At 43.6% G+C, this 144,179-nt stretch overlaps 1 protein-coding gene and 1 long non-coding RNA gene across 3 annotated transcripts; one reads left to right on the top strand and one right to left on the bottom strand.

Annotated features, from left to right (window-relative positions):
• Positions 1-42,721: 42,721 nt before the first annotated feature.
• LOC130284317 (uncharacterized) lies at positions 42,722-91,402 on the bottom strand. 2 transcript variants are annotated; one of them, XR_008846983.1, is made up of 4 exons: positions 91,266-91,402; positions 85,771-86,400; positions 72,632-73,642; positions 42,722-42,820 (listed from the first exon to the last, which is right to left on the bottom strand). It is a non-coding gene; the product is annotated as an uncharacterized LOC130284317 (long non-coding RNA). The 2 variants fall into 2 exon arrangements; XR_008846982.1 differs by lacking the exon at positions 42,722-42,820 and having other exon boundaries at positions 72,311-73,642.
• A 17,636-nt stretch (positions 91,403-109,038) lies between these two features.
• On the top strand, positions 109,039-119,838 carry INHBB (inhibin subunit beta B). Its single transcript, XM_056534662.1, has 2 exons — positions 109,039-111,076; positions 117,149-119,838. Exons 1-2 carry the CDS (start codon positions 110,155-110,157, stop codon positions 117,919-117,921), a joined length of 1,695 nt encoding a protein of 564 aa, XP_056390637.1. The 5' UTR covers positions 109,039-110,154; the 3' UTR covers positions 117,922-119,838.
• Positions 119,839-144,179: the final 24,341 nt, after the last annotated feature.

Genomic DNA, 144,179 nt, shown 5'->3' on the forward strand with positions numbered 1-144,179 from the left:
GCAGAAGATAGGCGCGGTACAAGGGAGTAGGCAGAAGCAAGGTCGGACGTAGCAGAAGGTCGGGGGCAGGCGGCAAGGATCGTAGTCAGGGGCAACGGCAGGAGGTCAGGAACACGGACTAGGAACAGACAAGGGAACGCTTTCACTAGGCACTAAGGCAACAAGATCCGGCAAGGAAGTGCAAGGGAGGAGGTTAGATATAGTCAGGGACCAGGTGGGAGCCAATTAAGCTAATTGGGAAGATTGGGCCAGGCACCATCATTGGTGCACTGGCCCTTTAAATCGCAGAGACCCGGCGCGCGCGCGCCCTAGGGAGCGGGGCCGCGCGCGCCGGGACAGGACCGAGGGAGAGCGAGTCAGGTACGGGGACCGGGGTGCGCATCGCGAGCGGGCACTATCCGCATCGCGAATCGCATCCCGGCTGAAGGCGGGACCGCAGCGCACCCGGTCAGTGGATCTGACCGGGGCGCTGCAACAACGAAGATGAGGCGAGCGCTCCGGGGAGGAACGGGAACCCGGAGCGCTCGGCGTAACAGTACCCCCCCCCCTTGGGTCTCCCCCTCTTCTTGGGGCCAAAGAACCTGAGGAAAAAAAACTCAATTTTTCCGTGATGAGGTCCGATGCACATTAGGAGGGGTTCTGTGTGGAAACGTACGAGACAGTCCAATCTTTTATTGTAAAAACAATAGATGTAGAGGGGTCTGGCGAGACTGGTCACAGGAACGTAGAACCTGTTGATGAGAGAGGCCAAAAAAAATTTTCCTGCAGATCCGGAATCCAAGAAGAGCATAGTAGAGAAGGAGAAGGTAGAGGCTGATATCCGCACAGGCACAGTAAGACGTGGAGAAGCAGAGTTGACATCAAGAACTGTGTCACCTTTGTGCGGAGTCAGCGTACGTCTTTCCAGGCGGGGAGGACGGATAGGACAATCCTTCAGGAAGTGTTCGGTACCGGCACAGTACAGGCAAAGATTCTCCATGCGGCGTCGTGTCCTCTCTTGAGGTGTCAAGCGAGACCGGTCAACTTGCATAGCCTCCGCGGCGGGAAGCACAGGAACAGATTGCAGAGGACCAGAGGAGAGAGGAGCCGGGGAGAAAAAACGCTTCGTGCGAACAAAGTCCATATCCAGGCGAAGCTCCAGACGCCATCCGGAAGAACGCATGTCAATGCGAGTGGCAAGATGAATGAGTTCATGTAGGTCAGCAGGAGTCTCTCGTGCGGCCAGAACATCTTTAATGTTGCTGGATAGGCCTTTTTTAAAGGTCGCGCAGAGAACCTCACTATTCCAGGACAACTCGTAAGCAAGAGCACGGAACTGAATGGCGTACTCGCCAACGGAAGAAACACCCTGGGCCAGGTTCAGCAGGGCAATCTCGGCTGAAGAAGCTCGGGCAGGTTCCTCAAAGACACTTCGAATTTCCGAGAAGAAGGAGTGTACAGAGGCAGTGACGGGGTCATTGCGGTCCCAGAGCGGTGCGGCCCATGACAGGGCTTTTCCAGACAGAAGGCAGAACACGAAAGCCACCTTAGACCTTTCAGTAGGAAACTGGTCCGACATCATCTCCAAGTGCTGGGAACATTGCGAAAGAAAGCCACGGCAATACTTAGAGTCCCCATCAAATTTGTCCGGCAAGGACAGGCAGAGGCTAGGAGTGGCCACTCGCTGCGGAGGAGGTGCAGGAGCTGGCGGAGGAGAAGATTGCTGGAGAAGTTGCGACTGAAGTTGGTGCGAAATGGTGGACATTTCCGACAGCTGACGGGTTAGAAGGGCGATCTGTCGGGCTTGCTGGGCGGCCACCGTGGTTAGGTCAGCGACAACTGACAGAGGAACTTCAGCGGGATCCATGGCCGGATCTACTGTCACGATGCCGGCTGGCAGGTAGTGGATCCTCTGTGCCAGAGAGGGATGGAGAGGACCGCGCTAGTGGACCGGTTCTAAGCCACTACAGGTTTTCACCAGAGCCCGCCGCAAAGCGGGATGGTCTTGCTGCGGCGGTAGTGACCAGGTCGTATCCACTAGCAACGGCTTACCTCTCTGGCTGCTGAAGATGCAGAAGATAGGCGCGGTACAAGGGAGTAGGCAGAAGCAAGGTCGGACGTAGCAGAAGGTCGGGGGCAGGCGGCAAGGATCGTAGTCAGGGGCAACGGCAGGAGGTCAGGAACACGGACTAGGAACAGACAAGGGAACGCTTTCACTAGGCACTAAGGCAACAAGATCCGGCAAGGAAGTGCAAGGGAGGAGGTTAGATATAGTCAGGGACCAGGTGGGAGCCAATTAAGCTAATTGGGAAGATTGGGCCAGGCACCATCATTGGTGCACTGGCCCTTTAAATCGCAGAGACCCGGCGCGCGCGCGCCCTAGGGAGCGGGGCCGCGCGCGCCGGGACAGGACCGAGGGAGAGCGAGTCAGGTACGGGGACCGGGGTGCGCATCGCGAGCGGGCGCTATCCGCATCGCGAATCGCATCCCGGCTGAAGGCGGGACCGCAGCGCACCCGGTCAGTGGATCTGACCGGGGCGCTGCAACAACGAAGATGAGGCGAGCGCTCCGGGGAGGAACGGGAACCCGGAGCGCTCGGCGTAACAGTGTGTAGGTATTATATGGTGTATATTGTGTGTAGGTATTATATGGTGTATATTGTGTGTAGGTATTATATGGTGTATATTGTGTGTAGGTATTATATGGTGTATATTGTGTGTAGGTATTATATGGTCTATATTGTGTGTAGGTATTATATGGTGTATATTGTCTGTAGGTATTATATGGTGTATATTGTGTGTAGGTATTATATGGTGTATATTGTGTGTAGGTACTATATGGTCTATATTGTGTGTAGGTATTATATGGTCTATATTGTGTGTAGGTATTATACGGTCTATATTGTGTGTAGGTATTATATGGTGCATATTGTGTGTAGGTATTATATGGTGTATATTGTGTGTAGGTATTATATGGTGTATATTGTGTGTAGGTATTATATGGTCTATATTGTGTGTAGGTATTATATGGTCTATATTGTGTGTAGGTATTATATGGTCTATATTGTGTGTAGGTATTATATGGTGTATATTGTGTGTAGGTATTATACGGTCTATATTGTGTGTAGGTATTATATGGTGTATATTGTGTGTAGGTATTATACGGTCTATATTGTCTGTAGGTATTATATGGTGTATATTGTGTGTAGGTATTATATGGTCTATATTGTGTGTAGGTATTATATGGTGTATATTGTGTGTAGGTATTATATGGTGTATATTGTGTGTAGGTATTATATGGTCTATATTGTGTGTAGGTATTATATGGTGTATATTGTGTGTAGGTATTATATGGTGTATATTGTGTGTAGGTATTATATGGTCTATATTGTGTGTAGGTATTATATGGTCTATATTGTGTGTAGGTATTATATGGTGTATATTGTGTGTAGGTATTATATGGTATATATTGTGTGTAGGTATTATATGGTCTATAATGTGTGTAGGTATTATATGGTCTATATTGTGTGTAGGTATTATATGGTCTATATTGTGTGTAGGTATTATATGGTGTATATTGTGTGTAGGTATTATACGATCTATATTGTGTGTAGGTATTATACGGTCTATATTGTGTGTAGGTATTATATGGTGTATAATGTGTGTAGGTATTATATGGTGTATATTGTGTGTAGGTATTATATGGTCTATATTGTGTGTAGGTATTATATGGTGTATATTGTGTGTAGGTATTATATGGTGTATATTGTGTGTAGGTATTATATGGTCTATATTGTGTGTAGGTATTATATGGTGTATATTGTGTGTAGGTATTATATGGTGTATATTGTGTGTAGGTATTATATGGTCTATATTGTGTGTAGGTATTATATGGTCTATATTGTGTGTAGGTATTATATGGTGTATATTGTGTGTAGGTATTATATGGTATATATTGTGTGTAGGTATTATATGGTCTATAATGTGTGTAGGTATTATATGGTCTATATTGTGTGTAGGTATTATATGGTCTATATTGTGTGTAGGTATTATATGGTGTATATTGTGTGTAGGTATTATACGATCTATATTGTGTGTAGGTATTATACGGTCTATATTGTGTGTAGGTATTATATGGTGTATAATGTGTGTAGGTATTATATGGTGTATATTGTGTGTAGGTATTATATGGTCTATATTGTGTGTAGGTATTATATGGTGTATATTGTGTGTAGGTATTATATGGTGTATATTGTGTGTAGGTATTATATGGTCTATATTGTGTGTAGGTATTATATGGTGTATATTGTGTGTAGGTATTATATGGTCTATATTGTGTGTAGGTATTATATGGTGTATATTGTGTGTAGGTATTATATGGTGTATATTGTGTGTAGGTATTATATGGTGTATATTGTGTGTAGGTATTATATGGTCTATATTGTGTGTAGGTATTATATGGTGTATATTGTGTGTAGGTATTATATGGTGTATATTGTGTGTAGGTATTATATGGTCTATATTGTGTGTAGGTATTATATGGTGTATATTGTGTGTAGGTATTATATGGTGTATATTGTGTGTAGGTATTATATGGTCTATATTGTGTGTAGGTATTATATGGTCTATATTGTGTGTAGGTATTATATGGTGTATATTGTGTGTAGGTATTATATGGTATATATTGTGTGTAGGTATTATATGGTCTATAATGTGTGTAGGTATTATATGGTCTATATTGTGTGTAGGTATTATATGGTCTATATTGTGTGTAGGTATTATATGGTCTATATTGTGTGTAGGTATTATACGATCTATATTGTGTGTAGGTATTATACGGTCTATATTGTGTGTAGGTATTATATGGTGTATAATGTGTGTAGGTATTATATGGTGTATATTGTGTGTAGGTATTATATGGTCTATATTGTGTGTAGGTATTATATGGTGTATATTGTGTGTAGGTATTATATGGTGTATATTGTGTGTAGGTATTATATGGTCTATATTGTGTGTAGGTATTATATGGTGTATATTGTGTGTAGGTATTATATGGTGTATATTGTGTGTAGGTATTATATGGTCTATATTGTGTGTAGGTATTATATGGTCTATATTGTGTGTAGGTATTATATGGTGTATATTGTGTGTAGGTATTATATGGTATATATTGTGTGTAGGTATTATATGGTCTATAATGTGTGTAGGTATTATATGGTCTATATTGTGTGTAGGTATTATATGGTCTATATTGTGTGTAGGTATTATATGGTGTATATTGTGTGTAGGTATTATACGATCTATATTGTGTGTAGGTATTATACGGTCTATATTGTGTGTAGGTATTATATGGTGTATAATGTGTGTAGGTATTATATGGTGTATATTGTGTGTAGGTATTATATGGTCTATATTGTGTGTAGGTATTATATGGTGTATATTGTGTGTAGGTATTATATGGTGTATATTGTGTGTAGGTATTATATGGTCTATATTGTGTGTAGGTATTATATGGTGTATATTGTGTGTAGGTATTATATGGTCTATATTGTGTGTAGGTATTATATGGTCTATATTGTGTGTAGGTATTATATGGTGTATATTGTGTGTAGGTATTATATGGTATATATTGTGTGTAGGTATTATATGGTGTATATTGTGTGTAGGTATTATATGGTCTATAATGTGTGTAGGTATTATATGGTCTATATTGTGTGTAGGTATTATATGGTCTATATTGTGTGTAGGTATTATATGGTATATATTGTGTGTAGGTATTATATGGTCTATATTGTGTGTAGGTATTATATGGTGTATATTGTGTGTAGGTATTATATGGTGTATATTGTGTGTAGGTATTATATGCTGTATATTGTGTGTAGGTATTATATGGTCTATATTGTGTGTAGGTATTATATGGTGTATATTGTGTGTAGGTATTATATGGTGTATATTGTGTGTAGGTATTATATGGTGTATATTGTGTGTAGGTATTATATGGTGTATATTGTGTGTAGGTATTATATGGTGTATATTGTGTGTAGGTATTATACGATCTATATTGTGTGTAGGTATTATACGGTCTATATTGTGTGTAGGTATTATATGGTGTATATTGTGTGTAGGTATTATATGGTGTATAATGTGTGTAGGTATTATATGGTGTATAATGTGTGTAGGTATTATATGGTGTATATTGTGTGTAGGTATTATATGGTCTATATTGTGTGTAGGTATTATATGGTCTATATTGTGTGTAGGTATTATATGGTGTATATTGTGTGTAGGTATTATATGGTGTATATTGTGTGTAGGTATTATATGGTTTATATTGTGTGTAGGTATTATATGGTCTATATTGTGTGTAGGTATTATATGGTGTATATTGTGTGTAGGTATTATATGGTCTATATTGTGTGTAGGTATTATATGGTGTATATTGTGTGTAGGTATTATATGGTCTATATTGTGTGTAGGTATTATATGGTCTATATTGTGTGTAGGTATTATATGGTCTATATTGTGTGTAGGTATTATATGGTGTATATTGTGTGTAGGTATTATATGGTCTATATTGTGTGTAGGTATTATATGGTGTATATTGTGTGTAGGTATTATATGGTCTATATTGTGTGTAGGTATTATACGGTCTATATTGTGTGTAGGTATTATACGGTCTATATTGTGTGTAGGTATTATATGGTCTATATTGTGTGTAGGTATTATATGGTGTATATTGTGTGTAGGTATTATATGGTGTATATTGTGTGTAGGTATTATATGGTGTATATTGTGTGTAGGTATTATATGGTCTATATTGTGTGTAGGTATTATATGGTATATATTGTGTGTAGGTATTATATGGTGTATATTGTGTGTAGGTATTATATGGTGTATATTGTGTGTAGGTATTATATGGTGTATATTGTGTGCAGGTATTATACGGTCTATATTGTGTGTAGGTATTATATGGTCTATATTGTGTGTAGGTATTATATGGTATATATTGTGTGTAGGTATTATATGGTCTATAATGTGTGTAGGTATTATATGGTCTATATTGTGTGTAGGTATTATATGGTCTATATTGTGTGTAGGTATTATATGGTATATATTGTGTGTAGGTATTATATGGTCTATATTGTGTGTAGGTATTATATGGTGTATATTGTGTGTAGGTATTATATGGTGTATATTGTGTGTAGGTATTATATGGTGTATATTGTGTGTAGGTATTATATGGTCTATATTGTGTGTAGGTATTATATGGTGTATATTGTGTGAAGGTATTATATGGTGTATATTGTGTGTAGGTATTATATGGTGTATATTGTGTGTAGGTATTATATGGTGTATATTGTGTGTAGGTATTATACGGTGTATATTGTGTGTAGGTATTATACGATCTATATTGTGTGTAGGTATTATACGGTCTATATTGTGTGTAGGTATTATATGGTGTATAATGTGTGTAGGTATTATATGGTCTATATTGTGTGTAGGTATTATATGGTCTATATTGTGTGTAGGTATTATATGGTCTATATTGTGTGTAGGTATTATACGGTCTATATTGTGTGTAGGTATTATATGGTGTATATTGTGTGTAGGTATTATATGGTGTATATTGTGTGTAGGTATTATATGGTCTATATTGTGTGTAGGTATTATATGGTCTATATTGTGTGTAGGTATTATATGGTGTATATTGTGTGTAGGTATTATATGGTCTATATTGTGTGTAGGTATTATATGGTGTATATTGTGTGTAGGTATTATATGGTCTATATTGTGTATAGGTATTATACGGTCTATATTGTGTGTAGGTATTATATGGTCTATATTGTGTGTAGGTATTATATGGTATATATTGTGTGTAGGTATTATATGGTCTATATTGTGTGTAGGTATTATATGGTATATATTGTGTGTAGGTATTATATGGTGTATATTGTGTGTAGGTATTATATGGTGTATATTGTGTGTAGGTATTATATGGTGTATATTGTGTGCAGGTATTATACGGTCTATATTGTGTGTAGGTATTATATGGTCTATATTGTGTGTAGGTATTATATGGTATATATTGTGTGTAGGTGTTATATGGTCTATAATGTGTGTAGGTATTATATGGTCTATATTGTGTGTAGGTATTATATGGTCTATATTGTGTGTAGGTATTATATGGTATATATTGTGTGTAGGTATTATATGGTCTATATTGTGTGTAGGTATTATATGGTGTATATTGTGTGTAGGTATTATATGGTGTATATTGTGTGTAGGTATTATATGGTGTATATTGTGTGTAGGTATTATATGGTGTATATTGTGTGTAGGTATTATATGGTGTATATTGTGTGTAGGTATTATATGGTGTATATTGTGTGTAGGTATTATATGGTGTTTATTGTGTGTAGGTATTATATGGTGTATATTGTGTGTAGGTATTATATGGTGTATATTGTGTGTAGGTATTATATGGTGTATATTGTGTGTAGGTATTATACGATCTATATTGTGTGTAGGTATTATACGGTCTATAATGTGTGTAGGTATTATATGGTGTATAATGTGTGTAGGTATTATATGGTCTATATTGTGTGTAGGTATTATATGGTCTATATTGTGTGTAGGTATTATATGGTCTATATTGTGTGTAGGTATTATACGGTCTATATTGTGTGTAGGTATTATATGGTGTATATTGTGTGTAGGTATTATATGGTGTATATTGTGTGTAGGTATTATATGGTGTATATTGTGTGTAGGTATTATATGGTGTATATTGTGTGTAGGTATTATATGGTCTATATTGTGTGTAGGTATTATATGGTCTATATTGTGTGTAGGTATTATACGGTCTATATTGTGTGTAGGTATTATATGGTCTATATTGTGTGTAGGTATTATATGGTGTATATTGTGTGTAGGTATTATACGATCTATATTGTGTGTAGGTATTATACGGTCTATATTGTGTGTAGGTATTATATGGTGTATATTGTGTGTAGGTATTATATGGTGTATATTGTGTTTAGGTATTATATGGTGTATATTGTGTGTAGGTATTATATGGTCTATATTGTGTGTAGGTATTATATGGTGTATATTGTGTGTAGGTATTATACGGTCTATATTGTGTGTAGGTATTATACGGTCTATATTGTGTGTAGGTATTATATGGTGTATATTGTGTGTAGGTATTATATGGTGTATATTGTGTGTAGGTATTATATGGTCTATATTGTGTGTAGGTATTATATGGTCTATATTGTGTGTAGGTATTATATGGTCTATATTGTGTGTAGGTATTATACGGTCTATATTGTGTGTAGGTATTATATGGTGTATATTGTGTGTAGGTATTATATGGTGTATATTGTGTGTAGGTATTATACGGTCTATATTGTGTGTAGGTATTATATGGTGTATATTGTGTGTAGGTATTATACGGTCTATATTGTGTGTAGGTATTATATGGTGTATATTGTGTGTAGGTATTATACGGTCTATATTGTCTGTAGGTATTATATGGTGTATATTGTGTGTAGGTATTATATGGTCTATATTGTGTGTAGGTATTATATGATCTATATTGTTTGTAGGTATTATATGGTCTATATTGTGTGTAGGTATTATATGGTCTATATTGTGTGTAGGTATTATATGGTGTATATTGTGTGTAGGTATTATATGGTGTATATTGTGTGTAGGTATTATATGGTGTATATTGTGTGTAGGTATTATATGGTGTATATTGTGTGTAGGTATTATATGGTGTATATTGTGTGTAGGTATTATATGGTCTATATTGTGTGTAGGTATTATATGGTGTATATTGTGTGTAGGTATTATATGGTGTATAATGTGTGTAGGTATTATATGGTGTATATTGTGTGTAGGTATTATATGGTCTATATTGTGTGTAGGTATTATATGGTGTATATTGTGTGTAGGTATTATATGGTGTATATTGTGTGTAGGTATTATATGGTGTATATTGTGTGTAGGTATTATATGGTCTATATTGTGTGTAGGTATTATATGGTGTATATTGTGTGTAGGTATTATATGGTGTATATTGTGTGTAGGTATTATATGGTCTATATTGTGTGTAGGTATTATATGGTCTATATTGTGTGTAGGTACTATATGATCTATATTGTGTGTAGGTATTATATGGTCTATATTGTGTGTAGGTATTATATGGTCTATATTGTGTGTAGGTATTATATGGTGTATATTGTGTGTAGGTATTATATGGTGTATATTGTGTGTAGGTATTATATGGTGTATATTGTGTGTAGGTATTATATGGTCTATATTGTGTGTAGGTATTATATGGTGTATATTGTGTGTAGGTATTATATGGTGTATATTGTGTGTAGGTATTATACGATCTATATTGTGTGTAGGTATTATATGGTGTATATTGTGTGTAGGTATTATATGGTCTATATTGTGTGTAGGTATTATATGGTGTATATTGTGTGTAGGTATTATATGGTGTATATTGTGTGTAGGTATTATATGGTGTATATTGTGTGTAGGTATTATATGGTCTATATTGTGTGTAGGTATTATATGGTCTATATTGTGTGTAGGTATTATATGGTATATATTGTGTGTAGGTATTATATGGTCTATATTGTGTGTAGGTATTATATGGTGTATATTGTGTGTAGGTATTATATGGTCTATAATGTGTGTAGGTATTATATGGTCTATAATGTGTGTAGGTATTATATGGTCTATATTGTGTGTAGGTATTATATGGTGTATATTGTGTGTAGGTATTATATGGTATATATTGTGTGTAGGTATTATATGGTCTATATTGTGTGTAGGTATTATATGGTGTATATTGTGTGTAGGTATTATATGGTGTATATTGTGTGTAGGTATTATATGGTGTATATTGTGTGTAGGTATTATATGGTGTATATTGTGTGTAGGTATTATATGGTGTATATTGTGTGTAGGTATTATATGGTCTATATTGTGTGTAGGTATTATATGGTGTATATTGTGTGTAGGTATTATACGGTCTATATTGTGTGTAGGTATTATACGGTCTATATTGTGTGTAGGTATTATATGGTGTATATTGTGTGTAGGTATTATATGGTGTATATTGTGTGTAGGTATTATATGGTCTATATTGTGTGTAGGTATTATATGGTCTATATTGTGTGTAGGTATTATATGGTCTATATTGTGTGTAGGTATTATACGGTCTATATTGTGTGTAGGTATTATATGGTGTATATTGTGTGTAGGTATTATATGGTGTATATTGTGTGTAGGTATTATACGGTCTATATTGTGTGTAGGTATTATATGGTGTATATTGTGTGTAGGTATTATACGGTCTATATTGTGTGTAGGTATTATATGGTGTATATTGTGTGTAGGTATTATACGGTCTATATTGTCTGTAGGTATTATATGGTGTATATTGTGTGTAGGTATTATATGGTCTATATTGTGTGTAGGTATTATATGGTGTATATTGTGTGTAGGTATTATATGGTGTATAATGTGTGTAGGTATTATATGGTGTATATTGTGTGTAGGTATTATATGGTCTATATTGTGTGTAGGTATTATATGGTGTATATTGTGTGTAGGTATTATATGGTGTATATTGTGTGTAGGTATTATATGGTGTATATTGTGTGTAGGTATTATATGGTCTATATTGTGTGTAGGTATTATATGGTGTATATTGTGTGTAGGTATTATATGATCTATATTGTGTGTAGGTATTATATGGTCTATATTGTGTGTAGGTATTATATGGTCTATATTGTGTGTAGGTATTATATGGTGTATATTGTGTGTAGGTATTATATGGTGTATATTGTGTGTAGGTATTATATGGTGTATATTGTGTGTAGGTATTATATGGTCTATATTGTGTGTAGGTATTATATGGTGTATATTGTGTGTAGGTATTATATGGTGTATATTGTGTGTAGGTATTATACGATCTATATTGTGTGTAGGTATTATATGGTGTATATTGTGTGTAGGTATTATATGGTCTATATTGTGTGTAGGTATTATATGGTGTATATTGTGTGTAGGTATTATATGGTGTATATTGTGTGTAGGTATTATATGGTGTATATTGTGTGTAGGTATTATATGGTCTATATTGTGTGTAGGTATTATATGGTCTATATTGTGTGTAGGTATTATATGGTATATATTGTGTGTAGGTATTATATGGTCTATATTGTGTGTAGGTATTATATGGTGTATATTGTGTGTAGGTATTATATGGTGTATATTGTGTGTAGGTATTATATGGTGTATATTGTGTGTAGGTATTATATGGTATATATTGTGTGTAGGTATTATATGGTCTATATTGTGTGTAGGTATTATATGGTGTATATTGTGTGTAGGTATTATATGGTGTATATTGTGTGTAGGTATTATATGGTGTATATTGTGTGTAGGTATTATATGGTGTATATTGTGTGTAGGTATTATATGGTGTATATTGTGTGTAGGTATTATATGGTGTATATTGTGTGTAGGTATTATATGGTGTATATTGTGTGTAGGTATTATATGGTCTATATTGTGTGTAGGTATTATATGGTCTATATTGATGCGGGAAATAGACAACTTTGATAAATCTCCCCCATTGACTCCTGTTTCGTCACCATCGTCCAGCCGCATCGCTGTGAGTTAATGAACCATCTCATTCTCTTTATACTTGCCCCATCTTTTACGCACAGCTCACTGGGAACAACCAACATCTTCTGCTGAAGTGCTAGTTATATTTCTGTCCTAATGGAGTTGTATCATCTTTCGCACCGACTGAAAATCTTCTGAAAAAACATCTGCTATTCAAAAAATTATCTCCATTCATATACTTGAGAATGTTTCATTTATTCGAATAAAAAATTGGTTTGTGTATTTGATCCTGAGTTATATCCTGTATTATACTCCAGAGCTGTACTCACTATTCTGCTGGTGAGGTCACTGTGTACATACATTACATTACTTATCCTGTACTGATCCTGAGTTATATCCTATATTATACCCCAGAGCTGTACTCACTATTCTGCTGGTGAGGTCACTGTGTACATACATTACATTACTTATCCTGTACTGATCCTGAGTTATATCCTGTATTATACCCTAGAGCTGTACTCACTATTCTGCTGGTGAGGTCACTGTGTACTTACATTACATTACTTATCCTGTACTGATCCTGAGTTATATCCTGTATTATACCCCAGAGCTGTACTCACTATTCTGCTGGTGAGGTCACTGTGTACATACATTACATTACTTATCCTGTACTGATCCTGAGTTATATCCTGTATTATACTCCAGAGCTGTACTCACTATTCTGCTGGTGGGTCACTGTGTACATACATTACATTACTTATCCTGTACTGATCCTGAGTTATATCCTGTATTATACTCCAGAGCTGTACTCACTATTCTGCTGGTGGGTCACTGTGTACATACATTACATTACTTATCCTGTACTGATCCTGAGTTATATATCAGACAGGAGGCTCATATCTTATGCATTATTCTTTCTTTAATAATGCCCATAGCAGAACACTTTGGTATCAATTCAATAAAAGAAAAACTTCAAACTACAACTCCCAGCAGTCCTAGGGCCACAGTAGACACTCCTCCTTCGTAGCCCCTATATAAGGACTGCCCCCATATAGATCTTCCTCTTTCTTTCTGCTCATAGCAGACCCAAGATAAGTATACCCTATATACATTGAGTTATTTTCTATATTTCTGTTTTTATTGTATACTGTAATATTACTCTATAGTATGACCTTGTGTGGTGCTTATCTCAGTGGCTAGTACCCACAGGTTCCGTTTTCTTCTTTTCATCTCTCTACTCTATTGCCTCAACCCAGCGCCGGAAATTCCCGTTTCCGGGCCCTCTTTTTTCATTACTGTCGCCGCTTCGGCGTCTTCCTCTTACCTCCGACGCTATTTTCGCCACCTTCCCCTCCCCCCTTCCTTCGCCATTTTCTTGCGCCTTCCTCACCTCCGAGTTCGCGCGCGCGGGCTGGGGACGGAGCTTCTTCTCCCTGGCCGGCCGCTTCTCTCTTGCGACCTGCGCTCGGGGAAGGGGCGGCGTCTCGGCGCTCGTGGAGAGGCGACATCCTATCAGCACTCAGTGGGACGTAGTCTCGCGAGACTTCGTCCCCTGGGTACTAGGATTCGGGCTCCCCTCCCACCGCAACGCCAGTACAACGCCAGCGGTGTGGAGGATCGGAGCCCTGTACTGTGTCTAGTAGGTAGTGTAGTGCCCACTTTGCATTTTCCAGTGGAACGGAATTTATTCCGTCTAGTTAGGTTCCTGTGCACACTAGTCTCATTACTTAACCCTATCCTAGCTACAATCCTTGTATCCTAAATTTACTATGGCCGAGGAACCTTCACCTGCCCCTCTCAGAGGTGAGGCTCTCTCCCTGGACTCGGCACAATTTATGTCCGCCACCCAGATACAGGACTTAATTAACAGGTCAGTCCAAGCAGCCCTGGCCTCGTCCATGTTATCCTCTGGCCCACATCAGCCGTTTTCCCATACCCCAGTCCCTCCACTTCACGGTGGAAAACCGCAGGTAAAAAAGGGCAAAGGTTCCCATAAAAGGAAGCACACCTCCGACTCCCCGGCAGGGGAAGATAATAATATGCTCCAGACAGTTCCTACCCCGGTCTGTCAACCCCAGCATTCTTCAGACTCTGCTCGACCCCTGGGCCTCGGGGAGTTACATGGCAAGAGGCATAAGTCCGCTAGGCGGGCAAAACCCGACTCCTATGTAGACTCCTCTACTGAGGGTTCTTCGGGTTCTTCTAATGAGTCTGAGGACTACGAGTCCAATCCCAACATTGAAGAGGATGCTGGGGATACGGCGCTCGACACCGACGCCAACCCTGCCACGCAGGGCAATGTTATCCTAGATACCCTAGGAGAACCCCTGTTCCATCCAGACGCGATCTCCCACCCGAGATCGGGCGACTGGTCACCGCTCCCCCATGTGGCCCAATATGTAGAGCTTTGGGCCCGTAAGTCTCTGGATAGGTCCAGCCGCAATAAGCTGAGGGCTGAATGCCCTAGACCTTTTATCCCCAATAAAGTGGTGGTCACCCCTGAGGTGGATCCTATCCTGATGAAATACCTATTAAAATCAGGAAAATTCGCTAAGAAAGGTATAGAACGCTCCTTTAAGACTATACAGGAGCGTATCCTTGATTTAATGGGTCCCCTCTCTAAAATCCTTAACTTAGCGGAACATGCCGCTACGACGGATGAGCCTGTGGACGTCCGTCAGCTCCGTGGGTGGGCCCAGAGAGCCATTTGCCTAGCAGGTACGGCTAATACCACCTGCTCTGTTGAGAGGCGCCGGTCGATCCTTATGCGACTTGACCCACAACTGTCCCATCTGGCCGAGACCGAACCTGGTCCTGCGGCAGCAGGCATGCTTTTTGGGGACAGTCTAATGAAAGACGTCAATAGATTTGTTGGCCTTTTTACGGGCTTAGATAAGGCCCAAAATTCCTTAAAGAAATCGGGGTCCAGTAAAATTTTTCCCCGGGCCGGCAGAAGTAGAGGCCGATCTGCCGGCCGTTCTGCTCCCTATAGGCCACAGGGCAGACCCTTCGCCCAATACCAGTATCCACAGGCTCCCCCCTCCTACACCGTACCCGTGGTTCAACCATCACCATTCTTCCCTCCTCGAGGCCGACCCTGGAGAGGTCGTGGCGGACGTGGATACCCCCGTTCTCGCCCTTCTACCGGTGAGTGTACCTTCCATTCCTCATTCTCACATACCTGTGGGGGGTCGACTGATGTATTTTACCCACGCCTGGTCTGCGATTACGGCAGACGTATGGATTCTTCAGACAGTGGGGGGGTTTCACATAGAACTCCAATCCTTGCCGATTCTGGGTGTGATTCCGCCTCCTATTTACTTTTCCGACCAAAACGTTGCCCTCATAGACAACGAGGTACAGGATCTCCTGTACAAACATGCGATCGTGGAATCCGACCCATCTTCCCTAGGGTTCGTAAGCAACCTCTTCCTAGTGAAGAAAAAAGGGGGCGGCTACCGTCCGGTCATAAATCTACGGGACTTAAACCAACATGTCACGTATCGCCATTTCAAGATGGAGGGAATTAATTCCCTCCGGGATCTCCTACTGCCAGGAGACTGGCTGGTGAAGGTGGACCTAAAGGACGCCTACCTCACCATCCCTATACACCCAGAGTCACAACAGTTCCTCCGATTCCTTTGGAAGGGCCGCATGTGGCAATTTACCTGCCTTCCGTTCGGCCTATCGTCCGCCCCGTGGTGTTTCACCAAACTGATGAAACCGGTGGTGGCGGCTCTGAGGAGCAGGGGGGTTCGTCTGATCATTTACCTAGACGACCTTCTCATCATGGCCCGCTCCGAAGCTCAGGCCTCCCTTCACATGTCGTGGGCGATATCACTGCTACATACTCTGGGCTTCATAATCAACCGAGAAAAGTCGGTTTTGATTCCAGGTCAAGAGATGGAATTCCTGGGTTTCTTGGTGGACACCAATCGCGCACTACTGCGACTCCCCAAGTCCAAACTAGCCCTGATCCGCAAGGAAATCAGGGCGGTTCTGCGCAAAGGATGCTTATCATTACGCATTCTGGCGCGCCTGGTGGGACTCCTGGCGGCTTCCATCCAGGCTATCTTTCCGGCCCCCTTGCATTACCGAGCCCTTCAGAGGCTCAAGATCTTGCATCTGCGCCAAGGCCTCAGATACGCGGACAAGGTACCTCTTTGTCCGGCGGCTATCGAGGAGTTACATTGGTGGCTTCGTCATGCCGTCGAGTGGAACGGCAAAGCAATTTTGAACCCATGCCCAGACGTCATCATAGAGTCGGACGCGAGCCGGCTTGGCTGGGGCGCTCGATGCGGGGAGATTTCCACAGGAGGGACTTGGTCCGTCACGGAGGTCGACCTGCATATCAATGCATTGGAGCTTCTGGCAGCATATTTTGCCGTCAAGAGTTTCATGCCTCGCTCGTCCAATTGTTGTGTGTTACTACGCATGGACAACGTGGCGGCGGTTCAGTACGTCAACCGCTTGGGGGGTACCAGATCCAAGATCCTGGCGGACCTTGCCAAAGACTTCTGGCACTTTTGCCTGGCCCGCAACATTATCCCGGTAGCGGAGTACATTCCGGGGGTCTCCAACACGGTGGCCGATTGGAACTCTCGCTATCTCCTCGATTCCAGCGATTGGCGGCTGGACCGCTCCATCTTTCTGCAGTTGCGGCGCCTGTGGGGTCCGTTATACATGGACCTTTTTGCGTCCCGCCTCAACCACCAGCTGCCCCATTTCTTCAGCTGGAGGCCGGACCCAGAGGCAACGGCGGTAGACGCTCTCCGCCTCGTCTGGCCGAGGGGAACGCATTATGCTTTTCCTCCCTTCCAGTTGATCCCCCGGGTTCTTCTCCATATGACGAACCAGAGAGTGACGGTTGTGTTGGTCACGCCTTGGTGGCCGACGCAACCATGGTTTCCTCTCCTTCTGGGGATGGCCGTGGACTATCCCAGAGTGATTCCCCACATTCCACACCTTCTCACCAACCCGACCAGGGGTCTCCATCCTCTGGTGATGGAGGGCAAACTGCCTCTCCTGGCGTGGTTGGTTTCGGGGTCTCAGACGCGGATCACGACCTTTCAAAATCAGCTAGGGACCTCCTCGCCCTGGCCTGGGCCCCCGGGACTAGATCGGCATATCGATCAGCCTGGAGGCTCTGGGTTCGTTGGTGTGATCAACGGCAAGTTGATCCCGTGCATGCACCTGTGTCTGTAGTGGTGAACTACCTGGCAGATTCTTTTGAATCTGGCAAGTCTTATAGCTCCATTAACGTATACCGGTCGGCTATTGCGGCTTATCACTGCCCAGTGGACTCTTTACCGATTGGCAAACACCCGCTGGTTTGTAGACTTTTGCGTGGCATAAAATTTCAGCGTCCCCCTCGACCTAGGTATCAGTCGACCTGGGATGTCTCCAGGTTGCTTGATATGTTTGCTTCATGGATGGACAATGACGATCTTTCCCTGAAACTATTGTCATATAAACTGACGGTCCTTCTATGTTTGGTGTCCATAAAACGCGTCTCACACGTGAAGGCTCTGGACATCTCTAGGCGACAATTTTCGCCCCAGGGAGTGAAATTCTCGGTGGTCCGTAGGACCAAGACGGGTATTCACTCGGGTTTTTATCCATTTTTTCCTGCGCATCCGAAGCTCTGCGTTGTTCGTTGCCTACAGGCGTACGAATCGCAGACAGCAGATCTGCGCTCTCCGGATTTCTCTCAGCTCCTCGTCTCTTATGTCAGACCTCATCGTCCAGTTGCCTCCGCTACTCTAGCGCGTTGGGTACGCTCTGCCATGGACATGGCGGGTATAGATGTATCTCTGTTTGGAGCTCACTCGTCCAGGGGTGCTATGGCTACGAAGATAGTCACAGCAGGGGGCTCCCTCTCCGACTTATTGATGGCGGCTGATTGGTCTTCGGAGACCACCTTCCGTCATTTCTATTTCAGACCGGAGGACCATGTTTCTCTGTCGGTCTTATAAGGCTCTGACTGGTTTCTGTTTATTTCTGTCATAGCTGGTTGTTAGCTTTGAACTTGCATAAGATATGAGCCTCCTGTCTGATATATAAATCTAGATTTTCCTAGCTTGTGACGGAAAATATTAGTTATATGAAGACAGGAGGCGAGTATCTTCCCTCCCTACCCACCCTATTACGACTCTTTGTTCTCTTTACAGGATATTGAACGCAGAGGCGGTGTTCCTGAGTTTGGTTGACCTGTCTGTTTCCAGCCGTTTGGGTTCTCTACAGTCCCCGTTGGGACGAAGTTAGGCCTCATTGACCTCTGGATTTCTGCTGCTCGGGGTTGAGGGACCGAGTGTTTGCGGACCGCTGAGGATGTCCGGATGGAGGCGATTTTGTGCGGTTCCGATTCGCAGGAAGAAAGAGGAAGATCTATATGGGGGCAGTCCTTATATAGGGGCTACGAAGGAGGAGTGTCTACTGTGGCCCTAGGACTGCTGGGAGTTGTAGTTTGAAGTTTTTCTTTTATTGAATTGATACCAAAGTGTTCTGCTATGGGCATTATTAAAGAAAGAATAATGCATAAGATACTCGCCTCCTGTCTTCATACAACTAATATTTTCCGTCACAAGCTAGGAAAATCTCGATTTATATCCTGTATTATACTCCAGAGCTGTACTCACTATTCTGCTGGTGAGGTCACTGTGTACATACATTACATTACTTATCCTGTACTGATCCTGAGTTATATCCTGTATTATACTCCAGAGCTGTACTCACTATTCTGCTGGTGGAGTCACTGTGTACATACATTACATTACTCATCCTGTACTGATCCTGAGTTATATCCTGTATTATACCCCAGAGCTGCACTCACTATTCTGCTGGTGAGGTCACTGTGTACATACATTACATTACTTATCCTGTACTGATCCTGAGCTATATCCTGTATTATACTCCAGAGCTGTACTCACTATTCTGCTGGTGAGGTCACTGTGTACATACATTACTTATCCTGTACTGATCCTGAGTTATATCCTGTATTATACTCCGGAGCTGTACTCACTATTCTGCTGGGGGGGGGGGGGGGCGGTTACTTCCTCCCGCCCTGCCCGGCCCCTGGAAGTCCGGAGAGGACGGGAGGAAGCCCGTAGGACGCGGCGGGGGACGGGGGAGTGCTGGGGCCTGGCCCCGGTACTTACCTCGTCCCTGAAGACCCGGATCTCGGCGATGAAGACGGCGGCGGCGAAAGGTAAGTTCCTCTTCAGCCGCGGTCGGGCCCTTTACAGCAATGCACGTCGCCGTAAAGCGACATGCATTGCTGTATTGGGACCCTGTATACTACAACTCCCAGCATGCCCAGACAGCCCTTGGCATCCGGGCATGCTGGGAGTTGCAGTTTTGCAATATCTGAAGGTCCGCAGTTTTGGGACCACTGTGCCCTTCCAGATGTTGCAAAACTACACATCCTCAGCATGCCCTTACTGTCCAGGCATGCTGAGAGTTGTAGTTCTGTAACATCTGGCCCTTCAGAACTACAACTCCCAGCATGCCTGGACAGTTTTGGCATACTGGGAGTTGTAGTTTTGCAACATCTGGAAGGGCACAGATTGGGAACCACTGTATTAGTGGTCTGCAAACTGTAGTTCTCCAGATGTTGCAAAACTACTACTCCAAGCATGCTGGAGTTGTAGTTCAGCAACATCTGGCTCTAAAGATGTTGCCGAACTACTACTTCCAACAAAACTAGACAAAACTACACAAAAATAAATTTTTTACACTAACATGCTGGTGTTGCCCTATACTTTTCATTTTGACAAGAGGTAAAAAGGGAAAAAAGCCCCCCAAAAATTTGTAATGCAATTTCTCCCGACTACGGAGATACCCCATATGTGGGCGCAAAGTGCTCTGGGGGCGCATAAAAAGGCCCAGAAGGGAGAGTGCACCATGTACATTTGAGGTGATTTGCACAGGGGTGGCTGATTGTTTCAGCGGTTTTGACAAACGTAAAAAAAAAAAAAAAACACATGTGACCCCATTTCGGAAACTACACCCCTCACGGAATGTAATGAGGGGTGCAATGAGAATTTACACCCCACTGGTGTCTGACAGATATTTGGAACAGTGGGCTGTGCAAATTAAAAATTTTGTATAGTCCACTGTTCCAAAGATCTGACAGACACCAGTGGGAGGTAAATGCTCACTGTACCCCTTGTTACGTTCCTCAAGGGGTCTAGTTTCCAAAATGGTATGCCATGTGGGGGTTATTTTGCTGTACTGGCACCATAGGGGCTACCTAAATGCGACATGCCCCCGAGCAAAATTTGCTCTCAAAAAGCCAAATATGACTCCTTCTCTTCTGAGCATTGTAGTTCGCCCGTAGTGAGCTTTAGGTCAACTTATGGGGTACCTCCATACTCAGAAGAGATGGGGGTTACACATTTTTGGGGGTATTTTCTGCTATCAACCCTTGCAAAAATGTGAAATTTGGGGGGGAAACACACATTTTAGTGAATTTTTTTTATTTTTTTTTACTATGCAAAAGTCGTGAAACCCCTGTGGGGTATTATTAAGGCTCACTTTATTCCTTCTTACGTTCCTCAAGGGGTCTAGTTTCCAAAATGGTATGCCATGTGTTTTTTTTTTTCCTGTTCTGGCACCATAGGGGCTTCCTAAATTCAAAATGCCCCCCAAAAACCATTTCAGAAAAACGTACTCTCCAAAATCCCCTTGTCGCTCCTTCGCTTCTGAGCCCTCTACTGCGCCCGCCGAACAATTTACATAGACATATGAGGTATGTGCTTACTCGAGAGAAATTGGGCTACAAATATAAGTATAAATTTTCTCCTTTTACCCCTTGTAAAAATTCAAAAATTGGGTCTACAAGAACATGCGAGTGTAAAAAATGAAGATTGTGAATTTTCTCCTTCACTTTGCTGCTATTCCTGTGAAACACCTTAAGGGTTAAAATGCTGACTGAATGTCATTTTGAATACTTTGGGGGTGCAGTTTTTATAATGGGGTCTTTTATGGGGTATTTCTAATATGAAGACCCTTCAAATCCACTTCAAACCTGAACTGGTCCCTGAAAAATAGTAATTTTGGAAATTTTGTGAAAAATTGGAAAATTGCTGCTGAACTTTGAAGCCCTCTGGTGTCTTCCAAAAGTAAAAACTCGTCAATTTTATGATTCAAACATAAAGTGGACATATTGTATATGTGAATAAAATTTTTTTTTTTTTGGAATATCCATTTTCCTTACAAGCAGAGAGTTTCAAAGTTAGAAAAATGCTAAATTTTCAAATTTTTCATAAAATTTGGGGATTTTTCACCAAGAAAGGATGCAAGTTACCAAAACATTTTACCACTATGTTAAAGTAGAATATGTCACGAAAAAACAATCTCGGAATCAGAATAACTAAAAGCATCCCAGAGTTATTAATGTTTAAAGTGACAGTGGTCAGATGTGCAAAAAATGGCCGGGTCCTAAGGTGTAAAATGGCCTGGTCCTTAAGGGGTTAATATTCTGATATGGTGAAGATCACATTAAGGGTCAATAATCGCTTCCATAGTAAAAGCAAGAGCTGCTATAGAGTGACGTCATTCAGGAGAACGGTATGGCGACCCCTTGGGTTGCGGTACTGGCGGAAATATTGGGTGTCACCCAGCTTTCTAAGAATCATTTAAGAAGAATTTTTATGGACCTGACATTAGGCGAGAACTCAAAGTTTTTTTGGTTTTTATGGGGAAATGACGTTCGTGGCACAGTCTCTGGATGACATCACTACAGCCCCACCATACATGATCATTGGCTGCATTAGAGGGCCCCCCCCCATCCCCCGCGCCTATCGGTTGTTTTACGTAAATTTGCTCTTCATGACTGTAATGGGATCGGCTTCAAACGCGATGTCTTAATGCAATACTAATGTCATCCAGCAGCTACGCCTCGGCATCATCCCCCTTGATAGGCTTGGGGGCAGGAGCCGACTTGTGAGCATCAAACTATACTGCAAAAATGCAAACGCACCAGCGAAGGTTGGCGACATCGTCAGATTAAGGGTTTATCATCCCTCATAGGAACGTCATGGGAAAGTTACCCGCCGATTCATCATTGCTCAACGCAGGTCTCAGCAGAAAGTATTCATTATGGCGTCTCCGGTGACTGCGACAAAGCTCAAACATATACAGCAACAATGATGCTGAGTCAATGTACCTAAGCCCATGTGTGATACTGTCTACTGAGCTGGGTATCTAAGCCTACTGTGGTATACAGTCTATTGTTTGTAATCCTATCATGAATGAAATTGTCTGCTGAGCTGAGTATCTAAGCCTATCATATGTTATACTGTCTACTGAGCAGGGTATCTAAGCTTATGGTATGGTACTGTCTGCTGTTTGCAATCCTCTCATGTGTGATACTGTCTACTGAGCTGTTTATCTAAGCCTGTCATGTGTTATACTGAGCTGTGTATCTAAGCCTCCCATGTGTGATACTGTCTGCTGAGCAATTTATCAGTATACTGAGAAGTGTATCTAAGCCTTTCATGTGTGATATTGTCTGCTAAGCTGGGTATCTAAGCCTATTGTGCGGTACTGTCTGCTGTTTGTAGTCCTCTCATGTGTGATACTGTCTGCTGAGCAATTTATCTAAGCCAAGCATGTGTGATACAGTATACTGAGCTGTGTATCTAAGCCAAGCATGTGTTATACAGTATACTGAGCTGTGTATCTAAACCTCTCGTCTTATTTTGTCTTCTGTGCTGTATATCTAAACCTGTCATGTTTGATACTTTCTGCTGAGCCAATGTATCTAAGCCAATCTACCCAATGCGTGATACTCTCATATGACCATGAAGTACTACATCCCCCATCATGTAATGTTCCTGAATTTCATATAAGGACAATGTCAAGTATGAATTGTGTTCCATTTCATTACGGCACAGAATAAAGCTAACGGCATATACTAAATACTTATGACATTGCGCAGTAGGACCTGTAGGTGTGAATGTTACATTATGTGACCACTGGGGGGCGATGTGCCATAGGTGCTGGATGACACCTGTATGGTACAAGTCACAGATAGGAGCCCCGTCCAGTTTATAACCTACTTTCCTATCTGTAATAGACATCACCGACCCTCGGCTGTGTTATTCTGTGTATATAGAGTATATACTGGTAATGCATCAATAATAATATATATACAATCAATAACAATGATGTATATATTCTGTGCGTATGAGATAAACAGTGACATCCTCTCCAAAAGACCACCCCTTTGAGAAGACCATTCCCTTATCCCGATCAGATTTCCTATCAGGCATAGCACCCAAGTTTTTTGAGAAGACCATTTATTTCTAATGCAGTTACAATTAGAAACAGATGTATCCAGCTCACCCTCGGATTTAAGCTCGGACTGGACCAGGACCCGTCCATATCATATGTAAAAGAAGAAGAGTGTCAAGCGCCGACTCGAGAAAAGGAACTTCCTCTTGGTTGCCATGGGAAACAACAGGAACTCAAGTAACAAGACGCGTTTCGGCCCGCATGTATGACTAAGGCACTGCGGGCCGAAACGCGTAATGCAGTTATAGGTTTACTTCTCAAAGAGGTTTCATTGTATCTAGTTCAGTGGTCTCCAAACTGTGGCCCTTCAGCTGATGCAAAACTACAACTCCCAGCATGCCCGGACAGCCGTTGGCTGTCCGGGCATGCTGGGGATTGTAGTTTTGCAACAGCTTGAGGGCTGCAGATTGGACCCCCTTGATAAAGAGCCTCAATATAAAGCCAACATCTGTCTGGGCATGCTGGGAGTTGTAGTTTACCAACAGCTGGAGGGCTGCTGATTGGACACCCGTGATATAGACCCTAATTTAAAGCCAATAGCTGTCTGGGCATGCTGGGAGTTGTAGTTTTGCAACCGCTGAAGGGCCGAAGATTGGACACCCTTGATATAGAGCCTCAGTATAAAGCCAATGGCTGTCTGGGCATGCTGGGAGTTTGCAACATCTGGAGGGCCACAGTTTGAAGACCACTGATCTAGATGAATGTAGTGTACGCAGCCTTGCTGCACAGAACTGCCTGTCCGCGGTTCTGGCCTTTTGTTCACTTTATTTGTAATGACATTGGGTGTAACAAGACACCAGAACAGGTCAGACCGGTCCTGTCACATCAGCGTCACGTATACTGCAGCATGCACTGCTACCGCCATGGTGGGATTCCCTCCGAAATGTGCATAAAAAAACAAAAAAAAAAACTGCCACCCATGTATCAGCACCACAGGAGAACTATTCAGCTTATGTGTGATAATAATGATAGTAATACTAATAACAATGAACATGCATACCATAGTCTCTGTACAACTGTCTGCATATATATATATATATATATATATATATATATTTGTGGTCGGGGCTCCACACGTGACCGATCAGCCTAACCTACACCAGTCGATCATACTTCTCCAGTGATTCCTATAAGGAAATTAATAACACACATTCATGACACTGTATAGTAAAGCAGTTGAACTGTGCCCAAAAAAACGCAACCGAGGGTGCAGGAATATAAATAATTTATTTGAATTACAATACCAAGTATCTGACGACATCCGCCCTTACATTGTGGGGATCTGGGACATAAATAGAATAGTAGCCTGATTTCCACCTGCCTAACTTATAGCGTATGATATGCGGAGGAACCTTGTGTCGTGACGCTGCAAACGGTGCCCTAATGCGACAAGAGGGACCTGAGAATTCCCTATGATTTCCTCCCATCGTGGTGATCAATGTCCTTATGTGAGAAAACGAACTGTGACGTGGTCAGAGCAACTTCCCATCCTGTTAACGTCACAAGCGTTCTACGTACCTGGGTGACAGTTAAACCTAACAACAACGGCTGCACCGGGCCCATGGCCGCAACCGAGGGCAGGCCATTAGAGAGCTAAACACCTGCCTGGAAATTTACGTAGTAGAATGCATAGACCTCATAAACACCACCCTAACTTCACTGACCCTGAAAGACCTAATACAAGCCCTATGGCAGTAGAATCAACCAACTAATTATGCACGAAGGTTCTGCCTAGTGATGGATAGCTATAACCCCTAAATCTACCCTGGAGAATAAGCCAGCACTGACTCTAAACCGTGCTAGCATACACCTAAAAAATATCAACGTGAGTCATACCCAAGAGAAACTGATGGCTGCCCGTCGGGCCTAAACTACACTATCCAATCCCTCTTTGAGGCCAAACCCAAACTGCATATTTACCTGTAACCAGCACTAGGCTTGAGAAACTTACCTGAAGACTACCCGAACTGTACCACAAGCCATATCAGGAATTCTCCACCAACTGCACTCAGAAGCATTTGCCTGTTGTGGGAAAACGAACCTTGCCTCGCCAACATCCCTGTAGACAGGCCAGAACTATGCGTAGACAACATGCCTATCCATCTAAAAGGTCTTACGTGCCATCAACTACACTCAATATTACCCCATCCTGGACACTGATCCAACCTTGAACCACTGAACTTCTTCCTCAAAACTGACCCCGGGGTGACGTACTGCCGCGATTGACAGATAATTTCATGTCCTTCGTGCCTGTAACTGTGACAGTGCCTTGCGTAACCCTCAAACCTGTAGTTCTATTCGAGAACCACCATGCCTAAACCTGTGTTGGAAATGTTGCTGCTCTGAAAACGTGTCAGTAACAACAACAATGTGGTGCATCCCCCTGCAGACATGGCAGGTATACAGGGTATACAATCGCCTATGTGTCATAATATTATTGCTCTGAAAAACGTGTCAGTAAACAACTATGCAATGTATTCCCCTCCAGATGTGGCAGGTATACAACCGCCTATGTGTCATGATGTCACTCTGAAACTTGTACGTAGCAACGACTATGCAATGTATCCCCCTGCAGTCGTGACAGGTATAAGGGGTATGCACCACCTATGTGTTGTGATGCTGTTACTCTGAATATGTGTCAGCAATGAACCACCATGTTAAACGATCCTCTGCAGCAGGCAGGTATGAAGGGAAACACCCGTAATACTACTAGTGTATGAACTGTATAAAGCCATACGTAATATAAAAAGCCCTGAGTGCCTGAATCCAAAAGCACAAGTGCATGTGCAGCATGAAACACCACGCAAACACGTACCGCATGAATGCTATGAGTAAATGAAGAACGGGAGTGTTTGAACAGTGTGAATACCCTGATCGCAAGACCGTATGCCCGCCATGCATGTGAACAGGACCAATGCCATGCCATGCTGAGAATGTACTAACCGTATGGATGCTACGAGTGTGAGAACAATATCGTGTGAAGAAATGAGTGCCGTGAACGTATGGTCTGTATAATTGCCAAGAGCATAAGGGCATTATAAACGCCACAGGCGTGTAGACAGTGTAACGCCATGAATGTATAAAACAGTATACATTACTACGAAGCTATGAAATGCATATCATTAGCGTAAAACATGTAAACATCAAAACTGCATGAAACAACATGACTGCCATTGCGTATGAACAGTATCAATGGCCTGATCATGTACTAACAACTACTATGAGCTGTTGGACAACATGAAAACTGTGGGCTAATGCACAGTGTAAAAGCTGTAAAAAAGTATGAATGCAATGCGCCTAAAATGGTATTACCACCACCAGCGTATATCCAGTATACACCCCCGAGCAAATTAAATGTATAAATTCCATGAGCGTACAAGTATGCATGCCATAAACATGTGAACAGTATAAATATTACAAGCGCATGGACAGTATGATTGCTATAAGAGTATCACCGAATACCTGCCCTGAGTGTGTGAACATTATGCACAAGCGTGTGAACAGTACAAACTCCCAGAGGGCATGCACAGAATAACTCTATGAGCGCGTGAACAGTATGAATGTCATGAGTGTATGCACAATGAAGCCCCTAGCGTATCAAATATACCATGAGAGTACCATCCATATAAAATCACAGCGTCCATGACCAGTATAATGCCATAGGTGTATGCACAACATAGAAGCCATGGACGTATCAATCAGCATGCTGCCACCACGCGTATGGCTAGTATAGAATGTGATAAGGCATTGATGTAATGGCTGTGACATACCACCATAAAGCTGAACCCTAAAACTAATGGGCTACAACTATCTGAAACTAGCAAGTGCGAACTATGCCGTAGGAACGTGCTGTGCTGACACAATCGTAATAGACGTGATGTGAACTACCATAACATAAGTATACCATTGTATTGTGCCTAGCCTCCTGAGTGACCTAACGCAACCCCGGAAGTGGTAGAATCCTAATCATGCATTCGTGTTTTAACCGAACGTGTTGATTCAAGCTGATCAGGTCAGTTATCTGCAACTCCGCCGAATGACATGAGAAAATAAATGACGTAATCGATGAGCAACTGCTCTGAAGATGTGTCAGTAACAGCTGCAGGCAGAGGTCACCCTTGAAAACGTGTCAGAATAACTATGATCCAGGCCTGAACAATATGATGACGGGTTTCACTGTAGATATATCGCCAATGTGTATGCAACTGTTGCTCAGGTAATGAGACAATGAACAACAGTGCGCCCTAGGCTGCCCCTGAATGAAAGTGTCAGGAGACAGCGACCATTGCTTAATTTGACATGAAGACGTCCTGAAAAAACGTGTCAGCGATCATCCTCTGTGGTGATCCCCCCTTGAAGATGAGTAAGGATGTCATGTAAATTATTATGTATGTGCTGACCAGCTAATGACATGCCTCAACCTTAACTTGCACCACAAGAAATCATGACATCTTATCCACCAATAAAGAAATGGACCTAACTGATCTCTGTGACGTAAGCCAGCCACGAGCCAGCGTGTGTCGTAACCGTGATTGCCTAATGCGATTACATAACCACCAACTAATAACGTATCTCATGAGCAACCTTTCAGGACAAAGCCGAAAACTATTCACGATGACCGTCTGTACAATAATACCACACACCACCTGCTGAAATGCAAATAATACCGACAACAAATTATCTTATATATATTATTATCCGGTAGAACTGACATAATCAGTTTCCACGAATATAGCTATAATTGTGTATCATTATATGTATGTATATATATATATATATATATATTTATATATATATATATATATATATATATATATATATATATATATAGTCCCAAAATAATGCAGCACTACTTATCCAGTCCAGCAAACAATAGTGGTGCCAGCGTCCAAAAAAAGACTCGATCAAAGTCCTCCATAGACAGAAACCAAAAACAGGCGCAGCACTCCAAAAAATAGTGTGATTTAATATCTCATGTCAGCATTACAACGTTTCAACTCCTCCTGGAGCCATTTTCAAGCATAGTGATATACAAACACCACAGGGCTTTTATGCCCCAAACAATTAATTAGTGCAAAGCAATTCATAAAGTGCCAATCAAATAAATATCATATAAAAATATAAACAGTGCATTACATAATTATATAGCACATAGTGCATCAGTGTAAATGAAGTGCTATGGTGCATACAGTGCATAAAAATATACAAAAAGTTAAAATACAGCTTGAAAATACATCTCAAGATATGATTGCATATAATCATGCAATCATAAACACCTGTGTATATAATGAACATCATAAAATAGTACATACTGCATAGTAAGGAGGAAACATCCACCTGTTCCTACAATGGCGCCGCGAGCGTGGGCTCCTAGCTACTGCGTCTGCGCAGACAGGCTGTGAATACTTCCGCATACACACTCGCGGTCATGTGACTCACACGCTCACGTGATCCGCTACCACGGCAACGGCCACCGCTATCTGCGAGGCAGTATACAGAGGCAGCCGGAGCACGATCGCAGGCGACAATCCAGACCGCGAGATGTGCATGTATAGAAATGAAGAAAACAAGAACACAGGTATCAGCAAAGAAGGGGGCACAAACAGGACCGTGGATTCAGATGCCAGAACAAGGGGGTTACACAGCGCATAACAGAATAGAAGAAGATTAAGAGCAAAAAGCATGAAAAAACGAATAATAAAAAGAAAAAAATTAAAAATAATAATGAAAATAAAAAATAAATAAAAAAATATAAAAATAAAAATATAATCCATAAAGCATTATTTCTTTTTTGTTTCTTTTTTACAATAGTGTTTTCATTGTTTTTATAGAATCTTAGTAGGGTTACACCTTGTTGGGCCAGGGATAGATAACTGACTTAACCCCTAATAGGGCCAAGGAGTCATCCATCAAAGGGGGGACGCCTGTGTTCAGGACCGTCAAGCCCTCACCCCACTGGATTCACCCCACCTGGGCTATATTCAAGGGCGCCCGCTTATCCAGCAGCGCTGAACCCTAGGCATACTGCCTAGTTTACTTCCAAATAAAAAGAACAGAACATAAATAAAAAATAATTAAATAAATGAATAAAAATATATGCAAAACAATATATTCTTTTTTTCATATAAAAAATGAAAAAATATAAAAACAGAAATGGAAAAAATAGAAATTTTTGAAAAATACCCAGAAAGATGTACTATGCGCATATATACCCCACATGATGGAATCCACCAACCACGGTCCAATCAGTACCACAACAGTGCTCAATCTGTGTAACTTTATTTAATTCATACAATAATAATGATACAAAAATTATAATTTAAAGATATTGTGGAAATTTATCTTAGTTCACATATGTTGGAGTAGGTGATGTCTCCTCCTGCGGTTGAAGAAATCTAAAAAATAAAATAAAAAAACATATTATTAGAATCGTGACATTATATTTGTATATCACATTACATATGTATAGAGGAGGTAAGTATAACAATGGATAAATGGAATTCAGGGGCTATTTATAAGCCACCTCTGTGTGTAAGTTTTCTACATAATATTGAAATCCGCATTAAGACCATAGGGACGTAGTGTTTTAAGTTTATGTATCCACCATAATTCACGTCGTTTCAAAATAGCTAATCTATCACCCCCTCTCACAGGATGTGGTATATGATCAATTGCCATAAAACGTAGGTCCTTCTCCAAGTGGCCAAGCTCAGTGAAGTGCTTGGACACCGGGAGATCTAACCGACGTTTACGTATGCTAAACCTGTGGTTATTAATTCTAGTTTTCAAATTCAAGGTAGTTTGCCCCACGTAGACCAAATTACATGGGCAAGTCAGAATATAAATTACCCAGGTTGAGTCACACGTGAGATAAAATTTAAGAGGGTATTCCACCCTGGTCTCTGGATGTTTAAAGCTAGATCCCTTTATCATAAATTTACAATCCACACATGTTAGACATGGAAAAGAACCAAAATTACGTATACTGAGTACAGCGAAATAAATTACAGACTCTTGACAGACAATCTACTTTGACGAAAGTTAGTAAGACACAAAAAACAAAAAGAATTCCTTTCACATCAGTGTATAATAACCATAGTGGCAAAATTGCGGGTGTTATTAACAAACACTGGACCATATTACAAAAAAGTTTCAAGGGAATTGAGGAGTTTTCCACATTTCCCTTGATGTCTTATAAAAGATCAAGAAATTTGAGGGATAAACTGGTAAAATCTACTATTGACCCACCCCAAACCCTTAGACAGACTGTACTCAGTATACGTAATTTTGGTTCTTTTCCATGTCTAACATGTGTGGATTGTAAATTTATGATAAAGGGATCTAGCTTTAAACATCCAGAGACCAGGGTGGAATACCCTCTTAAATTTTATCTCACGTGTGACTCAACCTGGGTAATTTATATTCTGACTTGCCCATGTAATTTGGTCTACGTGGGGCAAACTACCTTGAATTTGAAAACTAGAATTAATAACCACAGGTTTAGCATACGTAAACGTCGGTTAGATCTCCCGGTGTCCAAGCACTTCACTGAGCTTGGCCACTTGGAGAAGGACCTACGTTTTATGGCAATTGATCATATACCACATCCTGTGAGAGGGGGTGATAGATTAGCTATTTTGAAACGACGTGAATTATGGTGGATACATAAACTTAAAACACTACGTCCCTATGGTCTTAATGCGGATTTCAATATTATGTAGAAAACTTACACACAGAGGTGGCTTATAAATAGCCCCTGAATTCCATTTATCCATTGTTATACTTACCTCCTCTATACATATGTAATGTGATATACAAATATAATGTCACGATTCTAATAATATGTTTTTTTATTTTATTTTTTAGATTTCTTCAACCGCAGGAGGAGACATCACCTACTCCAACATATGTGAACTAAGATAAATTTCCACAATATCTTTAAATTATAATTTTTGTATCATTATTATTGTATGAATTAAATAAAGTTACACAGATTGAGCACTGTTGTGGTACTGATTGGACCGTGGTTGGTGGATTCCATCATGTGGGGTATATATGCGCATAGTACATCTTTCTGGGTATTTTTCAAAAATTTCTATTTTTTCCATTTCTGTTTTTATATTTTTTCATTTTTTATATGAAAAAAAGAATATATTGTTTTGCATATATTTTTATTCATTTATTTAATTATTTTTTATTTATGTTCTGTTCTTTTTATTTGGAAGTAAACTAGGCAGTATGCCTAGGGTTCAGCGCTGCTGGATAAGCGGGCGCCCTTGAATATAGCCCAGGTGGGGTGAATCCAGTGGGGTGAGGGCTTGACGGTCCTGAACACAGGCGTCCCCCCTTTGATGGATGACTCCTTGGCCCTATTAGGGGTTAAGTCAGTTATCTATCCCTGGCCCAACAAGGTGTAACCCTACTAAGATTCTATAAAAACAATGAAAACACTATTGTAAAAAAGAAACAAAAAAGAAATAATGCTTTATGGATTATATTTTTATTTTTATATTTTTTTATTTATTTTTTATTTTCATTATTATTTTTAATTTTTTTCTTTTTATTATTCGTTTTTTCATGCTTTTTGCTCTTAATCTTCTTCTATTCTGTTATGCGCTGTGTAACCCCCTTGTTCTGGCATCTGAATCCACGGTCCTGTTTGTGCCCCCTTCTTTGCTGATACCTGTGTTCTTGTTTTCTTCATTTCTATACATGCACATCTCGCGGTCTGGATTGTCGCCTGCGATCGTGCTCCGGCTGCCTCTGTATACTGCCTCGCAGATAGCGGTGGCCGTTGCCGTGGTAGCGGATCACGTGAGCGTGTGAGTCACATGACCGCGAGTGTGTATGCGGAAGTATTCACAGCCTGTCTGCGCAGACGCAGTAGCTAGGAGCCCACGCTCGCGGCGCCATTGTAGGAGCAGGTGGATGTTTCCTCCTTACTATGCAGTATGTACTATTTTATGATGTTCATTATATACACAGGTGTTTATGATTGCATGATTATATGCAATCATATCTTGAGATGTATTTTCAAGCTGTATTTTAACTTTTTGTATATTTTTATGCACTGTATGCACCATAGCACTTCATTTACACTGATGCACTATGTGCTATATAATTATGTAATGCACTGTTTATATTTTTATATGATATTTATTTGATTGGCACTTTATGAATTGCTTTGCACTAATTAATTGTTTGGGGCATAAAAGCCCTGTGGTGTTTGTATATCACTATGCTTGAAAATGGCTCCAGGAGGAGTTGAAACGTTGTAATGCTGACATGAGATATTAAATCACACTATTTTTTGGAGTGCTGCGCCTGTTTTTGGTTTCTATATATATATATATACACACATTAACATAAGACCTCCTAACCCTTATACCATGTACTCTCCTCCTTTTTTTTTTTACTATCCCCTAAAAACCTAAATACAGCACCCACCATTTGAGAAAAAAATGTCATTCTTTATTACACCAAGTAGAATGCATATACAATTGTGACCACAGTCTATGTACACCACTATGACCATCACATATTTTGAATGTACACCCCTATCAAATTTTTTTTAACTTTATTCAGTGCGGCCAGTGACATGCAGCGCCACCTAGCGACAGCGTCCGTGCACTGCAGTCAGCTGAGCCACCGCAATAGAAACTATGCAGGGACCCGAATGAGCTGCTGCCCCGGTAAGTACCCCGGCGGTCCCACTGTCACAGACACGTAACCTGTGACAAAACAAACCCCTAAGACAAACGCCTGCGCTGCACTCGTCAGCTGCGCTGGAGACCCCTGCCCCCGTCCCACCGAAACATACCCGGACTAAGGGAAAACATGGCAGATGCTTAATCAGATTCAGGTCTGGGAAACGGGCGGCCAGTCCATAGCATCAATGCCTTCCTCTTGCAGTAACTGCTGACACACTCCAGCCACATGAGGTCTAGCATTGTCTTGCATTAGGAGAAACCCAGGGCCAACCGCACCAGCATATGGTCTCACAAGGGGTCTGAGGATCTCATCTCGGTACCTAATGGCAGTCAGGCTACCTCTGGCAAGCACATGGAGGGCCACCACACACCATTACTGACCCACCGCCAAACTGGTCATGCTGGAGGATGTTGTAGGCAGCAAAACGTTCTCCACAGCGTCTCCAGACTCTGTCACGTCTGTCACATGTGCTCAGTGTGAACCTGCATTCATCTGTGAAGAGCACAGGGCACCAGTGGTGAATTTGCAAATATTGGTGTTCTCTGGCAAATGCCAAACATCCTGCACGGTGTTGGGCTGTAAGCACAACCCCCACCTGTGGACATCTGGCCCTCATACCACACACATGGAGTCTGTTTCTGACCGTTTGAGTGGACACATGCACATTTGTGGCCTGCTGGAGGTCATTTTGCAGGGCTCTGGCAGTGCTCCTCCTTGCACAAAGGCGGAGGTAGCGGTCCTGCTGCTGGGTTGTTGCCCTCCTATGGCCTCCTCCACGTCTCCTGATGTACTGGCCTGTCTCCTGGTAGCGCCTCCATGCTCTGGACACTACGCTGACAGACACAGCAAACCTTCTTGCCACAGCTCGCATTGATGTGCCCTCCTGGATGAGCTGCACTACCTGAGCCACTTGTGTGGGTTGTAGAGTCCGTCTCATGCTACCACTAGAGTGAAAGCACCGTCAGCATTCAAAAGTGACCAAAACATCAGCCAGGAAGCATAGGAACTGGGAAGTGGTCTGAGGTCACCACCTGCAGAACCACTCCTTTATTGGAGGTGTCTTGCTAATTGCCTATAATTTCCACCTGTTGTCTGTTCCATGTGAAATTGATTGTCAATCAGTGTGCTTCCTGGCTGGACAGTGGGATTTCACAGAAAAGTGATTGACTTGGAGTTACATTGTGTTGTTTAAATGTTCCCTTTATTTTTTTGAGCAATATATATATATATATATATATATATATATATATATATATATCAAAAAAATTTGCAGTATCTTGTAATACCTTTTTTATTGGACTAACAGCATTTTGTAGAGAAGCTTTTGGGATTCCTCCCTTTATCAAGTCCAAAGCAAATCTAAGCTCACAAGCAGAAGACACAGGTTACATCTCACAGATATGCAGGGGTTAAGACAATAGATGTGGAGAATTCACACTAAGATGGGCCATAGATTGTCCTGTTATAGAAACATAGACTAAATAGATAAGGATGAGAAAAAGGGAGAGGGAGCAGGAAGCAGGGGAGAGACTGATTATTAAGCAGGACAAAGTGAGATGCAGAAGAGAATCCAGTACAATACAGGTTATAAGAGAATACAGTATATAGTATAGGTTATAAGAGAATACAGAATATAGTACAGGTTATGAGAATACAGTACAGTACAGGATATAAGAGAATACAGTACAGTACAGGATATAAGAGAATACAGTACAGTACAGGATATAAGAGAATACAGTATACAGTACAGGATATAAGAGAATACAGTATATAGTACAGGATATAAGAGAATACAGTACAGTACAGGTTATAAGAGAATACAGTATACAGTACAGGATATAAGAGAATACAGTACAGTACAGGATATAAGAGAATACAGTACAGTACAGGATATAAGAGAATACAGTATATAGTACAGGATATAAGAGAATACAGTACAGTACAGGTTATAAGAGAATACAGTATACAGTACAGGATATAAGAGAATACAGTATATAGTACAGGATATAAGAGAATACAGTACAGTACAGGATATAAGAGAATACAGTACAGTACAGGATATAAGAGAATACAGTATATAGTACAGGTTATAAGAGAATACAGTATATAGTACTGGTTATAAGAGAATACAGTATATAGTACAGGTTATGAGAATACAGTACAGTACAGGATATAAGAGAATACAGTACAGTACAGGTTATAAGAGAATACAGTATATAGTACAGGTTATGAGAGAATACAGTATATAGTACTGGTTATAAGAGAATACAGTATATAGTACAGGTTATGAGAATACAGTACAGTACAGGATATAAGAGAATACAGTACAGTACAGGATATAAGAGAATACAGTATATAGTACAGGTTATAAGAGAATACAGTATATAGTACTGGTTATAAGAGAATACAGTATATAGTACAGGTTATGAGAATACAGTACAGTACAGGATATAAGAGAATACAGTACAGTACAGGTTATAAGAGAATACAGTATATAGTACAGGTTATGAGAATACAGTACAGTACAGGATATAAGAGAATACAGTACAGTACAGGTTATAAGAGAATACAGTACAGTACAGGATATAAGAGAATACAGTACAGTACAGGATATAAGAGAATACAGTACAGTACAGGATATAAGAGAATACAGTACAGTACAGGTTATAAGAGAATACAGTACAGTACAGGTTATAAGAGAATACAGTACAGTACAGGTTATAAGAGAATACAGTATATAGTACAGGTTATAAGAGAATACAGTACAGTACAGGATATAAGAGAATACAGTACAGGTTATAAGAGAATACAGTACAGTACAGGATATAAGAGAATACAGTACAGCTCAGGATATAAGAGAATACAGTACAGTACAGGATATAAGAGAATACAGTACAGTACAGGTTATAAGAGAATACAGTATATAGCACAGGTTATAAGAGAATACAGTACAGTACAGGATATAAGAGAATACAGTACAGGTTATAAGAGAATACAGTACAGGATATAAGAGAATACAGTACAGTACAGGATATAAGAGAATACAGTAAAGTACAGGATATAAGAGAATACAGTATACAGTACAGGATATAAGAGAATCCAGTACAGTACAGGTTATAAGAGAATACAGTATATAGCACAGGTTATAAGAGAATACAGTACAGTACAGGATATAAGAGAATACAGTATACAGTACTGGATATAAGAGAATCCAGTATATAGCACAGGATATAAGAGAATACAGTATATAGCACAGGATATAAGAGAATACAGTATACAGTACAGGATAGAGAATCCAGTATACAGTACAGGATATAAGAGAATCCAGTACAGCACAGGATATAAGAGAATACAGTACTGTACAGGATATAAGAGAATACAGTACAGTGCAGGATATAAGAGAATACAGTACAGTACAGCACAGGATATAAGAGAATACAGTATATAGCACAGGATATAAGAGAATCCAGTATACAGTACAGGTTATAAGAGAATCCAGTACAGTACAGGATATAAGCGAATACAGTACAGTACAGGTTATAAGAGAATACAGTATATAGCACAGGTTATAAGAGAATACAGTACAGCACAGGTTATAAGAGAATACAGTACAGTACAGGATATAAGAGAATCCAGTATACAGTACAGGATATAAGAGAATCCAGTACAGTACAGGTTATAAGAGAATACAGTACAGCACAGGATATAAGAGAATACAGTACAGTACAGGATATAAGAGAATACAGTACAATACAGGATATAAGAGAATACAGTACAATACAGGATATAAGCGAATACAGTATACAGTACAGGATATAAGAGAATCCAGTATATAGCACAGGTTATAAGAGAATACAGTACAGTACAGGATATAAGAGAGTACAGTACAGTACAGGATATAAGAGAATACAGTACAGTACAGGTTATAAGAGAATCCAGTATATAGCACAGGTTATAAGAGAATACAGTACAGTACAGGATATAAGAGAATACAGTACAGTACAGGATATAAGAGAATACAGTACAGTACAGGATATAAGCGAATACAGTATACAGTACAGGATATAAGAGAATACAGTACAGTACAGGATATAAGAGAATACAGTATATAGCACAGGTTATAAGAGAATACAGTACAGTACATGATATAAGAGAATACAGTACAGTGCAGGATATAAGAGAATACAGTACAGTACAGTTTATAAGAGAATACAGTACAGTACAGGTTATAAGAGAGTATAGTACAGTACAGGATATAAGAGAATCCAGTATACAGTACAGGATATAAGAGAATACAGTACAGTACAGGTTATTAGAGAATACAGTATATAGCACAGGTTATAAGAGAATACAGTACAGCACAGGATATAAGAGAATACAGTATACAGTACAGGATATAAGAGAATACAGTATATAGTACAGGTTATGAGAATACAGTACAGTACAGGATATAAGAGAATACAGTACAGTACAGGATATAAGAGAATACAGTACAGTACAGGATATAAGAGAATACAGTATACAGTACAGGATATAAGAGAATCCAGTATACAGTACAGGATATAAGAGAATACAGTACAGTACAGGTTATAAGAGAATACAGTATATAGCACAGGTTATAAGAGAATACAGTACAGTACATAAGAGAATTCAGTATACAGTACAGGATATAAGAGAATCCAGTATACAGTACAGGTTATAAGAGAATACAGTACAGTACAGGATATAAGAGAGTACAGTACAGCACAGGTTATAAGAGAATACAGTATATAGCACAGGTTATAAGAGAATACAGTACAGTACAGGATATTAGAGAGTACAGTACAGTACAGGATATAAGAGAATACAGTATACAGTACAGGATATAAGATAATACAGTACAGTACAGGTTATAAGAGAATACAGTATATAGCACAGGTTATAAGAGAATACAGTACAGTACAGGATATAAGAGAATACAGTATACAGTACAGGATATAAGAGAATCCAGTATACAGTACAGGTTATAAGAGAATCCAGTACAGCACAGGATATAAGAGAATACAGTATATAGCACAGGTTGTAAGAGAATACAGTACAGTACAGGATATAAGATAATACAGTATATAGTACAGGATATAAGAGAATACAGTATACAGTACAGGATATAAGAGAATACAGTACAGCACAGGATATAAGAGAATACAGTATACAGTACAGGATATAAGAGAATACAGTACAGCACAGGATATAAGAGAATACAGTACAGCACAGGATATAAGAGAATACAGTAGACAGTACTGGATATAAGAGAATCCAGTATACAGTACAGGTTATAAGATAATACAGTACAGCACAGGATATAAGAGAATACAGTAGACAGTACTGGATATAAGAGAATACAGTATACAGTACAGGATATAAGAGAATACAGTACAGCACAGGATATAAGAGAATACAGTATACAGTACAGGATATAAGAGAATACAGTACAGCACAGGATATAAGAGAATACAGTACAGCACAGGATATTAGAGAGTACAGTACAGTACAGGATATAAGAGAATACAGTATACAGTACAGGATATAAGAGAATACAGTACAGTACAGGTTATAAGAGAATACAGTATATAGCACAGGTTATAAGAGAATACAGTACAGTACAGGATATAAGAGAATACAGTATACAGTACAGGTTATAAGAGAATCCAGTACAGCACAGGATATAAGAGAATACAGTATATAGCACAGGTTGTAAGAGAATACAGTACAGTACAGGATATAAGAGAATCCAGTATATAGTACAGGATATAAGAGAATCCAGTATACAGTACAGGTTATAAGAGAATACAGTACAGCACAGGATATAAGAGAATACAGTATACAGTACAGGATATAAGAGAATACAGTATATAGTACAGGTTATGAGAATACAGTACAGTACAGGATATAAGAGAATACAGTACAGCACAGGATATAAGAGAATACAGTACAGTACAGGATATAAGAGAATACAGTATACAGTACAGGATATAAGAGAATCCAGTATACAGTACAGGTTATAAGAGAATACAGTACAGCACAGGATATAAGAGAATACAGTATACAGTACAGGATATAAGAGAATACAGTACAGCACAGGTTATAAGAGAATACAGTATATAGCACAGGTTATAAGAGAATACAGTACAGTACAGGATATAAGAGAATACAGTACAGTACAGGATATAAGAGAATCCAGTATACAGTACAGGTTATAAGATAATACAGTACAGCACAGGATATAAGAGAATACAGTATACAGTACAGGATATAAGAGAATACAGTATACAGTACAGGATATAAGAGAATACAGTATATAGTACAGGATATAAGAGAATACAGTACAGTACAGGTTATAAGAGAATACAGTACAGCACAGGATATAAGAGAATACAGTATACAGTACAGGATATAAGAGAATACAGTACAGCACAGGTTATAAGAGAATACAGTATATAGCACAGGTTATAAGAGAATACAGTACAGTACAGGATATAAGAGAATACAGTACAGTACAGGATATAAGAGAATACAGTACAGTACAGGTTATAAGAGAATACAGTACAGTACAGGATATAAGAGAATACAGTACAGTACAGGATATAAGAGAGTACAGTACAGCACAGGTTATAAGAGAATACAGTACAGTACAGGTTATAAGAGAATACAGTATATAGCACAGGTTATAAGAGAATACAGTACAGAACAGGATATTAGAGAGTACAGTACAGTACAGGATATAAGAGAATACAGTATACAGTACAGGATATAAGAGAATACAGTACAGTACAGGTTATAAGAGAATACAGTATATAGCACAGGTTATAAGAGAATACAGTACAGTACATAAGAGAATTCAGTATACAGTACAGGATATAAGAGAATCCAGTATACAGTACAGGTTATAAGAGAATACAGTACAGTACAGGTTATAAGAGAATACAGTATATAGCACAGGTTATAAGAGAATACAGTACAGTACAGGATATAAGAGAATACAGTATACAGTACTGGATATAAGAGAATCCAGTATATAGCACAGGATATAAGAGAATACAGTACAGTACAGGATATAAGAGAATACAGTACAGTACAGTATATAAGAGAATACAGTACAGTACAGGATATAAGAGAATACAGTACAGTACAGGATATAAGAGAATCCAGTACAGCACAGGATATAAGAGAAAACAGTATATAGCACAGGTTATAAGAGAATACAGTACAGTACAGGATATAAGAGAATACAGTATATAGTACAGGATATAAGAGAATCCAGTATACAGTACAGGTTATAAGAGAATACAGTACAGCACAGGATATAAGAGAATACAGTATATAGCACAGGTTATAAGAGAATACAGTACAGTACAGGATATAAGAGAATACAGTACAGTACAGGATATAAGAGAATACAGTATATAGTACAGGATATAAGAGAATCCAGTATACAGTACAGGTTATAAGAGAATACAGTACAGCTCAGGATATAAGAGAATACAGTACAGTACAGGTTATAAGAGAATACAGTACAGTACAGGATATAAGAGAATACAGTATATAGTACAGGATATAAGAGAATCCAGTATACAGTACAGGTTATAAGAGAATACAGTACAGCACAGGATATAAGAGAATACAGTATATAGCACAGGTTATAAGAGAATACAGTACAGTACAGGATATAAGAGAATACAGTACAGTACAGGATATAAGAGAATACAGTATATAGTACAGGATATAAGAGAATCCAGTATACAGTACAGGTTATAAGAGAATACAGTACAGCTCAGGATATAAGAGAATACAGTACAGTACAGGTTATAAACATTTTTGATAATGAGATAAGAAGCACAAATCCACATTAAGTCCTCTGTTTTCGAGTCAAGAAACAGTATCATTTTGGCTTCAAATGTCTTTCTCTCTTGTATGTTTTTGAAATTCCCTCTCAGTATTCTGATTGTGAGGTCATGTATGGAGCGGCCTGTTTGGGTAAAATGATGTCCAACTGGGGTGCAGTAGTCCTTTTCTTTATGGCGGTTGTTGGAATGTCTGTGTAGATTCATCCTTTCGTTGAGTTTCTGGCTGGTTTCCCCAATATAGCATCCCATGTCACACTTGGTGCATTGTATCATGTGACCACATTTGGGGATGTGCAGGAGTATAGTCCCCTAATGTTATATGTCTTGTTGTTGTGGGTGACCTCCATCTTGGTGCAGATATGTTGGCAGAGTTTACAGCGAGTTTGTTGCAGGGTTTGGTCCCATTGTCTGTGTCTGTTCTTTCTGTAGGTAATTTTTGGCTGACCAGCTTTTGTTGTAAATTGTGTGGTTGTCTGAAGGCCAAGATGGGAGGTTCAGGGAAGATTTCTTTTAGCATCTCATCTTCCACCAATATCGGCTGTAGGTCCTTGATAATTTTGTGTATTTCTTCAAGGGCCGGATTGGATGTGGCTAGCAGTGGTACGCGTGGTGATGGTTGTATCTGTCTGTATTGTAGCAGGTGTCCCCGTGGTGTTTGAAGGGCGGAGTGTATTTTCCTATTGATGGGTCTTGGTTTGTATCCTTTTTGTATGAATTTCGCAGACAGTGTTTGTAGGTGCAGGTCTCTGTCATCGGGGTTGGAGCAGATGCGATGATACCTGGAAGCTTGGCTGTATATGATGCCTTTCTTTGTGTGTGAAGGATGAAAACTGGATTTATGTAGATAGCTGGATCGGTCTGTGGGTTTTCTGTATACAGACATTTGTAGTGTGTTCCTGTTTATAGTGACAGTAGTGTCCAGGAAGTTCACACTTTCTGTAGAGAAGTCCATTTTGAGTTTGATAGATGGATCGAATTTGTTAAAGGCATCATGAAACTTTCTGAGTTTTTCTTTTCCTTCTGTCCAAATTATGAAAATATCATCAATGTAACGGTATTATCTGTAGGGTTTGTGATGTTGTGTGTATAGAAATCGTTGTTCAAGGTCAGCCATGAATAGCTTGGCATATTGTGGTGCCATCCTGGTCCCCATTGCAATTCTCCATGTGAATTCTCCACATCTATTGTCTTAACCCCTGCATATCTGTGAGATGTAACCTGTGTCTTCTGCTTGTGAGTTTAGATTTGCTTTGGACTTGATAAAGGGAGGAATCCCGAAAGCTTCCCTACAAAATTCTGTAAGTTCAATAAAAAAGATATAACAAGATACTGCAACAATTTTTGATTTGCATCTGCATTACTGGACTAATTTGGCTACTCAAATTTACTATATCTCTCTCTCTCTCTCTCTCTCTCTATATATATATATATATATATATATGTTGGTTTTGGTTCCCCCCTCCCTATCCCCTCCCCACACTATCTCCTTTTTTACAATAAAACTAAAATGTAGTAAACTCTGTCCACATGTTCCTGTGAATGTGCCGACCTCCTGCGGCTTTCCTCCAGGCCTGCACTGCGCACAGTCATAAAGGGTATCTCCACCTATAATACAAACATTGCCAAGAAATGTCAAGTTCTTCAGAAATTACAATGCTGCCTAATGATTGAACATACATTGCACAGTTTTCAGTCCTAGTGTGGTAAACAAGGGAATGAAGATCATAATGCTAGGAGTAGTAGTCCTCTAAGGCTATGTTGACACAATGGAATTTCTGTGCGCAATTCTTCTGCTATCAATGGGATTCTGCTGCCCTGTTTACATGGTAGAAATTCAGTTTACAGCGTCCGCAGAAAGAATAGTCATGTATATTCTTTCTACGGAGTCTGCACGAAAATGCATTGCCTTCTATGTTCTGCCGGCGCTCCGCTGTCAGTGGAATGTCTGTACGGACATTTTCCGTGTGGATATTCCACCATGTGAACATAGCCTTTAATTTAATGTTATGTGACAGCCGAGAAGGCTCTAGTCATTGTGAAGCCTAAGGCCCTCACTGTCACTCATAGTTAAGAAGAGAATCCCCCATTAGGTAGAAGCCCCCAGTAGTTAGGAAGGGAACCCCCTTGTTAGGTAGAAGTCCCCAGTAGGTGGGTAGGGAATACCCCCTATTAGGTAGAAGCCCCCGGTAGTTAGGTAGGGAATCCCCCTCTATTATGTAAAAGCCCCTCAGTAGATAGGAAGGGAATCCCCTCAATTAGGTAGAAGCACCCAGTAGCAAGATGGGAATCCCCACTATAAGGTAGAAGCCCCCAGTAGTTACATATGGAATCCTGCTATTAGGTAGAAGCCCCTAGAAGAGAGGTAGGGAAACCGTCTATTAGCTAGAAGCCCCCAGTAGGTAGGGAATCCTCCTATTAGGTAGAAGCCCCTAGTAGTTTGAAAGGGATTTCCCCTTATTAGGTAGAAGCCTTCAGTAGTTAGGAAATTCCCCCTATTAGTTAGAAGCCCTTCATACTTAAGCAGGGAATCCCCTCTATTAGGTAGAAGCCCAGAGTAGTTAGGTATGGCATCTAATGGGGGATTAGGTAGAAGCCACCAGTAATTAGAAAAGGAATCCCCCTCCCCCTATTAGGTAAAAGCCCCCAGTAGTTAGGAAGGGTTTAGGAAGGGATTTCCTCTTATTAGGTAGAACCCCTCAGTAGTTAGAAAGGGAATCCCCGCTATTAGGTAGAAGCCCTTCATACCTAGGCAGAGAATCCCCTCTATTAGGTAGAAGCCCAGAGTAGTTAGGTAGGGCATCCCCCCATTAGGTAGAAGCCCCCAGCAGGTAGGTAGGGAACCCCCTCCTGTTAGATAGAAGCCCCTAGTAGTTAGGTAGGAAATCCCCCCTATTAGGTAGAAGCCCCTAGTAGTTAGGTAGGAAATCCCCCATATTAGGTAGAAGCCCCTAGTAGTTAGGTAGGAACCCCCCCCCCCATTAGGTAGAAGCCCCTAGTAGTTAGGTAGGAACCCCCCCCCCCCCCCATTAGGTAGAAGCCCCTAGTAGTTAGGTAGGAAATGCCCCTATTAGGTAGAAGCCCCCAATAGGTAGGGAATCCCACCTATTAGGTAGAAGCCCTCAATAGGTAGGTAGGGAATCCCACCTATTAGGTAGAAGCCCCCAATAGGTATGTAAGTGTTCAGCCTCGGGATATAAACAAGAATGTTCATTTTCATTATTAACAAACAGAGATTTTGCAAATGGTAATTAAAGGGGTACTCCGGTGGAAAACTTTTTTTTTATCAACTGGTGCCAGAAAGTTTAACAGATTATGAAATTACTTCTATTAAAAAAATATTAATCCTTCCAGTACTTATTAGTTGCTGAATACTACAGAGGAAATTATTTTCTTTTTGGAACACAGAGCTCTCTGCTCTTACATCATGACCAGATGTATGGACAGAGATGTCAGCAGAGAGCACTGTGTTCATGATGTCAGCAAAGAGCACTGTGTTCCAAAAAGAAAATCATTTCCTATGTAGTATTCAGCAGCTAATAAGTACTGGAAGTATTAAGATTTTTTTATAGAAGTAATTTACAAATCTGTTTAACTTTCTGATAGGGATCGACCGATTATCGCTTTGGCCGACATTATCGGTCGATAATCACCATTTTGGGCATTATCGGTATAGGCAATTACCTTGCCAATAATGCCCCGAGGAGATGAATCCTAAATAATACTGCAAGGACATAAAAAACCCCCCCTTTTATCTCATATTATTATTAATTCATCAGTGCTCAATGTCGCCCCCTGCTGTAATATCTACTGTACATGAACAACCAAGAGAAACCAGGGAAGTGACAGCTTCATATCAAAGAGAAATACTTACTATAATACTGCCTACTATATAAAATAATATAACTTCTGTAATACTGCTCCTATATACGAGTGAGGTTATATAGGGAAGTGCACAGGTGAATACACTAATTAGAACCAAGGCAACAATCAGCGGCGCACTGGCCCTTTAAATCGCAGAGAGCCGGCGCGCGCCCTAGGGAGCAGGGCCGCGCGCGCCAGGACAGTACAGACGGGGAACGAGTCTGGTAAGCAGGCTGGGATGCGACCCGCGAGCGGGCGCGTCCCGCATCGCATCCCTGCTAGGGACATTATCGCAGCGCTCCCGGTCAGCGGGTCTGACCGGGGCGCTGCGAACAGGAAAACGCTGCGAGCGCTCCGGGGAGGAGCGGGGACCCGGAGCGCTCGGCGTAACAGTACCCCCCCCTTGGGTCTCCCCCTCTTTTTGGAACCCGAACATTTGTGAATGAGGTCCTTGTTGAGGATGTTATCCTCAGGTTCCCACGACCTCTCCTCAGGACCGCAATTCTCCCAATCTACGAGAATTTTTTTTTTTTAATCTGACCGTCTTAGACGCGAGAATTTCTTTAACCGAGAAGACATCTGAGGACCTGGAGACAGGAGTAGGAGCGACAACCTTGGGAGAGAAGCGGTTAAGGATAAGTGGTTTAAAGAGAGAAACATGAAAAGCGTTAGGAATACAGAGAGAAGGGGGAAGAAGGATTTTGTAGGAGACAGGATTGATTTGGCACTTGATTTTAAAGGGTCCAAGATAACGTGGTCCTAGTTTATAACTGGGGACACGGAAGCGGATATACTTGGCGGAGAGCCACACTTTGTCTCCAGGAGCAAAGACAGGAGGAGTTCTTCTCTTTTTGTCGGCATGCTTCTTCATCCGGGATGAGGCCTGTAGGAGGGATTTTTGAGTCTCCTTCCAGATGGTGGAGAAGTCCCGGGTAACTTCGTCAACAGCGGGCAAACCAGAAGGCGTGGGAGTGGGGAGGGGGGGAAGAGGGTGACGGCCGTACACCACAAAGAACGGGGATTTAGCGGAGGATTCAGAGTCTTTGAAATTGTACGAGAATTCAGCCCAGGGTAGAAGATCGGCCCAATCATCCTGGCGGGAGGAAACAAAATGTTGCAAATAGTCACCAAGAACCTGGTTAACTCTCTCTACTTGCCCATTGGATTGGGGATGATAGGAAGACGAGAAATTTAATTTGATTGTTACGCCGAGCGCTCCGGGTCCGTGCTCCTCCCCGGAGCGCTCGCGGCGTTCCTCTCTCTGCAGCGCCCCGGTCAGACCCGCTGACCGGGAGCGCTGCACTGACACTGCCGGCGGGGATGCGATTCGCATAGCGGGACGTGCCCGCTCGCGAATCGCATCCCAAGTCTCTCACCTGTCCCAGTCCCCGGCTGTCTCGTCCTGGCACGCGCGGCTCCGCTCCTTAGGGCGCGCGCGCGCCAGCTCTCTAAGATTTAATGGGCCAGTGCACCAATGATCTAATTAGCCTCCACCTGCTCCCTGTCTATTTAACCTCACTTCCCCTTCACTTCCTGGCCGGATCTTGTTGCCATTGTGCCAGAGAAAGCGTTTACAGTGTTTGCCTTACCAGTGTACCTGACCTCTTGCTATTGCTAATGACTACGAACCTTGCCGCCTGTCCCGACCTTCTGCTACGTCTGACCTTGCCTCTGCCTAGTCCTTCTGTCCCACGCCTTCTCAGCAGTCAGCGAGGTTGAGCCGTTGCCGGTGGATACGACCTGGTTGCTACCGCCGCAGCAAGGCCATCCCGCTTTGCGGCGGGCTCTGGTGAATACCAGTAGCAACCTAGAACCGGTCCACCGACACGGTCCACGCCAATCCCTCGCTGACACAGAGGATCCACATCCAGCCTGCCGTATCCTAACATTGATTTTTAGTTTATTACAGAGAGCTCTCCAGAATTTCGACACAAATTGAACGCCTCTATCCGAGACGATATGTGTGGGAAGCCCGTGAAGGCGAAAAATGTGCACAAAAAATTGTTTCGCCAACTGTGGCGCAGAAGGAAAGCCTGGAAGTGAAATAAAATGTGCCATATTGGAGAAACGATCAACGACCACCCAAATGACTGTGTTGCCATGGGATAAAGGCAGGTCCGTTATAAAGTCCATGGCAATCTGAGACCATGGTAGCTCAGGGACAGGCAGAGGATGAAGGAGGCCGGCAGGCTTCTGGCGAGGAGTCTTGTCCCGGGCACAGACTGTACAAGCCCGAACAAAATCAGCAACATCTGCTTCCAGGGTAGGCCACCAATAAAATCGAGAGATGAGTTGGATGGACTTTTTGACGCCAGCATGGCCGGCGAGGTGCGAGGAGTGTCCCCACCTGAGGATCTTGAGGCGCTGGCGTGGAGGGACGAAAGTCTTTCCAGGAGGTGTTTGTCTGATGGAAGCTGGGGAAGAGGAGATCAGACACTCAGGAGGAACAATGTGTTGCAGGGGGGCTTCCGTTTCGGAGGCATCAGAGGAACGAGAGAGGGCGTCATCCCTGATGTTTTTGTCAGCAGGGCGAAAATGAATCTCAAAGTTAAAACGGGCAAAAAACAACGACCACCTAGCCTGGCGTGTGTTAAGCCGTTGGGCAGACTGAAGATAAGAGAGATTCTTGTGATCTGTGTAGATGATAATTGGGTATTTGGAACCCTCCAGCAGGTGCCTCCATTCCTCGAGGGCTAGTTTAATGGCCAGCAGTTCTCGATCACCAATGGAGTAATTTTTCTCCGCCGGAGAGAAGGTCTTAGAAAAGAAACCACAAGTAATGTTATGTCCAGAAGAGTTTTTTTGTAGGAGTACAGCTCCGGCTCCCACCGAGGAGGCGTCTACCTCCAGTAAGAAGGGTTTAGATGGATCAGGTCTGGAGAGTACAGGAGCAGAAGAAAAGGCAGTTTTCAGACGGTTGAATGCCTCATCCGCTTGGGGAGGCCAGGACTTAGGGTTGGTGTTTTTCTTGGTTAGGGCCACAATTGGAGCCACAATGGTGGAAAAATGTGGAATAAATTGTCAGTAGTAATTGGCAAACCCCAAGAAGCGTTGGATAGCTCGGAGTCCGGAGGGGCGTGGCCAATCTAACACGGCTGACAGTTTGTCTGGGTCCATTTGAAGTCCCTGGTCAGAGACTAAATATCCTAGGAAGGGAAGAGATTGGCATTCAAAGAGACATTTCTCCATCTTGGCATATACTTGATTGTCACGGAGTCTCTAGAGCACCAGACGGACATGACGGCGGTGTTCTTCGAGGTTAGACGAGAAAATCAAAATGTCGTCCAAGTAAACCACAACACAGGTATATAACAGATCTCGAAAAATTTCATTCACAAAGTCCTGGAAGACAGCAGGGGCATTGCAAAGCCCAAAGGGCATAACCAGATATTCAAAGTGTCCGTCTCTGGTATTAAATGCGGTCTTCCACTCATCCCCTTCCCTGATGCGGATGAGATTATATGCACCTCTTAAATCCAATTTGGTGAAGATGTTAGCGCCACGTAGGCGGTCAAAGAGTTCCGAGATAAGAGGCAGGGGATAGCGTTTTTTTATAGTCATCTTATTAAAGGGGTACTCCGGTGAAAACCTTTTTTCTTTTAAATCAACTGGTGGCAGAAAGTTAAACATATTTGTAAATTACTTCTATTAAAAAATCTTAATCCTTCCAGCACTTATTAGCTGCTGAATGCTACAGAGGAAATTCCTTTCTTTTTGGAACACTGATGACATCACGAGCACAGTGCTCGCTGCTGACATCTCTGTCCATTTTAGCAACCATGCATAGCAGATGTATGCTAAGGGCAGCATGGTGGCTCAGTGGTTAGCCTTGCAGTGCTGGGGACTTGGGTTCAAATCTCACTAAGGACAACAATAAATAAAGCATTATTATAATAACGTCAGCAGAGAGAACTGTGCTCGTGATGTCATCAGAGAACATTCCAAAAAGAAAAGAATTTCCTCTGTAGTATTCAGCAGCTAATAAGTACAGGAAGGATTAAGATTTTTTAATAGAAGTAATTTACAAATATGTTTAACTTTCTGCCACCAGTTGATTTAAAAGAAAAAAAGGTTTTCACCGGAGTACCCCTTTAAGACCGCGGTAATCGATGCATGGCCGTAAGGAATCGTCTTTTTTGGAGACAAAGAAGAACCCCGCTCCGGCAGGGGAGGAAGACTTGCGAATGAATCCCCTCTTTAAATTTTCTTGGATGTAATCCGACATGGCTTGTGTCTCAGGAGCTGACAGAGGATAGATTCTGCCCCGGGGTGGAGTAGTACCAGGAAGGAGGTCAATAGGGCAGTTATAAGGCCTGTGAGGAGGCAAAGTCTCTGCTTGTTTTTTGCAAAAAAAATCGGCATAGTCAAAATAGGCCTTGGGGAGACCTGGTATAGGAGGAGCCACAGGGGTTTGACTGGCGGGACTGGGAGCAGACGTGAGGCATTTTTTGTGGCAAGAAGCACCCCAGTTCTTGATCTCCCCGGTGGTCCAGTCAAGGGTAGGAGAATGGCGTTGGAGCCAAGGCAGTCCGAGAAGAATTTCAGAAGTGCAGTTAGAGAGGACCAGAAATTCAATTTTTTCGTGATGAGGTCCAATGCACATTAACAGGGGTTCTGGCGAGACTGGTCACTGGGATGTTGAACCTGTTAACGAAAGAGCCCAAAATAAAATTTCCTGCAGATCCAGAATCCAAGAAGGCCACAGCTGAGATGGAGGAGTTAGAAGAAGAAATCCGCACAGGCACAGTAAGACGTGGAGAAGCAGAGTTCACACCTAGAGCTGTCTCACCTTTGTGCAGAATCGGAGTGCGTCTTTTCTGACGTGGAGGACGGATAGGACAATCCTTCAGGAAGTGTTCGGTACTGGCACAGTACAGGCATAGGTTCTCATTGCGGCGGCGTGTCCTCTCTTGTGGTGTCAGGCGGGACCGGTCTACTTGCATAGCCTCCACGGCAGAAGGCACAGGAACAGATTGCAGCAGACCAGAGAAGAGAGGAGCCGGGGAGAGAAACCGCCTAGTGCGAACAAAGTCCATATGCTGACGGAGCTCCTGGCGTCTTTCGGAAAAGCACATGTCAATGTGGGTGGCCAAATGGATAAGTTCATGCAGGTTGGCAGGAATTTCTCGTGAGGCCAGCACATCTTTGATGTTACTGGATAGGCCTTTTTTGAAGGTCGCGCAGAGGGCCTCGTTATTCCAAGATAATTCAGAGGCGAGGGTACGAAATTGGATGGCGTACTCGCCTGCAGAAGAATTACCCTGGACCAGGTTCAGCAAGGTAGTCTCGGCAGAAGAAGCTCGGGCTGGTTCCTCGAAGACACTACGAACCTCAGCGAAGAAGGACTGTACAGTGGCAGTGACAGGATCATTGCGGTCCCAGAGCGGTGTGGTCCATGACAGGGCCTTCCCAGACAGGAGACTAACCACGAAAGCCACCTTCGACCGTTCAGTTGGAAATTGGTCCGACATCATCTCCAAATGCAGGGAACATTGCGAGAGAAAACCACGGCAAAGTTTAGAGTCCCCATCGAATTTGTCCGGCAAAGATAAGCGGAGGCTGGAAGCGGCCACTCGCTGCGGAGGAGGTGCAGGAGCTGGCGGAGGAGATGGTTGCTGTAGCTGTGGCAGAAGCTGTTGTAGCATAACAGTCAGTTGAGACAGCTGATGGCCCTGTTGCGCTATCTCTTGCGACTGCTGGGCGACCACCGTGGTAAGGTCAGCGACAACTGGCAGCGGGACCTCAGCGGGATCCATGGCCGGATCTACTGTCAGGATTCGGCAGGCTGGAGGTGGATCCTCCGTGTCAGAGAGGGATTGGCGTGGACCATACCGGTGGACCGGTTCTAAGTTGCTACTGGTATTCACCAGAGCCCGCCGCAAAGCGGGATGGTCTTGCATGGTCTAGCAACAAGGTCGTATCCACCGGTAACAGCTCAACCTCTCTGACTGCTGAGATAGGCGCGGTACAAGGGATTAGGCAAGAGCAAGGTCGGACGTAGCAGAAGGTCAGGGCAGGCAGCAAGGATTGTAGTCAGGGGCAACGGCAGGAGGTCTGGAACACTGGCTTGGGACATACAAAGAACGCTTTCACTGGCACAATGGCAACAAGATCCGACAAGGGAGTGCAGGGGAAGTGAGGTTAAATAGGGAAGTGCACAGGTGAATACACTAATTAGAACCAGGCGCCAATCAGCGGCGCACTGGCCCTTTAAATCGCAGAGAGCCGGCGCGCACACGCCCTAGGGAGCGGGGCCGTGCGCGCCGGGACAGTACAGACAGGGAACGAGTCTGGTAAGTGGGCTGGGATGCGAACCGCGAGCGGGCGCGTCCCGCATCGCGGATCGCATCCCTGCTAGGGACATTATGGCAGCGCTCCCGGTCAGCGGGTCTGACCGGGGCGCTGCGAACAGGAAAACGCTGCGAGCCCTCCGGGGAGGAGCGGGGACCCGGAGCGCTCGGAGTAACATACAAGAATATATCTACTATAATACTTCTTCTATATACAAGAATATAACTACTATAATACTGCTCCTATATACAAGAATATAACTACTATAATACTGCTCCTATATACAAGAATATAACTACTATAATACTGCTCCTATATACAAGAATATAACTACTATAATACTGCTCCCTATATACAAGAATATAACTACTATAATACAGCTCCTATATACAGGAATATAACTACTATAATACTGCCTCTATTTACAAGAATATAACTACTATAATACTGCTCCTATATACAAGAATATAACTACTATAATACTGCCTCTATATACAAGAATATAACTACTATAATACTGCCTCCTATATACAAGAATATAATTACTATAATACTGCTCCTATATACAAGAATATAACTACTATACTACTGCTCCTATATACAGGAACATAACTACTATAACACTGCTCCTATATACAAGAATATAACTACTATAATACTGCTCCTTATATACAAGAATATAACTACTATAATACTGCTCCTATATACAAGAATACAAGTACTATAATACTGCTCCTATATACCAGAATATAACTACTACAATACTGCTCCTATAAACAAGAATATAACTACTATAACACTGATCCCTATATACAAGAATATAACTGCTATAATACTGCTCCTATATACAAGAATATAACTACTATAATACTGCTCCTATATACAAGAATATAACTACTATAATACTGCTCCCTATATACAAGAATATAACTACTATAATACTGCTCCTATATACAAGAATATAACTACTATAATACTGCTCCTATATACAAGAATATAACTACTATAATACTGCCCCTATATACAAGAATATAACTACTATAATACTGCTCCTATATACAAGAATATAACTACTATAATACTGCTCCTATATACAAGAATATAACTACTATAATACTGCTCCTATATACAAGAATATAACTACTATAATACTGCACCTATATACAAGAATATAACTACTATAATACTGCTCCTATATACAAGAATATAACTACTATAATATTGCTCATATGTACAACAATATAAGTTGTATAATACTATAGTCAATATAAAGCTATTTTCCTGTAGGTTTCCTTTCGTTCTTTTATTACACTTTACCCTCATACAGACTCAGTGAAGTTTTCCTATTTCTGTCTTTTATTTCTTTCAGACAAGAAACCCGAGCGCTTATGTTCCTGGTCAGGAAATTACCAGAATAGTCTATAGAATTTTCTAATTAACAGCCGTGGATATTTATAGTAACAGTATCGAGTGATGAATCGATGGTCATTACAGCAGCGGGGTTTATTGTGGGTTAAAGTGGTGGCTTTATTGGAGCGTACGTTGGATAAATAAAATCCTTAAAATGAGGGGCCGAGACTTTATGTTACAAATTCGTCGGAATCTTACAGAAATAATTGCGCCCAAATCCTTCACTCCTTTTTTTTCACAGGCCTGTTTCTTATGTCATTGTCCGCCTCCTGCGTTTATTTTAATCACAATACGAGTATGCCCGGCCAAAACAACAGAGAGTGGGCAATACAGCCAGTGAACAAGATGCCTATTATATCCGGGCCGGCGCTGCACTAAAATAAGTTCCACTTCATAGGAGCCTTTCAATCCCTTCCCCACCGCACATAGAGCCGGCCTGCCCGGTCCTGAATAGGCTCGGAATAGTAGCTCGGCCGTCTCCCAGCGGGTGCACCTAATTAGATATAAATACATTTAACCCGTCAAGCCGAGCCGTGTCCCCGCTCGTATTCATTTATGGCAGGACAGGTCTCCACTCGCTCAATGGGCAGGAGCGGTGCCGGCCTCCTTCGAGGTATGTGAGCCAGTTTTCACATTAGCACCTAACAAACAACAGGAGAGCACGGGGCGCGGGGTTCTATGCTGGCCAAAGCGTTGACCAATCCTTGAAATAGCGAGCAGGGCCTTGTGTGCCCATCAATAGGGCCGCACTCTGTCAGGAGGATTAGCGAGGTCTAATGGCACTTTTTTTTTTCGTATTCCACTCTCCTCGCCCCCGCAGGGTCTCCTTTCAATGATGGGATTGAAAACACCTTCTCTAAGAAGCACAGATTCAATTACATTCCTGGTTGGAAAGCGGGAAGGAATGTGAGGTCCGCAAATCTGGGCACAATCTTACCAGGGGGTTATGTGTTTGTCAGGAGGAGCGGTTCTTATGTGGGATCCCTCGGAATTGAGGGGGGTGCGGGGGTCACAAATTGCATAACACTAAGTACAGGTACCAATCATAAGGAAGGGGATGGTCACTGTATAGAATATGGTTTCCCAACCAGGGAGCCTCAAGCGGTAGCAAAACTACAACTCCCAGCATACCCGGACTGCAACTACTGAAGGCCCATTGGTTGTAAAAACACTGCAATGAGATGGAATGGTCACCGTACAGAACAGTGTTTCCCAACCAGGGTGCCTCTATCTGTTGCAAAACTACAAATCCCAGCATGCCCGGACAAATTGCACCTGGGTACAGGACACTGACCATGACGGAGAGGATGGTCACTGTATAGAACAGTGTTTCCCAACCAAGGTGCCTCCAGCTACTGCATAACTATAACTCCCAGCATGTCGGGACAAATTGCACCAGGGTACCATAAGTGAAGGAATGTTCACTATGTAGTACAGTGTTTCCCAACCAGGGTGCCTCCCGGTGTTTCGAAAGTACAACTGGCTCTCCGGGCATGCTGGGAGTTGTAGTTTTACAACTGCTGGAGAAACACTGGTTGGAAAACACTGCGATATAGTCTGTTTAGTCTGCATAAGCATATATTGTGTATTGGCATACATTAGGTATTGGAAGGTTTTCAGGCCTCAGGATTGAGACAAGAATGTTCCCATTCACTGACAGCAAGTAGGGATCTTGAATGGCAAAGTGTTTTAGAAAGTTGCAGAGATTCTCTTTCTGAGGTGATAAAGCTTTATAGGACCGGACAGCCACCCTTTTGCTGAGGAGCAGCAGGAGTTTTGCCTTTAACGCTGCTCGAAGGCGGCATTTTGGAGTTTCGCCTGAGTTCAGCCGCCCGGTCGTGTTTTAACCCGCTTGTCATATCTCCAGTTTATTTGTAAGCTTCAGGAATGTGCTGTAAATGAGGGGGAAGAAGCCTCTCTGCAGCAGTCACCTGCCAACATTCGCTTTTCTGTGGCGTCCGGGGCGCCCCATTAAGGGATTATACAAGAGGGCGGAGGCTCACTCAATACGAGAAATGAAAACGCAGGCGCCTGAGTACGGTCCCGGGCCATGGTGAACGTACCTGACTGCAGGAACATGGGCGTCAACCACAACCTTTCTAAAAATAACCTGCTGAAAATGAAGCCCCAGGGCGGACAGATGCTTCGGCGGTGTGACAGGAGCCGCTGGGTTTTGTTCCAGAGTTACGCCCGTGTCTTCACCGGGTTCACAATGACTGCAGTCACTGCCCTCCAGGCCTCAATTCTCTCACTGATGCGCGATCAATTCGTGCAGCATGTTGAGCGCTTATGTGATCACTGCGCCAAAGTCCTGTGTGTACACTGCTTCTTAACACTCCTTAAGAGATCGGAAAACTGGCAAGAGGAGGCATCTGCCCTCTATGCAATCGACTGTATCGGTCTTTACAACAAAGATACAACTGTATAGATGCACTCTGCCTGGCTGCCTATAGCTTCCCCTATGATGTGGTCATGTGATTAGCGCTGTCTGCACGGTTATGCTCTGACCAGGCCTGACAAGAAGAGCCCAGAGCAGCGCAGGAGTCAGGACAGGTGAGTATTCTCAGGGGGACATCTTCTTTAACCTGTGGCTATTAAGTTGTTGCAAAGTTACAACTACCATCGTGACTTTCCCTCAGTTAGCAACTTTTGGAAAGCCATATAATGATTAAAAAGTAGAATGCATAATGACGCGTTTCAGGTGTGAACCGCCCTTAGTCATGACTGAAACGCGTCATTATGCATTCCTGTACCTGTGTTTCGGTTTTTATACAATAAAGGGACCTTCTGCTTATTCCACGCTGGCTCATCCTTCTCCTAATGATTAAAAAGGGTACCCCATGCCAGAAATTTATAAATTACTTATATTTAACAAACATCCTTCTTCTAATGATTAAAAAGGGTACCCCATGCCAGAAATTTATAAATTACTTATATTTAACAAATCTTAATCTATGGTGTGTCTGCTCATGCAGCCTTGTCCATGAGTCATCTCTTGTCCATGACTCATGGACAAGCTGATGCTGCTGCAGCACTGGTTAGTGCGCCAGTAGGTATGGGGACCACTAGTGGTGGGATTTTCAGGGGCCGTTATACTTTTAAATATTCAAAAAATTTTAAGCAACCATATAACAAAAGGTCTTTAACTGACAACATATAAAACGTTTTTGTATCTTCCAGTGTCCATTTAAAGGGGTACTCCGCTGAAAACATCTTATCTCATATTCTAAGAGGCCTAAACATCTCCTATCCGATAGAGGCCTAAACATCTCCTATCCGATAGAGGCCTAAACAGAGCCAACGAACATGACCTAACACTTGGCGCCCAACGTGGGGCCACACTCGAGGACCGACGCCGAACTCTATCGGGACAACCCAAGGCCGCCCAAACCGGAGACTGATCACCTCCATGAGAACACGGTAGGTCTGCTGATTTCTATATGAATTGTAACTCATCTGTGTCTTGGGCGGCTTTGTGCGAGCCCAGGAACAGCTCAGTTGTGAGAGAACTGAGTAAATTTTGTTCATAATTTACGGTGCCCATAGGCAATTTGTGATCATCTGCTGAGTGTTGGTGTTAGCTTAACCACTGAGTCATTGAGTACTCATAAGTCGAGCTGGATTCCGCCCCTTTCCAACTCTGGAAACTAGTTCCGAAGAAGGGACAGGGAAAAGACCAATCACTGCAGTGATCGGGCGTTCCCCTGATTGAACGCGGTGATAGGCAAGTACACGGTTCTCTCATGTCCACAATACAAACCCATAGTGTCATGGAAAACCTACGGTCCTTGTTTAAAGGTAGAGACTCCGTCCTCCCTGGGCGCGAGGAACCTCGTGACTTGGTAGCGAGTCGAGAGGGGAAGAAACACCTTAATAAGATGAAAAAGTTAATGTCTATTTGTGATATTCACGAGGGCGGCAGGTTGCGCCCGGAACAGTGGGCTAAAACTCTAAAAGCCAAAAAAGGGAAATTGGAGGATGATGGAATGTTGCCAAACGCTAAAATATGGCATAGAGTAGCATTTGTGATTTTAAAGGAAGGATACATTGAAGAGTAGGGTAGAGACAGGAAAGGTGCAGTTAGTGGATACAGATATTATAAAGAGAAAGATCCGCCACTGCCCTAAAATGGCGGCGAAAAGGGTTGTTGGGTGTGTTCTCACTATGGCCAGCAGAATACACCCCCAGTTGAGAACTGTGTTTCCTGTGGCCAAGCCCGGCCCCCAAATGCCCCTCCTTGTACTCCAAGTGCATCTAAAGTAGATCCCACCCTTGCAGGAAACCCACCTACTGCTACTGGGGGCCCATCCACTGCACCCGAAAGTCCCCAAACCGGAACCTCTCTAGAGGCCCCTCCCAGTACACCCAAGCCCTCTACGGGCCTATATCTGGTACTCACTTCCGAAGGTGCCTATTATGTCCCAAGAGATCAGATGATTAGTCTCCTCCCTCATCTGCCCGGAACCAGAGGCGTCCCATCTCTGGATAGCTGCCTTAACAGCCCGGCCTTCCACTGGCAAATGCAGCAATGGAGAAACCAACTGGAACTGGAAGAGGGCCCAAGTGATGCCCAGAGTAGCCATGGGGCTTCCCCTCCCACACCGCCTCCCCTGATGCCTACTATAGTCAGATTTAAATCACCCCTTGGAACCGGAGGTGTCCCATCTCTGGATATCTTCCTTAACAGCCCGGCCTTCCACCGGCAAATGCAGCAATGGAGAAACCAACTGGAACCGGAAGAGGGCCCAAGTGATGCCCAGAGTAGCCATGGGGCTTCCCCTCCCACACCGCCTCCCCTGATGCCTACTATAATCAGATTTAAATCACCCCTTGATACCCCCAGTGGATCGGAATTAGGAGAAAGCAAATTAAATCCTGCCCCACAAAGATGGGAACCAGTACTGTGCATACAGCTGTGGCCAGAGACTGTCTTAACAGTGGGCCTTGGTTCAATGGAGACACAAATGGTTTCTGCAATATTTAACCCTTCCAATGAGTACCTAGTGCATGGAGGGGGTATAGCCAGGTCGCTGGTGGAAGCGGGCGGGTCCACCATACAACGGGATAGCAACAAAATCATGGAAGAAACAGAAAGAATATCAGTGTCTGACCCGGCCCTCACGGGTTCAGGTAACCTCATCATACATGCTGTTGATCCTGGATACTGCATAGAAGCCCATAACCAGTGTGTCAAACAGCTGGAACTCACTGTGCATCACATTCTAGACCTGGTGGCCAATAGGAACATCGCTTCTGTCGCTATCCCCGCCATCAGCTCTGGAATTTTTGGGGTTTCCAGTTGATGCCTGTGCCACTGCCATCATCAGTGCTATCAAACATCACCAGATCATACCTAACTTAGAAGAAATCTAAGGAAACTTCTTTCCTCAAGCTTCAAGATTGTCCAGGCCCACAAGTCCGCACAGACCCTGAATCAACCTGGCCTTCTCGTCAACCAGCCCATCCCTCCTGATGACCCAGATGAGCTCCTACCAGGACTCCCCAGACCTGCTACAGGATAACTCCTGTTATCCCTTCACAGGAGGAAGCTGTCAACATTCACACGGCACAGGAGGCAAAACCTAAATATGTTCCTTTCACATGAGTTTAAGTCAAGAATCTTGTTAGTCAGCTCCCAGATCCTGAACGACAGCCGATGCCCTTCTACAGGAGCATCAAACAAATCCAGAAAACCTATTCTGCTGTATGGAAGGAATTATACAACCTAGTTAACATCAAAGCGGTAAATGCTTTCTGGCCTATAATATCCACAGCACTTGACGACTCAACGATCAGTGATCAGGAGGAATACTCTTCGGGAGTCGAATTCTGCAGACAACTCCAAGGCTGGGCTAAGAGCAGACTCGCTGAAGGCTCTACCACTGTCACGGATACCTCTCAAGACCCGTCCGAAACGGCAGAAAAATACTTCTCAAGGATCTACAGCCTTTTCCAAGAGCAGGGATATGATTTAACCGCCAAGTTCCAGAAGAACCTTTTTGTCAATGCCTTTGTGAATGGCCTTAAAGAAGCCACCAAAAGGAAGCTAACGTACTCCAGGCAAGAATTCATGGAACTTGAACCAAAACAGGTTCTTCTTATCGCTAAAGCTATAGAAAAACAAGTTGAGTCCATGCCAACAAAAGAAGACCACAAAGGTGGCAGTCTATCAGGGAGCTACTGAACCTCTGATGTATGCAAAACCCCTTCCACATGACCAACATATGCTCCTGTATCCCAGCCAGAATTATGCCCCCCAGAGACCCCCCAATTACCAGCCATGCCCGTACAGAGCTGATGTTGACTGTTACCGCTTTTGAAGGAGAGGCCATATCAAGAGGAACTGCAGAACCCAAATGCCTATGAACTATGACCCTCATCCATCGGGCCCCTCAAGACAACAGGATTACCCAAAACCTCACCAGGAGCCACCTGGACCCCTCAATCAACAATAGGATGATGGCAAGCCTGTGCCCACCTTGATGTTCAATGCAAAACATTAACACAAAATCTGGACCAATTTCCCTTGTAAAGCTTACTGTCAGTGGAAAAACCCTACCTTTTCTTGTGGACACAGGTGCAGCCAGATCTGTAATCCGCTCTCAAGACCTACCCTGCGAGTCTCTCCTCTCCCCTGACTATATCTCTTGCATAGGGGTAGACAGCAAGCCATCCCCCTCGAGACTCACCCACCCCATACCTATTGGAGCTCAACAAGAACTCCTCTCAAGGTTGGTAGTGTCCCCTACCTGTCCACTGAATCTCATGGGAGCAGATCTACTGAAGAAACTCAAAGTTACCATCCGATATGATGAGGAAGGTATGCACCTTGAGCTGACACAACCCCTGTCACCAGAAGAAATATGCACCCTTCAGGTGGTTCCAGTCATGGTCTCGAGCATTAAACCTTCGACTATACCTGACTTCTACCTCAAACATATTTGGTCCAAAGGGCCGGATGACATAGGCCTTTTACCCATCCTACCAGTTAGAGTCTTCCTCAAAGAAGGTGCAAGTATTCCAAGGGTCCCTCAATATTCACTCAAGACCAATCAAGAAGCTTCCTTGGATGAGCAGATCAAGACCCTACTTGGAAATGGAGCAATCGTCCGATGTGTATCACCAGCCAACACACCCCTGTTCTCAGTGAAGAAAAAGACACTCAAGGGACAACCAGAAAAGTTCTGTATGGTCCAAGAACTCAGAGCCATCAATGCTGCCACAATTGTTAAAACCCCAGTTGTGCCTAATCCTCACATCTTTCTTAGCGCAATACTTCCGGATGCTACGCATTTCACAGTGATTGACCTGGCCAATGCTTTCTTCAGCATACCTTTACATCCGGACTGCCAGTACCTCTTTGCATTCATTCACAGAGGCGGACAATTTACTTGGACCAGGATGCCACAGGGTGCCAAAAACTCACCCAACCACTTCTCGCAAGCACTATTCATGTGCCTTTACCCGTGGATCTCCTCCCATGACCAAGTCACTCTGCTCCAATATGTGGATGACCTGCTCCTTTGTGCCCCTTCTGAGGAAATCTGCGCCGAAATGTCGACCAACCTACTGGCCTTCCTTGACTCCATCAATTGCAAGGTTTCACAGTCCAATGGGCAAAGAAAAAGGTCATATTCTTGGGACACTGTATATCCCAGGGGACAAGAGACTTGACGGAGGATAGACAACAAGCTATAAAAAACATCCCTCCTCCAACAGGTGTCAAACAACTCCAGGCCTTCCTCGGGATGGTGACCTACTGTAGGCAGTGGATCCTGGATGCCTCACGGCTCATGCAACCCTTGTATGATGCCATCCCGCTTCTGACTCAGGGTCAACCCTTACCACAGGAGGCCCTCCAGTCAATATCCCACCTGAAGGAACTCATCATCTCCTCCCCCGCTCTCAGAATTCCGGATTATGCACAACCATTCTACCTCTTTGTCTCCGAATCCAAAAGCCACGCATCAGGGGTACTCACTCAGAAACATGGAGGAAAAATGAGGCCACTTGGCTATTACTCCTGCAAACATGATCCTGTCTCTCAGACAGCACCTACTTGCCTCACAAGCTGTACTGGCCGCTAAGGAACTACTGGACAAAACATTAGATATTTCCCTGGGCCACCCTATCACTGTCCTTGCTCCTCATGATCTTAAAGCTATCCTAGGCCAAAGTCAACAAAGACACCTCTCCACCCAAAGGCAGATGAGATTGCAGTGCACCCTGCTTTTGCCAGACAATGTTACTCTTCAAAGGTGCACAACTCTGAACCCATCCACCCTGCTTCCTCTCTCAAAATGGGATGACACATCTTTTGAAGAGTCTGATGCCCCCACCGATGACACTGATGCTAAAGCTCATAACTGTTCGGAAGCAATGGAAACGGAAACGTCACACCTACCGACAGTTCAAGAAACTCCAATACCCGATGTGGACCTCACGTTATATACGGATGGGTCGAGGCATGCAGACGAGGGGGGCAGCTTCCACACCGGTTACTCAGTGGTAAGCCTGTCTGAGGTGATCATTGCCCGACCCTTACCTCCCCACATGTCAGCACAAGAAGCTGAGTTGGTGGAGCTAACTGAAGCCTGCCGCCTCGCTGAAGGAAAGACGGACAACATATACACCGATTTGACATACGGCCATGGAGTAGCACACGACTTTGGTCTCAAATGGGCCCTGTGGGGTTACAAGACGGCAAGCGGAACATGGCAAACTACATTCGGATGAGGCCCAAGGAAACCATCTGGCAGACACAGCAGCAAAACAAGTTGCAATACAACCGTACGTTCGAGAGGAAGAAGGGGTGTATGTGGTAACGAGAGGACAAAAGGAAAGAGAAGCAAATGGAAGTCCCGGACACCGGACATTGAAACAGTTCCAGAACCAGAACCAAAGGAATGGAAGAAACAAGGAGGTACACTGAGGAAAGATGGACTTTGGAGAAAAGAAAAGAGAATCTGTCCCAAATTATAAGCTCGATCAACAAACTATCTGGTACCTGGGATCACTACCCCAACTGAACAGTACACCAAAGGCTGTGATGTCTGCAACACATGCAATCCTGGAAGGACTGAATCCACTCCGAAGAAACATCTTGCCAAACCACTATACCTTTTCCAAAGGATACAGATAGATCATATGCAGCTACCTAAGAGTGGCAGATCTGAATATGTTCTGGTAGTAGTAGGCATGTTCTCGGGATGGCCGGAAGCCTATCCGGTAGCTAACATGACAGCCAGAACCACAGTCAAGAAACTACTTACCAAATTCGTATGTAGATTTGGCATCCCAGAATTTATTGAAAGTAACCAAGGCCCAGCCTTTACAGCAGATATCACAATGACACTCTGGAAGATGGTGGGAGCAGACCTGGGACTACACACCCCGTACCACCCCGAGAGTAGCGGCACTTTGAAAAACAAAATTTTTAAAGCCAGCAGAGAAATTTTGCTTCCCTGGCCAAAGGTGTTGCCCATTGCCCTATACTCAGAAACACACTCAAACAACCCTATGGCCTAACTGCGTTTGAAGTACTGTTTGGAGGAGTGCCCAGATTAGGATGTTACTACCAGCAACAATTTAGTGCAGGGAATGATAGCTCAGTGAAGTATGATTTCTCTATGTGATGAGCTGAAAGTAACATGTGCAGCAGTATATTCTTCTATTCCAGATCCAGATACTGACTCCAGCAGTCATAATCTCCCGCCCGGTGACTTTGTCCTTGTAAAGAAGCACGTGAGGGGAACATTGGAACCCAGATTTGAGGGACCATACCAAGTGCTTCTAACAACACCCACTTCGGTGAAGCTGGAAGGAAGATCAACATGGATACACGCTTCACTGCCAATGAGGATCTAGTGCCGGGAGAGTCCAGGGGAGTATGGGGAAAGTTCCACATAAGAGACATGTATAATTCGAATGAGTGGAAGGATCCGATGAAACCAGTTATAAAACCATTAAATCACCATATCCAGACCTTTAAAGAGATGATAGCTATTGAAGATCCTACCTTTGAAGACACCATGGCCATGGAGGTGGGTTTCTCTGACATGAATCTGTGGCTAGAATGGATGAAATATACAGCCAATAAACATAACAGGTCCAACTGTTACGTGTGTGCTGGGCTAGACCACATCTAGGTACTGTTCCTAACAATCCCTGAAGGTAGTCAGGAATGCTTTAATAGTCTTTTTACTAATCAGACCACTGACCAGTCTGCATGCGAGAAGTGGAAAAAAGAGTATGCCCTAACCACCAAAACCCCTAGACCAGGTGAGGGTATCACTATACATAAAGGTAACTATACCTGCTACGTGAGCAGAACAGGTAATGGTAGATTTTTGGGAAATTTCACAGAAGGTTACTGTTCAGAGTATAGCTCCCTAGAAGGTTCAAGATTACAAAATCAAAAATATTCATTGGGGGACGTGTATTGGATTTCTGGAGTTCAGCACTGCCCGTGGTGCCGTGGGATTTTGCCGTGAATTTTAAAATTTTTTACTATTATTTTTTTTTTAAATGTCCCGCCCCGGCCTGACGGCGCAGGGGGGAAGGGAAGTCTGCGTGCGCACTGCGCACACAGCGTCCCCCTGCATCTCCTGTGTTCCCCTCCGTCCCCTGCGTCAGCCGCGTGACCCGTGTTCCCCTCCTTCCCCCTGTTCCCTGTGTCCCCCGCGTCCCCCTCCTTCACTCTCCGTCTTCTGCGTCCCCCTCTCCCTTGCGGCGCAGTGAGCCGAATATGGTGCCCTGGGGCGGAACGAGCTGCACCTGCGCCGGACTCCCGTGCCTCCTGTGGAACTGCAAGCTGCGCGGGCCGGCTTGCTTAAGGTACCGTACCCTTTCCACCCCTCTGTTCACCTTCTCAACCCTGTCTAAATCCCCCCACCGTCACCCAGGTCCACCCTCTACCCCCCCCCCCCGACCCGTCACCCATGTCCACCCCCCCCCCGTCACCCATGTCCACCCCCCCCGTCACCCATGTCCACCCCCCCAGTCACCCATGTCCACCCCCCCAGTCACCCATGTCCACCCCCCCCAGTCACCCATGTCCACCCCCCCAGTCACCCATGTCCACCCCCCCAGTCACCCATGTCCACCCTCCTGTTCACCCATCTGTCCCTTTGTTACCCCAGTCCACCCCTCTCTGTCACTCCTGTCCCTCTTTTACCCCCTTGTCCACCCCTCTGACCCCCTGTCCACCCTCCTGTCACCCATGTCCAGCCCTCTGTCCCCGTCACCCATGTTCACTCTTCTACACCCATCTATCACCCTTGTACACCTCTCTACACCCCTCTGTCACCCATGTACACTTCTCTACAACCCTCTGTCACCCATGTACACCCATCTGTCACCCATGTACACTCCTCTATACCCCTCTGTCACACATGTACACTCCTCTGTACCCCTGTCACCCATGTACACTCCTCTGTACCCCTCTGCCACCCATGTACACTCCTCTACACCCCTCTGTCACCCATGTACACTCCTCTACACACCTCTGTCACCCATGTACACTCCTCTACACCCCTCTGTCACCCATGTACACTCCTCTACACCCCTCTGTCACCCATGTACACCCATCTGTCACCCATGTACACTCCTCTACACCCCTCTGTCACCCATGTACACTCCTCTACACCCCTCTGTCACCCATGTACTGTCACGATTCGGCTTACTGGTAGTGGATCCTCTGTGTCAGCGGGGGATTGGCGTGGACCGTGCTGGTGGACCGGTTCTAAGAGGCTACTGGTGTTCACCAGAGCCCGCCGCAAAGCGGGATGGTCTTGCTGCGGCAGTAGCAACCAGGTCGTATCCACTAGCAACGGCTCAACCTCGCTGACTGCTGAGAAGGCGTGGTACAGAAGGACTAGGCAGAGGCAAGGTCAGACGTAGCAGAAGGTCGGGGCAGGCGGCAAGGTTCGTAGTCAAGATGGATAGCAAAAGTTCAGGTAACACAGGCTTGGACAACACTAAACGCTTTCACTGGCACAAGGCAACAAGATCCGGCAAGGGAGTGCAGGGGCAGTGAGCGGATATAGTCTGGGAGCAGGTGGAAGCCAATTAAGCTAATTGGGCCAGGCACCAATCATTGGTGCACTGGCCCTTTAAGTCTCAGAGAGCTGGCGCGCACGCGCCCTAGAGAGCGGAGCCGCGCGCGCCAGGACATGACAGCAGGGGACCGGGACGGGTAAGTGACCTGGGATGCGATTCGCGAGCGGGCGCGTCCCGCTGTGCGAATCGCATCCCCGACGGCCATGACAGTGCAGTGCTCCCGGTCAGCGGGACTGACCGGGGCGCTGCAGGGAGAGAGACGCCGTGAGCGCTCCGGGGAGGAGCAGGGACCCGGAGCGCTCGGCGTAACATGTACACTCCTCTACACCCCTCTGTCACCCAAGTACACTCCTCAACACCCCTCTGTCACCAATGTACACTCCTCTATACCCCTGTCACCCATGTACACTCCTCTCTACCCCTCTGTCACCCATGTACACTCCTCTACACCCCTCTGTCACCCATGTACACTCCTCTCTACCCCTCTGTCACCCATGTACACTCCTCTACACCCCTGTCACCCATGTACACCCATCTGTCACCCATGTACACTCCTCTCTACCCCTCTGTCACCCATGTACACTCCTCTACACCCCTCTGTCACCCATGTACACCCATCTATCACACATGTACACTCCTCTGTCACCCATGTACACTCCTCTACACCCCTCTGTCACCCATGTACACTTCTCTACACCCCTTTGTCACCCATGTACACTCCTCTACACCCCTGTCACCCATGTACGCTCTTATACACCCCTTTGTACATTCCTCTACACCCCTTTCACCCATGTATGCTCCTCTACACCCCTGTCACCCATGTACACTCCTCTACACCCCTGTCACCCATGTACACTCTTCTGCACCCCTATGTCACCCATGTACACTCCTCTATACCCCTCTGTCACTCATGTACACTCCTCTACACCCCTCTGTCACCCATGTACACCCATCTGTCACCCATGTACACTCCTCTACACCCCTCTTTCACCCATGTACACTCCTCTACACCCTTCTGTCACCCATGTACACCCATCTGTCACCCATGTACACTCCTTTACACCCATCTGTCACCCATGTACTCCTCTACACCCCTTTCACCCATGTACACCCATCTGTCACCCATGTACACTCCTCTATACCGCTCTGTCACTCATTGTACACTCCTCTATACCCCTCTGTGACCCATGTACACTCCTCTACTCCCCTCTGTCACCCATGTACACTCCTCTACACCCCTCTGTCTCCCATGTACACCCATCTGTCACCCATGTACACTCCTCTACACCCCTCTGTCACCCATGTACACCCCTCTGTACACTCCTCTACACCCCTGTCACCCATGTACGCTCCTCTACACCCTTCACCCATGTATGCTCCTCTACACCCCTGTCACCCATGTATGCTCCTCTACACCCGTCACCCATGTATGCTCCTCTACACACCTGTCACCCATGTACGCTCCTCTATACCCCTGTCACCCATGTACGCTCCTCTACACCACTGTCACCCATGTACGCTTCTCTACACCCCTCTGTACACTCCTCTACACCCCTCTGTACACTCCTCTACACCCCTCTGTCACCCATGTCCACCCCTCTACACCCCTCTGTCACCCATGTAAAAAAAAAAAGAAAAAAAAGTTTGGCGCCTAATAGGTTCGTTTTGCAGGTTTAACGGTGAAGAATTGTGTGTGTGGAAGAAATCGTGATAATGGCCCAGACCAGATGGAGAAGAGAAGGCAACGATGCAAATTAGAGAAGACGTCATTGGTGAGTTGCTGTATAAAGCAGCACTTTAAACTACATATCCACTGATAAATATAGTGCATTGCGTTTTTTACCGTTTTTCCTTTTTTTTTTTTCTTGCTCGTCAACCTCGGTAGCGGTGCCCCGTGGAAAAATTTTTTGCCGAGGTGTGCCCCGACCCGAAAAAGGTTGGGAAACACTGTTCTGGACATATAGAGGAAGCTCGCATCATATAGCTGCAAAACCAATCACAAAATGGTAGCACAGAGGATGGTAGCACAGTTCATTAGGGGGCAGAGGAACAGTGGCAAAAAATCATTGTTTGAGGGGGCACGGTGGCATTATTTATGGTATCAGTCGCACAATAGCATAATTATTTGGTTCAAGGCACAGCATGTGGCAGTATTGTATTCAGGGAACAGCATGTGGCAGTACTGTGTTAGATGCACAGTGTGACAACATTAGGAGATAGTATGGGGGGGGGGGGGTCAAGACATTTGGGCAGCAATCTCTGCATAGTAGAGATGTGACTGAAATAAATTTTCATGGCAGTCTGGGCCAGATAGAGAAGAATACAAAAATAAAGACGTCATATGTGAGTCACTGGATATAAATGTCTGACTGCACCTGATGAGAGGTCTGATCTCTGTGACCCCCTCCCCCAAGATCCCTGACTCATCCCCTGCATGGGGTGGGCACACGCTCCATACATTGTCTATGAGAGCACTGTAGATATCGAGTACATCACTTGGGTGTCAATGGGCCTGTATTGGAGAATGCAGGGAGTCATGATGATTGGATGACCTGAGATCATACATTTATTCCCTATTCTGTGGTATACCCCTTTAAAGGAAACTCAGATTCCTATTAATAAATTTAGTGTATGCACTCCTTTCATTTCTATGGAAGTGCTGGAGATGCCGGAGTACAGCACTCGGGTCTCTTGGGCGGTCCCAAAGATTATGAATGGAGCACGTGCCGTTCCTAGCATGTGATACTCTCAGAAATATGGGGCCCTTTCAGGAGATCGTAGGGCGATCCCACGGTTGGACCCCCGCGATTAGACAACTTATCCATGAGATAGAGGATAAGTTCATTTTTGCTGCATAACCCCTTTAAGATTATGGTGTAGATTATACAGCTGGGATTTTAGAATTTCATGGTTTGTAGCTGCATAAATAGACAAATCCATGGAGGCCCCTATGTGAACAGCTGAGCACACATACCTGATACATACCTGACATACCTGACGCGTCTATATGTAACCAGATCTGTCAGCTGACATTTGAAGATGTCCCTCTGACATCACCCAGAGCTGCGAGGTGACACAGGGGCCTGGCAGGCGCCAGCTCTGAGTGACTCACGCCGTGACAGTGGCGTCACTAAGTGACAGAGATGGATATGACAACTGTGGCGCGATCTGCGTATTAGCTTCACCTGGCATCAGGTACCCTGCACTTTGAACCATGAGGCACTATTAAAATACCTCTTGCAAATAGTTTTCCATCTGTAAAAATTGCACAAAACTTACCAACAAGATGACAGTATTATGAAGTTTGTTGCATATAAAAGCAAAAATCATATAAAACCTGGAATGTGAAAAAATAATAAAAGAGCAACACCTGCAATACGTTTCAATATTTGAATGACGCAACAAATGAAATAGTGCCAGCAAATGAGGAAGACATGGTGGCCATATACGTATAGCATACATGACTCTCTGAGTTTAGATTATACACGAGCCCCCTAATGTTCTTACTCTTGGTTCTATATTTATAGAGTGCATATAAAGCAGAGGTTCCAGATAAATTCGGAAAAGGCTCCCCTGCTGTTTCATGACTTCGTGAATGGGGATTCCACTGTCCCATTCACATGGCGGAATTCTGTGCTGGACGCTACCTCCGAGACTGAGACATGACGTCACGGCCACGCCCCCTCGAAACGTCACGTCACGACCCCTCCATTCATGTCTACAGGAGGATGCGTGACAGCCCCGCGATAAGACATCTTATCCGCTATCCATAGGGGATAAGATGTATAAGGCCGGAATACCCCTTTAAACATGTCTTTAAATTTTGCAGAATTCAGGGCAGAATCCCATTGAAGTCATGGGGCTTTGAATTTCTTTTTTTTCTTTTGAACATAGCCTAACAGGTTCAATGTTTTGCAGAATCCGAAATGCAGAATTTCTGTAGCGGAAACTCTGCCATGTAAAAATTAGTGTTGGGCGCGAATATTCGCATTTCAAATTTTTATCGCGAATATTGCAAATATATTCGAAATTGCGAATATTCGCTTTTTTCACACATATTCGCATATTCCTTCTTTTCACTTGTGGGCCAATTAGAATGATGCAAATACACTTGTCAGAGGTTATCAACAACATCCCTAGCAACCAATAGTAAAGTTGCCCACCCCCACACTGGTGTCTTCTTTAAATACGAGATTATGCGAATATTCACATATGTGAATATTCGCATATGCGAATATGCGCATTTAACGAATATGCTAAATTCGCGAATATAGGACGAATATTTGTCTATATATTCGCGAAATATCGCGAATTTGAATATGGGCAATGCCGCTCATCACTAGTAAAAATAGCCTAAGAGACCAGAAGGGCTTAGCCGGGTCCATTAACATGGCTAAATACGCTCTAGTACTTTCGACCACTTCATTATCACTTATTGTTCTGTTAATTGATGATTTGCTGCTACAATGGTGACCAGTGCCCACATCAGACGTTCTCAAGGAGAGTTTGTTATTATACTATTGACACATTTGTATCTATTGTATAGACACAGACAAAATTGTAGGTCCCTTCCGTTAAAAAACGAAATACTAACAATGATCCCTGACATAACTTGAAATTGACAAAAGTAATAATAAATATAAATTCACTAAAAATCAACTGATGGAAATAAGACATTACTTCTGGATTGTGGTTCACCAGAATCAATATAATAAACAATATAATGAACCTACCCTGGACAAAAATGATGGTTCCTGGAGTTTATATTTGGTTGCACAACTTTTTAAGGCCGTTACTGCAATACAGCAATTTCTTTCTGTAACTCTCAATGTGACTTCTGCACTTGTCTCCAGTTGTCTCAGGTGTCTTCTTCAGACTAAAGGTATCTTGGTCCACTCCTCATAAGATCCTGCTCCAGCTGTCTCAGGGGTAAAGGTGTCATCTTCAGACTGCAGTTATCTTGGTCTACTCCTCATAAGATCCTGCTCCAGCTGTCTCAGGGGTAAAGGTGTCATCTTCAAACTGCAGTTATCTTGGTCTACTCCTCATAAGATCCTGCTCCAGCTGTCTCAGGGGTAAAGGTGTCATCTTCAGACTGCAGGTATCTTGGTCTACTCCTCATAAGATCCTGCCCCAGCTGTCTCAGGGGTAAAGGTGTCATCTTCAGACTGCAGTTATCTTGGTCTACTCCTCATAAGATCCTGCTCCAGCTGTCTCAGGGGTAAAGGTGTCATCTTCAGACTGCAGGTATCTTGGTCTACTCCTCATAAGATCCTGCTCCAGCTGTCTCAGGGGTAAAGGTGTCTTCTTTAGACTGCAGGTATCTTGGCCCTAAAAATATGTGTGCTCCTGACAGACCCCACGCGGGGCCCAGAGCAACGGAATGCGTGGAGTCTGTCAGGAGTACGCATATTTTTACCATGCCGCAGTCTGTATCTCCACATTGGTATTTTCTGTTGGACCATTATTTTAACCATCTTTATTGTGTTTACATACTTAGCCTTGTGATATTATTAAGATTACCAATCGATGTTGTCAATCTTTTATGGATTCTATGGTATTTCCACAGCAGACGGGAGTAACATATAATTGATATTGGCGGTGGGATTCTTGATTGTATACATTTATTCATGTACTCCTGGAGGGAAAGCGTCTTGCCCCCTAATTTTTGATTGGGGTCCCTCTTTTGTTTGTGGGCTCATTTTAATTGATTTTAAATGTCTTGTTTGTATACATTTTGACCTAATAAAATATTGTAATTTGCTTATATTCAAGTGTTTGGGTGTGCAATCCTTGTATAGTGTCTAGCTCTTTTCTTGTTTGATTATTATCCTGTTGGAGGACCCATGACCTGTGACCAAGCTTCCTGACACTGGGCAGCACATTTTGCTCCAGAATGCCTTGATAGTCTTGAGATTTCATTGTACCCTGTACAGATCCAAGACCCCCTGTGCCAGATGCAGCAAAGCCGCCCCAAAACATACCCGAGCCTTCTCCATGCTTCAAGGGAACCTGTCATCAAGGTTTTTATAAGAAGGATCATAGTAACATTTCCTACTAGAGCCCTGCACGGGACTATTTTCTTGATTAAGATCACGCCAGCTTCGTTGGATTTCTGACCAGTATGGTCCGCTACCGCAATGTGTGTGTTCCAATCCTTTTTTACAAACTTTTTTGTCACAGCTTTTACAGATAGTCCCCCTGTTCAATTTCATCACCCCCATGCCATTTCATCAGCCCCCTGTGGCATTGCAGAGATGTGCGGTACTGGCAGAATTTTGCAGAACTTGCTGTAGGTTCTGTGACCGCCCGCTCCCACCTACTCAAGATTAATAACCACGCGCTCCCTCAAGTTTTATATCAAGTTCTGCAGGATCCCAATTCCATTGCAGTCCTATATTTCCTACCAGTAGGTACAGGAATCTTTTCTTTGTAAGCTTCATTATTGCGTTTGCAGAAATAGACCTGATTTGACTTGTCAAAAATTTCCGGTATTATCTTATCTGTCCAAAGGAGCTTTGTATCTTGTCGTAAGTGATGAAATAATTCTGCAGATATAGCGGCCCATGTGGACAGGATCACTTCTCGCAGTTCTCATCACACATTACAGGAGGTCTTGATATATTCTGAGCAGCCAATCCTACCTCACCCCAAAGATGTCTATAGGATTATGATCTGGGGACTATGATGGCCAGGGAAGAAAGGAAAACTCACATCACGTTTCTGACTAACCTGATAGAAAGTTTACCCCAAAGACCAGGACTTGCTCCAAATCGCTCTGATCCCTGCATTTGCCATCTAAGGCTTCTTTCACACTGCTGTTGCGCCCCATCGAGAACGGCCGTCAAACTCTCTCTTTTTTTTTTTTTAGTTTGACAGTCGTCATTTTGACGGGGCGCAAAGGCAACGGCGGATCTCCATCTATATATCTATCTATATCATATCTATCTATCTCATATGTATCTATCAATCATCTATCTATATCATATATATCTATCTCATATCTATATATCTCATTTATATATATATATATCTCATATCTATCTATCTATCCATCTATCTAATATCTATCAATCCATCTATCTTATATCTATCTATCTATCGATCTAAAAAGTCAAGTTGCTGCAGCACACTTCTTGTGAAAAATAGTAGCTTTTATTCCAAACCAAACATGTGTAAAAGATGCAATGTTTTAGCTGCCCATGCAGCCTTTTTCAAGCATAAGTCCAAGTGACCCATTCAGGGGTATATAACATGTGCAAACCAAATAACAATTAATCACAATTAAAAATACAATTATGCAAAAGAGTGATAAAATGTACATACGTAATACAAAGAGAGCATACTTCAAAGTGCAACAAGTAAGGATACTGATATAATAATCAAATACAGCAGTATCAATGTTATTGAAAACAAATAAAGTGCAGTTGTTAATCATATTGCAATCACATCGTCAGCGGCGGGGGCGGTGTCGGCTGCACTTACCAGAATGCATAGATGTAAACAGAACATTGCTCTACTGTGAACCGGCCATCCCAGCGTGTGTGTGTAATGCAGATGTCAATAGCTTCATGCTGGGGGGATAGATCATACACCAATCAGACCAGGGAGCGTCAGGGGCAAATGTCCCGGCGCATCACTGGCCCACTTGCCCTGTGTTGCCAGATCCTTCGATCTCCATTTTTGTAGTGCGATACCCACAGACTGAATGTGTGTCAGTTAATAGACCATCCTCGCCCCACACGCCATGGAATCGAGGCTAAGCGGACGCTGATCGTCAGAACCAACACATGTTTAGGGAAAATAGTAAAAAAAAAAAAAAAAAGGAAAACTGATTCTAATAAACAAAATAGAAAGGTGCTATAAAGTATAAAAAATTATAAAACAATGCAAAGAAATATAAATCAAGAAAACTTGTATTGGAGCAATAAAAAATGAGGAAGATTCAATTAAATAAATAAAGCCCTGGTATATATCCCCATTCACACACACACCATTTTGTGCATTCATCTTAGAGCACATACATCTACCCTATTGATACCTCACCATGGTTGTCCCTCAGCCCGCAGCATCATGTGCTTCATGTCATACTGAAGACTCCCTAGGGGGGACATACAGGATTTCTCTGAATATCCCCCACCGGGTTGGGGGACAACCATGGCTCAGTAGGCACATTTGTTTCATACGGGGGTGCTCACCAGATATCCATCACCATGCATGTGGGGAAGCAATGATCCAGGGGCATCAAAAAGATACATAAATGTATAAATGATTAAACAAAGAAAATAAAAAAAGGGAATAAAAAAAAAAAAACATAAGATAAAATAAAGCAAATGTATTCATAGAAAACAGGCATAATCTGGGTACCCATAATTATGGAAAAAATAATAAATAAAGATTGGTGATCATCATCTATCCCCCAGTGAAAGGACGTGTATCAATAAGATAACTGAGGTGGGTGAAATATAAAGTGCAACCGTGCACACCTTCGCCAACCTGAAAAAAAGGAAAGAAAAAGACAATATCAGTCAAAGAATACATGTAAAAGGTCACAGATGTATTATCATATTCAGGGGACATATGGCAAAATCAATATACACACAATAAATGCTACGCTCTGTAGATCTGTGGTGTCACTGTATAGTCGACATTCGTGGGGTTGTAAGGATTGAAGCTCTAATATCCATTTTAATTCAAGGCATCTGAATTTACTGTTACGATCACCCCCCACTCCCGTTTCAATGGTGGGACATGATCCAATAGAGTAAATTTTAAGTCCCTTTCCTTATGTTTCAAAACTGGTAAATTTAGTTACTCTAGAATTTGTGGATCTATTCTTCGGTTCGTGTATAAGTTACGTGGGTAACCTCCCTTAGAGAAATTCCTGATCATCCTGTTTAATGCGGATTATATTGCATCCTCCACGCCAATGATGTGTCTCACCCTCATCATTTGACTCATGGGGAGAGAACGCACCATTGGACGCAGATGGCAGCTGTTGAAATGTAAAACGGAAGTGCAATCCGTTGGCTTGAGACTGGTCATTAATCTACGGTTGTCTATACACACTTCAGTGTCTAAAAAGCATACTTTCTCGAATGAAGCAGTCAGGGTTAATTTAATGTGTTCGTTTACTGAATTGAGGTATGTATGAAACTGATTAAGCTCTTCAATAGATCCGGACCAGATCAAGAACAAATCGTCTATATATCTCCACCACCCCAGCACATGGCTAGAGTGGTGGGATACGTAGACAGATTCTTCCTCGAGCACGGCCATGAACACATTGGCATACACAGGTGCCACGTTTGTGCCTATGGCTGTGCCCGCTATCTGAAGGTAAAACGCGTCGTAGAAAAGAAAGTAATTGTTGTGTAATATTAACTCCGACAAAGAGACAATGAAAGCAGATTTACTTGGTGAAAAAGCTTATCTGATGCTGGTTTTTACTGCCTGTATACCTCCATCATGTGGGATGGAGGTATACAGGCTAACCACATCTAGTGTGGCAATTCAAGTACCCTCAGGAACATCAATCTGTGCTATTCTTTGTAAACAGTCTGCTGTGTCTCAGATATACGAACGTGCCTGTACTGCGAACAGACGTAAAAGCTGGTCTATGAGATAGATAAATATCTTATTGATACACGTCCTTTCACTGGGGGATAGATGATGATCACCAATCTTTATTTATTATTTTTTCCATAATTATGGGTACCCACATAATGTCTGTTTTCCATGAATACATTTGCTTTATTATATCTTATGTTTTTTTATTCCCTTTTTTTAATTCTGTTTGTTTATTTATACGTTTATGTATCTTTTTAGTCCCCCTGGATCATTGCTTCCCCACATGCATGGTGATGGATATCTGGTGAGCACCCCCGTATGAAACAAATGTGCCTACTGAGCCATGGTTGTCCCCCAACCCGGTGGGGGATATTTGGAGAAATCCTGTATGTCCCCCCTAGGGAGTCTTCAGTATGACATGAAGCACATGATGCTGCGGGCTGAGGGACAACCATGGTGAGGTATCAATAGGGGAGATGTATGTGCTCTAAGATGAATGCACAAAATGGTGTGTGTGTGTGTGTGAAGGGGGATATATATCAGGGCTATATTTACAGTCATGGCCGTAAATGTTGGCACCCCTTAAATTTTTCTAGAAATTGAAGTATTTCTCACAGAAAAGGATTGCAGTAACACATGTTTTGCTATACATATGTTTATTCCCTTTGTGTGTATTGGAACTAAACCAAAAAAAAGGAGGAAAAAAGCAAATTGGACATAATGTCACCAAACTCCAAAAATGGGCTGGACAAAATTATTGGCACCCTTAACGTAATATTTGGTTGCACACCCTTTGGAAAAAATAACTGAAATCAGTTGCTTCCTATAACCATCAATAAGCTTCTTACACCTCTCAGCCGGAATGCTGGACCACTCTTCCTGTACAAACTGCTCCCGGTCTCTTATTGGAAGGCGCCTTTTCCCAACAGTAATTTTAAGATCTCTCCACAGATGATCAATGGGATTTAGATCTGGACTCATTGCTTACACTTCAGAACTCTCCAGCGCTTTGTTGTCATCCATTTCTGGGGGCTTTTTCATGTATCTTTGGGGTCATTGTCCTGCTGGAAGCAAACCCAGCTTTATGACACTGGGCTGTACAGTGCGACTCAAAATCCATTGGTAATCCTCAGATTTCATGATGTCTTGTACACATTCAAGGCCCCCAGGGCCAGAGGCAGCAAAACAACCCAAAACATCATTGACACCCACCATATTCACTGTAGGTACTGGGTTCTTTTCTTTGTAGGCCTCATTCTGTTTTCGGTAAACAGTAGAATGATGGACTTTACCAAAAAGCTCTATCTTGGTCTCATCTGTCCACAAGACGTTTTCCCAGAAGGATTTTGGTTACTCAAGTTCATTTTGGTAAAATATAGTCTTGTTTTTTTGTCTCTGTGTCAGTAGGGGGCCTCCTGGGTCTCCTCCATAGTGGGGTCCTCCTGTGTCTCCTCCATAGTGGGGTCCTCCTGGGTCTCCTTCATAGTGGGGTCCTCCTGGGTCTCCTCCATAGTGGGGTCCTCCTGGGTCTCCTCCAGCGTTTCATTTCATTTAAATGTTGACGGATAGTTCGCGCTGACACTGATGCTCCCTGAGCCTGCAGGACAGCTTGTATATCTTTGGAACTTGTTTGAGGCTGCTTATCCACCATCTGGACTATCCTGCGTTGACACCTTTCATCAATTTCTCCCTTCCATCCACGCCCAGAGAGATTAGCTACAGTGCCATGGGTTGCAAACTTCTTGCTATGTTGCGCACTGTGGACAAAGGCAAATCTAGATCTCTGGCGATGGACTTGTAACCTTGACATTGTTGATTTTTTTTTTACAATTTTGGTTCTCAAGTCCTCAGACAGTTCTCTTCTCCTTTCTGTTGTCCATGCTTAGTGTGGAACACACAATGCAAAGTCTAAGTGAACTTCTCTCCTTTTTTATCTGCTTTCAGGTGTGATTTTTATATTGCCCACACCTGTTACTTTCCCCAGGTGAGTTTAAAGGAGCATCACATGCTTGAAACAATCTTATTTTTCCACAATTTTGAAAGGGTGCCAATAATTTTGTCCAGCCCATTTTTGGAGTTCGGTGACATTAGGTCCAATTTTCTTTTTTTCCTCCTTTTTTTTGGTTTAGTTCCAATACACACAAAGGGAATAAACATGTGTATAGCAAAACATATGCTACTGCAATCCTTTTCTGTGAGAAATACTTAATTTTTTAGATAAATTTCAGGGGTGCCAACAATTATAACCCCTTAAGGATCGTTTTTCGCATTTTCATTTTTTCCTCATCACCTCCTAAAAATCATAACGCTTTCAATTGTGCACATAAAATTTTTGCGCCACCAATTCTACTTTGCAGTGACATTAGTAATTTTACCCAAAAATCTACAGCAAAACTGAAAAAAAATTCATTGTGCGACAAAATTGAAGAAAAATTGCTATGCGCTGAACGGCGCGGCGCATGACGTCAGTGCGCTGCGCCGTGCATAGCAACGACGCAGGGGACGCACGCCGAAGGCCTGCAGCAGCGCGGACCCGACTCAGGTAATTATGCCACCGGGGATGGGGGGAGGCAACGGGGCAGCGGCGCCGGCAATTGGTGCCGCTGCCCCTTCTCTCCCCCTGGCTGTCGGCGCCGCTTCTCTCCCCCTGGCTATCGGAGCCGGCACCGATAGTCAGGGGGACAGAACGGACAGCGGCGCCTATAGCCAGGGGGAGAGAAGGGCCGACAGCAGCGCTCTAGACCCCAGGAAAGGCAGGGGGAGAGAAGCGGGCAGAGACGGCCTCTCTCCCCCTGCCTTTCCTGCGGGTATATCGGGGTATACACGCGCACACACGCACCCTCATTTTACCATGGATATTTGGGTAAAAAACTTTTTTTACCCAAATATCCTTGGTAAAATGAGGGTGCGTGTTATAGGCCGGTGCGTGGTATACCCCGATAAATACGGTATATAGGTTTGATTTTGTCGTACTCCTGAAAAAAATCATAACTACATGCAGGAAAATTTATACGTTAAAAATTCTCATCTTCTGACCCCTTTTTGTTTTTCCATGTGCGGGCCGATATGAGGGCTCATTTTTTGCACCCTGTTTTGTAGTGATCGGACTTTTTGATCGCTTTTTATTCATTTTTTCATGTTATAAAAAGTGACCTATAGGGACCTATAAGACTGCACACACTGATCTTTTACACTGATCCCTGCAAAGCCATAGCTTTGCATGGATCAGCATTATAGGGGCTCGATTGCTCAAGCCTGTAGCTCAGGCTTGGAGCAATCAAATGCTGATCGGACGCGACGGAGCAAGGTAAGGAGACCTCCGCTCGCGTCCTAGCTGATCGGGACATCACGATTTTATCGCGATAGTCCCGATCAGCCCAACTGAGCTGCTGGGAGCTTTTACTTTCCTTTTAGAAGCAGCGATCTAAAGGGTTAATAGCGTGCGGCACAACGATCGGTGCGGTACACTATTAGCCCAGGGTCCCGGCTATCATAAGCCGCAGGGACCAACCAGGTATGATGCAGGGTCACGCCGTGACCCCGTTTTAAATACCGGTATCAGGCGCAGGGGTAATTGAATCTTCCTAATTTTTTATTGCCCCCATATGAGTTTTCTCGATTTATGTTTCTTTGCATTGTTTTATAATTTTTCTACTTTATTGCACCATTCTATTTTGTTTATTACAATCAGTTTTCATTTTTTATACAGTACAGGCCAAAAGTTTGGACACCTTCTCATTCAGAGTTTTCTTTATTTTCATGACTATGAATATTGTAGATTCACACTGAAGGCATCAAAACTATGAATTATCACATGTGGAATTATATACATAATAAAAAAGTGTGAAACAACTGAAAATCTGTCATATTCTAGGTTCTTCCTTTTGCTTTGATTATTGCTTTGCACACTCTTGGCATTCTCTTGTTGAGCTTCAAGAGGTAGTCACCTGAAATGGTTTTTACTTCACAGGTGTGCTGGTGTGGAGGAGGAGGTGTGATGGTGTGGAGGAGGAGGTGTGATGGTGTGGAGGAGGAGTGATGGTGTGGAGGAGGAGGAGGTGTGATGGTGTGGAGGAGGAGGTGTGATGGTCTGGAGGAGGAGGTGTGATGGTGTGGAGGAGTGATGGTGTGGGGGAGGAGGTGTGCTGGTGTGGAGGAGGAGGTGTGCTGGTGTGGAGGAGGAAGTGTGATGGTGTGGGGGAGGAGGTGTGCTGGTGTGGAGGAGGAGGTGTGCTGGTGTGGAGGAGGAGGTGTGATGGTGTGGGGGAGGAGGTGTGAAGGAGGAGGTGTGATGGTGTGGAGGAGGAGGTGTGATGGTGTGGAGGAGGAGTGATGGTGTGGAGGAGGAGGTGTGATGGTGTGGAGGAGAAGGTGTGGAGGAGGAGGTGTATGGTGTGGAGGAGGAGGTGTGAAGGTGTGGAGGAGGAGGTGTGATGGTGTGGGGGAGGAGGTGTGCTGGTGTGGAGGAGGAGGTGTATGGTGTGGAGGAGAAGGTGTGATGGTGAGGAGGAGGAGGTGTATGGTGTGGAGGAGGAGGTGTGATGGTGTGGAGGAGAAGGTGTGATGGTGTGGAGGAGGAGGTGTGATGGTGTGGAGGAGGTGTGATGGTGTGGAGGAGGAGGTGTGATGGTGTGGAGGGGGAGGTGTGATGGTGTGGAGGAGGAGGTGTGATGGTGTGGAGGAGGTGTGCTGGTGTGGAGGAGGAGGTGTGATGGTGTGGAGGAGGAGGTGTGATGGTGGGGGGGGGGGCTTTGCTGGTGACACTGTTGGGGATTTATTCTGAAGGCATACTGACCCAGTATGTCTACCACAGCATCTGGCAGCGGCTGCTATTCCATCCGGTTTGCGTTTAGTTGTACCAACAGGACAATGACCCCAAACCCCTCCAGGCTGTGTAAGGACTATATGACCAAGGAGGAGAGTGATGGGTGCGGCCCCAGATGACCTGGCCTCCACAGTCACCGGACCTGAACCCAATCCAGATGGTTTGGGGTGAGCTGGACGCAGAGTGAAGGCAAAAAGGGCCAACAAGTGCTAAGCATCATGGGAACTCCTTCAAGACTGTTGGAGACCATTTCAGGTGACTACAGATCATCAAGAGAATCCAAGAGTGCGAAGCGGGAATCAGAGGAAGAACCGAGAATATGACGGATTCTCACACTTATTGTTATGTCTATTATTCCACATGTGATAATTTATAGTTTTGATGCCTTCAGTGCGAATCTACAATATTCATAGTCATGGAAATAAAGAAAACTGTGAATGAGAAGGTGGACAAACTTTTGGTCTGTACTGTGTATATTATTTTACTATTTCCCTGAATATGTGTTGGTCCTGACTAGAGATGAGTGAAGATGCTCCGGTGGCTGGAGACTCTCCTAGGACTGGATCCACCTTTTCCAGCCACCGGAGCACCTGAAAGCTGAACTAATTTATGCAGGATAAAGTCATCAACTGCCGAGCCGAGAAGTTTGTGACGAATTGTATCACTGTAACTTCACTCATCTCTAGTCGTGACGATCAGCGTCTGCTTAGCCTGGATTCCATGGCGTGTGGGGCGAGGGTGGTCTATTAACTGACACAAATTCAGTGTTTGGGTATCTCACTACAAAAATGGAAATTGTAGGATCCAGAAACACAGCGCGCATGCGCGACTTGGCCAGTGATGCGCCGGGACATTTGCTCCTGACGCTCCCTGGTCTGATTGGTGTATGATCTATCCCCCCAGCATGAGGCTATTGGCATGAGCATTACACACACACGCTGGGATGGCCGGTTTACAGTAGAGCAATGTTCTGTTTACATCTATGCATTCTGGTAAGTGCAGCCGGCGCCGCCCCCGCCGCTGACGATGTGATTGCACTTTATTTGAGAATATTTTAATATTTCACATGTTATTAATTACATTGATACTGCTGTGTTTGATTATTATATCAGTATCCTTACTTGTTGCCCTTTGAAGTATGCTCTCTTTATATTACGTATGTACATTTTATCACTGTTATCACTTTTTTGCATAATTGTATTTTTAATTGTGATTGTTATTTGGTTTGCACATGTTATATACCCCTGAATGGGTCACTTGGACTTATGCTTGAAAAAGGCTGCATGGGCAGCTAAAACGTTGCATCTTTTAGGCTGCATTCCCACTTTGTTTTTACATTATGGGTGTCGGATCCGGCTGGGGGAGGGGCAAACCTGGCGCTCCCGTACCCCAGCCGGACCAGCGCTGAACTCCATTTACTTTAATGAGCCGACCAGAGTAAAATGGTGACTCCGGTCGGCTCATTTTTGATCCGTATCCGGTTTTGTGACCGGACCCAAAACCGTAGTCCGGTCAGGAAACTGCATGTGACCAATTTTTGCTTGGATATCTATCTATCTCATATCTATCTATCTATTTATCTCATTTCTATCTATCTCATATCTATCTATCTATTATGTTTATATCTATCTATCTATCTCCTATATATCTATCTATCTATCTCATATCTATCTATCATCTATCTATCTATCTATCTATCTATCTCATATCTATCATCTAACTCATATCTATCTATCTCATATCTTATCTATCTCATATCTATCTATCTATCTCATATCTATCATCTAACTCATATCTATCTATCTCATATCTTTCTATCTCATATCTATGTATCCATCTCAGATCTATCTATCTCATATCTATCTATCTCATATCTATCTATCTCATATCTATCATCTATCTATCTCATATCTATCTAATATATATCTATCTCATATCTATATATCTATCTCATATCTATCCATCTATCTATCTCATATCTATCTATCTAGCTCATATCTATCTATCTCATATCTATCATCTATCTATCTCATATCTATCTATCTCATATCTATCTATCTATCTATCTATCTAAAATAAAGAAACTCCAGCAGCACACCGTTGTAGTGAAAAACAAATGTGAAGTTTATTCACCCAAAGTCTTGCGACGTTTCGGCCGTCCAATTACAGCCTTTCTCAATCTATCTATCTATCATCTATCTCATATCTATCTCATATCTATCATCTATTTCATATCTATCTATCTCATATCTATCCATCTCTCATCTATCCATCTCATATCTATCTAATATATATCTATCTCATATCTATCTATCTCATATCTATCTATCTATCTATCTATCTATCTATCTCATATCTATCTATCTCATATCTATCTATCTATCTATCTAGTACATTTTGAATCCCAGTCCTAACATTACCTGTTCCACAGGCCATGGGGATTCTCTGGTCACCCCCAGCAGTCATTACTACAGATTAATAAAGATGACTTTATATTTATCTATCTTATATCTATCATCTATCTATCTATCTATCTATCTATCTCATATCTATCTATCTATCTCATATCTATCATCTATCTATCTCATACCTATCTATCTCATATTTATCATCTATCTCATATCTATCTATCTTATATCTATCTATCTCATATCTATCTAGCTTATATCTATCTCTCTATATTATATCTATCTATCTCATATCCATCTATCTATCTCATATCTATCTCATATCTATCATCTATGTGTCAATCTCATATCTATCTATCAATCTATCTCATATCTATCTATCTATCTATCTATCTCATATCTATCTATGTCATATCTATCTATCTCATATCTATCTGTCTCATATCTATCTAATATCTATCTATCTCATATCTATCTATCTCATATCGATCTATCTAATATCTATCTATCTCATATCTATCTATCTATCTCATATCTATCTATGTCATATCTATATCTCATATCTATCTATCTATCTCATATCTATCTATGTCATATCTATCTATCTCATATCTATCTATCTCATATCTATCTATCTCATATCTATCTATCTATCTCATATTTATCTCATATCTATCTATATATCTCATATCTATCTATCTATCATCTATCTATTTCATATCTATCTGTCTACCTCATATCTATCTATCTCATATCTATCTATCTAATATCTATCTATCTCATATCTATCTATTTCATATCTATCTGTCATATCTATATCTCATATCTATCTATCTCATATCTATCTATCTCATATCATCTATCTATCAATCAATCATCTATCTATCTCATATCTATCTATCATCTATCTGAACAATAGAAAATATAATGCAGCACTCCACAAGTTGCAAAGAAGTGTGGTTTTATTCCATCATGTGCATAGAGTTCAAGTGAAAAAGGCAGCGTGAGGCTGGTGAAACGTTGTCTATGCACATGATGGAATAAAACCACACTTCTTTGCAACTTGTGGAGTGCTGCATCATATTTTCTATTGTTTGGATTGAGGAACCGACGGACCCAGGTTCCAGCTATGCGGGCACCCCTGCCGTTTTTATTTGTATTGTATCTATCTATCTCATATCTATCTAATATCTATCTATCTCATATCTATCTATCTCATATCTATCTATCTATCTCATATCTATCTATCTCATATCTATCTATCTATCTCATATCTATCTCATATCTATCTATCTATCTATCTATCTCATATCTATCTCATATCTATCTATCTCATATCTATCTATCTATCTCATATCTATCTATCTCATATCTATCTATCTCATATCTATCTATCTATCTCATATCTATCTACCTATCTCATATCTATCATCTATCTGTCTATCTCATATCTATCTATCTGTTATCTTTATATCTATCTATCTATCTCCTATCTTATCTATCTATCTCACATCTATCTATCAATCATCTATCTATCTCATATCTATCTAATATCTATCTCATATCTATCTGTCATATCTATCTATCTCATATCATCTATCTATCTATCTATCAATCAATCATCTATCTATCTCATATCTATCTACCTATCTCATATCTATCATCTATCTACCTATCTCATATCTATCATCTATCTGTCTATCTCATATCTATCTATCTCATATCTATCTATCTTTTATCTTTATATCTATCTATCTATCTCCTATCTATCTCATATATATCTATCTCATATCTTATCTATCTCATATCTATCTATCTATCAATCATCTATCTATCTAATATCTATCTCATATCTATCTATCTCATATCTATCTGTCATATCTATCTATCTCATATCTATCTATCTCATATCATCTATCTATCAATCAATCATCTATCTATATCATATCTATCTATCTCATATATATCTATCTAATATCTATCTATCTACCTCATATCTATCTATCTATCTATCTCATATCTATCTATCTACCTCATATCTATCTATCTATCTCATATATATCTATCTCATATCTTATCTATCTCATATCTATCTATCTATCTATCTAATATCTATCTATCATCTATCTCATATCTATCTATCTATCAATCATCTATCTATCTAATATCTATCTCATATCTATCTATCTCATATCTATCTGTCATATCTATCTATCTCATATCTATCTATCTCATATCATCTATCTATCAATCAATCATCTATCTATCTCATATCTATCTATCATCTATCTCATATCTATCTATCTATCTATCTATCTATCATCTATCTATCTCATATCTATCTATCTATCTATCATCTATGTATCCATCTCAGATCTATCTATCTCATATCTATCTACCTATCTATCTCATATCTATCTATCATCTATCTATCCATCTCATATCTATATATCTATCTCATATCTATCTATCTCATATCTATCTATCTATCTATCTAGACAAAGAATAAGTCAGCCAGCACTTTAGTTGATACCAAACTATTATATGGACCTGGCCTACAGGTGCACGCTACTAGGCTAGATATACAGCAACAGAAGAATACAGCAGCACACTGCCAGCACAAGGATATAGGTGAAACATGAACATGCAGATAAAACATGGAGACTATACAGCTATGGTGTAATAGATGCAAATGTGAAACTATGAGATAGTGCGGCACTTAGCTCGCAAATTTGTCTCCGCCGGCGGTCAAATAGCTTGGACCGTCCCACCGCGATAAGGTGGCCTCCTTGGGACGGACCCTACACTGTGAATATGCCTCTGTGTGAACAGTTCAGTAAGCATGGCAGGGTCTGGAACATCCAAGACACCTTATATACACACCTGTGTGGCAGTGTGCTGCTGTATTCTTCTGTTGCTGTATATCTAGCCTAGTAGCGTGCACCTGTAGGCCAGGTCCATATAATAGTTTGGTCTCAACTAAAGTGCTGGCTGACTTATTCTTTGTCTGTATTACACATACGGGGGAGTGGCTACCTCCATGTTGGCCTTGCACCCCACCCACCTCTATCAGGTGTGTATATAAGGTGTCTTGGATGTTCCAGACCCTGCCATGCTTACTGAACTGTTCACACAGAGGCATATTCACAGTGTAGGGTCCGTCCCAATGAGGCCACCTTATCGCGGTGGGACGGTCCAAGCTATTTGACCGCCGGCGGAGACAAATTTGCGAGCTAAGTGCCGCACTATCTCATAGTTTCACATTTGCATCTATTACACCATAGCTGTATAGTCTCCATGTTTTATCTGCATGTTCATGTTTCACCTATATCCTTGTGCTGCTGCATTCTTCTGTTGCTATCTATCTATATATCCCAAGGAGAGCAGCACAACCTATTAGATGAACACTGATACAGGTGCACGCTGTAAGGGAACCTGGGTTGGAGGTTCCACTCACATATACAATTCCAGTAAACAGCAGCACACAGGATTGTGAAAAAATAGTGAAGATTTATTCAATTTCCAGTGCAAAAAAACGGAGCAACCTTTCCGCAGCCTCTCGCTGCCTTTCTCAAGCTCAACTGAGTGATCTCATGTGGTTACATATATATGGTCAGTGACAACATAATTAAGTAATTAACATACAGTGTGCACAGAATAAACAAGGTGCAATTAAGGCATTATTATGCAGTGTATAAATTCCGGTTCCAGCGGTGATAATCATCTGTGTAAGTGCCATCAGAGTGAGAGTGCACTTGAGCAAAGGATTTTTGCGGGCGAGGTATAATATAATACAGATATTACAGTATTCCGGCACTTACCCGGCTGAGCTCACTGTATGGGTACGGGTAGTATACAGAGCGTGGGTCTAAACTGACTGCGCAAGCGTACCGGGTTGTCCAATGAGAACCACATCTCCCTGGGCGCTGTCAGCTAATAACGGAGCTGTGAAGAAACTCCAGTCTCAGAGCGTACTCGGCGCATGCGTAATGTAACTTTAGAGGGCACGGGGGCCATCTTGGACAAGGGCAAACATGCCCTTATTATGCATAGTAATGAAAGTGCTCAATAAAAAGTATATAACAGGCGATTGTCCCGTGTTACATGGCAAGGGTTTAAGCAGTGAGAGCTGACATGGCTCACCAAATAGAATAACTAATATATGGGTCATAGGTGTACACAGCAGGTATCTCCATGCCGCAACATAGAGAACCTCCTGTGGGATATCAGGCACGAAGGAGTCCGTCATAGACAGACTCCAGCACCTTATTCCTATCACCTCCCCCATTGGTTATACAAGGCACACTGCACCCAAGTAACAATTTGGACACATCACCAAGTGTTAAGAAGATTAAATGTAGAATTAGAGACATGAGTCCATCCAGCTCCATCATAGTGCATATTGATACAGTGGCTCCGCCGGTGGCCAAATATGACATTCTTAGGTCCATCTGTAATATAAACAAAAACAAAATAGATTTTAGACATAAGATCAAACTAATAAATATACAGAACAAGAAATATACATGAGAGAAAGGGGCTACTTCAGGGGAGGTCTTACTTTATCATTTTTGAGGTGGTCTTGAACTCAACGTTCAGACCTTTGGGTTTCATGGTATTCAAAGTAAAAATCCATTTAAGTTTGCATCTCTTTAAAGCAGTAACTCTGTCACCACCTCATTTTAGGGGTGCAACATGATCCAAGATCATGAATTTTAGATCCTTTTCTTTATGTTATGCCTCAAAGAAATGTTTAGAAACGGGCAAATCAAGTTTTTATTTCCGTATTGAATACCTATGTTGGTTGTGACGAGTCTTGACATCCAAACTCGTCTCACCAACATAGAGCATGTTGCATGGACACCAAAGCACGTAGATGACAAAACTGGAATTACAATTCAGATAGTATCGAATATCAAATTCACGTTTGGTGTGGGGGTGGATGAATTTTGAGCCTTTTTGCATATAGCTACAACTAACACAATTTCTGCAAGGAAAGCATCCTGTGCTCTTGACACTAAGGTATTTTTGTCCCCCTTAGTAGTGGTTGAGACGTCAGTTTTGATAATCTTGTCTCTCTAATTAGTAACACGGCGGAATTACATCAATGGGAGGTCCCTAAATTCAGGGATATGTGTGTAACTGTCTCGTACCAGGTGCCAATGTCGTCGTATCACTGACGAAATGTTGTGAGTGGTCACTATATGTACTGACAAAAGGGATACGATTTTGTGTGTTCGTCTTACTCCTTCTTTGGTCAGTGGACACGTCTGTATTACACTGTAGTTGTTTTGACCGTCTCAATTCCCTGATATGTGTTGTCTGTTGTTCAATGAGTTTCTTAGGGTAAAGTCTCTCTCGGAATTCTAGGCTATCTTTGACAGTGCACTTTCCAACCACTTTTCCAATCATCATCAGTGATGCGTTCAGCCCGTAACATCTGGCTGTACGGCAACGACCTAATCATAGGTCTAGGATGTGCACTGTCGAACCTGAGCAGCGTATTGGTATCTGTGGGCTTATGATATAGGTCCGTGGTAATACCATCACCCTCAATCCCCACCTTCACATCTAAAAAAGTAACTGAAGTCATGGAGTGGGTTAATGTGAATTTGATCTCTGTATCAATGTTGTTTAAGAACTGATGAAAAATGTGTAGTTCCTGTACTGTTCCTGACCATAAAACAAAGATGTCGTCTATGTATCGGACCCACCTCCGCACATGGCGGAAGTGGGGCGACACATAGACAAACTCCTCCTCCATCTGGGCCACAAAAATGTTCGCATATGTGGGCGCCACATTGCTGCCCATTGCGGTCCCCCTCATTTGCATAAAAAAATGCATCGTTGAATGAGAAATAATTACATTCAAGTACCAACCTCAACAATGATATCACAAAGTCAATTTTTTCTGGAGGATAATCTGCAAGAATCAATGTATTTTCTACAGCATGTTCTCCTTTCTCATGGTTAATTGACGTGTAAAGGCTTGTAACGTCAAATGTGGCAAGGATGGCTTGACTGGGAACAACAATATCTTTAAAGGGTACCTCTCATCAAAAAAACTTTTGATATATTATAGATTAATGTATGCAGAATAACTTTACAATTGCATGTTATTAAAAAATATGCTTCTTTCTATTTCATTTTCCATTTTGAAGAAATGACCACTAGGAGTCTCCCTACCAGTCCTGGCAGCAAGCATTTCAGACTCATGCTGGAGTCCTAAACACTGAGTGAGGAGGTTCTCTATGTTGCGGCATGGAGATACCTGCTGTGTACACCTATGACCCATATATTGGTTGTTCTATTTGGTGAGCCATGCCAGCTCTCACTGCTTAAACCCTTGCCATGTAAAACGGGACAATCGCCCGTTATATACTTTTTATTGAGCACTTTCATTACTATGCATAATAAGGGCATGTTTGCCCTTGTCCAAGATGGCCCCCGTGCCCTCTAAAGTTACATTACGCATGCGCCGAGTACGCTCTGAGACTGGAGTTTCTTCACAGCTCCGTTATTAGCTGACAGCGCCCAGGGAGATGCGGTTCTCATTGGACAACCCGGTACGCTTGCGCAGTCAGTTTAGACCCACGCTCTGTATACTACCCGTGCCCATACAGTGAGCTCAGCCGGGTAAGTGCCGGAATACTGTAATATCTGTATTATATTATACTTCGCCCGCAAAAATCCTTTGCTCAAGTGCACTCTCACTCTGATGGCACTTACACAGATGATTATCACCGCTGGAACCGGAATTTATACACTGCATAATAATGCCTTAATTGCACCTTGTTTATTCTGTGCACACTGTATGTTAATTACTTAATTATGTTGTCACTGACCATATATATGTAACCACATGAGATCACTCAGTTGAGCTTGACAAAGGCAGCGAGAGGCTGCGGAAAGGTTGCTCCGTTTTTTTTGCACTGGAAATGGAATAAATCTTCACTATTTTTTCACAATCCTGTGTGCTGCTGTTTACTGGAATTATATATCTATCTATCTCATATCTATCTATCTATCTCATATCTATCTATTTCATATCTATCTATCTCATATCTATCTATCTCATATCTATCTATCTCATATCTATCTATCTATCTATCTATCTCATATCTATCTATCTATCTCATATCTATCTATCTCATATCTATCTATCTCATATCTATCTATTTCATATCTATCTATCTCATATCTATCTATCTCATATCTATCTATCTCATATCTATCTATCTCATATCTATTTATCTATCTATCTCATATCTATCTATCTATCTATCTATCTCATATCTATCTATCTATCTATGTCATATATATCTATCTATCTATCTCATATCTATCTATCTATCTATCTCATATCTACCTATCTCATATCTATCTATCTCATATCTATCTATCTATCTATTTATCTCATATCTATCTATCTAGTACATTTTGAATCCCAGTCCTAACATTACCTGTTCCACAGGCCATGGGGATTCTCTGGTCACCCCCAGCAGTCATTACTACAGATTAATAAAGATGACTTTATATTTATCTATCTTATATCTATCATCTATCTATCTATCTCATATCTATCTATCTCATATCTATCTTCTATCTCATATCTATTTATCTATCTATCGATGTATCTTCTATCTATCTATCTTATGTCTATCTATCTATCTCATATCTATCTATCTATCTCATATCTATCTATCAATCTATCTCATATCTATCTATCTATCTCTCTCATATCTATCTATCTAATATCTATTTATCTATCTCATATCTATCTATCTCACATCTATCTATCTCCTATCTATCTATGTCATATCTATATCTCATATCTATCTATCTCATATCTATCTATCTCATATTTATCTATCTCATATCTATATATCTCATATCTATCTATCTCATATCTATCTATCTATCTATCTATCTATCTCATATCTATCTATCTCATACCATCTATCTATCTCATATCTATCATCTATCTATTTCATATCTATCTATCTCATATCTATCTATCTCTTATCTATCTATCTATCTCATATCTATCTGTCATATCTATATCTCATATCTATCTATCTATCTATCTATCTCATATCTAATATCTATCTATCTCATATCTATCTATCTCATATCTATCTATCTCATATTTATCTCATATCTATCTATCTCATATCATCTGTCTCATATCTATCTATCTCATAACTATCTATCTCATATATATCTATCTATCTATCTATCTATCTCATATCTATCTCCTATGTATCTATCTCATATCTATCTATCTCATATGTATCTATCTAACATCTATCTATCTCATATCTATCTATCTCATATCTATCTATCTCATATCTATCTATCTCATAACTATCTATCTCATATCTATCTATCTCATATCTATCTCATATCTATCTATATATCTCACATCTATCTATTTCATATCTATCTATCTCATATCTATCTATCTCACATCTATCTATCTCATATCTATCTATCTCTCATATCTATCTATTTAATATCTATCTATCTATCTATCTATCTCATATCTATATATCTCATATCATCTATCTCATATCTATCTATCTCATATCTATCTATCTCATATCTATCTATCTCATATGTATCTCATATCTATCTATCTATCTATCTCATATCTATCTATCTATCTCATATCTATCTATCTTATATCTATCTATCTCATATCTATCTATCTATCTCATATCTATCTATCTTATATCTATCTATCTCATATCTATCTATATATCTAATATCTATCTATCTATCTATCATCTATCTATTTCATATCTATCTATCTATCTTACATCTATCTATCTATCTCATATCTATCTATCTATCTATCTATCTATCTATCTCATATCTATCTATCTATCTATCTATCTATCTCATATCTATCTATCTATCTCATATCTATCTATCTATCTCATATCTATCTATCTATCTATCTATCTCATATCTATCTATCTATCTCATATCTATCTATCTATCTATCTATCTATCTCATATCTATCTATCTATCTCATATCTATCTATCTATCTATCTATCTATCTATCTATCTATCTATCTATCTCATATCTATCTATCCCCATGGCAACCAATCAGGTAATTGCTGATCAGTAAGCTGCCTGGCTGCCATGATTCTGCTCGGTCTGTGGATCCTGTTCCTATATTTGGTGTCTGTTGCTCCCGGCGCCATAGGATCCCAATGAGATAATAATGGCGGCCGGAGGTCTACAGACTGAGGTGAGAGGATGAGGAGAAGATATACTGACTGACGGGAGACTGCTCACCACATACCTCACGACATCCAAGAGCTCTGCTTGCCGTCAGTGACTGGATCATGAAGGAGGAGCTGGGCGGGAAAAAACCGAGCAGGAGCGGGAGAGTGCGCGGTATTCAGAACTGCAGGGGAGGGGCTAAACTTAAGGAGAGGGGGAGGGGCTAAACTAAACGAGAGGGGGAGGGGCTTAACTAACCGAGAGGGGGAGGGGCCAGTGACAGGTGAAATGACTGCGGAGAATTCATGAGGTAAAGTGAAAGAGATGATGTGAGGAGCTGCCTGAAGATGGCGGCTGAGGTGACCAGAGAGGATCAGAGATGTGAGGAGCTGCCTGAAGATGGCGGCTGAGGTGACAGGGAGAGGATCAGAGATGTGAGGAGCAGCCTGAAGATGGCGGCTGAGGTGACAGGGAGAGGATCAGAGATGTGAGGAGCTGCCTGAAGATGGCGGCTGAGGTGACAGGGAGAGGATCAGAGATGTGAGGAGCTGCCTGAAGATGGCGGCTGAGGTGACCAGAGAGGATCAGAGATGTGAGGAGCTGCCTGAAGATGGCGGCTGAGGTGACAGGGAGAGGATCAGAGATGTGAGGAGCAGCCTGAAGATGGCGGCTGAGGTGACAGGGAGAGGATCAGAGATGTGAGGAGCTGCCTGAAGATGGCGGCTGAGGTGATCAGGAGAGGATCAGAGATGTGAGGAGCTGCCTGAAGATGGCGGCTGAGGTGACAGGGAGAGGATCAGAGATGTGAGGAGCTGCCTGAAGATGGTGGCTGAGGTGACCAGAGAGGATCAGAGATGTGAGGAGCTGCCTGAAGATGGCGGCTGAGGTGATCAGGAGAGGATCAGAGATGTGAGGAGCTGCCTGAAGATGGCGGCTGAGGTGACCAGAGAGGATCAGAGATGTGAGGAGCTGCCTGAAGATGGCGGCTGAGGTGACAGGGAGAGGATCAGAGATGTGAGGAGCTGCCTGAAGATGGCGGCTGAGGTGATCAGGAGAGGATCAGAGATGTGAGGAGCTGCCTGAAGATGGCGGCTGAGGTGATCAGGAGGGGATCAGAGATGTGAGGAGCTGCCTGAAGATGGCGGCTGAGGTGACCAGAGAGGATCAGAGATGTGAGGAGCTGCCTGAAGATGGCGGCTGAGGTGATCAGGAGGGGATCAGAGATGTGAGGAGCTGCCTGAAGATGGCGGCTGAGGTGACCAGAGAGGATCAGAGATGTGAGGAGCTGCCTGAAGATGGCGGCTGAGGTGACCAGAGAGGATCAGAGATGTGAGGAGCTGCCTGAAGATGGCGGCTGAGGTGATCAGGAGGGGATCAGAGATGTGAGGAGCTGCCTGAAGATGGCGGCTGAGGTGACCAGAGAGGATCAGAGATGTGAGGAGCTGCCTGAAGATGGCGGCTGAGGTGACCAGAGAGGATCAGAGATGTGAGGAGCAGCCTGAAGATGGCGGCTGAGGTGACCAGGAGAGGATCAGAGATGTGAGGAGCTGCCTGAAGATGGCGGCTGAGGTGATCAGGAGAGGATCAGAGATGTGAGGAGCTGCCTGAAGATGGCGGCTGAGGTGACCAGGAGAGGATCAGAGATGTGAGGAGCTGCCTGAAGATGGCGGCTGAGGTGACAGGGAGAGGATCAGAGATGTGAGGAGCTGCCTGAAGATGGCGACTGAGGTGACCAGAGAGGATCAGAGATGTGAGGAGCTGCCTGAAGATGGCGGCTGAGGTGACAGGGAGAGGATCAGAGATGTGAGGAGCTGCCTGAAGATGGCGGCTGAGGTGACCAGGAGAGGATCAGAGATGTGAGGAGCTGCCTGAAGATGGCGGCTGAGGTGATCAGGAGGGGATCAGAGATGTGAGGAGCTGCCTGAAGATGGCGGCTGAGGTGACCAGGAGAGGATCAGAGATGTGAGGAGCTGCCTGAAGATGGCGGCTGAGGTGACCAGGAGAGGATCAGAGATGTGAGGAGCTGCCTGAAGATGGCGGCTGAGGTGACAGGGAGAGGATCAGAGATGTGAGGAGCTGCCTGAAGATGGCGACTGAGGTGACCAGAGAGGATCAGAGATGTGAGGAGCTGCCTGAAGATGGCGGCTGAGGTGACAGGGAGAGGATCAGAGATGTGAGGAGCTGCCTGAAGATGGCGGCTGAGGTGACCAGGAGAGGATCAGAGATGTGAGGAGCTGCCTGAAGATGGCGGCTGAGGTGATCAGGAGGGGATCAGAGATGTGAGGAGCTGCCTGAAGATGGCGGCTGAGGTGACCAGGAGAGGATCAGAGATGTGAGGAGCTGCCTGAAGATGGCGGCTGAGGTGACCAGAGGGGATCAGAGATGTGAGGAGCTGCCTGAAGATGGCGGCTGAGGTGACCAGAGGGGATCAGAGATGTGAGGAGCTGCCTGAAGATGGCGGCTGAGGTGATCAGGAGAGGATCAGAGATGTGAGGAGCTGCCTGAAGATGGCGGCTGAGGTGACAGGGAGAGGATCAGAGATGTGAGGAGCTGCCTGAAGATGGCGGCTGAGGTGACTAGAGAGGATCAGAGATGTGAGGAACTGCCTGAAGATGGCGGCTGAGGTGACAGGGAGAGGATCAGAGATGTGAGGAGCTGCCTGAAGATGGCGGCTGAGGTGACCAGAGAGGATCAGAGATGTGAGGAGCTGCCTGAAGATGGCGGCTGAGGTGACCAGAGAGGATCAGAGATGTGAGGAGCTGCCTGAAGATGGCGGCTGAGGTGACAGGGAGAGGATCAGAGATGTGAGGAGCTGCCTGAAGATGGCGGCTGAGGTGACCAGAGAGGATCAGAGATGTGAGGAGCTGCCTGAAGATGGCGGCTGAGGTGACCAGGAGAGGATCAGAGATGTGAGGAGCTGCCTGAAGATGGCGGCTGAGGTGACCAGAGGGGATCAGAGATGTGAGGAGCTGCCTGAAGATGGCGGCTGAGGTGACCAGAGAGGATCAGAGATGTGAGGAGCTGCATGAAGATGGCGGCTGAGGTGACCAGAGAGGATCAGAGATGTGAGGAGCTGCATGAAGATGGCGGCTGAGGTGACCAGAGAGGATCAGAGATGTGAGGAGCTGCCTGAAGATGGCGGCTGAGGTGACCAGAGGGGATCAGAGATGTGAGGAGCTGCCTGAAGATGGCGGCTGAGGTGACCAGAGAGGATCAGAGGATCCAGGAGATGTCACCGAATATTCTCTGAGGTAAATCCTCAGCTTGTATAGTCTGCACTGATAAATATGTGTCTTCCTAATGTCTCCTACATGGGCCCCGACTGTGAGGAACCATGGGGCCCATCTGAGACCAACAGGCCACCACTCTTTTAACCCCTTCCTGCCTCAGTGGCGATGTGGTTTTTACTTTTTTCTCCCTGTGTTTTATCGGTGGGACAAGTTCTACCTTATACTGTAGAGAAAACAAAAAAACGGAAAAATAATTAACCCTTTAAGGACCAGGACACTTTTCGCTGTAGGACCCGGCCATTTTTTGCACATCTGACCACTGTCACTTTAACCCCTTAAAGGGGTACTCCGATGCTTAGACATCTTATCCCCTATCCAAAGGATAGGGGATAAGATGCCTGATCACCCCGTTTGTAATCAGTCCCCGGAGCGTGTTCGCTCCAGGACTGATTACCGGCGACTACAGGGCGGGCGGCGTGTGACGTCACGCCTCCGCCCCCGTGTGACGTCAAGTTCCTCCCCTCAATGCAAGCCTACAAACACGCTACGGGGACTGATTACAAACGGGTGCCGCGTGCAAGATCCCGGGGGTCCCCAGCGGCGGGACTCCCGCGATCAGGCATCTTATCCCCTATCCTTTGGATAGGGGATCAGATGTCTAAGCACTGGAGAACCCCTTTAAGGACTCAGCCCATTTGGGGGTGCCACGTGTTTACAAAGCCCCCATAGGGCCAGAACAGTGGACCCCCCCACATGTGACCCTATTTTGGAAACAGTGGGCTGTGCAAATGAAAAATTTAATTTTTCATTTTCACGGACCACTGTTCCAAAAATCTGTCAGACACCTGTGGGGTATGAATGCTCACTGTACCCCTTTTTACATTACGTGAGGGGTGTAGTTTTCAAAATTGAGTCACATGTGGGGGGCTTGTTCTGGCGCTATGGGGGCTTTGTAAACACACGTGGCCTTCAATTCCGGACAAATTTTCTCTTCAAAAGCCCAATGGCGCTCCTTCTCTTCTGAGCATTGTAGTTCGCCCGCAGAGCACTTTACATCCACATATGGGGTATGTTCTTACTCAGAAGAAATGGGGTTACAAATTTTGGGGGCTTTTTTCCTATTTTCCCTTGTGACACCAGCATTTTAGTGAAAATTTTTTGTTTTTTTCATTTTTCCATCCAACTTTGAAGAATTTTCATTAAACACCTGTGGGGTGTTAAGGCTCACTATACCCCTTGTTATGTTCCATGAGGGGTGTAGTTTCCACATGTGGGTATTTATTTTTTGCATTTATGTCAGAACCGCTGTAAAATCAGCCACCCTTGTGCAAATCACTGATTTAGGCCTCAAATGTACATAGTGCGCTCTCACTCCTGAGCCTTGTTGTGCGCCACAGAGCATTTTACGCCCACATACGGGGTATTTCCGCACTCAGGAGAAATTGCGTTACAAATTTTGGGGGTCTTTTATTCGTTTTAATGCTTGTGAAAATAAAAAGTAAAGGGCAACACCAGCATGTTAGTGTAAATTTTTTTATTTTTTTACACTAACAAGCTGGTGTAGCCCCCAACTTTTCCTTTTCATAAGGGGTAAAAGGAGAAAAAGCCCCCCAAAATTTGTAGTGTAATTTCTCCCGAGTACGGAAATACCCCATATGTGGCCCTAAACTGTTTCCTTGAAATACGACAGGGCTCCGAAAGTGAGAGAGCGCCATGCGCATTTGAGGACTAAATTAGGGATTGCATGGGGGTGGACATAGGGGTATTCTACGCAAGTGATTCCCAAACATGGGTGCCTCCAGCTGTTGCTAAACTCCCAGCATGCCTGGACAGTCAGTGGCTGTCCGGAAATGCTGGGAGTTGTTGTTTTGCAACAGCTGGAGGCTCCGTTTTGGAAACACTGCCATACAATACGGTTTTTATTTTTATTGAGGGGGACAGTATAAGGGGGTGTATATGTAGCGTTTTACCCTTTATTATGTGTTAGTGTAGTGTAGTGTAGTGTTTTTAGGGTACATTCGCACTGGCGTGTTACGGTGAGTTTCCCGCTAGGAGTTTGCACTGCGGCGAAAAATTTGCCGCAGCTCAAAATTCAAGCAGGAAACTTACTGTAAACCTGCCCGTGTGAATGTACCCTGTACATTCACATGGGGGCAAACCTCCAGCTGTTTCAAAATTACAATTCCCAGCATATACTGACAGACCATGCATGCTGGGAGTTGTACTTTTGCAACAGCTGGAGGCACACTGGTTGGAAAACCTTCAGTTAGGTTCTGTTACCTAACTCAGTATTTTCCAATCAGTGTGTCTCCAGCTGTTGCAAAACTACAATTCCCAGTATGTACTGATCGCCGAAGGACATGCTGGGAGATGTAGTTATGCAACAGCTGGAGGTACGCATCTACAACTCCCAGCATGCCGAGACAGCTGTTTGCTGTTTGGGCATGCTGGGTTTTGCAGTTTTGCAACATTTGGAGGTCTACAATTTAGAGACCACCGCACAGTGATCTCCAAACTGTGGCCCTCCAGATGTTGCAAAACTACAAATCCCAGCATGCACAGACAGCAAACTGCTGTGTATGCATGCTAGGAGTTGTAGTTTTGCAAGATCTAGAGGGCCACAGTTTTGAGATCACTGTGCAGTGGTCTCTAAATTGTAGACCTCCAGCTGTTTAAAAACTACAACTCCCAGCATGCCCAAACAGCTGTCTGGGCATGCTGGTTGTTGTAGTTTTGCAACATCTGAAGGGCTACCACTGTATAGTAGTCTCAAACTGTAGCCCTCCAGATGTTGCTAGGCAACTCACCAGCTTCTGTAGGATCCAGGGACATCGCCGCCCGCCGATCACCATCGCCCGCAGCCTCCGATCGGAAAGTGACCTTCGGCGCCGATCCCTGTCGGTTTCCCCGTCCTACCCCGCCTATTGTGGGTGGGCAGAACGGGGAAACCAAAAGTAACCGCCGATCTGCTATTGGTTGTCGCTTCTGGCGACCAATAGCAGCGATAGGAGGGGTGGCACCCCAGCCACCTCACTCCTATCCCTTCAGGGGGATCGTAGGTGTCTTGGACAACCGCGATCCCCCTTTTTTTCCGGGTCACCATAGACCCGTAATGACCCGGAATCGCGCAAATTGCAAGTGTGAATTCACTTGCGCTTTGCCACGATCGCCGACATGTGGGGGCCTGATGATCCCCCTGGGCATTTGCGCGGGGTGCCTGCTGATCGATATCAGCAATCACCCCAGTTCGATCCCTGCCCAATGCGCGTCAGGGACCGAAATTCCCACAGCCGTACGTGTACGTCATGGGTCCTTAAGTACCAGGGTCCCATGACGTACGGGTACGACATGGGTCCTGAAGAGGTTAATGGATTAAAGTAGAAAAAAAGTGCAGTTCTGCTGTTGTGTGCGGTTTTCGTTTCTACTGCGTTTACTCTGCGGTCAGTACGATTATGATGAGACCAGACATGGAGCTATTTCTTAGGCCGTCTTCTCACCGCGGTTTTGTCTCTGTCATTTTTATTGTGTTTTTCTTTTTTTTTCCTAGTGCCAATTCACATTATGGAATTTCCATGTGGAAATATTCTGGAATATCACGGCACTAAGGTCCACATGGAATTCTGCAAAAAAGAAGGAGCACAGATTACGGAATCTTCGCTGCAAAAATTCCACTGCAGTGTGCACGGTGCAGCAAAATCCTATTAAAACAATAGTTGGCTTCTGCACCAGAATTTCCAAGCAGACTGGGCTCTTAACCCCTTAAGGACTCAGACAATTTTATTTTTACGTTTTCATTTTTTCCTCCTCGCCCTCAAAAAATTATGACTCTTTTACATTTTCATTCACAGAATAGTATGAGGGCTTGTTTTTTGCGCGACCAGTTGTCCGTTGTAATACCATCACTAACTTTACCATAAAATGTATGGCGCAACCAAAAGAATACTATTTGTGTGGGGAAATTAAAAAGAAAACCGCAATTTTGCCAATTTTGGAAGTTTTCGTTTTCATGCCGTACAATTAACAGTAAAAATTACATGTGTTCTTTATTCTTTGGGTCAATACGATTAAAATGATACCCATTATAACATACTTTTCTATTACTGTTGCGCTTAAAAAAAATCGCAAACTGTTTAACCAAATTAGTACGTTTAAAATCCCCCTATTTTGAAGACCTATAACTTTTTCATTTTTCCGTATAAGCGGCGGTATGAGGGCTAATTTTTTGCGCCGTAATCTGTACTTTTTATTGGTTAATTTTTATAAAAATTTTTGGGAATAAAATGTTATAAAAAGCAGCTATTTTGGACTTTTTTTTTACGTTCACGCCATTCACCGTACGGTATCATCAACATTTTATTTTAATAGTTTGGATATTTATGCACCCCAAATATGTATATAAAATATTTTTTTTACACTTTTTGGGGGTGAAATAGGGAAAATGGGACAATTTATGTTTTTATTGGGGGAGGGGTTTTTTCTAATTTTTTTTACTTTGATTTTTTACTTTTTTTACTTAGATTTTTACACTTTAATAGTCCCCATAGGGGACTATTTATAGCTATCATTTGATTGCTAATACTGTTTATGTATAAGGCATAGCACTGATCAGTATTATCGGTCATCTTCTGCTCTGGTCTGCTCGATCGCAGACCAGAGCAGAAGACCCGTGGAAGGCAGCGGAGGCAGGTGAGGGTACCTCCAGCTGCCATGCTGGATGATCGGATCGCAGCGGCAGCGCTGCGGCCGATCCGATCATCCATTTTAGTGTCCGCAATGCTGCAGATGCCGTGATCTGTATTGATCACGGCATTTGAGGGGTTAATGTCAGACATCCGCGCGATTGCGGATGTCCGCCATTATGGGCGGGTCCCTGGCTGCTATCAGCTGCCAGGACCTGCCGCACATGATGCAAGCATCGCTCCGATGCTCGCAGTTATGCATAGGACGTAATTGTACGTCCTGGTTCGTTAAGTACCAGCTAACCAGGACGTACATTTACGTCCTGCGTCGTTAAGGGATAAAGGGGTACTCCCCTGCTCAGCGTTTGTGAACAAACTGCCCCCTCATGATGTCACGTCCCGCCCCCTCAATGAAAGTCTATGAGAGGGGGCGTGACGGCTGCTGGACTATGATGTCACAAGCTCCTGGCGCCGGCTCCAGCGTTCGGAACAGTTTGTCCCAAATGCTGAGCAGCGGAGTACCCCTTTAAGCCTATCTAAACATATCCTGGGACAAGAAATAATATATATTTATATGGGGTAAAAATAAACAAGACTGGGTTCACGCTGCATTTTTTCTTTTACAGTACAATATTCAACTATGTTATTGTGTACACTTAAAACGTATACGTTATGATCTAATTTATTTTAATAAAGAAGTCAGTGGGAAACGGATTATGCTATATGGCATCCTGCAGCATCTGTTTTTAGCAGCCGTTAACGAATATGGTTTTTCATATAAAATATTATAAATATGGTTTTTCATATAAAAATCTTAAACAGCAATAATGTTGTGTGTTCTTATACTCACCCGCCTTGATCTCGTGCTTCTGGTACCTGGTCCTCTTGACTGCTTCCTGTTGCTGATGATGTGACGTCCCTTTTTAACTGTTCAGCCAATCACTGACAGGCATGATGACTGCGGTTAGTGATTGGCTGAGCCGGCAGTTCCTGCGGGGATGACGCGTCATCAGCGAATAGTAAGTAGCCAAGAGGACTGGGGACAAGAAGCAGTGGCGGCAGGGGGATCAGGGCAGGTGAGTATCAGTTTATTTTTTCCCTAACCAATTACACATTTTTTTCACCTGAGGTGTACAATCAATTGCTTGATCTTTTTGAACAATACACTGTATTAATAATTGCACTGTTTTGCGATCCAAATGCATTATTAGTAGAGCTTGCCGTCAGTAGGGTGTGCTGGGAAAACAATGTTGGGGCAGGTCTTGAGGGGCTTACTAGGCCCTGGTTTCCATCTTACTTGCTGGGCAATGGTCAGGGGGACCGGATAGAGGAGAGATAGGGTCCATAACCCTGTTTCTAACAACCTAGATGTCACAGTCACTATTAATTCTGGGATCTAACAACGAGGATCAGAGTTATCTCAGATCCCAGCCATTGCTGACTATAATAGATATAGACACTCCTGCCCTGTATGGAGCGGCATCAGCCCCTGAACCTTATATAATCTTTCTAGCATTAAAACCTACATGTACATTTTGTGTCAGGAATGAGTTAAAGGTATAAGACTAGATCATCTTCAATGTCAAGGGTTTAAAAAAAATTTATCAGATGTTGGTGAATATGGTGCTAGTTACCTTCTTGGTCTCTCACCAATCCTAAAGCCCCCACAACGCATTAATATGGAAAGTTTTTTGTATTTCCATTTGTCTGTTACATTATAATCTTGTATCATCTTGTATCTTTAATAATTACATTGTGAAAATCTGAGAATAGTAATTATTATACAAGGTTTTTATCAGAATCTCTTCCCAGGATAGCCCTCCAAGGGCTCCACCAAAGGCTTTCAGGGCATGCTGGGAGAATTGTATCCAGACAATACAATATGATACCCCTAGACGACATTTGACATATCTAAACGGCGTTGAGCATTAAGTGACTATGAAACGAGCGAAGTAGCCGGAACCTCTTTGCTAATAACGAGGAGCAGCGATCCTCAACATTAACCCTTTAGATGCCATGACTAATGCCACAGTATTATAGTTATGCCAGTTAACATGCCAGTTAACTTAGGGTGCTTATTAGACCCCCACAACATGATCGCAAAGGTTCTTACCTGCCTCTGACTGCTGGACTGACGGTCCATTAATTCAGCCTGGATCCGTCAAGCACCGATTACACAGTATAATGCTATGTAATAGGCATTGCATTATACATCGATTGCAATCTAGTGATCGCATATAAAAGTCCCACTTCAAAGTGGTAAAAAAAATAAAATAAAAATGTTTTTAAAATAATATAAAAGCCCCTTCCCTCATAAAAATTTTTAGCACCTTTCTTTTCCCATTTGACAAAAAAAAAAGAAAGAAAAATAAATAAATAAACGTACTTAGAATTATCACGTTGGAAATTGTCAGAAATATTAAAATACAGTATAAGGTTTATGGTCCCACATGGTGAGCAGCATAAACATGAAAACCAAATGCAAATTTTTGCAAAAAAATACAGCCCCATATACACAAAAATAGAAAAATTATAATTGTACTTTAGTAACCATAGAAACATCTGACCAAAATATCTAAATTTACTGAAACAGCAAACTGTGTGAGAACCAAAATTTGTGTTAGTGTCAACATTTTTGGCCATGATTGTATCCCGTATATTGCTACAGAATTGAATTGTATGTGTATGTGCAAAGTTATGCATCCAAGATATAGTAATCCCCAAAAATGCAATAGTGTCTCACAACTGTACAACCACTTAGGCTGGGCTCACGTAGATCCTGGATAGGGATGCCAAATGCAACAAGCTGAACTCTCCTGTCCAGTGTCCCATAAGGGGAAATCGTGAGCGGTAACAGGCTAACATCCCTATGGGTACTTTGGTATAGTTATTCTCTGGCGTTGCTGCACCAGGTTGAAAAACTGATGCATTCAACAGTTCTTGATGTGGCACAACTAAAGATGTAGCATTTCCAGACATTTAAAAGCCATGCAAAAATAGAGTTTTTTCCTTTTTTTTTCTTGAATTTTTTAATATTTTTAGAAAAATGTAGAGGAAGAGAGTAGAGGAATTTTAAAAATGGAAAATAATTTCAATGCTGGAATAGAAAAAAACTAATGAATTAGTCACCTAGAAAATAGGCAGACGACATTATCTGCGATAGGGGAGAACATTATCTGTGGTGGTAGAGAACATTATTTGTGATGGAGGAGAACATTACCTGTGATGGGGAGGAGAACATTATTTGTGATGGGAAGGAGAAAATTATCTGGGATTGGGGAGAACATTATCTGTGATGGGGGAGAGAACGTTATCTGTGATGGGGAGAACATTATCTGTGATGGAGGAGAACATTATCAGTGATGGGGAGAGAACGTTATCTGTTATGGGGAAAATATTATTTGTGATGGGGGAGAGAACGTTCTCTATGATGGGGGAGAGAACGTTATCTGTGATGGGGGAGAGAATGTTATCTATGATAGGGGAGAGAATGTTATCTGTGATAGGGAGAACATTATCTGTAATGGGGAGAACATTATCTGTTATGGAGGAGAGAACATTATCTGTGATGGGGAGAGAACGTAATCTATGATAGGGGAGAGAACGGTAATGGGGAGAACATTATCTGTGAGGGGGAAGAGAATGTTATCTATGATAAGGGAGAGAACATTATCTATGATAGGGGAGAGAACGTTATCTGTGATGGGGGAGAGAGCGTTATCTGTGATGGGGGAGAGAATGTTATCTATGATAGGGGAGAGAACATTATCTGTGATGGGGAGAACATTATCTGTAATGGGGAGAACATTATATGTTAGGCTGGGTTCACACTACGTTTTGTCCCATATGGGACCGCATACGGCAGGGGGATCAGAAAACTTACTCTCCCGTATGTCTTCGTATGCGGTCCCGTATGTAATTCATTTCAATGAGCTTACCGGAGTGAAACGCTGACTCCAGTCGGCTCATTTTTGCCCCGTATGCGGTTTTCCCACCGCACCTAAAATCGTGGTCGACTACGATTTTAGGTCCGGTGGAAAACCGCATATGGGGCAAAAATGAGCCGACTGGAGTCAGCGTTTCACTCCGGTCAGCTCATTGAAATTAATTACATACGGGACCGCATACGAAGGCATACCGGAGCGCAAGTTTTCAGCTCCCCCTGCCGTATGCGGTCCCATATGGGACAAAACGTAGTGTGAACCCAGGTTTATGGAGGAGAGAACATTATCTGTGATGGGGAGAGAACATAATCTATGATAGGGGAAAGAACGGTAATGGGGAGAACATTATCTGTGAGGGGGAAGAGAATGTTATCTATGATAAGGGAGAGAACATTATCTGTGATGGGGAGAACATTATCTGTGATGGGGAGAACATTATCTGTGATGGGGGAGAGAATGTTATTTATGATAGGGGAGAGAACGTTATCTGTGATGGGGAGAACATTATCTGTGATGGGGGAGAGAATGTTATCTATGATAGGGGAGAGAACGTTATCTGTGATGGGGAGAGAATGTTATCTATGATAGGGGAGAGAACGTTATCTGTGATGGGGAGAACATTATCTGTGATGGGGAGAACATTATCTGTGATGGGGGAGAGAATGTTATTTATGATAGGGGAGAGAACGTTATCTGTGATGGGGAGAACATTATCTGTGATGGGGAGAGAATGTTATCTATGATAGGGGAGAGAACGTTATCTGTGATGGGGAGAGAATGTTATCTATGATAGGGGAGAGAACGTTATCTATGATGGGAGAAAACAATGTTTTTCGTAATGGGGAGAACATTATCTGTGATGGTGGAGAACATTATTATTTTTGTGGGGGTTTTTTTGCAGGAAAGTTCTTTTGAATTGCACATAAATTGACGTAATTATTTACATCCGTTGCTGCAAGGAAAAAGCTAATGGTTACCTTTACAAAGTAGAAAATCTCTGTTTCCTCCGAAAAAAAGGAAAGGCTTATATACCTTGGAACATAGTGCTGGAGGTTCTGATTAGGGATCGACCGATTATCGGTTTGGTCGATATTATCGGCCGATATTCACGATTTTGAACGTTATCGGTATCGGCAATTACCTTGCCGATAATCCGATAATGCCCCGCCCTCACCCCCCGACCGCACCGCACCCCCCACCACACCGCCCGGCCAGAGACCACCGCCCCTGCCCCATTGCCTCCCCCATTCCCGGTTTTATAATTACCTGTTCCCGGGGTCCGCGCTATTTCTGGCTCCTGCGGCGTCTTGTGTTACGCTGTGCGCTGCGCAATGACGAGTGACGTCCTCAACGCGACGTCACCATCAGTACGCACAGTGACAGCTCAGGAAGACGCCACCGGAGCCAGAAGTAGCGCGGACCCCGGGAACAGGTAATTATAAAACCGGGGATGGGGGAGGCAATGGGGCAGCGGCGGTGGTTGGACTAAGGACCAGCAGGGGGAGAGAAAGCGGGCGGCGGCAGTCTCTGGCCAGAGGATAGGTCGGGGGGGGGGTAGGTCTCAGGAGGACCCCAGGACAGGCAGGGGGAGAGAAGCGGGTGGTGACGGTGGTCTCTGGCCCCGCAAAAGCAATACCGGAATATCGGTATAAGTTATCAGCTATCGGCCTTAACCTCCGAGGATTATCCTCACGTACTATTGACGTGTGAGCTTGCATTCATATGAACGCTCTACTGTTGCAGTCATGTGTGCGCTCCTGCGGATTTCCCTGCAGCAATGAATATTGCTCTTCTTTAAAACTTGCATTTTTAGTATTTGAATTGTATTCCAGGATTTACTTGTCTTCAGGTGAGACTGGGAAACTTACAAAGATTCTCAGATGTCTTTCATGAAGGTCTAAATTATATATATAGTTTGAATACCATCATATAAGCAGATTATTTATCATTTTAGTGGTCTATTCACACGTACAGTATTCTGTGCAGATTTGATGCACAGGATTTTTGCTGCAGATTTCAATGTAAACTGAATGACTGAAGACAGCTTGAAATCCTTCATATCAAATCTGCACAGAATACTGTACGCGTGAATAGACCCTAAAAGAACATAATCCATATTCAATTTTTTTTTTTTTTTTTAAACAACAGGTTTTTTTTCTCAAACTTTCAGGTTTTCTAAAACTTTCTCTAGGCACAACCTCACCAGTTATATGAGAACCTGGCCTTATCCAAGTTCTGCATTGAGCCGTAATAACATTTACTTTTCTAAACAGATACAGTATAGAGGGAATCCCGGATAATATAATTCCATGGTCGATGTAACTGTGTATCCGTATGGTGTGTGTCCGGCTATGGCAGACAGGTGGCGCTCTCTGCTAATCATTCCTCTCAGCCTAAGTAAAGCTGCTTCATCTGGTTGTTCAGCTAATGAATATAAAGGAGCAATAAAAACTCTTATTAGAAAAGGATTAAAACTCTGGTGATGATTATAATAACCGCAGATAGCTGCAATAATGGCGCTATTGTTAACAGGAATAACAGACGTCTTCTGAGTGCACCCCGTGTTTCATCCAGGTGGGGGGGCCAAACACAATATTATTAGTTTTACTTTGGGTCACATGCAAAGAAAATGTAGTTAAACATGCGCTAGTGTTGATTCTGGAAACTCAAGAAATCTGCACAGTACAAGATTATAATGTGCTGAGGGAGGGGACTTATATAAAGGAATCTCCCAGGTATTGTGTTGGGTCTTAATAGTCAAAGGGTTAACAAAAAGCTTCTTAAATGAATGGTGGAGCTCTTTCCTAGGGACACATTAGGGGGATACAGAAAAAACGAATACACCCCCAAAATAAATATATGCTACGAGAGAGAGGGGGGGGGGGGGGGCTGGGGGGAAAGATAGATAGGTATATAGATATGAGATAGATAGATAGGAGATAGATAGATATGAGAAAGATAGATATAAGATAGATAGATAGGAGATAGATGGATAGCTAGATATGAGATAGATAGATTTGAGATAGATAGATGGATAGATAGCTAGATATGATATAGATTGATATATATGATATAGCTGGATGACATTCACATGATGGAATAAAGTTTTTTCTTTTTCACCATATTGGACCTCTGTGCTGCGGATTTATATGAACTTTCTTTGAATTGGGACCCCTGACCAAGGTCTGGTTCTGCGTGCACCCACGGATATTGAGCTCAAGGGAGTGCTGTTTCTCTTTGGATTACTAGATAGATAGATAGATGAGATAGATTGATAGATAGATATATGATAGATATAAGATAGATAGATAAATATAAAGTCATTTTTATTCATCTTTATTAATCTGTAGTAATGACTGCTGGGGGTGACCAGAGAATCCCCATGGCCTGTGGAACAGGTAATGTTAGGACTGGGATTCAAAATGTACTATGTCTTCAGTAATACTATGATTGGGGTCCTGTATGTACTCATCTCCTCAGTGATACTATGATTGGGAGTCCTGTATGTACTCATCTCCTCAGTGATACTATGATTTGGGGTCCTGTATGTACTATGTCCTCAGTGATACTATGATTGGGGTCCTGTATGTACTCTTCTCCTCAGTGATACTATGATTTGGGGTCCTGTATGTACTATGTCCTCAGTGATACTATGATTGGGGTCCTGTATGTACTCTTCTCCTCAGTGATACTATGATTTGGGGTCCTGTATGTACTATGTCCTCAGTGATACTATGATTGGGGTCCTGTATGTACTCTTCTCCTCAGTGATACTATGATTGGGGTCCTGTATGTACTCTTCTCCTCAGTGATACTATGATTTGGGGTCCTGTATGTACTATGTCCTCAGTGATACTATGATTGGGGTCCTGTATGTACTCTTCTCCTCAGTGATACTATGATTTGGGGTCCTGTATGTACTATGTCCTCAGTGATACTATGATTGGGGTCCTGTATGTACTCATCTCCTCAGTGATACTATGACTGGGGTCCTGTATGTACCTATGTCCTCTGTGATACTATGATTGGGGTCCTGTATGTACTCATCTCTTCTGATACTATGATTGGGGTCCTGTATGTACTCATCTCCTCAGTGATACTATGATTGGGGTCCTGTATGTACTCTTCTCCTCAGTGATACTATGATTTGGGGTCCTGTATGTACTATGTCCTCAGTGATACTATGATTGGGGTCCTGTATGTACTCTTCTCCTCAGTGATACTATGATTGGGGTCCTGTATGTACTCTTCTCCTCAGTGATACTATGATTTGGGGTCCTGTATGTACTATGTCCTCAGTGATACTATGATTGGGGTCCTGTATATACTCATCTCCTCAGTGATACTATGACTGGGGTCCTGTATGTACCTATGTCCTCTGTGATACTATGATTGGGGTCCTGTATGTACTCATCTCTTCTGATACTATGATTGGGGTCCTGTATGTACTCATCTCCTCAGTGATACTATGATTGGGGTCCTGTATGTACTTATCTCCTCTGTGATACTATGACTGGGGTCCTGTATGTACTCATCTCTTCTGATACTATGATTGGGGTCCTGTATGTACTCATCTCCTCAGTGATACTATGATTGGGGGTCCTGTATGTACTCATCTCCTCTGTGATACTATGACTGGGGTCCTGTATGTACTATGCCCTCTTTGATACTATGATTGGGGTCCTGTATGTACTATGCCCTCTGTGATACTATGATTGGGGTCCTGTATGTACTATGCCCTCTGTGATACTATGATTGGGGTCCTGTATGTACTATGCCCTCTGTGATACTATGTTTGGGGTCCTGTATGTACTATGTCCTCAGTGATACTATGTTTGGGGTCCTGTATGTACTATGTCCTCAGTGATACTATGTTTGGGGTCCTGTATGTACTATGCCCTCTGTGATACTATGATTGGGGTCCTGTATGTACCTCAGTGATACTATGTTTGGGGTCCTGTATGTACTATGTCCTCAGTGATACTATGTTTGGGGTCCTGTATGTACTATGTCCTCAGTGATACTATGTTTGGGGTCCTGTATGTACTATGTCCTCAGTGATACTATGTTTGGGGTCCTGTATGTACCTATGTCCTCTGTGATACTATGATTGGGGTCCTGTATGTACTATGCCCTCTGTGATACTATGTTTGGGGTCCTGTATGTACTATGTCCTCAGTGATACTATGTTTGGGGTCCTGTATGTACTATGCCCTCTGTGATACTATGATTGGGGTCCTGTATGTACCTCAGTGATACTATGTTTGGGGTCCTGTATGTACTATGTCCTCAGTGATACTATGTTTGGGGTCCTGTATGTACTATGTCCTCAGTGATACTATGTTTGGGGTCCTGTATGTACTATGCCCTCTGTGATACTATGACTGGGGTCCTGTATGTACCTATGTCCTCTGTGATACTATGTTTGGGGTCCTGTATGTACTATGCCCTCTGTGATACTATGACTGGGGTCCTGTATGTACCTATGTCCTCTGTGATACTATGACTGGGGTCCTGTATGTACTATGCCCTCTGTGATACTATGATTGGGGTCCTGTATGTACTATGCCCTCTGTGATACTATGATTGGGGTCCTGTATGTACTATGCCCTCTGTGATACTATGATTGGGGTCCTGTATGTACTATGCCCTCTGTGATACTATGTTTGGGGTCCTGTATGTACTATGTCCTCAGTGATACTATGTTTGGGGTCCTGTATGTACTATGTCCTCAGTGATACTATGTTTGGGGTCCTGTATGTACTATGTCCTCAGTGATACTATGTTTGGGGTCCTGTATGTACTATGTCCTCAGTGATACTATGTTTGGGGTCCTGTATGTACCTCTTTGATACTATGTTTGGGGTCCTGTATGTACCTCTTTGATACTATGTTTGGGGTCCTGTATGTACTATGCCCTCTGTGATACTATGATTGGGGTCCTGTATGTACTATGTCCTCAGTGATACTATGATTGGGGTCCTGTATGTACTATGCCCTCTGTGATACTATGATTGGGGTCCTGTATGTACCTCTTTGATACTATGTTTGGGGTCCTGTATGTACTCATCTCCTCTGTGATACTATGATTGGGGTCCTGTATGTACAATGTCGTTAGTGATACTATGATTGAGGTCCTGTTATCCTGTGCTCCACCCCAGTAATTGGGGTGAGGGGGGTATATAATGCCCCCTCCCCCTATGAATGCTACGCCCCCATTGGTTGAGCTGAGTGTTTGCAAACAGCCTGTGACAGAGCCCTGTCCCCTGCGCCGTGTGTTGTGTCAGGTTCTCACGGGATAAATAGGAAGCAGCGAGTGACGAATAGGAAGCTGGGGCAGTGACAGCAGAGCAGCGGGGGACAGCGCCCGGGCCCGGTGCACACGTGGAGACGGCTCCGGTGCGGATCACAAGCTGCAGTGCGAAGAGCAGAGAACAGTGCGGAGCCCGAGATCCAGGGGGGCAATGAGGAATCTACAAGACCCAGGGGATCACTAAGGAATCTAAAAGACCCAGGAGAACACAGAGAGACTGCAAGACCCAGGAGATCACAGACTGCAAGACCCAGGAGATCACAGAGAGACTGCAAGACCCAGGAGATCACAGAGAGACTACAAGACCCAGGAGATCACAGAGAGACTACAAGACCCGGGAGATCACAGAGAGACTGCAAGACCCAGGAGATCACAGACTGCAAGACCCAGGAGATCACAGAGAGACTGCAAGACCCAGGAGATCACAGAGAGACTGCAAGACCCAGGAGATCACAGAGAGACTACAAGACCCGGGAGATCACAGAGAGACTACAAGATCTAGGGGATCACACAGGAATCTCTAAGACCCCGAGGATCAGAAGGGTCACCAGCATCTAAGAGATTGCGGAGTTCTGCAAAACTGACCCCAGGATTTAGGAGATCTCTGCCACAGGGACCTCTAGTTCTGGGGTTGAGCACTGGACTTGTTTGCAAACTGTGGATAAAGCGCCGGGTCTCTGGGGTCTCCGCCGCTTGTTATTTTGGGAGCCCCTGTTTCTGTACTGTGGAGCCCCCGGGAGGGGAGCTGGACGCTGCGGATCTGTGTAGTAGGAGGTGATCGTCAGCTCCGCGGCTCAGCACCATGGCTCTCCCGGTTAGATCGTCAGCTCCGCGGCTCAGCACCATGGCTCTACCGGTTAGATCGTCAGCTCCGCGGCTCAGCACCATGGCTCTCCCGGTTAGATCGTCAGCTCCGCGGCTCAGCACCATGGCTCTCCCGGTTAGATCGTCAGCTCCGCGGCTCAGCACCATGGCTCTCCCGGTTGGATCGCCAGCTCCGCGGCTCAGCACCATGGCTCTCCCGGTTAGATCGCCAGCTCCGCGGCTCAGCACCATGGCTCTCCCGGTTAGATCGCCAGCTCCGCGGCTCAGCACCATGGCTCTCCCGGTTAGATCGCCAGCTCCGCGGCTCAGCACCATGGCTCTCCCGGTTAGATCGCCAGCTCCGCGGCTCAGCACCATGGCTCTCCCGGTTAGATCGCCAGCTCCGCGGCTCAGGACTATGGTTCTTCCGGTTAGATCGTCAGCTCCGCGGCTCAGTTCCGTGGCTCACCGGGATAGATCGTCAGCTCCGCGGCTCAGTTCCGTGGCTCACCGGGATAGATCATCAGCTCCGCGGCTCAGCTCCCCGCTCCTCTTGCTTGCCATCCTGGTCGTGTCTGCCGCAGGCAGCCCCACAGCAGCTCCCGATCCTCCTGCCTCCTCCCCGGACACCTGTGCATCCTGCGGGCTGCGGCCCCCGGAGGACCCCGCTGGGCTGGAGCAGGACTTTTTGGAGGCGGTGAAGCGCCACATTCTCACCCGGCTACAGATGCGGGAGCGGCCGAACATCACCCATGCTGTGCCCCGGGCCGCCATGCTGACAGCCCTGAGGAAGCTGCACGCCGGGCGCCTGCGGGAGGACGGGCGCCTGGAGATCCCCAGCCTGGACGGGCACGGAATGTCCGGCCCCGACAGCCCCGAGCACGGAGCCACCTCCGAGATCATCAGCTTCGCAGAGGCAGGTGCGTCACCGGTCCAGAGTATACAGCTAAAGTGTATGGGAGCACAGTGTATAGCAGCACTGGGACACACTGTATAGAGGCACAGCATATATCTGACTTGGGATACACCATAGAGGGGTAAGGTATATAGCAGAAATGGGACACACTGTATAGAGGTACAGCATATATCTGACCTGGGATACACCATAGAGGGGTAAGGTATATAGCAGAAATGGAACACACTGTATAGAGGTACAACATATATCTGACCTGGGATACACCATAGAGGGGTAAGGTATATAGCAGAAATGGGACACACTGTATAGAGGTACAGCATATATCTGACCTGGGATACACCATAGAGGGGTAAAGTATATAGCAGAAATGGGACACACTGTATAGAGGTACAACATATATCGGACCTGGGATACACCATAGAGGGGTAAAGTATATAGCAGAAATGGGACACACTGTATAGAGGTGCAACATATATCTGACCTGGGATACACCATAGAGGGGTAAGGTATATAGCAGAAATGGAACACACTGTATAGAGGCACAGCATATATCTGACCTGGGATACACCATAGAGGGGTAAGGTATATAGCAGAAATGGGACACACTGTATAGAGGCACAGCATATATCTGACCTGGGATACACCATAGAGGGGTAAGGTATATAGCAGAAATGGAACACACTGTATAGAGGTACAACATATATCTGACTTGGGATACACCATAGAGGGGTAAGGTATATAGCAGCACTGGGACACACTGTATAGAGGCACAACATATATCTGACCTGGGATACACCATAGAGGGGTAAGGTATATAGCAGAAATGGAACACACTGTATAGAGGCACAACATATATCTGACCTGGGATACACCATAGAGGGGTAAAGTATATAGCAGAAATGGAACACACTGTATAGAGGTACAACATATATCTGACTTGGGATACACCATAGAGGGGTAAGGTATATAGCAGAAATGGAACACACTGTATAGAGGTACAACATATATCTGACTTGGGATACACCATAGAGGGGTAAGGTATATAGCAGAAATGGAATACACTGTATAGAGGTGCAACATATATCTGACCTGGGATACACCATAGAGGGGTAAAGTATATAGCAGCACTGGGACACACTGTATAGAGGTACAACATATATCGGACCTGGGATACACCATAGAGGGGTAAAGTATATAGCAGAAATGGGACACACTCTATAGAGGTACAACATATATCTGACCTGGGATACACCATAGAGGGGTAAGGTATATAGCAGAAATGGGACACACTGTATAGAGGCACAGCATATATCTGACCTGGGATACACCATAGAGGGGTAAAGTATATAGCAGCACTGGGACACACTGTAAAGAGGCACAGCATATATCTGACCTGGGATACACCATAGAGGGGTAAGGTATATAGCAGAAATGGAACACACTGTATAGAGGTACAACATATATCTGACCTGGGATACACCATAGAGGGGTAAGGTATATAGCAGCACTGGGACACACTGTATAGAGGCACAGCATATATCTGACCTGGGATACACCGTAGAGGGGTAAGGTATATAGCAGAAATGGGACACACTGTATAGAGGTACAACATATATCTGACCTGGGATACACCATAGAGGGGTAAAGTATATAGCAGCACTGGGACACACTGTATAGAGGCACAACATATATCGGACCTGGGATACACCATAGAGGGGTAAAGTATATAGCAGAAATGGGAAACACTGTATAGAGGTGCAACATATATCTGACTTGGGATACACCATAGAGGGGTAAAGTATATAGCAGAAATGGGACACACTGTATAGAGGCACAGCATATATCTGACCTGGGATACACCATAGAGGGGTAAGGTATATAGCAGAAATGGAACACACTGTATAGAGGTACAACATATATCTGACCTGGGATACACCATAGAGGGGTAAAGTATATAGCAGCACTGGGACACACTGTATAGAGGTGCAACATATATCGGACCTGGGATACACCATAGAGGGGTAAAGTATATAGCAGCACTGGGACACACTGTATAGAGGTACAACATATATCTGACCTGGGATACACCATAGAGGGGTAAAGTATATAGCAGAAATGGGACACACTGTATAGAGGTACAACATATATCTGACCTGGGATACACCGTAGAGGGGTAAAGTATATAGCAGCACTGGGACACACTGTATAGAGGTGCAACATATATCTGACCTGGGATACACCATAGAGGGGTAAAGTATATAGCAGAAATGGGATACACTGTATAGAGGTACAGCATATATCTGACCTGGGATACACCATAGAGGGGTAAAGTATATAGCAGAAATGGGAAACACTCTATAGAGGTACAACATATATCTGACTTGGGATACACCATAGAGGGGTAAAGTATATAGCAGAAATGGGACACACTGTATAGAGGTACAACATATATCTGACCTGGGATACACCATAGAGGGGTAAAGTATATAGCAGAAATGGGACACACTGTATAGAGGTACAACATATATCGGACCTGGGATACACCATAGAGGGGTAAAGTATATAGCAGAAATGGGAAACACTGTATAGAGGTGCAACATATATCTGACCTGGGATACACCATAGAGGGGTAAAGTATATAGCAGAAATGGGACACACTCTATAGAGGTGCAACATATATCGGACCTGGGATACACCATAGAGGGGTAAGGTATATAGCAGAAATGGGAAACACTCTATAGAGGTACAACATATATCTGACCTGGGATACACCGTAGAGGGGTGAAGTATATAGCAGAAATGGAAACACTCTATAGAGGTACAACATATATCTGACCTGGGATACACCATAGAGGGGTAAAGCATATAGCAGAAATGGGAAACACTCTATAGAGGTACAACATATATCTGACCTGGGATACACCATAGAGGGGTGAAGTATATAGCAGAAATGGGAAACACTCTATAGAGGTACAACATATATCTGACCTGGGATACACCATAGAGGGGTAAAGTATATAGCAGAAATGGGACACACTGTATAGAGGTACAACATATATCTGACCTGGGATACACCATAGAGGGGTAAAGTATATAGCAGAAATGGGATACACCATAGAGAGGTAAAGTATATAGCAGAAATGGGAAACACTCTATAGAGGTACAACATATATCGGACCTGGGATACACCTTAGAGGGGTAAGGTATATAGCAGAAATGGGAAACACTCTATAGAGGGACAGCATATAGCAGAAATGGGATACACCGTAGAGGGGTAAGGTATATAGCAGAAATGGGAAACACTATAGAGGTACAACATATATCTGACCTGGGATACACCGTAGAGGGGTAAGGTATATAGCAGAAATGGGATACACAGTAGAGGGGCATAGTATATAACAGCATTGGGGCACACTTTAGAGGGGCACAGTTTATAGTAGAACTAGAATACAGTGTATAGGGGCAAAGCATTTAAAAGAACTAGAATACAGTGTATAGGGGCAAAGTATTTAAAAGAACGTATACAGTATATACGGGCAAAGTGTATTGCAGAACTGGGAAACACTGTATAGGGGCACAGTATACAGCAGCATTGGGTCACACTGTAGAGAGCACAGTATATAGCAGAACTGGGATACACTGTATATGGGAACTGTATATAGACAAATGGGTACATTGTTTAGAGGCACAGTTTATAGCTGAACTGGAATACAATGTATAGGGGCAGAGTATATAGCAGAAATAGGATACACTGTATAGGGGCACAGTATGTAGCAGAATTGGTACACGCTGTATAGGAGCACAGTATATATGAGAACTAGGATGCACTGTTTAGAGACACAGTATATACCAGAACTAGGATACACTGTAAAAGGGCATAGTATATAGCAGAATTGGCATACACTATATGGGCACAGTTGCAGCAGAATTGGGATACATTGTGTAGCGGCACACTATAAAGCGGAATTAGAATACATACAGAATTAGGGTACAAAGTATACACAGTGTATACTAGATAAGGGTACACATTATAGAGGTGCAGTATATAGGGGACAGCTAGAATGTGGGTCAGTATACAGGTTGTGGGTCAATTGAATGTTGTTTGGTCATAATACAGCCTGTGGGTTAGTATACAGGTGTTTGGTTAGTATACAGGTGATGGGTCAGTATACAGGTAGGGGTCAGCATACATGCTGTGGGTCACTGTACAGGCTGTAAGTCAGTATACAGGTGGGGGGGTCAGCATAGAGGCTTTGGTCAGTATACAGGTAGGGGGTCAGCATACAGGCTGTAGGTCAGTATACAGGTGGGGGTCAGCATACAGGCTGTGGGTCAGTATACAGGTAGGGGGTCAGCATACAGGCTGTAGGTCAGTGTACAGGTGAGGGTCAGCATACAGGCTGTGGGTCAGTATACAGGTGAGGGTCAGCATACAGGCTGTGGGTCAGTATACAGGTAGGCAGCCAGCATACAGGCTGTAGGTCAGTATACAGGTAGGGGATCAGCATACAGGCTGTAGGTCAGTATACAGGTAGGGGGTCAGCATACAGGCTGTAGGTCAGTATACAGGTGAGGGTCAGCATACAGGCTGTGGGTCAGTATACAGGTAGGGGGTCAGCATACAGGTAGGGGGTCAGTATACAGGTAGGCAGCCAGCATACAGGCTGTAGGTCAGTATACAGGTGGGGGTCAGCATACAGGCTGTGGGTCAGTATACAGGTGGGGGGCCAGTGTACAGGCTGTGTGTCAGTATACAGGTGAAGGGGGGGTCAGTATACAGGTGTGGGGGCCAGTGTACAGGCTGTGGGTCAGTATACAGGTAAGGGGGCAGTATACAGGCTGTAAGTGAGTATACAGGTGGGGATCAGCATAAAGGCTGTGGGTCAGTATAAGGTGGGGCTCAGGATAGAGGCTGTGGGTCAGTATACAGGTAGGGGGTCAGCATACAGGCTGTAGGTCAGTATACAGGTGGGGGGTGGGTCAGCATACAGCCTGTCGGTCAGTATACAGGTGGGGGGGTCAGCATACAGCCTGTCGGTCAGTATACAGGTGGGGGGGGGGAGTGTACAGGCTGTGGGTCAGTATACAGGTAAGGGGACAGTATACAGGCTGTAGGTCAGTATACAGGTGGGGGATCAGCATAAAGGCTGTGGGTCAGTATACAGGTAGGGGGTCAGCATAGAGGCTGTGGGTCAGTATACAGGTAGGGGGTCAGCATACAGCCTGTCGGTCAGTATACAGGTGTGGGGGGGGGGGGGCAGTGTACAGGCTGTGGGTCAGTATACAGGTAAGGGGGCAGTATACAGGCTGTAAGTATACAGGTGGGGGATCAGCATAAAGGCTGTGGGTCAGTATACAGGTAGGGGGTCAGCATAAAGGCTGTGGGTCAGTATACAGCCTGTCGGTCAGTATACAGGTGGGGGGGGGCAGTATACAGGCTGTGGGTCAGTATACAGGTGGGGGGTGGGTCAGCATACAGCCTGTCAGTCAGTATACAGGTGGGGGGGGGGGCAGTATACAGGCTGTGGGTCAGTATACAGACGGTAGGTCAGTATACAGGCTGTGGGTCAGTATAAAGGATACTACATTCTCATTCCTGATATGAGCGGAGTGTGATCAGGAAAGGACACTATTTGTTGTACATCTTTATGGGGGTCTGTAGAAGTGACTACAGGGGCTCAGTGCACTCACAGTAGGCAGTAAATGGTTATCATGTAATGGTAAATGTATTTAATAATATTTGATAACTGTTTATTTGGTAAAGTTTTACCTTCCTTATTTATTTATTAATTATATTTACAAACACAATTCCATGTATGGTTCTCATGAGAGGTCAGTGATAGTCAGTGACAGGACATTTACCTTAAGTTTTCCATAGTTTTTTTCTGGACAGAGATGTGGTCTGAACAATACAATGTATTGTACAGCCTAATAGTGCCCAGTAGTGTATGATTTACCCTGTGCTCTGGCAGGTATATAGAACATGTCCTCGATTGTGCTGCATGATAGACAGCTGCACACTTCTTGCACGTGGGGTTGTACATCTTCACACATTTCTCCTTACTCCTTTCTACAGATGATGCCACAGCTTCCAGAGTCCAACTCACATTCATCATTTCCAATGAAGGAAACCAGAACTTGTTCGTCTTTCAGTCTAACCTTTGGCTGTACCTCAAGCTTCCTGAAGTCTTGGAAAAGAGCGGAAGACGCAAAATCCGGATAAAACTTCATTTCCAAGATCCTGCTAACCCGGCCAAAATGAGCCTGGTGGAGAAGAGAGTGGATATCAGAAGGAGTGGTTGGCACACGTTTCCCTTGACTGACACCATCCAAGCTCTTTTTGAGAAGGGTGATCGTAGACTTAACTTAGAAGTGCAGTGTGATGGCTGTGAGGAATGGTCTGTAAACCCAGTGTATGTGGATCCAGGGGAGGAATCCCACCGCCCATTTTTGGTGGTTCATGCTAGACTTGCGGATAATAAGCATCGGATACGTAAAAGAGGTCTTGAGTGTGATGGACGTACAAACCTGTGTTGCAGGCAACAGTTTTATATTGACTTTCGCCTCATTGGGTGGAATGACTGGATCATAGCACCATCGGGTTACTATGGCAATTACTGTGAGGGGAGCTGCCCTGCCTACTTGGCTGGCGTACCGGGCTCTGCCTCGTCCTTTCACACCGCAGTGGTGAATCAGTACAGGATGAGGGGTCTGAATCCAGGGACAGTAAACTCCTGTTGTATTCCAACAAAATTAAGTACAATGTCCATGCTGTACTTCGACGACGAGTACAATATTGTCAAGAGGGACGTTCCTAACATGATCGTGGAGGAATGTGGATGTGCGTGATTGGAGTGGATAGACTATGACCAATTTCGCCGTACAACCAATGGGATATTGTGTCACAGTGACGCTAGGGGGAGAGATGACTTGAGACAAGTGCCAGTCTGGAGGCGCCCTATGGTCTTCACAGGCATCTTTAAAAACATGGCTTATGAGATTGTCAGCTCATATGTCCACTCACTGAGACATCCGTAACACTGTGACACCAGAGGGAGGAGAATGCCAAGAGGTTTCCATAAACCTTATGGTCAACTGTAACGTGTCAAGGGATGAAAACTAGCACATTCCACAACATCTTTCTTAAGTGACCAACTGAGGAGTTGGGCCTTCCTGGGTAAGGGGGTTCCAGCTTCCTGAGCTTTTTCTGTGACCCTCTTCCAGCACTTGCAGTGAGGAATGTATAGTTACATTGTTGCTGAATGACGGGCAGCCAAACATTGGTCTTCCCATATTTGCTTCTTTTATGCATCTGACTATGGATTAACTGCAGAATACATGTGTCTGGAAACCAGCAATGGAGCTGTGGAGCTTTTTCTACTGTATGTGACTTTATCTTATGCACAAGCTGGCGTCTAAAGGAGACAATGGAAGTGAATGGATATACAGATATATATACTTATAAATATATATATATTTATATATTATTTTTGTAACCCCTTTGATAATGCAATGGCCTGCTAAATCATTGTTTTGCAATTTCATCTTGCACTGAGGGGTTTAAAAACAGGGAGAATCCAGATGAAGGTACAGATGGATATAAAGATCCCCTAATGACAGGGTCGGGGCGGGGGGCTCCAGACAACACAGCACTTGCAAACCACTAGGTACCCATTTCAACAGCAGCACTTGCTCTTCTCACTACCTGTATTACGGTACTTGACAGTGCACTTAATTTCACTTAACCCTTTCTATGCTGCAGGGGCCACTCGCTGCAGCACAGGAGATTAAATGTACAGCTACTTATTTTAACCTCGCCACACAAATACTCATGATGTGACCGCATGCGACACGTGATGTTAGAGAGGGGAAGTCCTAGGTGTGCAAATACTCACATATCCCTTTCATAAGACAAAACAATTGTTATAACAGATCTCGTGGGAAGGTCAGCAGTTCTGCAAGGTAGAAGATTGTATATTTACATAGTTGATCAGAATTTAAAAAAAAAAAAAAGACGAGAGTCTATCAGGTTCAACCTACCTATGAGATCAGTAGCTGATACATTGTATCATCAGAACCAGGATTGGTATAGTATTAAGGCAAGAGCCAGGAAGCCAATGAATCCTATTGATGGGGATTAAAGCCATCCCTATAATGTATATACAGTGATCCCTCAACTTACAATGGCCTCAACATACAATAGTTTCAACATACAATGGTCTTTTCTGGACCATTGTAACTTGAAACCAGACTCAACATACAATGCTACGGACAGTCCAGATCTGTGAAATGTGTCAATACCCGGAAGAACCGACCAATCAGAATGGACATTTTACTGGTAAAACCCCTGTATTACTGAAGTGTATGAACTGACTGGCTGGTAGCGCCCCCTACAGTACAGGGAGGTATTACATGTTCTGTACTCTTTACCTGTATTACTGAAGTGTATGCACTGACTGGTGTCTGGTAGCGCCTCCTACAGTACAGGGAGGTATTACATGTTCAGTACTCTTTACCTGTATTACTGAAGTGTATGCACTGACTGGTGTCTGGTAGTTCCCCCTACAGTACAGGGAGGTATTACATGTTCAGTACTCTTTACCTGTGCCATGGTTAGCTGCTCCTTTTAACACCAGGTGAGGACGGCTCCATGTTACTTTTTTAGGACATTGTGTATTCTGTACAAAACCCTGAAGAAGCTCCTGTCCTCTACATAGACCAGCATTTCCCAACCAGGGTGCCTCCAGCTGTTGCAAAACTACAACTCCCAGCATGCCCGGACAGCCGAAGGCTGTCCGGGCATGCTGGGAGTTGTAGTTTTGCAACAGCTGGAGACACCCTGGTTGGGAAACACTGACAGACAGTGATTACAGCTCCCAGCAGATCTTTATTACTCTGATATATAAGGATTTGCTGTATCTATATTAGTTTTCTACTTATTTTTCTTTAATCCTCACATTTTCCTATTTTTGGATGACATTTTGGGGGCTTCAGAACCAATTACCAGGTTTCCATAGAGTTCTGGTCTCAACATACAATGGTCTCAACATACAATGGTCGTCCTGGAACCAATTCATATTGTAACTGGAGGGACCACTGTATGTGTGTACAGATGTAGCTGAACTGAGTTTATCATGTATTTTCTGCATCTCAAAATTGTCCTTACATAGGACTGCAGGTTAGGGTACTGCTGAGTTTTCACAGTGCAACCCCAAAGAGATAAAGGCTGCATCTGTATACATTATATATACATATATATATTGTACCCGTAGAAGATCTGGTGTGTTATTTCAGAATCTGATGTACAGTTCTCGATGATATTATCGGGCAGAGTTCTTGTATGTGATACTAACGGTATGAAGGACGGCCGGCATACGATTATTTTGGGAAGAAACAGTACATGACCCCGCCAAACAATGCTTGCAAACCCCACCGAGCTATGCATTTCAATTACATCACCGGGGGGGGGGGGGGGGGGGGCACAATGGACTCACGACAGACATTATTTTATTTTCTAATATATATTTTTTTATACTTGAAATAAATTCGTTCGCTTTTTCTTTTTTTTTTCTTTTTTTTTCCTAAGCGAAGGATTGTTTAACGTTTTGCACTGAATTGATGCATGATTCGCCACAACTGCCATTTGTAAGAGAAGATAAATGGATATTTTTATAGCAACAGAATAAAGACATTTGTCATTGTATTATACGTCATTTTGGAACCAAAGAGGCCAACGTGATAGAGTAAGGGTGAAGCTTTGAGGCTTATGTCCTGTAAATACTGAGCTGCCTCTGCTATGGGCCCTGCGTCCCGGCATGGGAAACCAATGCATTTATTTTGTGTCATTCCAATATGGTGTTCTTCTTTTTTTTTATTCTATACGAGGCGCACACAGACTGTAGACAGTGACTAATGTGGTAGAAAGACTGCGCATTTCTTAATTCAATGTTTGTTTATTTAATAAGACGTTCACTTTAGTTCTGTTACATAATAATAATTTAAAACCAAACGTTGTTCCCTTAGATTTGCTGTCACCGGCGTCTCCTGTTGTGTACAGTCTAAATAAAGAAACTGTTTTAAACAAAAGTAAATTATCGTCATCAATTCCGTATATAATGTAAATGAATCAGTTCTCACAAATTGTTTATCATTCATACATTGGTTACTAAATCCATTCTTGCATCCATCCTTGATTTTTCTGAATGTTTCCTATATCTTTTTGGTTTATTTGACTGTGGATTTGCTACAGATTTTCCTTTTGGCTTTGTGGACTGAAAATTCACAAGTAGCAGCAAAGTGGAGGAGAGTTTAAAGGGGTACTCCGGTGCTTAGACATCTTATCCCCTATCCAAAGGATAGGGGATAAGATGCCTGATGGCGGCGGTCCCGCCACTGGGGACCCCCGTGATCTCGTACGCCGTACCTCGTTATAATCAGTCCCCGGAGCGTGTTCGCTCCGGGTCTGATTACTGTCGATCACGGGGCCGGATCATTCTGACGTCACGCCTCCGCCCCCGTGTGACGTCACACTCCGCCCCCTCAATGCAAGCCATAGGCTTGCATTGAGGGGGCGGAGTGTGACGTCACACGGGGCGGAGCCGTGACATCAGAATGCTCCCGCTCCGTGGTCGACAGTAATCAGATCGGGAGTGAACACGTTCCGGGGACTGATTTTAACGGGGTGCGGCGTACGAGATCACGGGGGTCCCCAGATGCCAGTGATCAGGCATCTTATCCCCTAAAAAACAGTAATCCTTGCGCCTGTACAATGTATGCCTTGCCACTTAGTCAACTTGTGAGTGTAAGTGGCAATTCATATAAGCATCCCTACTTATCTCTCAGGGACCCACATGTGCGCTGTGAGTTTTTGTGCCTCAATGTACAGGAGCAGGAACTCCTGCTATTTGCCAAAAGTCCCAGCTACTGTACATATTTTCCATGGTACCCTATTCCGATAATATAGGGCGCTACGAAAAGTAAGACGCTGAGGCAGCTGACTGTCACAGCAAATGTGTCAGGCACCCAGAGATAAGTTGTGAGGCTGTATGACGGATCGCTCCGTTAAAGCGAAGATTTCAGCCATCAGAATAGTCATTGTACTGCTGCCACTGTATCGTACATCGCAATAAAAGCTTTTTTATTTAGTACCTTCCACACTTGTGTGTGTATCTTTATTTTAGTTAAAAACAATGCTATTCCAGATGGGTCAACAAGACATGGCCTAGGGTATAATGTGGCCTAGGGCTGCAGTGCCTCTGTGGTCTATATGCCCACTGCCTTGCTGTTTATGGACATGCAGAACGTGCCTTACAGCGTCAAGCCTTTTCTCAATTCCAGAGTGCACAATGTTGTTTTCAGAGAGTGAACTGCTCCCATTTCTTTATGGGCACAATTGCATGCACAGGACTTTAGCAGGGCTTGGCACTGTTAGCTGAGCCCTGCATGTCCATCAAACAGCTAGGCGGCGGGTATTCAGACCACAGGGGCACTGCAGCCCTAGGGCACAAAAGACCCTAGGCCATGCCTTTGTGACCCTTGCACAGGCAGAATAAAATAGTTTTTCATTAAAATACACACAGACAAGTTTGGAAGGTATGAAATGAACAGCCCAGCAGATATTGTATGTGAACAGCGGCTGCACACACTGAGCAGCAAGACATACTGGGGAAAAGACTTTAAAATGTACCGAATTTCAGCTGCTGAGACCCTGATCCATCACTAGAATGAAGAGGCATATGGCTGAGGGCGTGGTGTATGGACACAGTAAAGGTTTATGAGACTTGCGCTCAACTTACCGAATAAAGACGAGCAGAGATGAAGGGACACAGGGCTCAGCGGTCGGACCCCTACTGATCAAAACTTCTGACATGTCTCTATGAATTGTCAGAAGTTATGTGAAAGCTTCTGTAAAATCCTTTTGGCATTAGATTAGTCAGATTTATAAAAGAGGTGCACTCCTCCTAATATATCAGTGCTGCCTGTGCACCTCTGACTGAAATCTACTACAGCCAAGAGGCAGGAGAAAATTCCGCCTTTCCACAAAGAACCACCCACCCGACCCTAAGCCCCACCCTACCCTAAGCCCCACCCACTTGCTGTAAAGCTGTAAACAGTCACACATTTCTGTGCAAACTAGGGTTTGTGCATAATTTTGGGACTTTTTGATGTCAGAACACTGAGGCATGTGGTTGATAACCTCCCTCCACAGTGTACGCCCTGCTGCTTAGTATATGCCTTACTATCATGGATTTGTCTAAAGTGAATCACAAAAAATTTAGATTTTATGGAAAATTTAGAGGAATTTCAGTTTGTGGCTAGCTAATTTGCTCATCTCTAATTACAAAATTTTTCCATGTGTAAATTGATCTTTACATCCACCGAAGTCAATTTATGTTTCAGATATGTTGTTGATTTCCTGAGGTCAGAATTTGTAATGAAACCTACGTTTTCAAGAATTGGTTGGATCGGCAGCAGAAAAAAATACAATAAAAAAAAGGTAAATGAACTCACCTCCCCTGGCGACCAGTGGCAATGCTTTTTGGGTCCCCACCTGTCTCTGTACACCCAGCTATTTCTGGCCTACAGAGAGCCTCAATAGGGGTGTAGAACACTTTGCCTTGCTGTAACATGCATAGGGTGTGTGCTGGGTTAGTGAAATAATACTGTTATTCAGTATGACATGCAGATCACTATTAGAATCACTGTCACAGAGCGACACAATGACAGAGCCTCAAAGTGGTATCAGTATGAGGAGATCAAATAGTGGCTGAATGACACAGCGTGCAGGTGGCAGCAGCATGAGGAGAACATATGGTGGTAGAATGAGACAGCCTGGAGGTGGCATCAGCATGAGGAGAACATATGGTGGCAGAATGAGACAGCCTGGAAGTGGCATGAGCACGAGGAGAACATATGGTGGCAGAATGAAACAGACTGAAGGTGGCAGCAGCAGCATCAGGAGTCCTGAAAGTGACACAGTGGTGCGGTGGGTGGCAATACCAGTACCCGGTGATGAAGGTGGCTGAAAAAAGGAGAACTTGGCATCAAATGTGGGGCATCAGGCGGGTGGCAGGATCAGAATAGAAGCTGAGGCAGATAGGCAGAAGAAAATGGTCTCTTTTGTAAATGTGTTAGTGTGCACAAGTAAGTATTGAGGATATGCATTACTTAAAACTTAACTTTTAATAATATGCTTAGGATAAAATATATGGACCCCAATTTTTTTTTCAATCAAACAAAAAGAAAGGTGTGCAAAAAACACCATGTGCAACCTACACCACCAAGTATTGATGTGATGCAAAGACCTTTATAAGGTGGAAGGGAACAACGCATGGTCTATTGTAACCGGTGGGGGGTAAAAACTTCCCCTGTAAGGCCCAACTCTTGCATTATTAATTCCCTTCTTGGAAAGTGTTACTCGCCCTAAAAAGGCGGCCCCACACAGGAACCTCTCCCTATTTCCACCTACAAACACTTCCATTTCCCAGGGTTTTTAGGTGGAGATAGGGATCGGTTCCTGTGTGGGGCTGCCCTTTTTAAGACGAGTAACACTTTACTCGAAAAGGTGGAAGGAAACAACGTATTGTCCATTGTAGCAGGTGGGGGTAAAAACTTCCCCTGTAATGCCCTACTCTCACCCTATTAATTCCCTTCTTGGCAAGTGTTACTCACCCTAAAAAGGGCGGCCCCACACAGGAAACTCTCCCTATTTCCACCTAAAAACCCTGGGAAATGGCAGTGTTTGTAGGGGGAAATAGGTTGGGCCACCATTTTTAGGACGAGTAACACTTGCCAAGAAGGGAATTAGTAGTGCGAGAGTAGGGCCTTACAGGGGAAGTTTTTACCCCCACCGGTTACAAAGGACCATACGTTGTTCCCTTCCACCTTTTAGAGGTCTTTGCATCACATGAAAACTTGGTGGTGTAGGTGGCACATGGTGTTTTTTGCACACCTTTCCTTTTTTTTTTTTTTTCCAAATTTTTTTTAGGTACATATATTTTATCCTAAGAAAAGTTACGTTTTAGCTAATGCATATCCTCAATACTTACTTGTGGTCTGATGCCGAGGAATGTCTGTAACTGGGGAGAAGCACCTTAACTATATTTATCCATATTTGTGAAGTGTTGGTGTAGCACCATGGTCAATCTACTCTGATGCATCAGGCATTGGTGGGTGGAAATCCTGGCTGATCCATCCCTGATTCATCTTCACAAAGGTCAGTCTCTCCACATTTTTGTGGACAGACGAGTTCTCCTTTGGGTGACTATGGCCCCGGCCGCAGTAAACACCTGCTCTGATGGCACACTACTGGGCGGGCAGGACAGCTTTTCCAGGGCAAACTCTGCCACAAATCAAGTTTGGCTGCCCAGAAGTCCAGCAGATCTTCAAGGTGTGTTGGCATGGGCATGCCAAGGTATGCCACCACCTGCTGGTCCTGCTCCAGGTCTACCTGCTGATGAGTTGCTTCACTATGCTGGTGAAGAAAGCTACTCATCAGCGACTGTAGACTCAGGCTGCTGCTGATGGAGCTGGTACTGCTCCTGCCAACCCACCCCTCCCCAGCAGCCATGGCAGTGGAAGGTGAGCGCAGAGGCCACCCCGAGTCAGACCTGCGAGAGGATGGACGATGGCGCTGATAGGCATTGACAACTGACTATGTAGGATATCTCTGTAGTAGGTCAGTTTGTCCTCCCTCTCAGTGGGTGTAAAAAAGGCACCCACTTTGTGCAGGTAGCAAGGGTCCAATAAGGTGGAGAACCAGAAGTTAATGGTAACAATTTGGTGGTCACTACGCAAGCAAGTGAGCATGCATCACGCCATTTGTGCAAGTGACTCAGAGGGACTCCCTGCCTCCAACTCCACTGCATACTGCCACGGTGTGTCTGTGTCCTCTGTCTCGCCTTCCTCATAACCCACTAGCTCCTCTAGCTGCCCCTGCTCCTCTTCTCCTGTCAGATGACTAGAAAAACCAACCATCTCATGAAACCTAAACTGTGCTCCTCTGTGCCCCTCCCCCTCCTCCTCCTCTTCCAGTTCAGCCCCCATAAGGCTCATGTGGCCGTGAGATGTAGGCGCCACTTCTCCAGTGCCCTGACCAGCCATCATTTCCAACACGTGTTGTAGTAGATGAAGCAGTGGAATGACGATGTTCATCCCGTAATCCTGGTGACTGACGAATAGTGTGCCTTCCTCAAAGGGCCTGAGCAAACGCCAGGTGTCACGTATGAGCTGCCACTGGTTGACATTGAAGTTACACAGGGGAGTCCCCCTATCCGCTTGTATCATCAAGAAAGGGTGGAATTCCAATATATGGAAATGTCGCAAATCAGACTATGTTGTGGGAAGCCGTTCTGATGCTGCAGCTCAAGGAGGATGTGCTTTGCGGTGTTCGAGTGGCTGAAGCAAAGTTTCCTTTCTATTGTTAGGATGTCTTGCAGATGGGGGAACACTTCAGGAAAACTTGACAACCAGATTGAACACATCTGCCATGCAGGGCGCATGTCTCAGGCTTCCTCGTCGCAGCGCAGACAAGATGTTCTTCCTGTTGTCGGTCCCCATGGTTCCCATTTCCAGTTTACGTGGACTAAGCCATGATTCAATTTCTTGCTGAATGACTTTTAGCAGTTCCTCCCCTGTGTGGCTCCATTCGCCAAGGCAAACCATGTGAAGAACAGCGTGACACTGCCGTGCCCTGCACACATGGTATGGTGACAGGGCACTGAGACTTGTCCATGCAGTGGAGGCTGAGGTCACGGTGGTGGATGAGGAGGCGGAGTCGCACACTGTCAGGACCAACGGCCTGAGAGCGTGGAGATGGAAGCGGCGTGACCTATCCAAGTTGCTGTTGTGGCTGTGGATTAACCACTTTCATCCAGTGGGCCGTGAAGGACATGTATTGTCCCTGACCGTAGTTACAGCTCCACACATCGACGCTGCCGTGCACTTTGGTACACACCGACAGGCTCAAGGACTGGCCCACCTTCTGTTCCACAAAATTGTGCAGGGCTGGTACTGCCGTCTTGGCACTCTCCACCTCAGCTCGGGACAAACCATCAGTTCTGTGAAAGGTGCAGAGCCCACCACTTGAAAAGGGAGGAGCTGCAGCACCAGCAACTTGGACAGGAGCACATTCAGCTTCTGCACCGTTGGATGAGTGGGCGCATACTGTTGTACTGTGTACTCTTGGACATGGCTTCGCCGATGGATTGCTGGCAGAATGACTGACTCGGAGGAGCAGGAGCATCTGGAACGACAGAAGATGGGTATGACACAAAGCTCCCTTCGGCTGAGGTGGTGGAGCCTTGGCTGGCTGAAACAGGGAGTGGCGTGCCACTGGTTGATGCAGCAGGCTGGACCACCACATCGGATCCTCGGTTCTCCCAAGCCGTTTTTATGGTGATGCTGCATATGTTGACGCAGGGTTGTGGTGCTAACATTGGGACCCTGGCCACGCTTCACCTTCTGCCGACACATATTGCATGTGGCCAGGTTAACATCCTCCAGATGCTTTATGAAAGACCGCCGCCACACTGCCGAGTAGCTGATTTTCCCACCAACAGTTCGCACTGATTGACTGCTACTGCCCCCGTCTCCAAAAATCCCTCTTCCACTACTTCCTGGGAAGCAGGTGGTCTACCCCCAGCAAGTTTGTCTCCAGACTTTCCACTGCTGCCACCATGCTGACTGCCAACCATGCTACCACCTTGCTGGCTCAGCTGCTGCCTCACGGGCAACCTGCAACTCTCTTCTCCTGATGATGATGAAGCCCCTTCTGCACCCGGCTCCCAAGTACAATTTGCTTCATCATCATCGAGTTGTACCTGCACGTCACTGATGTCCTCCTCAAGTTCCTCAACAGTGTCGGCTTCAGGAGCCTGAACGCTCGCAACACCACCTACCACGCCACTTTCCTCATCACTACTTGCCTGCCTAGCGGAGGAAGCGGTGGATGTCTCTTCCACTTCTTGGCTGGGCAGTAGCTTCAGATTGTCCTCACTAAACAGTGGAACTGAATCCACAGCATAAGATACTTCTGTGGGGGAGGGAACAGCATAGGACAGAGGCAATGTAAGGACAGGGACTGCTCCCGAGCCATGCCAACGGAGGGTTGTGTCTGAGGAACCCACCAACTGTTGACTGGGGGTGTCAGATGTCACTTGTGATGTAGTGGATGACCGTGTTAACCTATCGATGACGGCAGATGGGTTGCTGGTCGAGACACACGACCTGTAGCTGATACCGGGATCTCAGGCCTCTTGCTGCGACTCCTGCTGCCACTTGCCCCTAATCTACTGCGACCGCTGCCTGATGAATTTATACCTCTGCCACTCCTCTGTGCATGTCCTGGCACTTCTCTGCCTGACATACTTAGTGCGTATATGAGGAAAAAGGACAATACAAACAATATTTGTTTACAACACCAGCAGGTGTGTACTTTCGGCTGGCCTTTACAGTATCTAAGCCCTTAAAACTTTAACAGGAACAAAATAGTACACCACTAAGATGTACGTATGTGGAATGCACTTATGAGGGGAGGACAATGCGCTCCACTATGCTTAAAACAGTATTTGTATACAACACCAGCCGGTGTGTACTTTTGGCTGGCCTTTCACAGTATCTAGGCCCTTAAGACTTTAACAGGAACAAATAGTACACCACTTCGATGTATGTACGTGGTATGCACTTAGGGGAGGACATTGCGCTCCAGTATGCTTAAAACAGTATTTGTGTACAACACTGGCCGGTGTGTACTTTTGCCTGGCCTTTCACAGTATCTAGGCCCTTAAGACTTTTACAGGAACAAAATAGTACACCACTTAGATGTACATATGTGGTATGCACTTATGAGGGGAGGACAATGCTCTCCAGTACGCTTAAAACAGTATTTGTATACAACACCAGCCGGTGTGTACTTTTGGCTGGCCTTTCACAGCATCTAGGCCCTTAAGACTTTAATAGGAACAAAATAGTACACCACTTAGATGTACGTATGTGATATGCACTTATGAGGGGAGGACAATGTGCTCCAGTACGCTTAACTGGTTGCCGACTAAGGACGAGTCAGCTCATCCTGAGACGCCAAGCGGTGTATGATGCGGGCTCTCGACTCGGGCCCGCGTCATACCGGCCGGCCCCCAGCTGATTCCTGTAGCTTGGGGCCGGCGTTAATAGCCGACATGCGGTGATTGCCAATGCCGGCTACTAACCCTTTAGATTGCTGCTGTCAAAGTTGACAGCGGCATCTAAAGGCACATGTAAATCAACCCTGGTGGTCCAGTGCGGTTGTTCTTTGAAACCACATTGATCTGTATGAGGAATCTAATGATTTCTCCTAAATGTCCCCTAAGGGGACTAAAAGTGTAAAAAAAAAAAAAAAACTGAATAAAAAGTATAAAAACAAACAAACACCCATTAACCCCTTCCTTATTAAAAGTTCAAATCACCCCCCCTTTCCCAAATTCCATATAAAAAAATATGTAACCATAATAAAAATAAACATATGTGGTATCGTTGCGTGTGTAAATGTCCAAACTCTAAAAATATATTAATTAAACCACACAGTGAATGGCGTACACGCAAAAAAATTCCAAAGTCCAAAATAGCGTATTTTTGGTCACTTTTTATTTAATGAAAAAATTTATAAAAGCAATCAAAAAGTCCGATCAATACAAAAATGGTACCGATGAAAACGTCAGATCACGGCACAAAAAATTAACCCTAACACATCCCCGTACGCAGAAAAATCCAAAAAGTTATAGGGGTCAGAAGATGACAATTTTAAACGTATTAATTTTCGTGCATGTAGTTATGATTTTTTTCAGAAGTAAGAGAAAATCAAACCTATATAAGTAGGGGATCATTTTAATCGTATGGACCTACAGAATAAAGAGAAAAATGTACTGCATAGAAACCGAAGCCCCCAAAAGTTACAAAATTGTGTTTTTTCTTAAATTTTGTCCCACAATTATTTTTTTGGGGTTTCGCCATAGATTTTTGTGTAAAATGACTGATGTAATTGCAAAGTAGAATTGGTGGGGCAAAAAATAAGCCATAATATGGATTTTTAGGTGCAAAATTGAAATGGTCATGAAAAGGTAAAGAGGAAAAAACAAAAGTCCAAAAATGGAAAAACCCTGCGTCCTTAAGGGGTTAAAACAGTATTTGTGTACAACACCAGCAGTACACACCAGTGTTGCAGCACACAGTCTACACCCAAAATTGCACTCTTACTGTTAATGTTACTCCCTTCCCTATCAGCGCTTCTAAGCTGCATTTGGGCTTGAGGTGAATCACTGCTGTAAAAAAGCTTTTCTGTCTGTGCAACACACACTGCTGTATGTCCCTCTCTCTGCAATAAAAGGCTGAAGTAAGTGGCCGCAAGATGGCTGCCGATTATATAGGGCTGTGATAGGCTGCATGCTGCATGTGATTCAGGGTCATCCCATCTACCCTTGTTCCCGCCTTCCCAGGATTCCTTGCCTCATGTCCTCACATGTGGATGCGCCATTTTAGATGCTCTGGAGCCTGGACCGCACTAAATTTAGTTTAATGAAGCGTTTCGCACAATCAAATCACGGCGATATTCGCATTTGTTTTCCAGAAATCCGTAACAAATTCGGATTTGGCAGATTCGATTCGCTCAGCCCTACCCGGCAACATTTCATGTGATGAAATGTTGTTAAATCTGTTTGAGACGTGGGGCTGTTATTGGGTGCACTGAATTAATTATTGTTTCTATTCTGCAACAAAAAATCTAAATAACCAAAATCTGCACAATTTCATGACAAATTTCCATGCAATTCCCTGCAATGAGTCAGATTTGCTGTAATGGTGGGGCCTTACACTTCCAGGGTTAACTACAGAATTAGAATGACAATGGTCAGGGCTGAAAAGCCCAAAATGTGAATAGAAGGAGGAAGTTACATTCTTGGCAAAATCTTTCATCTCCCAGATCTACATTTTCTCCATTTGGTTGTAAACAACATTTAGGAAATTTAGGACCCTGTTATGGAGAACGCAGGGCGATTCCCAGTAATCACATGCTTACCACCTTGTCCTGTGGATAGGGGATACATTTTTAGGGGCTGGTATACCTCTATAGGTCTTATAATGTGGATTCTGTATGATACATTTCGCATATCTCTTTTCCTCTCCATAGAAGCCTTTGGTGATCTTTCGCTGCTGTAACAATTTCCATTGTTCCGAGACACTTTCGGATTGCAAAGAAATTGTTAGACTAATTTTCCACTTTTTTTTTTTTTTGGGGGGGGGGGGGGGGAATGAGAACGCCAAGAAAAAGGACAATTCTGCCGCATGCCATTTTTTCGGCCAAAAACCGCTGCGGCCAGATGTTAGCTGTAAATCAATGAGAAATCCCTAAATTCTTTTTCCACTTTGCATTTTTCAGTGTGGCGTTTTTGTTTTTTTTCATCCTTTTGGCTTTTTTTCACTCTTTTTTTGGGTGGTTTTGCAAAATCGCAGCATGTTGAGCCTATGTCGTTTTTTCCCCTGAAATCGTGACGTTTTTCTCCCATAGAAGTCTATGGGAGTAAAAAAACGCCAAGAAAAACGACATTTGGGTTTTAACTTTGGCATTTTTGCAGGCAGTTTTTGTTCTTTTTTGAACTTTAGCTATCCAAAAAAAGTGATGGAGATAACTTTTTTAATAAAATTTAGTAGGGTACCATTAAAAGAAATGTTAAAAAAAGATACAGTAGTGATGGAAAAAATTGTATTTAACGAAGTTTATCTTTATTATAACGAAATTTTAGTCAATTTTTAAACATGGATCAATTTATGTGGGCAGGCAGGGCACTAAAAATATAGCCGACAATAATAAAAATGTAGTGTGTGTGTTTTTCACTTTTTTTCAAACATTTTTTAGGTACTACTACTCCCAACATGTAACACACTGTTCCATGATGGGAGTAGTAGTACCTGTACTAATTGACTGATCGCCCGTGTCACTCCTGATACCCGCTGTGATCCTCCTGTATAATGTATAGATGCGGCGGCCGCTCTTCTATGGTCCCCTGCACTGCCGTATATATATACACCTATTCATATTTCCTGCAGAGAGCTGTGATTGGCCAGATGGTTCCAGCCAATCACAACCCTCTGTGGGAAATTTGAATAGGTGTATATATACGTCAGTGCAGGGGACCATCATGCAGCGGCCGCCCGCATCTATACATTATACAGGAGGATCACAGTAGTGCGTGTTAGGAGTGACACTTGCTGCGATTCTGTCTATTAATGCAGGTACTAAAGCTCCCAGCATGGAGCAGAGTGTGCTCCATGTTGGGAGCTATAGTACCTGCAGTTAAGGACAGATCACAATGGGTGTCACTCCTGACGCTCTGTACTCCGGCTGGTAATTCACCATTCATATTTCCCGCTGAGAGCGGTGATTGGCTGCCACCACCTGGCCAATCCTCACTCTGGGCGGAAAATATGAATGAGTGATGTGAATTTCTATTCACATCACTGGCCGGAGTATAGTGCAGAGATGCGAGCGCTGTATAGAGCCGCTCCGCATCTCTGCTATATTATGGACGATCGCATAGGGTGTCAGAAGTGACACCTGGGGCGATTTGTCTATTAGTACAGGGACTACTACTCCCATCATGGAACAGTGTGTTCCATGCTGGGAGTAGTAGTACTACCTAAAAAAATGCAAAAAAAGTGAAACACACGCACACACTACATTTTCATTATTGTCAGCTACATTTTTAGTGCTCTGCCCACCCACATAAATTGATCCCTGTTTAAAAATTAATTAAAAATGTTGCTATAAAAAATATCAATTTCGTTAAATACATTTTTTCCATCACAACTACATCCTATTTATTTTTTTTTGGTAAAAACTAATTTTGAAAAAAACACCAAAGGGGCCAAAAATGCTATTTCCACTCAATTGCAGAAACACCAGAAAAACGTCAGAGGCAAGAAATTGCACTGGCGTTTTTTCTGGCGCTTTTTCTGGTGTTTTTGTCACACACAAAAAATGCAGGAAAAATAACCAACTGGAAACTTCGCCTTACTGTGTCTGTGTATATAAAATCTATTGTAACACAGATGCAATGAATCACGTATGGATTACATATGTTGTACTGCTTTAAGCAATAAAAAAAATGAACGCTGCGCCCTGATTGGTTGCTATGGGCGACAAGGTCAACTGTTGTATTCCAGTTTTGATCGATGAGACCCAGTGTTTATTTTCCTGTATAGGAAGTAAGTGTGAGGGATCCCGCCTGGGTCATCCCTGGTCATATACGCTGTACACATCACTCACACTTTACCACCTGCGGCATCTTGCAGAAGGAAAACATGTGGTTCTACAAGATATTCTGGTCTGCGTGTTACAGCAACATTCACTGTACGTGTTTTATTATGGAGCAACATTGAGCCAAGGCGCTGCAGTCATATTGATCGTAAGGGTAGATTTGTTTTTTGTGACAATGGGCAGGATGTTATGTACATGGTAACTCTATAGGGTTCATAAACTTCACATGGAATCCACCTTCATTTCTATTATGAAAATATGACTAATGCTGTGAATGAGATACAAAGAGTCCTGAGTCTTACTGAGCTTCTTCATTCCTGGTACGTCACCTGTGTAGGGAAATCCTGCCATGAGCTCCGTCATATCAGACCGGTTACTAGGGACCTGCTTAATAATATACAAGATTGTGGTTGTTAGGCAGTGTATAAGTGGCTACTTTTCTTTCATGACAGAGCAGACTTATGGCCCCTCTACTTCTATGACAGAGCAGACTTTAGTGCCCCTCTACTTCTATGACAGAGCAGACTTTAGTGCCCCTCTACTTCTATGACAGAGCAGACTTTAGCGCCCCTCTACTTCTATGACATAGCAGACTTTAGTGCCCCTCTACTTCTATGACAGAGCAGACATTAGTGCCCCTCTACTTCTATGACAGAGCAGACTTTAGTGCCCCTCTACTTCTATGACAGAGCAGACATTAGTGCCCCTCTACTTCTATGGCAGAGCAGACTTTAGTGCCCCTCTACTTCTATGACAGAGCAGACTTTAGTGCCCATCTACTTCTATGACAGAGCAGACATTAGTGCCCCTCTACTTCTATGACAGAGCAGACTTTAGTGCCCCTCTACTTCTATGACAGAGCAGACATTAGTGCCCCTCTACTTCTATGACAGAGCAGACATTAGTGCCCCTCTACTTCTATGACAGAGCAGACTTTAGTGCCCCTCTACTTCTATGGCTGAGCAGACATTAGTGCCCCTCTACTTCTATGGCAGAGCAGACTTTAGTGCCCATCTACTTCTATGACAGAGCAGACTTTAGTGCCCCTCTACTTCTATGACAGAGCAGACATTAGTGCCCCTCTACTTCTATGACAGAGCAGACATTAGTGCCCCTCTACTTCTATGACAGAGCAGACTTTAGAGCCCCTCTACTTCTATGACAGAGCAGACTTTAGTGCCCCTCTACTTCTATGACAGAGCAGACTTTAGTGCCCCTCTACTTCTATGACAGAGCAGACTTTAGAGCCCATCTACTTCTATGACAGAGCAGACTTTAGTGCCCCTCTACTTCTATGACAGAGCAGACATTAGTGCCCCTCTACTTCTATGGCAGAGCAGACATTAGTGCCCCTCTACTTCTATGGCAGAGCAGACTTTAGTGCCCATCTACTTCTATGACAGAGCAGACTTTAGTGCCCCTCTACTTCTATGGCAGAGCAGACATTAGTGCCCCTCTACTTCTATGACAGAGCAGACTTTAGTGCCCATCTACTTCTATGACAGAGCAGAATTTAGTGCCCCTCTACTTCTATGGCAGAGCAGACTTTAGTGCCCCTCTACTTCTATGACAGAGCAGACTTTAGAGCCCCTCTACTTCTATGACAGAGCAGACTTTAGTGCCCCTCTACTTCTATGACAGAGCAGACATTAGTGCCCCTCTACTTCTATGACAGAGCAGACTTTAGAGCCCCTCTACTTCTATGACAGAGCAGACATTAGTGCCCCTCTACTTCTATGACAGAGCAGACTTTAGTGCCCCTCTACTTCTATGACAGAGCAGACATTAGTGCCCCTCTACTTCTATGGCAGAGCAGACTTTAGTGCCCCTCTACTTCTATGGCAGAGCAGACATTAGTGCCCCTCTACTTCTATGGCAGAGCAGACTTTAGTGCCCATCTACTTCTATGACAGAGCAGACTTTAGTGCCCCTCTACTTCTATGGCAGAGCAGACTTTAGTGCCCCTCTACTTCTATGACAGAGCAGACATTAGTGCCCCTCTACTTCTATGGCAGAGCAGACTTTAGTGCCCCTCTACTTCTATGGCAGAGCAGACATTAGTGCCCCTCTACTTCTATGGCAGAGCAGACTTTAGCGCCCCTCTACTTCTATGACAGAGCAGACTTTAGAGCCCATCTACTTCTATGACAGAGCAGACTTTAGTGCCCCTCTACTTCTATTACAGAGCAGACTTTAGAGCCCATCTACTTCTATGACAGAGCAGACTTTAGTGCCCCTCTACTTCTATGACAGAGCAGACTTTAGTGCCCCTCTACTTCTATGACAGAGCAGACATTAGTGCCCCTCTACTTCTATGGCAGAGCAGACTTTAGTGCCCCTCTACTTCTATGACAGAGCAGACATTAGTGCCCCTCTACTTCTATGACAGAGCAGACATTAGTGCCCCTCTACTTCTATGACAGAGCAGACTTTAGTGCCCCTCTACTTCTATGGCAGAGCAGACATTAGTGCCCCTCTACTTCTATGGCAGAGCAGACATTAGTGCCCCTCTACTTCTATGGCAGAGCAGACTTTAGTGCCCATCTACTTCTATGACAGAGCAGACATTAGTGCCCCTCTACTTCTATGACAGAGCAGACTTTAGTGCCCATCTACTTCTATGACAGAGCAGAATTTAGTGCCCCTCTACTTCTATGACAGAGCAGACATTAGTGCCCCTCTACTTCTATGACAGAGCAGACTTTAGTGCCCCTCTACTTCTATGGCAGAGCAAACTTTAGTGCCCATCTACTTCTATGGCAGAGCAGACTTTAGTGCCCCTCTACTTCTATAACAGAGCAGACTTTAGTGCCCCTCTACTTCTATGACAGAGCAGACATTAGTGCCCCTCTACTTCTATGACAGAGCAGACTTTAGTGCCCCTCTACTTCTATGACAGAGCAAACTTTAGTGCCCATCTACTTCTATGGCAGAGCAGACTTTAGTGCCCCTCTACTTCTATGACAGAGCAGACTTTAGTGCCCCTCTACTTCTATGACAGAGCAGACATTAGTGCCCCTCTACTTCTATGACAGAGCAGACTTTAGTGCCCCTCAACTTATATGGCAGACCAGACATTAGTGCCCCTCTACTTCTAAGGCAGAGCAGACTTTAGTGCCCCTCTACTTCTATGACAGAGCAGACTTTAGTGCCCCTCTACTTCTATGACAGAGCAGACTTTAGTGCCTCTCTACTTCTATGGCAGAGCAGACTTTAGTGCCCCTCTACTTCTATGACAGAGCAGACTTTAGTGCCCATCTACTTCTATGACAGAGCAGACTTTAGTGCCCATCTACTTCTATGACAGAGCAGACTTTAGTGCCCATCTACTTCTATGACAGAGCAGACTTTAGTGCCCATCTACTTCTATGACAGAGCAGACTTTAGTGCCCATCTACTTCTATGACAGAGCAGACTTTAGTGCCCATCTACTTCTATGACAGAGCAGACTTTAGTGCCCATCTACTTCTATGACAGAGCAGACTTTAGTGCCCATCTACTTCTATGACAGAGCAGACTTTAGTGCCCATCAACTTCTATGACAGAGCAGACTTTAGTGCCTCTCTACGTCTATGACAGAGTAGATTTATGGCCCCTCTACTTCTATGGCAGAGCAGACTTTAGTGCCCATCTACTTCTATGACAGAGCAGACTTTAGTGCCCATCTACTTCTATGACAGAGCAGACTTTAGTGCCCCTCTACTTCTATGACAGAGCAGATTTATGGCCCCTCTACTTCTTTGATAGAGCAGACTTTAGTGCCCATCTACTTCTATGGCAGAGCAGACTTTAGTGCCCCTCTACTTCTATGGCACAGCAGACATTAGTGCCCCTCTACTTCTATGGCAGAGCAGACATTAGTGCCCCTCTACTTCTTTGATAGAGCAGACTTTAGTGCCTCTCTACTTCTATGGCAGAGCAGACTTTAGTGCCCCTCTACTTCTATGGCAGAGCAGACTTTAGTGCCCATCTACTTCTATGACAGAGCAGACTTTAGTGCCCATCTACTTCTATGACAGAGCAGACTTTAGTGCCCCTCTACTTCTATGACAGAGCAGATTTATGGCCCCTCTACTTCTTTGATAGAGCAGACTTTAGTGCCCCTCTACTTCTATGGCAGAGCAGACTTTAGTGCCCCTCTACTTCTATGGCACAGCAGACATTAGTGCCCCTCTACTTCTATGGCAGAGCAGACATTAGTGCCCCTCTACTTCTTTGATAGAGCAGACTTTAGTGCCTCTCTACTTCTATGGCAGAGCAGACTTTAGTGCCCCTCTACTTCTATGACAGAGCAGACATTAGTGCCCCTCTACTTCCATGGCAGAGCAGACTTTAGTGCCCATCTACTTCTATGACAGAGCAGACTTTAGTGCCCATCTACTTCTATGACAGAGCAGACTTTAGTGCCCCTCTACTTCTATGGCAGAGCAGACTTTAGTGCCCTCTACTTCTATTACAGAGCAGACTTTAGTGCCCCTCTACTTCTATGACAGAGCAGACATTAGTGCCCCTCTACTTCTATGGCAGAGCAGACATTAGTGCCCCTCTACTTCTATGGCAGAGCAGACTTTAGTGCCCCTCTACTTCTATGACAGAGCAGACTTTAGTGCCCCTCTACTTCTATGACAGAGCAGACTTTAGTGCCCTTCTACTTCTATGACAGAGCAGACTTTAGTGCCCCTCTACTTCTATGACAGAGCAGACTTTAGTGCCCCTCTACTTCTATGGCAGAGCAGACTTTAGTGCCCCTCTACTTCTATGACAGAGCAGACTTTAGTGCCCTTCTACTTCTATGACAGAGCAGACTTTAGTGCCCCTCTACTTCTATGACAGAGCAGACTTTAGTGCCCTTCTACTTCTATGACAGAGCAGACTTTAGTGCCCCTCTACTTCTATGACAGAGCAGACTTTAGTGCCCCTCTACTTCTATGACAGAGCAGACTTTAGTGCCCTTCTACTTCTATGACAGAGCAGACATTAGTGCCCCTCTACTTCTATGACAGAGCAGACTTTAGTGCCCCTCTACTTCTATGGCACAGCAGACATTAGTGCCCCTCTACTTCTATGACAGAGCAGACATTAGTGCCCCTCTACTTCTATGACAGAGCAGACTTTAGTGCCCCTCTACTTCTATGGCAGAGCAGACATTAGTGCCCCTCTACTTCTATGACAGAGCAGACTTTAGTGCCCCTCTACTTCTATGACAGAGCAGACTTTAGTGCCCCTCTACTTCTATGGCAGAGCAGACTTTAGTGCCCTCTACTTCTATTACAGAGCAGACTTTAGTGCCCCTCTACTTCTATGGCAGAGCAGACTTTAGTGCCCCTCTACTTCTATGACAGAGCAGACTTTAGTGCCCCTCTACTTCTATGACAGAGCAGACTTTAGTGCCCTTCTACTTCTATGACAGAGCAGACTTTAGTGCCCCTCTACTTCTATGGCAGAGCAGACATTAGTGCCCCTCTACTTCTATGACAGAGCAAACTTTAGTGCCCCTCTACTTCTATGACAGAGCAGACTTTAGTGCCCCTCTACTTCTATGGCAGAGCAGACTTTAGTGCCCATCTACTTCTATGACAGAGCAGACTTTAGTGCCCCTCTACTTCTATGACAGAGCAGACTTTAGTGCCCCTCTACTTCTATGACAGAGCAGACTTTAGTGCCCCTCTACTTCTATGGCAGAGCAGACTTTAGTGCCCCTCTACTTCTATGACAGAGCAGACTTTAGTGCCCCTCTACTTCTATGACAGAGCAGACTTTAGTGCCTCTCTACTTCTATGGCAGAGCAGACTTTAGTGCCCCTCTACTTCTATGACAGAGCAGACTTTAGTGCCCATCTACTTCTATGACAGAGCAGACTTTAGTGCCCATCTACTTCTATGACAGAGCAGACTTTAGTGCCCATCTACTTCTATGACAGAGCAGACTTTAGTGCCCATCTACTTCTATGACAGAGCAGACTTTAGTGCCCATCTACTTCTATGACAGAGCAGACTTTAGTGCCCATCTACTTCTATGACAGAGCAGACTTTAGTGCCCATCTACTTCTATGACAGAGCAGACTTTAGTGCCCATCTACTTCTATGACAGAGCAGACTTTAGTGCCCATCAACTTCTATGACAGAGCAGACTTTAGTGCCTCTCTACTTCTATGACAGAGTAGATTTATGGCCCCTCTACTTCTATGGCAGAGCAGACTTTAGTGCCCATCTACTTCTATGACAGAGCAGACTTTAGTGCCCATCTACTTCTATGACAGAGCAGACTTTAGTGCCCCTCTACTTCTATGACAGAGCAGATTTATGGCCCCTCTACTTCTTTGATAGAGCAGACTTTAGTGCCCATCTACTTCTATGGCAGAGCAGACTTTAGTGCCCCTCTACTTCTATGGCACAGCAGACATTAGTGCCCCTCTACTTCTATGGCAGAGCAGACATTAGTGCCCCTCTACTTCTTTGATAGAGCAGACTTTAGTGCCTCTCTACTTCTATGGCAGAGCAGACTTTAGTGCCCCTCTACTTCTATGGCAGAGCAGACTTTAGTGCCCATCTACTTCTATGACAGAGCAGACTTTAGTGCCCATCTACTTCTATGACAGAGCAGACTTTAGTGCCCCTCTACTTCTATGACAGAGCAGATTTATGGCCCCTCTACTTCTTTGATAGAGCAGACTTTAGTGCCCCTCTACTTCTATGGCAGAGCAGACTTTAGTGCCCCTCTACTTCTATGGCACAGCAGACATTAGTGCCCCTCTACTTCTATGGCAGAGCAGACATTAGTGCCCCTCTACTTCTTTGATAGAGCAGACTTTAGTGCCTCTCTACTTCTATGGCAGAGCAGACTTTAGTGCCCCTCTACTTCTATGGCAGAGCAGACATTAGTGCCCCTCTACTTCTATGGCAGAGCAGACATTAGTGCCCCTCTACACTTCTATGAGAGAGCAGACATTAGTGCCCCTCTACTTCTATGACAGAGCAGACATTAGTGCCCCTCTACTTCCATGGCAGAGCAGACTTTAGTGCCCATCTACTTCTATGACAGAGCAGACTTTAGTGCCCATCTACTTCTATGACAGAGCAGACTTTAGTGCCCCTCTACTTCTATGGCAGAGCAGACTTTAGTGCCCTCTACTTCTATTACAGAGCAGACTTTAGTGCCCCTCTACTTCTATGACAGAGCAGACATTAGTGCCCCTCTACTTCTATGGCAGAGCAGACATTAGTGCCCCTCTACTTCTATGGCAGAGCAGACTTTAGTGCCCCTCTACTTCTATGGCAGAGCAGACTTTAGTGCCCCTCTACTTCTATGACAGAGCAGACTTTAGTGCCCTTCTACTTCTATGACAGAGCAGACTTTAGTGCCCCTCTACTTCTATGGCAGAGCAGACATTAGTGCCCCTCTACTTCTATGACAGAGCAGACTTTAGTGCCCCTCTACTTCTATGACAGAGCAGACTTTAGTGCCCCTCTACTTCTATGGCAGAGCAGACTTTAGTGCCCTCTACTTCTATTACAGAGCAGACTTTAGTGCCCCTCTACTTCTATGGCAGAGCAGACTTTAGTGCCCCTCTACTTCTATGACAGAGCAGACTTTAGTGCCCCTCTACTTCTATGACAGAGCAGACTTTAGTGCCCTTCTACTTCTATGACAGAGCAGACTTTAGTGCCCCTCTACTTCTATGGCAGAGCAGACATTAGTGCCCCTCTACTTCTATGACAGAGCAAACTTTAGTGCCCCTCTACTTCTATGACAGAGCAGACTTTAGTGCCCCTCTACTTCTATGGCAGAGCAGACTTTAGTGCCCATCTACTTCTATGACAGAGCAGACTTTAGTGCCCCTCTACTTCTATGACAGAGCAGACTTTAGTGCCCCTCTACTTCTATGACAGAGCAGACTTTAGTGCCCCTCTACTTCTATGGCAGAGCAGACTTTAGTGCCCTCTAATTCTATTACAGAGCAGACTTTAGTGCCCCTCTACTTCTATGGCAGAGCAGACTTTAGTGCCCCTCTACTTCTATGACAGAGCAGACTTTAGTGCCCCTCTACTTCTATGGCAGAGCAGACTTTAGTGCCCCTCTACTTCTATGACAGAGCAGACATTAGTGCCCCTCTACTTCTATGACAGAGCAGACATTAGTGCCCCTCTACTTCTATGGCAGAGCAGACATTAGTGCCCCTCTACTTCTATGACAGAGCAGACTTTAGTGCCCCTCTACTTCTATGGCAGAGCAGACATTAGTGCCCCTCTACTTCTATGGCAGAGCAGACTTTAGTGCCCCTCTACTTCTATGGCAGAGCAGACTTTAGTGCCCCTCTACTTCTATGACAGAGCAGACTTTAGTGCCCTCTACTTCTATTACAGAGCAGATTTTAGTGCCCATCTACTTCTATGACAGAGCAGACATTAGTGCCCCTCTACTTCTATGGCAGAGCAGACTTTAGTGCCCCTCTACTTCTATGACAGAGCAGACATTAGTGTCCCTCTACTTCTATGACAGAGCAGACTTTAGTGCCCCTCTACTTCTATGGCAGAGCAGACTTTAGTGCCCCTCTACTTCTATGACAGAGCAGACATTAGTGCCCCTCTACTTCTATGACAGAGCAGACTTTAGTGCCCCTCTACTTCTATGGCAGAGCAGACTTTAGTGCCCCTCTACTTCTATGACAGAGCAGACTTTAGTGCCCCTCTACTTCTATGGCAGAGCAGACTTTAGTGCCCTTCTACTTCTATGGCAGAGCAGACATTAGTGCCCCTCTACTTCTATGGCAGAGCAGACATTTGTGCCCCTCTACTTCTATGGCAGAGCAGACTTTAGTGCCCCTCTACTTCTATGACAGAGCAGACTTTAGTGCCCCTCTACTTCTATGGCAGAGCAGACATTAGTGCCCCTCTACTTCTATGACAGAGCAGACTTTAGTGCCCCTCTACTTCTATGGCAGAGCAGACATTAGTGCCCCTCTACTTCTATGACAGAGCAGACTTTAGTGCCCCTCTACTTCTATGGCAGAGCAGACATTAGTGCCCCTCTACTTCTATGACAGAGCAGACTTTAGTGCCCCTCTACTTCTATGGCAGAGCAGACATTAGTGCCCCTCTACTTCTATGACAGAGCAGACTTTAGTGCCCCACTACTTCTATGGCAGAGCAGACATTAGTGCCCCTCTACTTCTATGGCAGAGCAGACATTAGTGCCCCTCTACTTCTATGGCAGAGCAGACATTAGTGCCCCTCTACTTCTATGGCAGAGCAGACATTAGTGCCCCTCTACTTCTATGACAGAGCAGACTTTAGTGCACTGTGCAGATCACATTGTCATGTGCGTAAGTTTAGTCAGAACAGGACAAGGTGCATAAATAACAAATGAACAAATACACAGATCTGAACATCTACGCTATCAGGTATAGAGTTGAAGTCTTTTATCTGATCCATCTTTCTTTTTTAACCCCTTCCTGCACCATAATGTATATTAATGTAATGGTAAATGTTCCCACAAACCAATGTAAATATGACTGTACATCATGTACACAGGAAATTAATTTGCCAGTTTTATTAAATTTATGGCGCTCTATCAGCTGGGATAGAAGATAATTCCTGATCTTGGCCATTTAACACCTTAGATGCTGTGGTCAATACTGACTGTGGCATCTAAGTGGATAGATCAAGGGGGGCTTCTTCCATGTTTCATCCCATCATTCTCCTTGCTTCGCTATAGCAGAGTGTGAGTGGTTGTGATGTATTGTGGACCCCCAGGTCATAAAAATTATATTAACTATTAGACCATAAGGTCTTACTCACAATACGGATTTACATCTGTAGCGGGCACCAACAGAACAAGCGGGTGCTAGGACTATTGGGAAATGTGCCTTCTCCATAGACAGCAATGCATTTCCGAGTGCATTCTGCTAAAAGTATGAACATGTTTATGAAGGACTGTTTGTGGCCAAACAATGGGAGACCGCTGCACCCTTTTTTCTGCAGTGAAACTTCGAAGTGGAATTCTGCTCAGAAAATGTGTAGTGTGAATAAGCCCTAAAATGCATTGCTATTTTTTTCATCTTCCCTAAAAAAATGAATTAAAACAAACAATTCATAATAAAGTAGAATTCAATGCATCCCTGGACATGTTGTTCTCCACCAAACCTCCAGTTAGGTATGTAATAGGAAATGCCATGGCACAGGAAGAATAAAAGCCATGATTTTTTAATACATAAATCAAGTGCAATAACAGGAAGACGACATTTTCACCATACAGGGAACTTTCTCAAACCTTATTTGTGTGTTATGTGATGATGCAATAAAAAAAAAACAGCAAAAAAAAAAAAAAAAAAGGAATGAAGCACTAAAAAATTATAATAAGTAAATTATTATTTATAAATTATTTAATTAATTAAATTAATTAATTAATTAATTAAAAAAGCTATGATAAAACTTTGGTCTAGTTTTACACCAAATTAGGTGTCTGTAACAAGTGTTTTCCATATGGAGTAAAAGTAGTTGAAATCCCAAAAAATAAAAACACAGCAACTTAGTGTTATCACAAATTGCTCTGGCTTCAGCATATTTTTGTGGGATTTTACCTCCCCCCCCGACAGACATTTGTGTAGTCCCCTCATTGCCATTGTAGTGCTGTTTCAGCAGCTCCCTGACTCCTCCCTCTATCCTGACAGGAAGTTGTGTAGTCCTCTCATTTTCATTTTGTTGTTGACTCCCCAACTCAAGGGGGCTCTAGTCTCGCCCCCTGAGTGATGTCATAACCTCTGACCAGCCCCTACCGTCTACATCACCATCTCCATGTCATTATATGTGTAAATAAAAATTAT

The sequence above is a fragment of the Hyla sarda genome, chromosome 8 (genome assembly GCF_029499605.1).
Source record: "Hyla sarda isolate aHylSar1 chromosome 8, aHylSar1.hap1, whole genome shotgun sequence".
Lineage (NCBI taxonomy): Eukaryota > Metazoa > Chordata > Amphibia > Anura > Hylidae > Hyla > Hyla sarda.

What these genes read in the sequence shown, in the direction of transcription:
- INHBB (XM_056534662.1), top strand. Translation starts at nt 110,155, where the DNA reads ATGGCTCTCCCGGTTAGATCGTCAGCTCCGCGGCTCAGCACCATGGCT. An exon ending in CATCAGCTTCGCAGAGGCAG is followed by an intron (nt 111,077 to 117,148) that starts GTGCGTCACCGG and finishes TCCTTTCTACAG; the next exon opens with ATGATGCCACAGCTTCCAGA.